Source organism: Psittacula echo, assembly GCF_963264785.1.
Source record: "Psittacula echo genome assembly, chromosome: 4".
In the NCBI taxonomy this organism is placed as follows: Eukaryota; Metazoa; Chordata; class Aves; order Psittaciformes; family Psittacidae; genus Psittacula; species Psittacula echo.
This window is the reverse complement of record NC_137738.1, coordinates 11311625-11453906: the sequence shown is the minus strand read 5'-3', so window position 1 is coordinate 11453906 and position 142282 is coordinate 11311625. Positions and strand designations below refer to the sequence as shown.

At 46.7% G+C, this 142282-nt stretch overlaps 3 protein-coding genes across 7 annotated transcripts in view; 2 read left to right on the top strand and 1 right to left on the bottom strand.

Annotated features, from left to right (window-relative positions):
- ITPKB (inositol-trisphosphate 3-kinase B) overlaps window positions 1-44321 on the bottom strand; it is a gene marked incomplete at its 5' end in the record, with an annotated part of 64861 nt that extends 20540 nt beyond the window's left edge. Inside the window, one exon of the mRNA XM_080614833.1 lies at window positions 43401-44321. Coding sequence (XP_080470959.1) covers window positions 43401-44321 — 921 coding nt within the window. The remainder of the gene's footprint in view (window positions 1-43400) is intronic.
- Window positions 44322-67300: 22979 nt separating this feature from the next.
- On the top strand, window positions 67301-95607 carry PSEN2 (presenilin 2). 4 transcript variants are annotated; one of them, XM_080615476.1, is made up of 12 exons: window positions 67301-67390; window positions 72791-72987; window positions 73715-73944; window positions 75257-75398; window positions 76309-76376; window positions 77158-77378; window positions 78232-78330; window positions 80355-80432; window positions 82006-82125; window positions 82630-82748; window positions 84092-84252; window positions 95544-95607. In XM_080615476.1, exons 2-11 carry the CDS (start codon window positions 72844-72846, stop codon window positions 84245-84247), a joined length of 1377 nt encoding a protein of 458 aa, XP_080471602.1. In that variant the 5' UTR covers window positions 67301-67390; window positions 72791-72843; the 3' UTR covers window positions 84248-84252; window positions 95544-95607. The 4 variants fall into 4 exon arrangements, with proteins under 4 accessions (XP_080471602.1, XP_080471601.1, XP_080471604.1 ...); XM_080615475.1 differs by lacking the exon at window positions 95544-95607 and having other exon boundaries at window positions 84092-86489; XM_080615477.1 differs by lacking the exons at window positions 67301-67390; window positions 95544-95607 and adding an exon at window positions 67623-67672 and having other exon boundaries at window positions 84092-86489.
- A 4133-nt stretch (window positions 95608-99740) lies between these two features.
- Window positions 99741-141458, top strand: COQ8A (coenzyme Q8A). 2 transcript variants are annotated; one of them, XM_080615336.1, is made up of 15 exons: window positions 99741-99827; window positions 110318-110507; window positions 112767-113177; window positions 114388-114454; window positions 123965-124039; window positions 129171-129293; window positions 133267-133352; window positions 134465-134605; window positions 134887-134968; window positions 135847-135940; window positions 136505-136646; window positions 137809-137916; window positions 138645-138710; window positions 139466-139552; window positions 140021-141458. In XM_080615336.1, the coding sequence occupies exons 2-15, from the start codon at window positions 110331-110333 to the stop codon at window positions 140312-140314; spliced, it is 1953 nt and encodes a 650-aa protein (XP_080471462.1). In that variant the 5' UTR covers window positions 99741-99827; window positions 110318-110330; the 3' UTR covers window positions 140315-141458. The 2 variants fall into 2 exon arrangements, with proteins under 2 accessions (XP_080471462.1, XP_080471463.1); XM_080615337.1 differs by lacking the exon at window positions 129171-129293.
- The last annotated feature ends 824 nt before the right edge of the window (window positions 141459-142282 follow it).

Sequence of the window (142282 nt, the reverse complement as noted above, 5' to 3'; positions counted from 1 at the left end):
GACAAAGAAGGAAAGAAGCCAAAAAAGCCTAAGAGAGAGCACTGGATCTGAAAGTCATGGCTGTCTCCATGAGGCATTTCTTCCTTTACTTCAGCAAAGCCAAAAACCTCCTAATGCAGATCAGCTGCAAGTGACTTTCCCATAAAGCCGGTTGAATTATTAATTGCCAGCATTAGACACATTCAGCCTACTCTCCTGAGTAGGAACTGATCCAGATCTCTGGAAATGTATTTGTCACTCATTAAGCACACACAAATAAAGTTTGTTAAGCAATTTTCAGCTTAGAGAAGGTAAGTGAATAATTCAGAAACAGCTAATCGCTTTTGCTGCACTGCTACTTAGGATGTACAGTGCTTCTTCCTCAGCAAGCAACTAGCTTTTAAAAGCCAGCAGATGATTAAACTACTTGCTGGTAGCCAAGAGTGGGCCTTGGTGACCTGGTTTGTGAGGAGTCCTGGAGTGCTGCAGCCCATCTATGCAACATGCTGGTGCTCAGAGCTGTAGGCAGCCAGATCAGGCGTCCAGCTGAGAAACACGATGTACTGTCCAAAGATCTGACCCCGTATCAGGGAACTTGTCATCGGCGTTGATGGAAACTGCTCTGTTTCCATCTGGAGACTTGTGTTTGATCCCTTTCCCAGTTCCAGAGTATTCACCACTGTCTTTTTCTGGTTCGTAATGTCATTTCTGCTCACTGACTCCTCTAGCAGCGCAGTACAAGTTGGGGATGTGGGCTCCTGAGCCCATGCTTAGCTTTTACACTTCCCAATCTCATCCTGCTGGTGGGGAAGAACACCCCCATTCTTCCCCGTCCTGACACTGTAAATCCCGGGAGCCCAATCCTGCCACTGTAAATCACTGTACAATGTGGGAGCTAGCACACCCTCTGGGACCAGAATATGTGCCCTTCTCAACACCAAACAACTGCATTGGCCTCTGGTCACTTGATTTGAAATCCAGCTAAAGGCCAGAGCTGCAGTTTAGGATACAGAAGAGATTTAGCTCCTAAAAGTTACAACAGAGTGTTCCAGTGGGCAGTGGTTTGGCAGAACACACAGCCTTCCTGCAAGAAACCACCTTCACACAGGAACTCTGCTCTTACAAGCCAAGGAGGTGGGACAGAAGCTGTAGACTTTGCTGGGTCCTCCCAAGGGATGGCCAGGTCCTCTGAGAAGGGGACTCCCTGGCACAGGGTATGTTGGGAAGCAACACAGGTGCTCAGAAGAGCAGGAGATGGTAAAGTACCAGTTATTGCCAATCTAGTTTGTTTAGACTGGGCGATAGAGTTACTCATAGGATTCAGGCTGCCAAATACCCTCTTCTACACTTGAAGGCAAGTTTTTAAGGATTTAAACCGAGATGCTACATTTAGAGTCTTCTTAAAGGAATTTTGGGTCAGAGACATCAAACACAGAAGAGCTATCAATGAGTAGAACAAAGCAGCTTCTAATACTTGGTTTTCTGAGTCTGATTTCTCTGTCTGTTTCAGGAGGTGACCCAGAAAATCTTGGGACTGGACTAGTCTGCTCTCTGACATGGGCCATGACATGAATTGAAATGCCCAGAGCTCATGCCCCAAAGAAGTGGGGCGTAGATGGACTTCCTGCCCCCCAAGGCCCATAGCAGGCACACACTACAGTGTGATGCTACATCACTCATCCATTCAGCCTGACTTATTAGCAAGCAGGGTGGACATGGGCCAGACCATGCAGTCACTGACTTCCAGTACTATTGTAGCCATCTGAAGCATTTCCTCTGGCATTAGCAGCGAAGGCATTGATACGGATGATGTAAATAAAAAGCATAATGCCCATAAGCACTGATGATGCACAAGCAAGATTATGCAAAAGCAATGCCAAGTCATGCAACGCCAGTGAAGCAACCTGCAGAAGCTGGATGAGAAAGGCCTGGCTCTTAGGCTTGAGCTTTCCAGTTGCTGAAACCCCCAGCAGCTCGCACTGGTCTTGGACACATTTCCATTGCTGTTCCCCCCTCATGGAGGTAGCTCGCTGCTCTTCTGCTATTTGGCCATAAGAGAACTTTACTTTGTGGAATATGTGAGTGAGAAATGCACCTCTCTTCCACAAGCAAGTGAAACGTTTGGATGTGCTTTAAATGCCTTGGGCTGGAGTGGGAAGGCAGCGATGGAAGGAAGAAAAAAAAAGAGCCAGGCTACGGCTGTGGTAATTTGTTTAGAAGAGAAGATTTTTTAAATTAGTCATAAGCCCTGAATGTACCCACATTTACTGGGTATATGAAGTGTAAAAAGCTGATTTAGAAGAGCAGTTATAAGTTTCATAAACATGACTAAACTCTAAAGCAGAATGTTCAACAGGCGTGACCTTTTAATTCCCCCTTAAATCAGTTTAGCACTCTCATTTGTGTTTGGAGTCCCTCATGTTTGGATAGCACTTTGATGATTTAAAGGACTACTTAGAGTTTCAGTGTCTCTGCTGCTTCAGAGCTGGGACCGCAAATACTCTGCTAAGTGGCTGGAGGAGTTTCTGCTTATGCAGGAGCTGCTGGCAGCACCAGCCTCCCTCAGCTAGGCTCCTCAGCACACCAACATGCTAGCATGGGATGGACCCCTTTTCCTTACACAGCTCCTAAATAAAATTAGCAACCAGAAGAACCTCCTCCAGGAGTGAAAATACAGCTCTGGTGTTAAAACAGCACTGACCCCACTACTAGAAACAACGGTCTGGACTGACGGCAAAGAGAGGCTTGTTACAAGTATCATGCACCCACAGGCCAATCTCTCCTTGTGCTGCAAGGTGATGCTCAGGCAAGGGCAGCGCAGATCAGCTTTCACAGATCACAGCATTCACTACTCCTGGCACCAGAGTCTGTGAGCACACATGGGTCTTCCCTCTACCAGAATGAGACAGACTTAAGTTCATCTGCCATGGACTGCTTCCAAGCCCACCTCATGGGCATCCCAGATCTCTCTTCACCACCAGCTTCCTGGCTGCACTACCCTGAGTGGGTATGAGAAGCACTTCAGAAGCTGCTTGCAGTCACTCCTTCCTCATTGAACACATCTACCAGAGGCTGCACTAAAGCCAGGGGCTCCTTCAAACACAGAGCATCGCATATGCTCAGCTGCTCATTCCCAATTCCCCCCATAGCAGTGTCAGGCTGGGAACAGGGAGCACATCCCCATTCACTTCAGCCAGATGACCCTGTTCCCTGTCCTGTGCGGATCCAGACCCTGCTGTGCCCATGCTTATTCAGGCAGGGCACGCTTGGCACCACCCAGCCTGGTGAGGACAAGGGGTGGCACAAGCTCAGCAGAGCCAGAGCCCCAGCTGTGTGCCATGGGTACAAGAAACCTTAGCGAACAGGACAGAGGGACGCTGCCCCCCAAACCCATCACAGCAGAAGGTCTGACAACAAGCAGCCCTCAGCACAGCCCCAGCAATGACTTTATCTTTATCCTCAGCTTCATTTTCAGAGTTAAAGCCTTACGCACACCCCTGCAACCATTTTAGTTATGAGTCATTGAAAAACGCCAGCTTTAGCAACACAGCTTGACTTCTGCAGGGCTGGGTACATACCTGGGCCACCAAAGTCAACGTCCTGCCACACCTGCCTGGTGTGAGACCATCCGGCACACTGCGCAGCCCTGCACCAGGGAAAAGCCAGTGGGGTGGTGGGGATGAAGCTGTCACAGCATCAGGCAAGGAGGTTTCTTGGTAGTGACGAGCGATGGGGGTTTCCTACACCGCTGCTTCTACGCTGCCTTTGAAGCTTGCGCATGGAGCTGGCAAGCCCCACTGCACCCCGGCACACCCCTGAGCCCTTAGGGAAGGGGCTGGCGTCCTCAGAGAGGGTTACCCAACCACATATCCCAGCGTGGCACACAGGGTTGGATTTTCCAACCCAACCATGAGCTGACATGCAGGGGAGGGGCAGGGCAAGGAAAGGATTTCAGCTGTCAAGTCCTAAGAAACTGAGGAAAAACCGTGCTGCTCCTATGTAAATGGCCCTGATCTCCTGTGAGCTGGTGCATGTGATGCCACAGGGGTGGGGTTTGGGTGGAAAAAGGAATACAAAGACTGGCAAAGAAACCTGCCCCTCCGACGCATGTTTACAGCCCTTCACAGGGTGCTGGAGAGGAAGAGGTTTCTCTAACCAAAAAGGGAAATGCTCATCTGAAACAGGAAAATGGAACTTTCTTTTGAGCATTAATAATGGAAAACTGCCTCTGCAGTGGCTGTGTGTTGAATCCCTGGCTCAGGAGGAACACCCTGTCCTGCTGAGAGCTTGCTTGGGACCCCGGGTCACCATGGGAGGGCTGATGCTGGCACAGACACAAGGGGGAAGATGCTGGGGTTTTGGGGGGATCCAGTCAACTGGGGGAATAGTTGCCGAGTGCCCTAAGGGCACCCCCTAAATCCTAGCATCCTTCTCCCTGGATGTGGGAAGAGGGGTCTGAGTACCACAGCAATGTAGGCAACACACCAGATGCACACAGCATCACCCAGGGGTGACCCAGGCAATTTAAGTTCATCATTTATAAAGAGAGATTCAATTGCTTCTATTTTTGCTTTAAGTGAAATTGTTTCTAAACTAAATATTTCTCTTGAGAGAGTCTATTTTTAAAGCGAGTGGCATGACACAGTGTTTATGGACATAACTCCAGCGCCAGCCCCCAGGTACTGATTTAGCAAGCGGCGGCTTCTCCCTGATGAGCTGAAAAAGACTGAAACATCCTTTAAAGAAGTAAAGCTCATGGGTTCCACATTTAAATCCAGGTAGCCTTTCTCAGAACAGCACTGTTATGTTTGAAGAAGATGTTCAAGCCATTTTGAACCAAAAAAGGACAAGATGATGAAGGGTAGTTATATCTAGTAATATAATCGCAAGGGCACTGGCAGAAGCAATACAATGAACCTATTATAAACATGGATATAGCAAAGCCAGAGTTTAGCTCGTCGTATCTTAGCATTTCTAAATATATTTCGCCTTGGGGATAAGCAAGGGAGAGGAGAAATGAGCGCAGGGAAGACGCCCGGTTCTCTGAACCATCGAGGTTTTCAGCAAGGCACGAGCCCACGATCTCCGAGACTGTGTCTGTGGGCAGCAGCCGGCTGCTGAAGTTCTCCTGCCACAGGCGACTATCTTTAGCTCCTCTTAGAGGGTGAAGGAAGCAGAAGAGGAGGCAGAAAAACTTAGTCATCTTCTCCCCTCAGACACTTTGCTGTTCATTTACTTCAGCAGCACATGAAGCACTTAGTCACTTGTTCTCCAACAGGCTTTTTCTAGTTCTATTTTTCCAAATCAAAATAAAAAGAGAAAAAGGAGGTTTCTTCCCAAATGAGCAGCTGGTGGAGAAAGCTGTGGGGAGTGAGCAGTGAGGGACCAGGACTTCACCCCATGGCTGCTGTGGACACCCAGGACAGCATTTGCAGAGTGCAGGAACAGAGAGGGCAAGCGCTGCTGCTTCCTCTCGCTCAGTGACAGCTCAATGAGGTGCTTCAGCATGCCAAGGTGCAAAGCATCCTCCTCTGCCTCCGGAGCTGAGATCTGCTTTATGCCCCACCACAGGCAGTTGGTACCTGCCCTCGCAGTGAAATCATCTGCAGTGTTATAACACACCGCTCACGCTCCAAGTGTTTTCCTGCAGCAAGGAAAGAGGCACCTTGCCACCTAAACCACACGTCCAGCTTGGACATCCTCCATTCTCCAACCCAGAAATACCAACCTCAGAGCAGCAGCTCCTTTTGGGCTGATTTCAGTAAGCCAGCGACCATAGCTCTCGCATTAAAGAAGTAATTAAGGTTAGAAACTCTTGCCAAAACTGGCTTGCTCCAACAGAGCCATAGGAAAACTCAGGAGGGCTGGTGCCCTTCCAGACTCCTCTTGACCTCAGAAACACAGAGGGCCCTTGGCACTGTCCGTTTCTCTGGCAAAATGCAGGCACCAGCACAGGCACTTGCACTGAGATGCATGCTGGTGCTGAAATGCTGCCTGAAAAGGAAAAGCATGAATGACAGCAAGAACAAAAAGCCTCTGAATGTGAGTGCAATTGAGAGCTGTGCATTTGGTTTCTCTCCTCTGTACAGCATCTCAAGGGCAGGAAGGCAACCCCCAAAACCCATCTTCTTCCCCCATCAGAGATTAAACCTGCTGGTGTGGTGGGAACCCAGTGCATTTTACAGCTGACATGGGATAGGGGTTTTGTAGGGCTCAGAAGGCACCCAGCTGGCTCACTGCTTCCTGTTGCTTCAGCTTTACTACAAAGCAACATAAATAGGTCTTCGCTCTTTGTTGACATTTGGTGCTGTACGGCAAAACACGTTGTTAACTGAAAAATAGGAAATGCTGTGGCAGCTTTGAAGAAACTCAGCATTTTTCCTGTACAGATACAAACTCAAGTGGCCGAGTGCCAGATGCCTCTGTGCTGCTCTGAAGACCGATGAAATTCTTTACAACAATCATAAACTACTGCTTCATTAGCACCCGGCAAGCTCCAGCGACACCAGCAAAACCTGGTATTTCCTCCTTCTTCCTCATAAGGGAGGAGAGGGGGATGCTGAATGCTACATTTCACCCCGAAGCAGAGACAGACAGTCCTGTGCGCCTATCGCCGAGCCCAGGGCAGGCGGAGGTTGCCAAGACACCCGCTGACGCACGGCCGGGCCCCACTTCTCTATTTTTCCATTACACGGTGTTGAAGCTTGCAGAGCAGGAGGTGCCTTTGTTGAGCGAGCTATCGGGAGATCAGCGAGACGGCAGGATCCTGCAGGGCCTGCTGTGTGCTACTTACACCACCTTTAAGTGAAGGAGTGCGTGACGGAGCCAGAAGTTAGCCTGGTTCAGAATAAACTTGAGCACGTTTTCAGATCTGGCTGTGGAAAAGGGCACACCTACTACAGTGCTTCTTGGAGTGTGGGTATAGAAAAGCTGAGGTCCTGAGCAGAGTGAGGTGTGGGTAGGAAACCAGAAATTCCTGGTGGTTTTCCCTGGGGAGCACAGCAGTGACTCCTGGAGGAGGACGTGCTGGCACAGCCCTCACTCCAAAGTGCTACATGTGGTACCTGGGCCTGCTGGGACCATGGCAATGTGGCTGCACCAGCATGGGCACTGCTGCCAGCCCCTTCCTTGGGGTGCACCCCACTGCTGTGCCATCGGCCCCAGTGCAGTTTAACAGGGCTTAGCCAGCCCTGTACATGCTTGGGACAGACCTCTGTCTCGCAGCATGGATGGAGAGCATCATGTGCATAAGCAGCCACAGCCTGAGCAAAAACCAACCCCATCCAAGAGCAGATGCTTACCATAAGGTCTCTGCCATGCTCTGGCTGGTGTCACGTCTCTCCAGCAGAAGTTCATCTTAGTTCACGGTTGGATTTTAACCCACCCTTAGAACTGAAGCTCTCCTCCCACTGCCAAGTGTTGGCAATCATGGGGATGGTCCCTCAAGCAACAGCTCAGAGCGGCAGCCTGCCCAGCTTCTATGAAAGCCAGTGCTGTGTGACACCTCTGGTCATGGCTTACCCATCTTCCACAGCAGCTCAAAGCTGCAGACCAGACTTGTGAGCTATTAAAAGCCACAAGACACAGCCATTTATGCAGTTTTAAACCCGCCCACAGCATCAGAGATGGGCAACTAGGGATTGTCAAGTCAGGTTTTGGGCATAACCATTCCAAGTACAACTCAAATATTTTAGAGGATGCTCCCGAGAAGTCCAGCTAACTGCTGGACCGTTTTACACGTTTCCTTCAGGTGTAATTCCATCATGACAATTCAGGATTAACATTTTGGGTTTCCTCTTTGGTTCAGTTATTATGTTCACAATCCTATTTGTGCCTTCCTGGCATGGGCAGTAAAATCCCCAGCATTTTGTTCCCATGCAGGGATGTCCTGCCCTGCAGGGTTAATTCCCCACCACTGTGGAGTACCGCGCAAGTACCAAGAGGCTGCAGCTGCTATTGCAAAGCCACCCCACTCAGCAGTGTGCTGGCTCACAGCATGGCAATCCTGTGCTCAGTGACAGGGGCTAGCAGACAGGCACAGGACTGAAGTATTAGTGCAGTGGTACTGAATCATGGCTTAGGAAACATCCCCTTCCTGAAGGAAAAAATGAAAAGTTAAAAAGCCCCAGGCATTTCCGAGCTCTTGAGTTGCTTAGGAATGGAAGGATGCTACAGAAAGGCAGTTTCGTGTATGAGATGGCCTCTAGAAGTTCCCTGTATCTCCCTTTGAGATATCCTATCTGAAAAACAAGTCTAGCTCTCTACAGAAAAGAGCCAAGACCTTCAGAGTCGACAACCAAATAGTACCAAGACGAAACAGATACCACAAGTTACCTTTCAGTTGCCTTTTGGTGGCTTTGCTGAGCTCCACTGCCTGGCTGGTTAGTACTGTTTGGAGCCTCTGTTTGGGCTGTGGAGGAGAAGACCTAATTTTTTATGGCAAAGTCACAACTACGTGCAATAGCCTGTGGCTGCTGGGGTCTCTCTTGGCCTTACAAGGAATGACAAGGAGAGATCTGCAGAAAATGACCTGTACTGGTTTGCAAATATACTGTCCCTGCTGAATAGCAAGCTACTAATAAAAGGATATTTGCATTTCTTGCCTAAGACCATTTTGGATTCGCCGTTCCTTCACCTGCAGGAACATCAAGAGTCTGCATGAAAAACAAGTCAGGAAGCTACTGATGAGAAGGTGGTATTCCCAATGCTTACAGCTACAGGAATTTCTGAAAAGGCTTCATATGCTCCCTCTTACAACAAGCAAAGCACTTCAGACTGTGGCCATCACCATGTGAGTCCCAGTGACAGCACCATCAGGGGAGGAAGTTCACACCTCCTCACCAGTGCTTCACTGGAACTACATGGATCAGATACACGGCTAAGTAGGGACACATCCCCAGGCCACCACCAGGCAGGAGGATGCATTTCTCCTAGGCTGACATCTCCGAGATGGCCAAGCAAAACTGCTGCTGGTGCTATTCCTGCACATGGGCCCTGGACCAAGAGCACAATTGCCACCCCAAGGTTAGCTACTGACCGTACACCAGCACTTGCAGAGCTCTGCACAGGAGCTATGCAAATATGACAGGTAAATCCTCTGTGTTCCTAATCACAAGTGGAATTGTCTGTGCAAAGACAGTGCCCTCACTCATGCCTCAGCACCCAGCAGTGCCACCAGCATCAGCTGAAGCTCCAGCTCATGAGACCAGATGTGAACATCTCACAAGACCTAAATCTGCAAGCGATGTTACCCAGGCAGTGCCACTATGGGCACAGCAAAAGAACCAAAAATCCATCAATAAAAGCATTTCATCTTGGCCAACAACAGCAGCACAGGTCTATCCCTCTCGTGTAGTCATGGGGCACAAGTAGATGGACGGTATCCTATTTTATTTAGCTTACAAACAGCTGTAAGTTTTTTAGGGCATTACAGTCAGTCATTCTGGAATGGAAAAGTTTATATGCTGGAAACAGTGTCTTGCTAATGAACTAAGGTATTTTTAATAGCCGGGTGTTAGAGGTACTAACAAAAAACATGTTGATGAGGTGCTCATTTGTGACACCCACTGATGTGCCAGACAACAACAAAGTTGTTCATCACAAGTCAGTGAATAGCACATCCCAGAGGGTGGCTAGATTAGGGGAGGGTGGAAAGGGAGGTTCTGGTGTTCTGTAAAGAGATGTAGTTAAAAGAAGAGTCATTGAAAGCATCTGGAAAATTATAGCTACAGCAAGCAGCTAAGAGAGGCTTATTTGGAAGATGCAGGTCCCATTAAAGGGTTGTTAATTTGAGTTCAAACAGCTTCAAAGGAAAGGAGCAGACGTACTCGCAGAAGCAAGGATCTGGACAAAATCAGGAGGCAAGCTGCAGCCGTGTTTCAGCTGCAGGGATTTGGGACTGGCAATGGAGCTCACCACGTGGGCTCTCTGTTTCGAGCAGAAAGCTTTAGATCCAGGGAGATGAGTAATGCACACATGGGGCTCTGTGTGTGCATCACCTGTACCGTCACTCCACAGCACTGTCTCTTCCTAAGATCAAAAAGACAACATCAAAGTTATCTACTCCAAGGGACTGGTCTCAAGAGCTGGATTGAGTGAGTCAGGTCTTGTCGAGTCTCCCAGTCCCATTGGAAAACATGAACAAGCCACCCCTCTCTTCAGACAAGCCTGCCCTTTGTATACTCGGGATCCTGTTCAGGTCTCACGGGGCCCTTCGCCACCCCTGTGTTGTGCATGGGCCATGGCAGGAAGGCTGTGATTTGGGGGAACCATGCTGTCACAGCCAGGCACAGGAGAGCAGCTTGTGCATTGAAAACACAGGACAAATTCATCCCTGCATGAGTTTCCCTTTGCAGAGCTCTGTTTGAACCACTATTCTGGAGCCACATAATATGTCTAACTGTTAAAGCACTGAATTGCATGGCTTGGCTGTAATTTAACCTTGTAATAGTGTCAACCCATGTAAATGAAAGCCACAGGGGCAACTTGTGCCATTCAGCCCTTCAAGAGAGCAGCCATGCCAGCAAGCATCCCACACTCAGGAGCCATTAGCACCTGAATAAAGGCAAGGAGAACAGAAAGAAATGGGATAAAAAACCTGAACTGGAAATATGTCCTGAAGCTTGGGCTTTGAGCTTTGCCCTTTGGGTGGCTGCAGACAACGGTTGCTGCATGCATTTGCTGTGTGCTTTCTCAGCTGCACACAGTGATTGAGAGGGTTCATAGAATAATAGATTGGTTTGTGTTGGAAGGGACCTTAAAGCTCATCCAGTTCCAACCCCCTGCCACAGGCAGGGACACCTTCCACTAGACCAGGTTGCTCCAAGCCCCGTTCAACGTGGCCTTGAACACTGCCAGGGACAGGGCAGCCACAGCTTCTCTGGGCACCCTGTGCCAGCGCCTCAGCACCCTCACACAGAAGATTTTTTTCCTGATATCTAATCTAAATCTCCCCTCTGTCAGCTTAAAGCCACTTTAATGATGATCTGGTTGATACCAGAGCTGTGATTACTCTAATTAAAATGGCATTTCAAAAAGAAGCAGGGCCCCACCACACACTGTGCTATATCCTCTGTTTATACATGGCCAAAGATATTTCCCTTCCTGATGAATTCCTAGCCCACACAAGCAGCACTGGCTTCTCCCCCTCCTCATATTTCACTGGACAGACACCAAGGACTCGCTCAGCATCTCACTGTGGCCATCTCTTACAATGGAGAGAGCCAAGAAAGAGCCAGATGCTCACTGCATCCTGGAGCCCCATGGTGACCCTGCATAGCCAGGGTGCGATGCCGATGGTGTGCCCAGCAGTCAGCTCCATTCCTGCTCCGCTAGCAACCAGAATCCGCTGTACTATCACTCTGGCACACTCCTTCCTTCTTTGGCAAGACAGGCCAGAACTAAACTTTTCCATTGAGACGGGTAAACAAAGACTTTGCTTTTCCCCTGTAACAGAGTTTAGCCCAGGAAGTCACATGAGCACAGCTGCATCCAACATGGATATACAAAATGGCTCGAGCTGCTGGCGGAGTATGGATGTACAAAACCTGATATAGGACAACACTCTGCCCTGGAAACTACTTCCACCAAGTGTGTGGAATCACACCAGAAACATCCCATCCTTCCTCATGACCTGAGCCCTGGCTGAAGCACATTCCCCAGCACACAGCATTTATCAAGGGAGGACATGCTGTCACGATGGCTCTTGCAGCCAGCTATGTGTCCTGGCTCTTCCCAGTGCTTCCCACACACAACCTCCAAATGTCTCCCCCTTGAAATACTGTCATGCATTCACTCAGTGCACAAAAGTCACCCTCAGCAGGAGAGTGACAGAGCACTGGAACAGGTCACCCAGGGGGGTTGTGGAGTCTCCTACGTTGGAGATATTCAAGGCCCGGCTGGACAAGTTCCTGTGTGATGTACTCTAGGTTATCCTGCTCTTGCAGGGGGGTTGGACTAGATGATCTTTTGAGGTCCCTTCCAACCCTCGGGATTCTGTGATTCTGTGACCCCAAAACGCAGGTACAGGTAATCTGCTACTGGAAAAACCCATCCCTACAGCCAGCCTGTGGATAGGGGCTGGAAAATCACCCCGTGAAACATCTGTGCTCCAGAACATGGAGAAACAACGAGCGGTTTGCCTTAGGGGCAGCAAAAACAGAGGGATTTGCTGATGGTCATTTTCTGCTATTAGAGCAATAAATCCGTTCGACAGTCAGCCAAAATGCCAGAGACAAAGAATGTGAGCTTAGAGAAAACAGGAAAAGCAGAAAGGTGTTATTAGACCAAAGTATTTTTCAGCAATATTCAGAGGCAGTTTTGAGTCCAGCACTGACCACTCACAAAACCTGTTACCTCTGAACCTATTCCAGGCTACCCCTGCAATTACTGTGCTTGTCCTGGGGCTTTCTCCCTCTGCACAGAGCTTTGCAAGCTCCAAAACACTGGGAAATTCATCTGAAGCATTTGCAGAAGACAGCAAATGCAGACTGTGCCCTTTCCAGGAGGAAGGCAGGGTAGGAGGTTCAAGGGCAGCAAGAGAGGAGCACGAGGTGCTGACTCAGCAGTCCGCAGGGCTGGCACTGTCCCGAGTCTGCACTTTGCTCACTGAAAAACATTTTTCATTGATGCCATTATTACTGCTTCCTCACTGGTGTTCCTTCTCTTACCTCACTCCCCTCTTCAGTGGGCTTAGTGGATGTTTTCCAATGGAGAACATTGTCCCAGTAACCTTGGACCTACATGTGTGGAAAATGCAAGGTAAACTGGCCAGGTGAGCAGATCTTTGATGACTCTGCTGCTCTTAAAGCAGAACCCCTGCTGCTGGCTGCAAAGGTGCATCCAGCGCACGCTGCTGGCAGCAGACAGGATCCAATACTTGTGATCTTCTTGCTCACCAATGGGACGTTTCCAGCCCCTATACTGGGGCTGCCCATGTACAGGAAAAAACCTCTGCCCCTATTTTATTCCTGGTAAAAGCACAGACATGGAGGCGTTTGGCTAGAAAAGTGTTAATAATCCCATTTCCCGTGGATCTGAGGGCCTCATCTGGATCCTCTGCTCCGGAGTCCCTTAACGTGCCCTCATGTTGCAACACGCTGCAGCTGCCTGGCGGGACCCGGCAAAAGCCAATTCCAGTGCTCCCACTCGACGCCTCGCTCCCTACGGAAACAAGCTGTCAGGGTTGTGCGGCTGGGATGACAGCTTCCAGTTGTGCTGCACTCCCAGAGTGCAGCCCATTCTCAGCGGATGGGCAGGATCCTCACACCAGGTACTGTCCCCTGGTCCAGCAGGCAAGCTGTGGCGTTCTGATCCCCACCAGCTGATTTTGGCCCCTAGCTCTGTAGGTCAGCCTGTGCTCTCAGGAACTGGGGAAGATGAGTTGGCATAGCCCAGTGCTATCAAACTGCTCCTTCACTCCAAGCATTCCCAGCTCATGCTCAGAGACACAGAGGTGCCAGGCTGAAACCCTGCCAGACCAGAGGAATACTCATATCACACAAAGAGCAATGGTCCCTCTCCTCATAGAAGAAGGTGGTTTTCCAGGACCAACAGCTGGTACAGAGCTTTCCAAAACTGGGTGCATCCTGTCCCCAGCAGCCGAATGCCTGTGCCACATACAACAGCCGTCACCCCAGCCCTGCACTGTGCATACAGCAGCCCTGATTCCTAATACCACTGCCTGCCTTGAATAACCATGAAGTACCATGCACAGGAGTTTACAGGCAGCCAGGCTACCTCAAAAACACATCTCTAAAACCCACAGACCAAACCTTGTGCAAGGAGCCCACAGCAGACACATGCTCTGTGGAAGATCTCCTCTGCTCTGAGCAGAAACTCAATTGCAGAAGTGAGACTAAAGGGCAGGAGGAGGGCATGAGCCCCGCTGCCCTGGCACTAACACCGAGAGCATGACAGGGACAGGCAGCCTCACTGGAGCACGTGGCTTACCCCAGAGCTCATCTTGAAGAGGATGACGTAGAGCAAAAGCTGTCACAGGACACATCCCTGAAGAGATTCTTGACCCAGGACTAGGTTGGACCACCACAAACCATCACTGCTTTCTGAATTCAAGGCCAGGCAGTGATGTGTACTCACATTTGTCCCGCAGCAGGCTGGAAACGGAAAGCCATGGTGATGACCCAGCTGAGGGGAAAGGAGGAATCAGCCCGACGTGCTGTGATTTCCGCTCAGCCCTCTTGACTCCTGCAGTCAGTCAAGTGGCACTGTTTGTTGATGTAACAGGGACTGACTCAGTGGGAACAAACCCCAAGGGAAAGGTCCTACTGAAATATTTGTTCCTATTATTTACTCTGTGGTTTAATCAAACATCTCTGCAGAAAAAGCCAGCAAGTACCTCCCCTCGCAAATTACTGCAAATGAGGTCACGGGTCCCTGATTCATTTACAGAGAGCTCCCTAGGAACCAAAACACTGCAGCAGAAGAAAGTGTACCCATGTCTTTTGCATCCCAGGACTGCCACCACCTAAAGCACGCATTTTAAGTGCCTGAGCCTGAAAGAGCCAGTTTGTTTCCTGTCCCTGGGACACGTTTGCTCCAGCTGAGGATAGCGAACAGGGAGACATGAGAACATGAGTTTTTGCTGCAGCTGCATTAAAAGTCAGGTGGTGGTGAAGTGCGTACCCACGCCACATGCATCATCAAGATTTACAATCGAACACAAAGCTCTGACAAGGAAATGTAAAGATTTGGCTTCATCCTTGCAGTCTGATGCAAAGCTTCCTTTGAACTTTAAGCTGTTCTTTTCACTGCTGAGCATTAACATCTGCTATTTCTATGGGATCCAGAGGAAACTTCGCAAGAGCACTCCAGCAGACAGCCATTTAGCACAACCACATTTTTAAACTACAGGGCAACCATATTAAATTAAGCTCCTTTCAACACACACGCACACAGAGAAGAAGAACAGGAAAGGCAGACGCCCCATCAACCTCTAGTTTGAGACGAGTGTTTCATGTGAGTGACATCTCAAAAAGCAGCACGTAAAGCGCCTTAGCCCCTGGACTGCTTCAACTCTACCATGACTTAGAAAAAGCAGTGCAAAACCACCCACCCTCAAATAAGTCATGAGCAAGAAAAAAGTCCCTGGCTCGCTTGGAAAGCCCTCATCTCCCTATTGCCAATGCCTTGCTGCTCCCCAGCCAGGTTGCTGGGGCCAGGGTCTGGCAACAAAAGATGCTTGCAAGGAGAGTGGTTCAGTTGACAGCTGAGCTATCAGCAGGTAAATGCACAGAAAAGAAAGTTACAGCTCTCCAGAGAAGTAGCTCTCGAATGCTATTCCCACCTGACAGGTTCCCTGTACTGCACAGCTTCCCTGAGGTTTGTCTTAGATTTGTTTATCAGATACCGGGAGTTTACATACCAGGGAATTGTCTGCGAGAAGGGTAACTACATGAGCATTAAAGCCTTTGCACAAGGTTTTTCAGAGGCACACAAGGGTGTCTCTCCACAGTTAACTGCAGTTAGTAACTCCAGAAGGTTATGTACCTATGCAGGACCTTCATGCTGCTACGTTTGGAAATCAAGTGCACACTGATCCTCTGTGGGATGTGGGACAGGAACAAGCAGGTACCTACAGGAGCCCAAACCACCACCCCAGCCCCTGGGTGCACGGGAGGGCACATGGTGGTGTCTGTGAGCCAGCCTCAAGTGCTGCAGCCCACATGGAAGGATGGAAGGAGGCAATCCTGATCTGCAAGGCGGCTGCTGATCCCTGCTCTCTGCTCTGCCCCCATTTTGCTCTGGGAGAGCAGCCCACATGCAGGAATCCCTTACAGCTGGCACAGAGACCCTGGACCTAAGGAATGGAGATGTGCAACAGGGCCACACATACAACGTGACCCAGCGGCAGAGTTCTGATCTGTGTTTCTGGGTGGTGCCCCACAAGAAGCTGGGAGGATGTTGTAAAGTCCTTGTCACCTGGCAAGCTTCCTCACTACCTTAGCTCATTAATCAGTCCCTCTCAGAGACAAGCAGTAATTTCCATGGTATGCTGCCAAACTCCCTCCTCCACTCGGTGAGGTGCTTTACATACCTCAGCACCTGTGCCTGGATCAACAGGCAGAGCATCTGCCTTTTGCTCTCCACTCTCCTCCACCAGTAAATCCTGTATTTCACACCCCACACACTCAGACTTGTAAGTGCAAGCAACAAACTTCTCATTTTCTGGAACAGGTTGCTCCAGGAAGCTGTGGCTGCCCCATCCCTGGCAGTGTTCAAGGCCAGGTTGGATGGGGCTTGGAGCACCCTACTGGAAGGTGTCCCTGCCCATGGCAGGGGTTGGAACTGGATGAGCTTTAAGGTCCCTTCCAACACAAACCCTTCTGTCATTCTATGATTTTTAGCTTTGTTCATCCTTTCTGTAGCATTTCTCCCAATATACACTCATCAAAGCTGAGGTCCCTGGTGCAACCCAGCATAGCATTGCGTCTCCAGAGACCCTCTACTTCATAAGGCTACAGAGGATGGGAAACATGCCATCCCTCCCAGCAGGTTGCTCCTGTTTTCCTAGAAGATGTGGCAAGCATTTGGTCCCTTTGTTTTCCTATTACCTCTGAAGAAATGACTGCACTCAGTGTTTGTCAATCCCAGATCCCCCTGATGATGTGGGATGTCTGTTCCTCCATCCCTGCTGGGGATGTCTATTGGGGATGTCTGTCCTCCATCCTAGTCACACATCACCACTGAGGGCCACAGGTCAGTGGGCTCTGTCACCATTGGGTGGAAGGGCAGGCAGGGTCCTTCTCAGTGCGTCGTGGCACCAGCTTGTGAAATGTGGCAGGGTGTTTCTGATGGGCTGTCCTGCAGGTATGGATACCAAGCACTCAGGGGCTAAGAATGGAGCTAAGACACTGCCAGCACTTCTCTGGGTGGCCATGGCATGCTAAACAGGCAGTGCAAGGCACCAGGAAAGCAGGGCAACAGCAGGCTCGTGTGCTCCAGCATGGGATGGTGAGGGATGAAGGAAAAGGGATGTGAGGAAGAGGAGGAGGAGGGAAGGCAGAGCAGCCCTTGCTGGCTGGGCCCATCTCCCCTCCCACCTCCCAGTGAATGCCCTCAAACAGCCACTTCTTTTGTACTTCCCCACCTGCTTCACTCCAAAACGCTTTTCACTGGCAAAACAGCTTCTTACTACAGTGGCTCAGTGAATCTGAGCTGCCACTAGGAACAAAAATCTGCCTGCAGCTCAACCCAGTAAAACCTAAATTGCAGGGTGGTGGGGCTCTGGGACACCCTTCTGAGGATGCAAGCAGGTTAGGCAAAAAGAAAACCAAATCTAAAGTCTAACAGCAGCCCACAGACACACCACAGCTCATGTTCAGAGACTGCACAAATACTGCTGGTCATGATGGATGGCCTTATTAGCATGAGAGTAAGTCAAATCAAGTAAATTACTTTGCTTCTTTATTCATGAAAGCATTCTCTGCACCTGCTAATAGCCACTGGCCCACGATTTGCCTGACACAAGGAATGAGCATCCTCAAGTCTCACTCATTTCCCGGGAGCGTAGGCACTCGGCACCGCTGAAAGGAGACCTCAGCCCTTCCCCTGCTCTGCAGCACTCAAGCAGTTATTCTACCCGAACCTTCCCTTTCCCCAATCTCTGCCACAGAGAATCAGCCATGCCACAACTTTTCCAAGCACCTTTTACACCTCCCAGTCCACCCCAACAAACCCTACCTGCAACAGGAATTCCCACAACAGCCCATCGTCGCTGGCTTGCCTCCGGCCCTTCTGCATTGCAATCCCACTGGGAAGAGGCTCTTCCCTCTCCTGCCAGCAGTCCAACACGTGGCACGCTCTGGAAGCAGCGGTGCCTGAAAAACTAGGTGCTCTCCTGCCTCATGTTTCGCTCCTTAGGCTTTGACAACAGGTCTTGGCTGTGCCCAGGAGCCTTTATAATTTGCAGGTGGCAATTCCTTAAGCTACAGGCAGTTTTCCCAGAGGTTTCCCGGATCTTCTGTGCAAGGCTATTGCCATAAATCAACTGGATTGCTTAGTCACCTCTGTTTGTCCAGTCAGTGCCAAAGCAGACCTGCTATTTCACAGCATGTACTGTACAAAGGAGCCAGTTCCTGTAAATTAGATGCACCACCACAAAGTGAATCACATATTGTTTTCTACATCGACTTGTTTTCTGCTGGACTGGAAGAAACAAACTTTACAGTCATAAATAAGACAAAGAACAAAAATGAGTTACGGAGCCATGTTAAAAGCTGCCTGATAGAAGGCCACGTGTGCCTGGGAAACTGTGGTGCAAGTCAAGAGGTTGAGGAGTGAGTCTAGAGGAGCTCTGAACAGTGATCCAGGCACCGGATACACTCACTGAAGACAGTGCTTTTCCCTCAGGGTCACTACACTGGACTGTGGAGGGCTGAGATCCTTCAGGCCATGTTTATGAGCATAAAGCAGTGTCTTAATCAGTAGCTGCTCTTCAGCCCTGCCCATGTCAAAACAGGCTACAAAACAGACGTATCCAAAGTAAATGGGTGCTGAGCTCTCCAGCAAGCCTTCCTCATTTCTGAAGTGGAGCACACTTCAATTGCCCAACAGAGACTCTGTCAAGGATGCCTGGGATGTGATTATTCCCATAGAGCTGACAGCCAATGTTTGCTATCCCCAGCTGGGGGGCTGCACACCACAACTCCCAGCAAAGTGCTCCTGTGCCTGCCCCAAACACTCACCAAGCGCTCACAAGTGCTGAGAGCCTGGTTGGTCCCATTTAAACAAAAGGACAGAGGCCCAAATCAGCCAGGAGATGCTGGGAAGCTCTACTTTCATACCCACACACATCCCCCCACCTCTATTCTCTGCTTCTCCCCAGGAGCTCCCAAAAAGTAGGGCAGCATGTCCAGTGCTTGCAGTCATGGTGAGGCCTTATCCACCTCCTCTAGACAAATTACATCAATCTCTTTTCTATTGGAAAGGTTTGTGTTTCAGTTCTCGTTACCATATTGATTATAAAAATCTTTGACTTGTGTGATGTATAAATAAGAAACATTTGAAAACCTGGAAGGCCTGTGGCAGGGGAGGAGAAATAATCAGGAAGGTCTGTGTAGTAATGCTGCAATAGTGTTTAAAGTAAACAGGAATCGAGGCCTGGTTGTGGTACATCCTGTACAATGAAAAGAGATGAAAAGACCATCTATTACCACCAAGGTCTTACAGTGTAAATGCTATAATCTAATAGAACCTTCTGCATTTTAGGGGCAAGGAAACTGCCCAGGTCCCGATAGACACAAGTCACCTCTGATGGCTGCAGGCAGAAATCGCTGCACCACCAAATTGCTTCTACCAAAGGACAGGAGTTTCATAAGCAGGTTGCAGAGCCCTCAGGAGCCTGCCCAGGAAATTAGCACTGTCAGTGGCCCTCTGGATTTGGTGCTTAGAGTTAATGGCACTGATGTGCTAGGGAGAAAGGACAATTAAGGAAAATTAGAGAAGGGAAAAGAACAATAAGGATTAGCACAATGCTCAGGAAAACATCCAAATCCAGGGAAGCAGTGCTAAGTCCCTGGTAGCAGCAACCACACTCAACAGCCAAGACCCAACCCATCTGCCCCTGGGGCAGTTGTCCTCTCTTTGGCATCATGGGTGGGGTAGGGAGACACCTATCCCTTCTGGTGATGGTGCAGCAGGTAAAGCTGGGTCAGACCAGCTCCATAGAACCATGGAATGGTTTGGACTGGAAGGGACCTTAAAGCTCATCCAGTTCCAACCCCCTGCCACAGGCAGGGACACCTTCCACTAGACCAGGTTGCTCTAAGCCCCATCCAACCTGGCCTTGAACACTGCCAGGGATGGGGCAGCCACAGCTTCTCTGGGCACCCTGTGCCAGCGCCTCAGCACCCTCACAGGGAAGAATTTCTTCCTAATGTCTAATGTAAATCTCCCCTCTGTCAGTTTAAAGCCATTCCCCTTTGTCCTGTCTACATGCCTACGACACAGAAATGCGAGGGCAGTTGCTCACTGTGCAGGGTGTCCCCTGCTAATGGAGGTACTGCAGGTCCCAGCCTAACAGCCTGAGCTTCCCCAGAGGAGTCCCTGCAACGGATCATCCCTATGCAGCCAGCACTCCAGCCTCCGCCAGGCTGCAGTGAACCTGTCTGCAGAGCTAAGTCTGAAGTGAAGGAATGATGCGGGACACAGTGCTTAGCTCTCCTCCAGGGTCTGTAATGAATGGCACCCACTGGCCCACAACCAGACATCTGAATGAGCAGGCTTTCAGGTCAGGTTTTGTTAGCAAAAGCCACAGAGGTGCAGGTTTAAAGACTTACCAGCTTTCTCACTCCACCAACCCATAAACAGCTTGTTTCTATTCTGACCTCAACTATCAGAGCAACTAGGGGTTCTGGTAATTTCTGTGAAACCAAAAGCAAAAGTAACCTTTATAATGGGCCAAATCCTGAAGGATTTTTTTGTTTGTTTGTTTGCTTGGGTTTTTTTAACAGTCCTTTTCTGCAAAAAAACTTCACTTAAATTTCAGTGACAGCTTTGCTTTCTAGTAAGGATGGAGGAAAAACTGAAAGAAGATTTGGAATTGGATCCATGTGGTGTAAACACAATGCAGGCACCGTTGATACATGGGTGGGAAGCACTCACACCACAGAGCAGGAGCTGATGGGGGGGATATTGCTTCTGGTCACTCAGGTACAAGAGCTTCTGTCCCTGTGCACCCTCTGCAGCACAGCATACGGGACATGTAAAATCCTTCTCAACTCATGTACGCCATACATGTTGGTGAGCTACTCCTGCCACCACCTACGGCTGCAGCACACTGGAGTAGCTGTGTGGTGAGAGCAACACCATGCAGAGAAGCACACAGCTCATCTTCCGTAACAGAAGGCGAGGTTTATGGGTTTTGCATGTGTGTGCCTGGCTGCATGCTCCTGCTCCTCCTCAAGTCACTTACAATTAACCTTGCAAGGGCTCTTCCACCTGCACGTTATTGAACCTCAGGCCAGCTGAAAGGGGCTGCAAGAGAAATGCAAATTCAAAGAGGAAACCTGCATGCCCCAGTTTGAGGGCTGCAGAGAGATGTTTTTATCCGTGCTAACCTGCTCACCTTGGCAAGCTGCCACCAGAAGAAGGAAGCACGCTGCTTCTCTCTTCTTGCATGAGAGGTTAAGGACTCCCCTCAGCATGAGGCAGTGCATCCCTGCGGTCATATACTCCGGTAACATCAGCTTTTATGTCCGACTTCACCTAATCTGCTCCTTCAGCGGTTACTTTTGGAGGTGATCCTTGAAAGAGAAGACCCAGCACTAGCCAAATTACAGATCATTGTCATTCGTAGAGCTAATCATTGCAAGCAGCTGTAACAGACCCTCGACTGAAAGACAAAACTCCAGCAGGATTAGAAACACTCCTTGTCCCCGGAGCAGAGCCCAGGGCTGCCTGTCCCAGCAGCAAGCAGCCAGACAGAGACAGCCCCTATTGTCCTGCACTGGCTGTGCACAGGCAGTGGAGCCTGGCTGGGAGCTGGCAGGGCTCCCAGCCTGATGGGATGCTGACCGGAGCCAGCCCCACCAGTTGGAGGAGAAAATCCCAGTGCAGGAGGAGTGGGGAATTTCTGTGGAAATCCTGGCACAGTCAGAGCCCACCTGCAAGGAACAATTTTGCTGGACCAAAGAAGCAAAAGACATCCCTTGCCACAGAGGAGATGCCGAGGGTAGGGAGCACATCCCTTTCCACGGGGCCATGCAGCCCAGTGGCACACAGCATGGAGCAGCATCCAACCGGGCTGCCTGGACTACCCACATCAAGAGAAAAATGGTAAGGAAAAACAGTGAGAAGTGTTGGAAAGGAGGCAGTGCAGTCCCAGTAAAACCCTTCCCCGGTAAATAATGATGCATGTTGCTCCCCAAGACTCCTTGGGGGTGCAAGCTGGCTGTGCCACTTGCTATCTCCATCAGCTCCCTGCTCTGGTGCCAGCGCAGCAGCTTCACCCTTAGGAATGTCCCCTGCATCAACACATACCCACCACCCAGCTCTACCTGCAAATCCTGCTTTCCAGGCCAACCACATGAAGCATGCAGGCCTGCGGATGGGAATCTGGGGCACAGCTCCAGCACCTCAACTGCACAGCTCCCATATGAGGGCATATGATGGACTAACTACTGCCTGAAAGCCCTCCTGATGTGCCTCAGACTCGTCCCATACAACATTCTGAGACTTTCCAGGCAGCTAGGTTCAACTGAGTTTCTTTGAAGACTTCATAGCAATCTCTAGGTCAGCTAGTGAAGCTCCAGTAGTTTCCCTCCTCACACAGAGCAGGATTAAAGTCCCAGTGCTCAGAGGGCAACACACAGCCATACACAAGCCACTTGAGGGCCCAGGACCAGCGCTGCTCAGTCTGAGCAATGCCCACATAGGATGAAGAAATCCAGGGAACCCTACAGTTCTAAATACACCTTTCAAGGCTTTGCCATAGCAGTGTTTGATGTAACTGGAGCAGGTACAGATGCTCGAGAGCAGAAATAGATGGAGTAAAAATTTCAAACACATGTAAGAGAAGTGGACAGCCAGCACGAACTTCCAGAGGGAATGGTCCCCTGAGCCATCACACTGAACCACTTCTGACAGGGGTCCTGAGATCTCTCAGCAGCACTGAGTGTGGCTGCTGCGTGGTTACCCATATGGGGTCCCTACAGCTTCCATCACTCACCCTTATGACCCACCACCAACTCCACTGTGTCAGCCCAGCTGTGCTGCACTCACTCTTTGGAAGCTGAACTACTCAGTGACAGCCTCTGGATGCTGAAGAACACACCTGAGCTAGGAGGGTGTGCAAGTATCAGCCCTGCCAGAACAAGAGGCACCAGTTACTCAGCTGCCATATGCTTAGAAAACTTTTTCATTTGGATATGCCACCCAGGAGAGGCAATTTAGGACAGCACACACATGATCTCTCCCATTTAAACTCTTCCCTGGAGATACAACCACAGTTAAGGTTATATATAATAATTACTGGGTCTACTTCACTCCTCCTTGCTTAAGCAAATACAATCTAAAAACACCTACTGAAGAAAGTATACCTTCTCCCCTTCCCTAGAGAAAAAGCCCAGCTCCATACCTTAAACCAAATAGCCTTGTTTTTCCGTGTTTCTCTTCATTCTCTGTCACAACAAAGCATCACAAGCAGCACTGCCCCTCTAACTAAAACTGCAGGAAAAGGGTGGGGTATTCTAACATAGCTGTGTGTTATTTATGTCACCGGTTGAGATTGCAGCCTGATCCTCATCTGCTGTAAACCTGAGAGCTGAGCTGAAGCTAAGGCAGTTCAGGGACTTCACACCAGGGGAAGCGTTTGCCCCCCAAGCACAGCGGTGCAGGATGCTCAGAGATGCTCTGCTGATAGCACCCATGGCTGCAAGCCTTGCACAGCTCGTGCTGGAGCTCACACCACCTCTGGGGGAAAAACACAACTTTTGGGGTCCTGCTCCTGCGATGCCTGACACTGCCACGGAGCTAGTGCTAGTCTGTGTGATTCACCTCATGGTTTCTGATGTTAGGTCTAATGAGTTACAAACCCAAGGCTTTTGCCTTCTCAGGTGATGTATTTAATAGAAAACCAGGCAAATGCTCTTACTGTGAGTTTTGGCTATGAGAGCAGTACAGCTTATGTGGCCCAGATCGGAGCGAATGCCGTTCAGTGTGTTTGCTCTCAGCCATGCTCCTGTTTCCCAGGAAGATGAAGCAGCACAGGAGTTGCCATCTCATTTTGACTACACCCTTCCATCCCTGCAGAAAGCTGCTGGCCCTTGCTGTGGGCCACACAGTACTTCTGCAGTCCCCTCCTCATCAGCAGTGCACAGAGAGGAGCCTCAGTGCAATGACAGCCCAAGCCATCGGCCGTGGAGGCTGTTGTGCAATGCTGCCTATGCCATGCAGAAATCCCATCTTGTTCCTTCCACATCATCAGCTCATGGCTGCTGCTGAAACCCCACATGTGGCTGCGTTCTCTCAGCCTGCACAGCTGAGAGCAGGCACCTCAGACGGACCCACATCCCCTTCTCCCTTTGGCGCGAGTGGGCTCAGAGGATCCTGCAGCAGAGTTCCTTTCCCAGCATGGCTCTGCACAGAGCCAACAAGTAATTTCTTCTCCAAGACTGTGTGCACATCCTTGCAATTTCATCATGCAAACTGTATGTCTTATTACCGGACAGGGTAAGTAGAAAGGAAGGAATGGAAGAGTTTTCGCAATGATCTTAGATATTTCACTTGAAGCCCATTAGTTTGCAGGCTGAACAATCCCACATATAAACTTTGTGTATCTCCTGACCTCAGTGTTCTTTACCAGGACCTTTTCACTAATCCCTTCTGAACAGGATAAAAAATTTAGAGGGAATTTAGCCTATAGCTCTTGTGAGACAACATGTTTCAACAGCTAACACGAATATGGAAATCCAGGGACAGCCACCTCTGTGCTGCTCCTGCAAGGGCTGCCAGCAAGTGCTCTCAAGATGGCCCATAGAAACCCTTGTCTTCTGAGACTCCAGGACACAGAAACAAATGAAACCATAGAGAAGGTGGAAGGGAGATCTTACACAATTAATTGCATAAAAATAAGGTTTTCTAACCCACCTGCTGCCTGAGAATGAACTCTACACCCTGTTAATATTAGTTTTGACAAATATACGTCTTTTCTTGACTTGTAAGAGAAAGAGCTTCCTTATGAAACCATCCAGGGGGCATAAATATTGAGAATATGTGACTTGGGGATCCAAGCTTCTCTAAGTGCTTTTGCAGGCAGAGGAAATGCGCAGCATGAGAATGAGCGGCCTGCAGTAAAGGGCTAAGTGAAAGAGGAGTTCAATTGCGACTAATCAAATCCGAGCACTAAAAGCCCAACGTCACCCTCACTAGATGAAAAATCTGTTCACTCCCACAGTGGAGACTGTTGAACAAGCTCAGGTAGCACCAGAAGCTCACGATCTCCATAACCAAACTGTCACTTCTCGGTGCAGAGATACACGTTCACCGCGTTTCCTACAAGTAACCATGAGCCCTAGGTACAGTTAAACTGTGCACATTCTCTCACTGCCCATCCTTTGGGGACATCTTCTGCCAAGGACATCCCTGTGCAAGTTAATTGCACAGAGAGTTTTGAGAGGGACCTGCAGACCTAATTTTGGAGATGAGGACAAGGTCGGGGACTAGGACAGGGAAGGAGAGCAGGGCTGCAGGGAGCTGGCTGGGGCAGCCAGAGGACACCTCCAATGCAGATAGGCTTCAGATACATGCCCTGCTCAGACCATCCACACCAGCCTAGTTCACATGAGGGATCCCATGAAGTAACAGCATGTGCCTGGGTTTCTCTTGGCATGTCTCATGGGTGGCCCTGCAGAGATGCAGTGTTACTCATTCCTAACCAGCTCTCTCACCAGGGCAGACAAACCGTCTCTCCTTCAGGACAAGGTGGCACGGGGCAAATGGCACCAGCAGGGACTAGGTACCTTTCTTCCCTGTCACACTGGTACCTCCCAGTGTGACCCAAAGCAAAGTGACCCCCACACCTCTGGTGGAGGCTGAAGGCAGCCTACAGAGCTCAGCTAAAACCAGGTGAGGGTCTGGATTAACCCTGCAGCCTCTTCAATAGTGAAGCAGGGAGTGATGAGGTCAGCAGCAGCACCCCCTGCAACAGCAGTACATCTCCCTGCTCTTCCTTGAGACTCCTAGGAACGATTTATGATACAAACAGCAAAGACCTGAGGAACTACAGCCCTGCTCCAGCATCATGGCCCAATTTTTTCCAGGTCTGAGGTGCAGAGGGCTTCTGCACAGAAGCTAAGAGACAGGAACATCCCAGACAGGTACATGCTGGTGTTCAGATGCACACTTAATGTGCCCAAATGCTGCACCTAGCACACATCCCCAGCATGCACATGCATGGAGGAGGCATGAATGCACCCAGCTAAATAACACGAGATGGTTTGTATTCATTTACTGTAGCATTTTGTCCTCAGCATTGCAATTCATCTCACCTATTTTTAGACATGTTCAGTGTAGATGACTGTATCTATGCTAGTTAAATCCTTTTACAGTCACGGTGCTACTCAGCCTCGGCAACTCTCATGCTGTGCAGGCAGGTCACATACACTGTGCTCTGCAGGGGCCTGTTTCTCCCCACAAAGGGAGGCTGGCTGAGATCTAGCTATTTGCCACAAATCCTACCCAGACATCATTAAGGGCTTTTAAAATCTTATCCGACCTCTCCTCACTCTACCCTGCCTTGCCATGTCAGCCTTCCACGATGCTTTTTTTCACTACCTGCAACTTTTCCCGTAACTTTTCCCTTCAGTTTCCTTCTTTTCCATCCCCTGATCAGCTTTTGCACTCGGCTTCTCCCCGACTTCCCATTCTGCCTCCACCCCACAGCACTCACCTCTCCTCCCGCTCTGCCCCTACCATCACCCACGAGCGGAGGCTCCACCAGCCTCTGCCCCACCTCGGGGCACCCACTCACTGGATCCCTCCGTGTCCCCAGACCTGCACGGTGCTGTCCCCACACCCGCGTCCCCTCGCAGGCTCACCGCACGCAGCCGCACGCCGCCATCCCGGCTCTGCCCGGCCTCCTCCGGGCGCTGCTGCTCCGCTCTGCGCAGAGCGGGAAGCCGCAAGGACGCCTGCGATTTACACGTGGCTAAAGCAGATTCCCAGATGGCTTCGCAGCTTCCCTTGTATTCTCTTTAGCCTTCCTGGCCCCCGCGGTCATTTCCCTTTTCCACCTGCCTTTCCCCTTCGCTCCCTTCCTGTCCGTCTTACCCCTGCTCTCCCACGCCGCGCCGCTCCCTCCCCACGGCCGCCCCAGCCCGCACCCCTGCAGCCCCTTGCGCTCCCGCACTCACGGCATCGCCTCCGCTTTGCAGTTTGCACCGGCCTTTGCCCGGCTGCAGCGCGAAGTGTCGCAAGCGGAGGGCAGCTGAAAAGACAATCAGCGAAAAGCTGGGGAGCGCCTGCAGCTAAACCTGACAAAACCCCGGAGAAAAGTGCTCTACTTCCAGCTGGAGCATGTGACGGGATCGAAAACCCTTTGTATGCCTCTGTGGGAACAACGAGAGGGGGAAAAAAGTTAAGTGGTGACATGATGAGGCAGCAAAGAGGCAAAATGTGGGACTAAGGGGAGGAAAGAGAAAGAGGAAAAGAAGAAAACAGGAAACCCCAGGTAGATTCTTGGAGGCATTTCACATGCTTTTTTTAAAAGCTGCACTTCCTTTGAGTTATCTGTGCTGGAGATATTTTCAACCCAGCCCCGCTTCCCTTGAAAGATTAATCTGGCATTCATTCAATTCTCAGATGAGCTTGCAAAACATGAAAAGAAGCTGCAAGTGTCACTAACGTGTAGGTCCAGTCTCAATTCTGAGATGGAGAACTGTGCATCTTCCTCTCTGAGGGTGTTTCTTACCCTCTGCCTCCCTCCTCACCTTCCCTGACCTCCCCCTGCCTCCCAGTAAGAGCAAATATATTTTCCTTCCAAATGGCATGGCAGGCACCCTACGTAGGATCCTGATGATGTTGAGAGATTAATCTGAATCCAAGGACACCAAAGGGAAAGGTTTCTGCTTCACCCCTGGGTGCACATTGTGTACATCATCCAAAAGAAGCACTCTGTTTGGTTTCAGACACAGCAGTGCAGACCTGTGCCCCCTTGGCGTGAACAACAGCCCTGATCTAGGGACAGAAACTGCAGTAATTTCACAATTGATGACTGCACTTTCACAAAATGCACTCAAACCACTTTTTCCATTGATCTGACGACTCTGGTTACTCAAACAGCTCCTCAGCTACTTCCTGCTCGGCTGGAGAGCTCAGCCACTCTGCTAAGCAGCACAGAAAGAAACCCAATTCTAACTTTATTTTGAGGTCATCACAAATAGGTGTGGTGGATGGCTCCTGTTTTTGTTCCAAAAGTCTATTTATAAGCTCAGTCCCACTGGAGGGCATGGCAATCTGACCTGTGCTGCTCCCTGACATGCTGGTTCAGCATAGTTGCTGAGCTGAGCCCATGCACCACTGCTGACATGGTCCTCAACTCTGAGCACCAGTGAGCGCAAGACTGGGGAGATTCTTTGTTTGTGCCACATTTTGTTGTTGGTCTGTCCATGCTGTGCTTCCCAAAGGATTCCCGATGGAGCCAGCTGGGAGGGGGATTTTGCAATGCGAGCAGCTCTCCATGGTCTGGCCATAGATAAACAATGCACTAACCCAGCCCATATGTGTGTTCTGTGTTATTCTTACCCTGGATCATTTATCTCTCATGCAAGCCCACCAGACTCTATGGAGCTTCAACAGAGTTGATTTAGCCCAGTCTCATTCCAGTCTTGCAACTGAGATGAAGCAACGTTCTAGAGCATCCATTCTTCTCCATAAAAATGAGAGGGAAGCACTGTTTGCTGGCCTTGGTTCCTGCAGTAGCAAAAGAAGACAGCAAGGGACCAGCAGACAGCAGCAAATAAAACACTTTCCAGTGAGATCAGCTGGAACCTCTGCTGCAAAATCAGCCACTGAATCTACACCTGGAGTCTCCCTTGCTTGTCCAAAACCCACAGGATCTTTCTGAGATTAGTGGTGAAATCTGTGGCTAATCATTACCCAGGATGAAAAATAAGTTGTCTTTTAGGGGTTTAAAGGGATTAGCAGGTATTTTCCAAAGTATTTTATCTTTGGAGAATTTATTCCCCAACATTCTAAGCTGTGTTGCTTTAGAGACGTTAAGTGCCATCACTTTGTTAATGTTTCCTGAGCCAAAGCTTGTTTCTCAAATCCCCATTCTGTTCAATAAACACTGACACCAAGTAATAACATTCACTATGTGTGTTGAAACCGTGTGTTATGTTACAGCTGGCCACGCTGTCTAAACTGACTTACAATTTAATTCCCAAGCAAGTAACTTAATTGCATAGTGCATGGAAAATGTTGCTGTTATTATGCAAGCCTCTGTTTTCTGACAATAGCCAGTAAAGCTGTTTTCCTCCCTTAATTTTATATCCTGGAAATATTCTGTTTGTTACGCCAACAGTAGTTTTAGCTGGTTTTCCAAAGGCAGCTGCTCTCCAGAAGACCATCTGCATGTTGCATACAGTCTTTGCCCTCCTGGTGTGATTTCCATGAAGTTAGCCCTGCAGATGGAGCACCTGAGAAAAGTGCACAGCCCACCAATAGGAAGAGGGATACACCCAATATCCATGCCTTTGCTTTAGGGATGAATTCCCTTTAAACATGTCACAGCTGTAAGGACAGGCTAAAAAGAAGAATCATAGAATCACAGAATAGTTAGGGTTGGACCTTAAGATCATCTTGCCTCCTTCCCCCTGGAGAAGCAAAGACACATACCTAGCAGCTGGAAAGAAGAGAAGTGAATGCTGCAGTGTCAAGAGGCAAACTGGCGAATGTGTCAGCATATCCAATGAGATTATAACTGGAATCCAAATACCCTTAGACCTCCTAGAGAAAATCTGGCATCAGCACCTCTGCACCGTTCAATGAGAAGGGGGCTTAGGACAGTTCAACAACCCTGCCTGGTGTTTTCTGAGCACTGTCAGAGCCTAAGAATCATAGAATCACAGACTGGTTTGGGTTGGAAGGGACCTTAAAGCTCATCCAGTTCCAACCCCCTGCCACTGGCAGGGACACCTTCCACTAGACCAGGTTGCTCCAAGCCCCGTCCAACCTGGCCTTGAACACTGCCAGGGATGGGGCAGCCACAGCTTCCCTGGGCACCCTGTGCCAGCACCCTCATAGTTAAGAACTTCTTCCTAATGTCTAATCTAAATCTCCCCTCTGTCAGGTTAAAGCCATTTCCCCTTGTCCTGTCACTACATGCCCATAGATCATTGTCCAAATGCAATTGTTTAGTTGGAAAGTTGAGATTTTTGCTAAGATTTTACAATCTGCACTGAAGCACTGGCTCTGCACTGCCTCCCCACTGTAAGTTTAACATCCTTAGAGCTATTTTCCTATCTCCTGGCAGCTGTCTGAGTTGCAAATGTCTGAATCACCTTTCTCTGCAGAAAAGTAATTATTTTTCAGACTAAAAAAATGGACAGGGAAATGGTATGAGCCTCTACGTACTGTTTGTATGGTCCCTGTTCACTGGTGACCACTTATCTCTATGTGTGCCTCTACCTCCAGATTTTCCCTGGAAGCTGAGCTTGGATTTCGGCAGAGATGTGAGAGTCGGATGCCACCTGCCATCACAGGCCTCACGTACAAACAGGAAGGCTGATTTCACTTTGGTTCTGTATGGGCTTTTTGTTTTGGCTGGGGCAGGGAGGGAGAGCTGGTGTTCTGTGTGTGTTACATGCTCTGCCCTTCTGGCCTTTCTTTCCACTCAGTTCATCTCTCAGCTGGGAGAAGCAGCTATTTCAAGAGTCCATTTGCACACTCCTGCAGTTTTAGTGTGAGCTCTGCCTTGTTCTCACAGCCCCCAGCCCTTGCCATCAGGTGGCTGAGACTCCAAGCTTTCATCTTTAAAAAGAAAGTACATTTACAGCCTTCTGACTTACAGAGAGAAGACTGAAAAGTTGTCCTGAGTGCCAGTTAAAGGCATAAAACTAGGAAAAAAATCAAATAAATGCAGCACTTCCAAATAAACACTGAGACATTTGGTGGTTTTTAAGGCAATCCCCATTGTTTCGGAGAGAGCTTGAGTTGGCAGTGTTTTAACAGTAAGTGCGTGGTCGAGGGAGCTGCAGAGCTGGTACACCCACCATGGCCTCTATTCCTTGTCCCACTGCAGGCACTAATCAGACCCATTGCAGGGGGACCCAGAGCTTACCCAGAGTAAGTGGCAGAGCCCTCGCAGCTCCCATTGGTGCCAGGGCCAGCAGAGAGCACAGCCAGCCCCTCACCTCTACATCCCTCCATGTTAAAAGCATCTGTATCCTGTCCACACCATAAGATCTTCCCCTTCAGTAACACTGAAATTACAGCAGGACTGAAAAATACTCACAAACCTTCCCATTGCAGGTAAACATCAGGGTCTTCCCATAAATGGAAGAGGTCTTTTTTATAGCCCCTGCCCAAGAGGGACTGCTGCTACAAAGTCTGCCATCCCACACCATAGCATTTTTTTCTCCTCCTTTTGTGCCCGAACCCTCACAAGGCACACAGGAAAGGGGCTCAGAAGACACTCAAGGTAAACCTCAGCAAAGAAGGCTCCTCTCCAGACACCAAGGGATGGACTTTCCCTGAGGAAATGGCACAACCAGGCAGAAAACTGGGGAAGAGTAAACTTAACAACGTCATCATACAGCAAACGTGTGTGTTCCTTCCCCTCTGCCCGGGGAAACTCTGCAGCACGTTTTGGCTACAGCAAAGTAATTACTGGCTGTTTGCTCGTTTCCCTTTAATGAATCAGTTGACTGAGAGCGGTGTGAGTGTGGAGGGAGTGAAAGTCTGCACACTCCGGCTTCTCTGAAGGTTTCTAGATCAGATTTCAGGGCCCCAGGAGTTTGGGTTATTTTTCTAACTGAGGTTCGACACTGCATCTTCCGGAGAAGCTGCCAGTTATCTACAAACCCTACAGCTCTTATTCATTTGATACCACAGGTTTCCATTTGAATCACAGCAACATGTGGTTGACCTCAGATTAAAGTGCTTGCTCCATGGCGTTAGACTTAAAGGTTGGGAGCTGGATGGAGCATGGATTTGTCTATATTCGAGCTCAACCAAAAAAACACTAAGGGAGAGGAGATGTTCAGGTTGGGCTGAACACAGCTAAAACTGTAAGGCTGTGGAAGGAAAACTCTGAAATGTCTCGTTTGGAGGCAAAGCAAAAGGAGGTGTTTTATTTCGGGTTATGTAAGCTCTAAAAATCCTTTTCTCTTTTCTCCTTTCAACGTGTTTTAACAGGGAGGTCAACTTCGAAGTGAAAAAATGCCATTTTGAATCAAATCTACATTTGAAATGCCTGCAAAACATAAACAAACCATTCCCCAAATGAAACAGTTCATTCTGAAAGTGTCAGAATGACACGCGTTGCTATTTTTAACTTCCCTCCCTCTTCCCCCACCTCTGTATTTTTTTCTAGGCCAAAACTATTCAGAAAATGTGTTTGAATTTGTGAATCATTTTGACTCCCCCTCCCCCTTGACATTTGCTGGAAAAGCTCCTCTCTGCCAAAAAACTGTTCCTCCAGCTCCAACCAGCTCCTACGATCTTCTGTCCTGCCAGGGTCTGATGGATGGGGCTGGGGGTCCGTCTGCCTTGGGGATACAGCACAGATGGTGCAAAGGAAGAGTGGGTCGGGAGGGCAAACCCCAGCATCTTTCCAGGCAGTGATGGGCTCTGTGGCACAGACCAGCCCGATCCTCCCTGAAAAAGCCTCCCCTGAGGATGAACAGGGAAGCAGGCTGTAGCAGAAGGCACCACGCAGAGGGAGTTCCTCATTGGGTTGTGGCTTCCGGATATTAGGGGAGTGCTCTGAGTTTGGTTCTCTTGGTAAAACCTTGCACTCAACATCAGGCCCTGAAGGTTAAGGGGATATACCATAGGGGGCTCGGAGCTGCCTCCTATGAAGTCTATGGGAATTCTGGCTTTGGTTTCAATGGAAATATGACAGCTCTGAGGCTTGCAATGCAATCTAGAGGCTTGGTTCTTTGCAGCCTGGCAGTTCGTAGAACAATTTATGCCTTTGCAATGCGAGTGTAAATGTTACCACTCTCATTTGGGAGTATTTTGCTCCTACTCTGAAACTTTTAGCAAGTGGAAAACTTGGATCCTTTTCAGTCCTCACATCCAACCTATCTGTAAGCCTTGCAGATTTTTTCAGGATAACGGAATCTTTCCAACCTACCCACCTGACTAAAATTCACCTCCAGGGCTCACCACCTTGTATCTCAATTTCACATCTCAATAGCCTTTCCTCTGCAGGCTGGCTCTGCAAAGGTCCACCAAATCCACTGCTGAAAGATGGCTTTGTGAACCTGTCATTCAGCCGCTCTGCAGCTGTCATCCTCCTCACCTTGACTCCTTCTCCTGAGGTGCAAGTCTAAGCTGCTTGGCTTTTCTTTCAAGGCTGTGATTTATTCTATCCCCATCACTTCTTGTTTCAGTGCTGAAAGGTCAACTCCTGTGTATGCTCAAGTATGAGATCAGCCTATATTAAACAGGCTCCTCTGAGATTTCTCCCTTCTGGGAAGGGTTCCATCCACAGAACAAGCCTGGGATTTCGAACTGCCTTTAAGCTGCCCAGAAGCAAAAAGACCAAATATCAGAGCTGGCTGGGCTGTACCGTACAGGGATAGACAGGAACAGACAAAGTGGCATCATGCTACCTCTGCATTTCCCTCTCATTACCAGTCCAGCACATAGTCAACATTATGGTCATTTGCATCCATTTGGTCTCCCATGCTGCCTTCCTTGGCTTGAAAAAGCCATTCCAGCAACCATGGGTAATATAAGAGAAAAGGAGCTTTGAGGAGAGAGGCCAAGTCCCTTCTCTTCAGGATGAGATGTAGATGAGGGGCTGCTAATAGTGGAGGAGCTGAGCTACAGCCCTGGCCTCAGATCATTTGTTTTAACCTGCTGTGTAAAGGGGTTTCCATGCGAGCTGGACAACATTAGTTGCTCCGTCCTCTGAGAGGAGGTCTGGTTCAGTTCAGAGCTGCTTTTCCAGAAGTTCATCTTGAATGTATGAGCTTCCCACAGATTATTTTCAGTGGTGGTACATCTTGTTTGTGTGTGAGGGTGGGAATGTGACATCCGAACAGGCAATCCTGTTCGTGTACCAAAAAGATCAAGGTTAGTTCCCACTCTGCTAAAAGTACAGAAAGGAAACACAGGATTTGTCAAGCAGGGAGAGATAAACTGGATTGGGAACATTTTATATACAAATTCCTAGGAGAACATTAAAACAATGGAGCTGGGAGAGGACACTCGTCAGGGTTTTTTCAAACAATGGGTTTCATATATTCTTTTAAAATACAACAGTAATTCAGGTGGAGAGAGATAAGACACAGTTCTAAAATCTCTTTCCTTTGTTTCCTTTTGGGACGCCCTGGTCTCCACCCCAGTAAGACATTCCTACCACAAAACCCCAGGGTGAAGGGCTGTCTAACTAAATACAGCTCCAAGGAGATAATAATTAACAGGCTTTTTCTGAAGCTGCTTGGCAATTGCATTTCTGAGGGCCTCCTACTTCTGTGACCACATGCCTTACTTTCGAGGTGTATTTATTAACAGCAGCCTGACACTGCCCTAAGCAGCAGGAATGGGGGTTGCTGTATAGGGATGCAGTGTGTGCCAGGCCCTGGAAAGAGAAGGATGAGATGGTGGGACTCGGCGGCCAGCATGGTGCCAGCAAGAGGTGCCCAGCAATCCTTCTCCTCATGCTGCGTGACAGGCACCTGCCTGGCAGCAGAGGATCCCATGCTCCCATCTGCAACAGCACCCAAACGTGAAAATACCACCCAGGGGCCTTTCATGGCCACTTTGTGTGGGGACTGAGGGCAGCACAAGGTACGAGGTGATGCTGAACTGGCCTCAATGGAGGTAAGATGATGCTATGCAGGCACGGATTAAAAAATAAAACGGAATTGGGCTCCATTTCAGAGTTCAAAGAAATGTTCGAACCTATGGGCACTGATTCAGTCTCATCTCTAATTATATCCCAAGCTCAGCCTTTTAACTGTAGTCCTCAGTAAGGACCACTTTGGAGTTGTTACTTGAGTTCCTTGCCAATTCGTTGTTGGATTTTCCACTTGACATTATTAGGGGATTAAGTTGTTTGTCTCAGCATCTTTTATCTCTCCTGTTGAGTTTCCTACAAACAGACTTTAACCAGACCAGAGAAAATAGGAGGAAAAAAAACCCTGAACACTTCCAAGATATAATCCTGGTTTGGGATTTGTAAATTATTGTGTAAACTTATTACTTTGGATATGTAAACTTTGTTGACTCCTATAATCTGGAATGTATTAAAGAAAACTGTAGGCATCACAACATGTCATTGGATTATACTGTCCTGATTCAGCTACAGCTGTGGAAGAAATATATAACAGGAGATCCTGTGGAGTTATACATTTTAGACTTAGATCATCAATTGCCATAGAGAAGATAAAAACAAATGTAGCTGAGTCTGGAAAGAATGTTTCTAAAATTGGAGGAGCATTTAATGTGAGTAGCCTAGGGGTGCAATAACTTTGCCTGTAGCTTAACAAAACCCACCCACATAAAACATACCAAGAGTGACTGCAGATTAGACTCTCTGATCTGCAGGCTGCCAAAAAAGCAAACCTGACTTTTTTCCCCTTCCTACAGATGCAGGTTTAAATGGTCCCTGCAGAGCGTTAAATATATATTACCCATAATAGCAACCTTATTACAATTGGACGTGTTGCTAATTCTCCCCCAGTTGCTCTGTACCTTGCTTGCAGTGAGAGGATGCCCCTGGACATCTAACGGGGCTTGTGGCTGCCAGCAGAGCAATTCCTATGGCCCACATGGCGAGAAGGAGCCTGCTCACCTCCCCTTCAGCCCTGCCCTCCTTGGCACCCCACCTTCTCTCTTTTGAGCGCTCCCTCAGCCACTGCATTTAAATATCCATTCAATGAAAATGTTTTGAACGCAGTTAGCTCAACGGGATAAAAGCAATTCCTACGCCTCCCCAAAACGCCTTCTCAAAGTGCAGCTGCAGCAAACAGGGCTCAGCGGTGAGCTGGAGGCCAGGCTCTGCTCTGCCCTTTTCCCGAGCAGCAGGGACTGGAGATTGTTTAGCGAGGAACAAGAAAACAAACATCCAACCCTAAAATGCACTTTCCAAGAAGTCACCCTGCAGATCCTTCCATTTACAGAACTCCTGTCCCCGAAGCTCTGTGGCACTGCACCTATCAAGAGGCAAAATCCCCATGGGGACACATCTCTGGTCCATTAATTCAGCATAATGTTGGATTTACCTTGAGATGTAACTGGATACCTGCAGGGGGGAGCAAGGTGCAAAACGATCAAGGACCAAATCTGCAGCATGCTCCTGCTGGCTTCAGCAGAGCTACAATAGCTTTTATCAGCATTTTATCTGACCCTAACAAAAGGAGCAAATTGTTTAGCAAAGGAAGAGGGTTCTTTGATTCTATCTTGCTGCAGATGAATTGCCCAAGCAAGGGCAAAGGGACAGGAAGTGAAGGGGGAGGTGATGCTGAAGGTAGGTGCTGCTGTTGTTTAGCCCTCTGCTAACTTCCACTCGGAGCTGTGTTTCTGCTGTCCCCTTCTGCACACACTAGTGGGGGCAGAGGGCTGGTCCTGCTCCCTGGCACAGACATCCTACCAAGACGTCGTGCTGGTTATTCCTGGTATTGACACACTGGTTTTCATTCAGGCAAAGCCCAAAGCATTCCAGCTGCAGGGAGTTCTGTGACAGTGAAGACTGCAAGGCTGAGACCTGTTTCACACAGTCCAAGACCACTATTTTCCAAAACCTCAAATACAAGACTTAAAAGTCAAGGATGAAAGCCCAGAAGCCAAAGATGAACCCTAGGCAAAACTCACATCAATTCAACAAGGTCCACACCACAGCAACTGCGAGTGCTGATCTCTGCAAAAGCAAATGTGTGACTCAAGCAATTGAGACAATCTGATTCTACTCTTTGAATGAAACCCATCAAAATGTCCATCAGTATGTTACTCCAGAGCCCATATATGTCTTTCAGGGAGTCGAGGGATGTTTTACTATTACTTAAAACCACAACAGTGCTAAATACTAATGTAGTTCCTGTTGTGTACCACTTATCAGATAATACACTGTAGTGCTTAAAAGAAGAAGCTGTTAAGTGCTGAGCACTTGTTGTTTTACCCCCTAGATCTCCTTTCGAAAGCAATCCTTGTGTTTTGGCTAGCAATAAATCTTAGCTCTGAAAGGAAGAATTGAATTCCTTCTTCTGGGCTGTCTCTTTTTCCACTTCATTGACGAAAAGAATGCTCTTTACTATAAAAAACTCACTTCTTTCTTCTCATGGCTGAATTGTATGATCACATTGAAAAGAATATTGTGAGAGGGAAGAAGCTAGTATGGGTGTTGGCAGCTTACAGCAGCTTCAGACTCCAATATTGCCTGTCTCTTAGAAAGTAAGGTCAGAAAACACCAGCACTCAGTCAACGCAACTGCGGCTGACTATGGCAGTGATGCTCTCCACAGGCGTGCAGGCTGTGGTGGTGAACTCCCACCGTGGCTGGGAAAGATGAAGCTGCAGTCTACACTTTCCAAAAGCTTCCACCGATTCAGGGTGCATTCATGGCACACACACTCAGGCTGAAGCTTGCGGCTGGAGACCCTGAGCTTCTGAACATACACCGGCTTATGCTGAAAGGCACTGCTGAGTGATCATCCATTACACAGCAGATCACACGTTTTGCTGCCTGAACACTGATTTAAAATTAGCCAAATCAGAGGCTTTTGAAGCTGGCAGAGCTCAGACTGAAGCAGCTTCCTGAACCACTTGCAGCTGTTGTGCAGGTTATGCATGACCTGGTTTTTTATAGGGATGGATAAGAATGAAATTCTGATAGTTTATAGAAGACATCCATGAGGACTTTAGAAACAGATTGCTCTGTCTTAAGCACACTTCTGGAGTAGTCCTCAAGATCACATCAGAGAAGAAAGGTACCTTAGGAGGAGATTTATTCCAAGGATACATGTCAGCCCCTGGCTGACAACTAAGCAAGATGAATTCCATAAAAGGGCCATTTCAAATGACCTACTGCCCAAAAAGTCACGTTTGAGAGTAAGAGACTAGACTGCAAAGTTACTCAGAGATTTGAAAATGTTAACATTTAGTTTTCACTGTCTGTTAAATATTAACATATCTTTCTTAGAAAGCTTGGCTGAGCTTCATTGGAAGAAAGAAGAACAAATTTACTGCACAAATTTACCTACTGGTATAAACAAAATAATCTCAGACCATTACAGAAGGCTAATCTTAGCTGAAGTGACATTTAACATCACACATAGCTGCCATTATTTCTCTAGTGACTTAGAACAGATTTACATATAAAGAAAACATGAGCTCAGCACTGGCTCTCAGTCATAGCATGGCATGCAAGAGCTCAGTGCTGTGCTAATATTTTCTTCACATGCAAATCTGTCCTAACACATTATAGAAATAATATGGAAAACATGAGGCAGCTGCTGACTATGCTTTGATTGGGTTTTGTCATTGCAAGGCTCTAAGAAGGTAAAGACAAACTGTAAGGTTTCCACTGATCCAGGATCTTCATTCTGCAGACATTCAGCTTAACACCTGAAAGGTCCAACTAGACAGGCTCCTGACATCCTGCAATTCCCATCAGGAAACCTGGATGTTTGGATGATAGGCTTAATGTTTGTTCTTCCTGCACCTCGGAAATGCTTTGGGCATTTTTTCCCACTTTTTATGAATGCTTTCAGTGTGAAATTGCTTGAGAAACAAAATACGCAAGAGACAGCAGCTGTGCTAGCAAGTAGGTCCCTCTATGAGAAAGATCTGCTACACGCCATGTAATTCCTGTGCTGTCAATCATGGAGGATGTGAGCACAGAAGAAACTCTTCCCAATGAGCTTCAAAGTGCTGCTGAAAATGGACTTTAAATAGCACCGTATGTCTCTCATTGGGTAACGGCAGCATCTTCCCTTAGCCTCTGTGGGTGGGAGCTCATAAAAAAGCTGCTTATTTCCCAAGAAGGCCACATGAGTAGGTAGGAGATATGCTACCAAATAGAGAGTGGTGCTTTGTGAACTCCCTGGAGTGCTCAGCCTCCATCTGCAATGAGCCTGAAGCTCTGCCCAGCACTTTGGGCACTGGGGGTTCTTGATCTCATCCCAGCAGACAAAAGACACCGTTCTGTCAATCTGCTGAGTGTGGTGCTCTGACAGCGGAAACACAGGGGTGTCCACCTCATTCTCCTCTTCCTCCTAGTCTTCCCACAGCAGGGTTGAAGGAGGCTCCATCCTCTGGCAGCTTACCCGGTGTGCTAAGCACCTTTCCTGGTCAATGATACCCATTAGTAGAGTAATAGTTGCTCTTCAGAGGGAGCAAGCAGGGCCCTAATGCACTAGACATTATACTGATACTAATTCGGTGGTACCACTCACAAGCTCATAAGCTTAGTAGCTTTTAAGACAAATATGGTGGGAGGAAGGAGTAAACTACATAAACACAGTCAGCATAAACATATACATTCATGGGGCTTGCATGCATCACCATAGCCATGTGGTCATGGTTTCTATTACAGAGACTTCGTGATCACGGTGACAGCTAGGAAAGGGAATGAAAGTGTATTTCATTTGACTGATTTTTATAGGAACAAATCAGGAGCACTGTTGTCAGCTTATGCCTTGGAACATGTCAAAGAGAAACAAGCAAGGGTCCCACAGGCCCTTGGCTGACACTAACCCCTTCTGAACTTGGCTCCTTTCAGAAATGCATTACAGCCATTGTGAGTCAAACAAATAAATAAATTAAAAAGTCACCTGTCAGCACCAACGCCATTAGCTTTTTCCAAAAGCTCTTGCCATTTTGCACAGGTTAATGGAAGCCTCTTACTCTGAGCAAGCTGCTCTGCCTGTTGAAAGCAGCAGAGGTTTCATAATGTACCCAGAGTCACCTGATTACTATTCTGTCGTATGTTCTTGTGTTTCCACAGCGGCTGTGAGAAAGCCAGGAAGAGGAACACTGCAGTGTCTTGCACTGTTTTTCCAGGAGCGTGTTTTTTTTCCCCTTGACATGTCATTTTTCTATAGTACACACTTGCACAATTTCTGCCTTTCCCCCACGTGCCTGTTGCTTTGTCTGTAGTTGCTGAAGAGTTGACAAACCACAGGATTTAGGATGAGAACGACTCATTGCAATGACCAGCACTGGAATATCTTTTGCTTAAGGGGCACAGCCAGCTTCCAAGCCAAGCCTCCTGCTGCTAAGTATACCTTGATCTATCAGCTCTCCCTTGGAAGGAGCAAACAGGGCTCCCCAGGCACAGCAAAACTCATAGACTTGTATTTTCCCACTGAAGTCAATGGGAGTCACAGCTAGAATGGGGCTTATTTAGGTTGTAAATCCCCCTTTAGGAGCAGGGCTGCTGCCTCAGGCTACCTCTGCCACTTGGAGCCTAAGACAGGAGCGCACCTTCTCGCACCCCTACATACCCAACCTGTGTGACCAGCAGGAAGGGAGAAGTCTTCCCTCATCCTGAGATGTGCCAAGATGGAGACAGGCATCTCCCAACAGCCACTGTCTGTTCCTGGCTTGGGAGGTGGGTGAGTGGAGGCACCTGCTCCTTCCCCAAACTGCTCATGTCTCTGTCACAGGGGGCATGCAGCAAGTGCTTCTTGGCAACACTGTCAAATCACAATGTCCCATCCCAATCTTCTGCCTGGACAGGCCACCCCTCCCACACAGCCTGAGAAGTGTCATGGGCTCAAGTGTCTTTGAAACCTTGCAAGCATCAATAAACAAGTGTGGGATTTCTCCAGCAGCAGCCCACAGTCGGGGGAAAGCCACAGCTGCAAAAGCCCTTACATGGAGGTTTACTCAGACCTTAAGTGGATTTGCAATTAGACAACAGCAAAATGTCAGATTGCTCTTACTGTTGCTGCACTTCACAAGCCTGCTGTAATCATGGCAGGGTCACTGTTTCCCAGTGCTGCACAGCCCACTGGGCACCAGTGCACTCCAGGGACAGGCAATGGACTGAATAAACCATTTCAATAAACAAAGGCAGAGCCCATATCAGCCACAGAGCTGGTCCAGGTCACAGTGTCCAAAAAAAGTGGCCACAAAACCTCCCTCCCTTTTGCTAGGCAACGTCATTTTCTAACTGGCCAATTTGCAGGCCCAACCACAAATGAAGTTTACTACCTGCAGAACAAATGGAGGATGAGTCCGTGCCAGCCAGAGGGATCTGCCCGCTTCCTGGGGATGCCAGGAGGAACTACAATAGACAGCCGGACATCCCTAACAGATTTGCTTAGCCAGACGGCCTCCAGAAAGGAAGAGCAGAAGCAAGCCTGCTGTTTATCAAACCTGTAAGCATGCTATATGAGATACGCAGCAAAGACCATATCTGCAGCAAGAACTGCCTTCCTGCCGCTTGTCATTACCTCTCCTCCAGGTACGACAGCTGTCCCCTGTGCCAGTACCACCCAGTGCAGAGGCAGGGCTCTCTACCCGCCAAGCATTTATCTACTCAACCCAGCCATGATGCTGGCTTCTGTCAGTTGAGGTCTCCCAGGATCTATTTTGATGGAAAAGTATGAGTTGCAGAGAGAGCTTCTCACACATTCTCCCTCATTACACAACTCATTTCCAGACCTTGTGCGTTGTTAAAAGGAAATAGTGAGCTCATGAAAACAAATGAGTGTGCAACCTGAGACTGCTTCAGTAGCTGCCTTCTGCTGTCTTTATGGATTTAGAAGATGTTGCCAACCGGTACACAAAGTTGGGTGTTATGTATATGAATCAGCTTTGAACTACTGGGCATTGGCACACAATCCTGCTGAGAAGTTCACTATAACTTGCCAAAGGCAGTGATCAGCCCTGCACGGGACCTGTGGAGCCCAGCAGAAAGTATCACTGTAAATGAGCCCAGCTGCTCCTGCTGAGAGGATTCCAGCACTGAAACACGAAACCAAGTGCACCTCCTCAGGCTGCCTAACACATTTTGGACCACATCTTCATCTCATCTAGCTTGGAGTAATCCCACTGAGCCCAGGAGATCTCAGACCTGATCTGAGCTTGCTCTGATCCAGGCCTTTGGACAATAAAAACAAGCCTTGCCTGTTCACTGCTGAGCCACTAGCCTGGCTGAGCTCACAGAGGCCATGGGAGGCTGTGCAGAGTCAGCTTGAGGCTCCAGGAAGCTTTCCACAAGAGCATCAGGCATGATTTTGCCCATCAGCGAACTGTTTTCAGCAACAAATCAGTGAATGGGATCTGGCAGTAGGAACAGTCATTAGTATGGAGAATAGAGCAGAGATTACTACAGCTCATGCACACAAAACCAGCAGAATTTAATCAGCAGAGTGATTGTAGCAGCTCCCAAAGGGAGCAAGCTGATTCATCAGTCAAGAGCCCCAAGATACAAAACTGTCTACAGAGACGATGAGCCACAGACTTGTAACTTCATTAAGTGCGCTTTTACTCAACTGCTTCTCCATCCTGAGCAGGGCTGAGCCCGAGTTCTTGGAACAGGACAAAAACGTAGGAAAGCAAAGATATGTAATTCAGCCTGCTGCGTGTTTTACAAACCACAGTCTGTCAGTTCTTCACGAGTTTGATGCCTTCACTTTACTCAGATGTTTCCCTGCTCTGGTCTTTCTCATGTCACTGGCTTAGCAACAGTTTCACTATCATGTGTCTATGGGAAGTTAAACATATTGAAGCACACCATTGAAAGTTGATGGGCCTTTATCAGACTCCAAAATTAAGGAGCCAGTGGGTTGTCCTGCATTTTTCAGGGGTTGTCAGTGTGAGGCTCTACAGCTGAGCTCAAATCAATGTAACATCTCACAGCCAGGGGATGGGAGGGCTCATGTGCTGGTGGGAGAGCCTGGTGGTGGGAAGCCTGAAGTGAGGCACAGTGGTTCAAAGCCCTCTGGATAAATGGTGTGACAGCTCAGGGCAGAGCGTGCTCTGTGCAGGGCATTCAGAAGTGGAATGAACTGCCCAGGTGACACAAGAAATCCCAGGAGTGTCTGCCTTTGGGAAGCACATCAAAGCCCTCCTCTCTGAGGAGACCTTTCTTCTTTAAGGGTGATGCAACACTGGTGCTTTCTCTCACCTGAAGCCTCTCAACCAGCCCCACCACAAAGATCCAGAAACAAAGGAACTTAATGTAAATACCAAATAAAAATATGCTTACCTAAAATATAAGACACCCCACAAGCAAAAAGAGTTCTTCAAAAGGGGAATTACCAGAAATTCTAGTGATTTTTGCTTCCATGTGACAGGCACACAGACACTATGGTGATGGGCATCAGAATAAACTTTAACAGACAGTTGGCCCACACAGTTTTGACTCCGAGGAGGAAATATATTCTCCCTTAGGCTCATGTAAATCATGGGAAACCTCCAGCACCCAGGGAAGCTGTGCTGAGGAAAAGCTGAGGCGCCTAACCACATGTCAGCAGAAGGCTGCAGTCTCTGGGTGTATATTAAGCACACCAGCAGGCAGCGTGCAGCACCAGGGAAGCCTTGCAAGGACCGTGTACAGTGGGATGGGTACTGATGCTCTCTCCTGCGTGCAGGAGATTTTCAGTCTGGGAACAGGGATCAGCTTTTCATGTAAGGGAAAGCAAATGCCGCTGAGCAAATGGAAAGTTTCTCTGCAGACCTCTGCTTCAACAGACCTCTGCCCTCCTTCTGCAGCTCTGCCTGCGAGCAGGAATGCTGTCAGGCCTCGCCCCACCTCCCCAGTGCTGGTGCAAGACTCACCACTCGGGGCTTCTGCTGGTCCAGGGTCTGCAGGAAGGCCGGTGTCTGGTCCAGGGTGCGCTCGGGGTCGCTGGAGATGTCCTCCTCAGACTCCTCCCAGGATGAGGAGAAGCCCGTGGAAGAGGCTGAGGACGATGACAGCTTCCGGACGGGCAGGCTGCTGGGGGGCACGGCGCCCGCCTCCTCCTCCGGGCCCCCCAGGTCCGTGACAATGACAGCGGGGATGCTGCCGCTGATGGCTGGGCACTGGCCCTGCTGTTCTGTAGGGGCCACCACCACCTCATCTTGCCGTGGTGGAGGCCCTGATGGCCCCAAGGGGCTGCTGCCCACCACCAGCCCTACAGTCGGGACCACCATCACCACCGAACTCCCCGAAGGCTCTGCAGCGCTTGGCCAGACTTGCACCCCACCAACGTCAGGGGCCTCACTTTTCTCATAAGCTTGCGGTTGGGATCCACTTCCAAGTCCCACCATTGGCACCGTGGGGCTGGCAGGTCGGGATCGGGATGGCCGTGGGCTTCGTGGTGGCTGGGCAGCAGAGCTGTGCGCTTGGATTTGTGCCTCAAAGAGCCCCACTTTCTGGTTCACTTGGACATTGTGCAGCTCCCGCTGAAGTTGCCGTGCCATGGGCGGGCCTGGCTGCCCCTCCTCGTCCCGGCTGCCACGCCGTCCCCTGGGACTGCCCGGCTGCCGCACAGGCTCTTCAAGGGGTGGGAAGAGGAAAGCAGGGCCACGGCGTGGGGAGCGGGGTGGCACGGGGGCCGGGCTGAAGACGGGGAGCGGGCAGCAGCTGCTGGGTGTCTCCAGGCCCCTGGGCAGCACTTGTCCTGGAGGAGGCGGCGTCTTGCTCCTGCTGCTTGTCACCTCGCTGTTGCTATTCATCATCACCAAGCTATTCAGTGCATAGCAGTACACGGCCATAGTAGTCAGCCGGGGCGCACAGGGGGCCCGCTGCCGCTGCCTCCTCGGCGCTCAGGCTCCGCGGGGCTGCCCAGGGTCTCTCCACACTGGGACCAGCAGCATCACTGGGAAGAAGCAGGGGAGCTGGGCTGGCCCCGGCCTGCAGCTCCATAAAATGCGATGGCTGGAGAAGGGGAAAGAGGCAAGTGGTGAGAATAGCTCTGCACCCCCTTAAGCTCACCCTCCAGCTGTGCACACAGTTGGCCGGACTCTTCCCTTCCTGAGTGCCTCCCCCTATCCCTGCACACACCTTCCTGCATCCCCAGTGTGCCACCCCTGGGGACATAGCCCAGCCTGGTCATCAGAAGGGTCTGAGCCAAGGGGAAATCAAGTCTGGGGTTGTTTCCCCCTTTTCCTGCCTTTCCTGCCTTCCCTCCAGCTTGCCTGCGGAGGCAGCTGCGGCACCAGTATCTGAGAGGACATACAGTCAGCAGCTGTTCCTGCAACAGAATTTGGGAGTTATGGTCAACTGGTGTGAGCTGAAAGAAGGGAAATACTTCAAACAGCTCCAATTTGCCACCTTCTGGTTTGTCACCTATGACTGAGATCAAGTCTCCAGCATCGATTTCTGTTCAGTGATACACATGAATGTCCCCTGCTTGCAGTTTTCTGTGGTGTGGGACCATGTCTCCACCACTGCCATAACCTACCACGTGCAACAACACACACGTTCCCTGTCTATACATGCCTCCCCTGTGCTCATCTGCTTTCACTGCACACGCCTCCAAGTCACAGCCAGACCCCACACAGAGATGTGTGGTGGTGTCTGTCCTGTTTTGTGTGTGTGTGTAAGCATGTGACAGACTTGACTTCTGTAGGTGGCTCTCCGTGCCCTCTGCACTTCAGCGTACCTTCCTTCATGCCCGTCTGCTCCATGTGCCACTGGAGCTGCAATCCCCATCCCAGGCTGGGGCATGGGAACTCACGAGGTCTATACAAACACGCTGGCTACATGAGTGTGCAGGCATGTTTACACACGTGTGCTAACTCTGGCTATGGGTCTTTGGCAGCACATGTGTGCGATGCTGTCAGTGGTACCCCTGTGTGCCCCCTTGCAGGTAAATGCCCACAGGTCTAAGCACAGTCCGCAGTGACTAAAGGCTCCCCATCCTTCCAGGCACTGCTGGGAGGCAGCGTGCGGCTCAGCAGAGCCGGGGCAGCGCGGACACCCACTCTCTGCAGGGATCCGCGGCACTGCAATGCTCTCAGCTAAGCGAGCACCAGCACAAGCTGCTCAGCCAGATACCGAGCGCGGGACAACCCTTTCGGCCCCGGGGCACCCCCCTGCCCCTCCGCCAGGGCCCCACCTTGTCCCTTCCTCCCCGGGGCGGCAGTTCGAGGGTGCTCCGGCCGAGGGGTCGGCCACGTCCCCGTCCCGTGTGTGCTCCCCCCGCCGCTTACCTGGGAGCAGGGTCCGCGCCTCCCTCAGTGCCGCCGCCGGCCGCGGGGCGCAGCGGGACCCATCTCCGCGAGCGCGGGACTCGCTCCGCGGGTCCAGCCGGGCTTCCTCTCCCCGCGGGGCAGCGAACGGGTCAGGGGACGCCGGGATCCCCCGCTCCGCGCTCCGGCTGCGGAGACTGCGCGGGTGGCTCCGCGCTCCGGCCAGGTCCGCGCCGCGGCCCCGGCGCCCGCTCCCTGTGCGGCTGGAAAGGCGGAGAGAGGAGGTGGAGGTGGAGGAGGAGGAGAAGGAGGAGAAGGCGAGGAGAGGCGAGGAGGAGGAGAGCGGAGGGAGGGGGTAGGAGAGCAGGAAGGAAGTTGTGAGCCTGTCTGGGGTTGAACTCAGCGGAACAAGTTTCTTTTTTTTTTTCTGTCTTCTCGCTCGGCTGCAGGGAAATACTGAGAAAAAAAAAAAGTTTCCATTGTTAACTAAGAGAGGAAAAAAACCACACCGCCGCCGTGTGCTGGCCGCTGTGGGTTAAAGACACACGAAGCTGTTTTCCAGCCCCGGCCGGTCCCGGGGTGGGGGTATGCCCCTGCCTGGCGTCCCCCCAGCTTCCCCCTTCCCGCATCCCGCTCCACCCGCATCCCCGGAACGCGGAGCTAACGGCGCCCAGCTCGAATGCACGGAGCAGCACAGCCCTTCGGCGCTGATCCCCCTCCCCAGGCACAGCCACCGTCCCCCTCGTTCTGCTGCTCTTCAGCACTTGGGCATCCGCACCCGAGCCAGGCTGCTGCAAAGCCCCCCCTGCCCGGCGGCATGGCTTCGGGTGAGCGCGTCCAGTGGCAGTGAGATGACCCCCACAGTCCCAGACGCCAAACACCAGCGCTGTAGGCACATCCTCTCGGTTGTAAGCACATCCTCTCGCCGTGGCACTGCTCCAGGTTTAGGCAGGGCCGTAGCTAACCTGTGCTGGCCACTGCCCTTGGTAGGCCACAGATGGCTCTTCCTGAGCTCCTGCGGCCCCCAGGCACGGGTACCGCTTGGCAGAGGGAGCAGGGTCTTGGCTGTGGTACAACATGATTTCTGTATCAAGATAACTCATTGGAAATAGTTGTCTGTACGTCAGCACTTCAGGAGAGCAGGCACTGTCATTTCCTCTCAAAGGAGTCTTCAAGGTCAAGCCCAGATGCAGTTTTGGGGTTGGTCTGCAATGGCCAAGGGGGAGGCAGAGGGGAAGAAAGAACAGCAGCAATTTGTATCTGCTAGGATTTCACAGCTAGGAATTTCCCCTAGAGACGGGAACTGATGTCACAGCAGATCAGCTTCTTGTAATTAAGCTAGATGTAATTAAGACATAACCTCTAGAACATAAACAGGGGCAGATCTCCGGATCTGCAAGAAGGTGTGGATTGCCAATCCCACAGGCAGACAGACAGAGACACCCAAAATGAGCTTATGTTTGTTTTTCCAGTAAAAGAAATGCTATTTTGAATTCAGTGCAGAAACAGGGATTTTTAGACTCTTTCCACTCCAACCCGTTTCCTCAGTGTCTGTGCTCAGTCAGGAACTAACTAGTCTTTCATGAAATAAAGTATGTGATCAATCTTTCTCCGCAAAGTGCTGAGTATAATGGCACTATTCATGGGCACAAGCTTCCCCCTGTGTGCAAATATCTGCAGTTTCTGGTCGTCTGTTGCTCCCATTCCCTCGTGTCTGCAAACACACACCAAAAAGTGGAAACATTTGGGAGAAATAATAAATCCAGAGTACAGGCAGGTATCTCCTTTTTGTAAACCAGCTGCACTGTGCTGTGCTAACAGCCTCTGCACAGGCTTGCAAGCACTGCACATGTCTGTGTGTGGATGTTTCGGCCATCCTTTAGGGTTAAGAGTATTTACACCAGCGTAACCACAATGGGTGCTTAAAGCCCTTTCTTAAAGTCCCACATAGTCAAGCACCATCAGACATCCCTCCTATCCCATCACCAGTGATGAATTCCCTGTGGCACACTGACTGATACAAAACTCCCTAAGGGAAACCTGGCCTTAAAATACAGCAGCATTTTCATCATGCAGCAGAAATATGTGACATCCAGAGCTAGAGCTGTTCTGTGGGCATTATATGCAATTACAAGCTTTTCTTTATGAAAGAAGCACCTAATAAATGTGGAAAGAGGAAAAAGTCCAGGGATAAGCCTTTGACTTTTCATAATGGGTAGGTACAAGAGGGAAATAATTGTTTCCAGACTGGAGCCAGGCAGCAGTCCACCTCATAGAGTGAAGAAAGAGCAGACAGCTTTCAGCACACTTGTTTTCAATCAAGTGGAAACCACATGTCTGAGGTTAGCCTAAATGGAAAGCATGGAAACAGGTTGCTTGTCCAATCCAGGGACAAGGATGGAGGCAAGAAAGGAGAAAAGTTTCTTTCATAGACACAGACGGAAGTCTTCAGGCACCAGTTCTGCTGTAGTTGCTTGGTGCTGCCAATGAGCCTTCTCCATGGCTTTGGCACTGTTGCATTAGGTGCTGTTCAAAGAGAACAAAAAGATGGTTCCACCCTGACTCACTTGCAATCTCAGTGCACATTCTTCAAGTGGAAGTCCAATGTTGGGTCTTAAAAGATCTTGCTTCTCCTTAAGCCATGTTTTTCATTTGAATTTATATGTCCTGCTTCCAAAGAAAATCATTGCAGTGCTTGAGGATGCTGAAGACAGGCTGGGTTAAGGCAAACAGCTGATCTAGCCAGCTTCTGTGTGGGCAACTTGTCCTTATGCAAGACAGTGGGGCCATTAAAACGAAAAAGATCTTTCGTGTAGAAAGGGCACATACCCATCCACTGCAGCATGTATTTAATCCTGAAATCAAGTAAGGACACACTTACAGAAGTGTCATCTCCAACTGACCCACAGGCTATAAGCATATGGGGAAACAGCTATCACAGCTGTGGGGTGGTGGCTCTTTGTAGGGGCAGCAGCACAGGCCCTGCTGTGTGTGGGTATGTGTTGGGAAGGAGGTTTGGCTGCTGGTGGAAGGGGTGGCTCTTGCAGCAGGAGCCGGATGAGAGAGTTGTTGGGCAGGAGTGGGGACCAGCTGTGCAGGAAGCAAATACTGGATAGGAAAAGCAGACAGTACAGCCAAGGCTGTTTTACTCCTTTCAGCCTCTGTCATGACCCTACCTAACGTTTTGCTTTCAGTATTGCTAAAACCTTCTCCTGGACAGAGCCCTCCAGAGCTAGGAGGGCCCTGGCAGACCCATACGGTGCTGATGACCCTCTCAAACACAGGCAGAACTGTCCTTTGCCACTTTATACACGCTCTTCCTCTGGAGTCAAGGTCTGTGTCCACATCTTGAGGCTTGCCATGCTGAGCCCTTGGATAACATCCTAAAGGTCATCAGAGTGTGAAGATGAAGATGATGCTCACATCGTGAGGGCCTGAGGCTTGGCAATAGAGATGTGTTCTAAGTGCTTGGTATATTCCTTCCCTTGACCTGTTTTCCTTAGGGAAAACCCAGACAGACATGTATTAATTTAAAGAATCATAGAATCATAGAATGGTTTGAGTTGGAAGGGACCTTAAAGCTCATCCAGTTCCAACCCCCTGCCACGGGCAGGGACACCTTCCACCAGACCAGGTTCTCCAAGCCCTGTCCAACCTGGCCTTGAACACCTCCAGGGATGGAGCATTCACAGCTTCCTTTGGCAGCCTGTGCCAGTGCCTCACCATTCTCACAGCAGAGAATTTCTTACTTATATTTAACCTAAATCTCCCCCTTTTAACCCATCACCCCTTGTCCTATTATTACACTCCTTGATGAAGAGTCCCTCTCCAGCCCCCTTGTAGGCCCCTTTCAAATACTGGAAGGCTGCTATGAGGTCTCCATGCAGCTTCTCTTCTCCAGGCAAGAAGAATGCCTTCTGCCATCCAAACCTCAATAACAATGGAAGAAACCCCAAAACCAAAATACCTTACCAAAACGAGGTCCTGTCCTGCAGAAATACCTCCTTCCATGGAGAGGGGAGTACAACTGCATGATAGATATTGGTCATCCTATTCACTTAAATCCTTGGAGGCACTCAATTGATATGGTGTGGGCTGCGTTATAAAGCTAGAACAGGACAGAATGAACCACAATAAATCCAATTGTAAAAAGAAAGAAACAGACAAAATCATAGCAATCTAATAATAAAACAACTGCTATCCTAAAGTACCCTCCTCCTTGCATTCTTCTTTTATTATAAGCTGCATTTTTTAAACTATTACTCTCTGTCATATTTTGAACTGGGTGGACAAGACAGCCTTCAGTGTGTTTCAAAGATGAGTTGTCCAAACTGTCACTGCTCATTCAGTTCAGCATCAGAAAGACCATCAGCATCCTTGCAGTGGAAGCTAGTTTTTTACAGCATTTCCTCACCAGTGAGCTGAATCTTTCAATCATGTAAAATATAGAAAGAAATGGATAAACAAAGATTAATTCTACACTCAGCAGATTTACTTTATGTTCATCCTTATGCCAGTGTGATAGAGAATAAAACAGGCTAGTATTTTACCACAGAAGACTCAAGAAGAAGCACAACACTGAATTACATGCCGAGAACTGTCTGCGTTCAAACAGGTGACTGTGACAGGCATGGCACAATTCTGGGATGGCTGGAGGCCTGAGAAAAGGGCTCTGGATGTTTATCTTGCACCAGCCCTTTTGCATTGCTTCAGAGGTAAAACAGGTCAGAAAGATGCTGGTTTTCCCAGCTGTCAGCAACCTCTGAGCTCAGTTATCTAGTCATTTTCCCCCTCCTGCTCTCCTACAGGAACACCTATAATGGCAGAATTAAGCAGTGACTGGTTAGTATTTTCTGTGCCAGCTCTTGTTCAGGGAGCAGGAACACCATGCAGAGACACCTGTGGCAAGTCAATGTAATTTAGGGCAGTCTATGTACTGTACTAATGTCTGCCTGAGCTTGTACATCCACCCAGAGCATAAAGGAATCAATTTTGTTCTCTGGGAGCCTCCTCCACACATTCTTGCCTGCACCTCACCCTATACTGTACCAAGTGATACAGCTCAGTGCAGCCAAGAAAACTAAAGATCTCAGAGGTCTGTTCCTGGCTCTGCCCCAGCCATGCTGTGGGGTGTTAGCAATGGGGCTTAATGCCTCTCTGCCTTGTTTCACTCGACTGTGAAACAGGGAGACATCCTCTATCTTCTACAGTATTTGTGGCTGTGACCTGCCTGAAGTTCACATGGGTTCCTTGGAACGGGTGCATACATCTGATACATCCATGCACAGCATGCATACACAGCGTTAGTGCTGGGTGAAGAACATCAGTTTAGCTCCAGGTTTTGCAGCAGGACTCTGAAGAACTATTACAGAACTGAAGAGATTAAAAATGTATGCATGGAAAATATTAATGTATGTATGGAATATATCAGGCACAGCAAAGGACTTTGATAAGGAATTATATACACACATGATAAGCAAGAAAGTTTAGGAACCCTAGAACAAGCACAGGATGTTATATTTCCTCCTGATACAATGCACATATGCCAGCGGTACCTTTGGTTTTCCCTCAGCAAGTAAACACCCAAGGATGAAGATGTGAAGGTCTGATGTGAATGCCCACTGGGTTTAAGTCTGGATATGACCAGCAGTTTCAGTGTCACCCTTCCTTGTTTTTCCTGGTGCCAGAGAAGAGCCCAGCCCCACAGTTGGTGTGTACCACGGCTGTGTGCCCTGTGCTGTAGCAGGTCTTTACAATGACATGTTGGCTGATAACAAGAATATAAACGTGTGCATATTTGGGGAGTAAGCCCTGATTCAGCATTAATGTTCCCTTTTTCATTGCACAGACTGAATTAGAGGCACTACGAGCATACAAAATATGCACTGAGTTTTACTGAGGTTAAGTAAAAATAAGATTGTAAAGGGTAACCCTTCCCCATTGGACCCTGAGGCTCCTAAAAGTTGTACCTGGGTCTGTGTTTGAGGGGATAAAACACTTAGAATTCAAATACTGCTTCATTGTCTGAAGAGGTTTTTCCTACTTCTGGGTCACAGTTATTCCACTACAGTGTGACCACATAACCATAATTGGGCAGCTTTGCATACGTTTGAGATAGCTACGATCCCAGCAGGAAAAACACAAGCTAGTTTTTGAGTGTGAAGTGTGTCACATAGACTGGGTTGAGTTTGGTGGGATACGATGGGGATATTCAGCTTCCAGCCCTGTGAGATTCCACTGCACCTTTTAGGGACGAGATGAACATGGAATCACAAGAAATGCTGAAAAAGTTTGCACTCTGCAATAAGTGATCTCTGTGTTTTGAAAAGCTGAAAGAGAGCACTGAAGAGGACATGATTAAGAGTTTTAAAGCCCGTAGTGGGCTGTGGGCATTTAATTTTAAATAAAGCCTTTTGGCTCTCTCCAAGGATCTCTTTTTGCCTACGGTACGATAATAGATTTTAAGGATTTACCATAATATTTCTATGATGGACAGATGTTTACCTTTGTCTGTTCCTATGTCTGTGAAAGGGGAAAAGCTGAGCTTTGAATAAGTGCAGCACAGCTTAATAATCTGGCAGATCTAGGTTGATTCTTGATAATTTTGAATGGCTAAAGGAATAGAGCTATGGAAACATTCCTTAATGATGTTGCCAGACAACAGTGCTCTATCTGTGCTATTTTCTGTATGTAGCTCTGTTTATCGCCACACAACAAACTGCAAAGGTCAGCAGAGCCTGACCCTGAAAAGCAGTTCTACTATAGCAGGCACTGGAAAACACCAGTCCTAGCATATAAAATTGTTTCAAGCAAGAACATCTTTCCCAGAGAGACTGAGATCACTACACTGGATCGTGCTTTCCCTCTAAGCTAGAGGTAAGCAAAGCCCTTATGGAAAGAACAGCATACACGTGCACCTAGGGAGATTTTCAGCCTTATAACAAGTCCCTGTACATACATACCCACGTGTGCAGGAATAGTAAGAGTTCATTTTAACAATACCAAGAGCAGCTTCTCCATCCCCAACTAGTTCTAGCCAGAGCTGTGCCTCCCTGCTGCCCCCTGCCTCTGCTCTGGAAACATCCACTCTTGGAGCTGTGATCTCCCTGAGCTGCCTTATTGATTCTGGATTCAAGCAGTAAATTCAGCAACGCAGCATAGTTCTCCTTGCTATGCTCCCACCTCCTCCAGCTAGTATGTCCAGGACAAGGCTCCCTCTTGTGCTGCCCTTCCACCTCCCCCAAGTAGTTCCAGGTTGCTCAGTGGATCAGTGGAGTTAATTATCCCTGAAAGGGCACACATCTAGGATTTTTAAGCCATCACTGCAGACTACAGAGTTTCAGATCACTGATGTTTCCCACTCTAATACTACAGTTGCTACACCTGGAGTTTTAACCTCAGTGTAAGTAAATTGAAGCATTTAAGCCCACATTTAGGTGCCTGTAAGAAGACAGATTTCAAGAGCTGGGATGGACCCTCACCTCAACATGAAGTTTGCCATTCTTCACAACTCCCTGGGCTCCAAGGAAGGGCCTTCACATTCTTCTTTTCTTTTGGAAAAGGTGAAAGATGCTTCATGGTCTGGCTGGTACTAACAGCTGATTGAAATTATGTATCTAAAAAGCCATTAGATCTGGAGAAGGTGAAGATCTGGCCCAGAGAGGAGACTTTACCATCCATTTTGCTGAATGAGAGTTGATGAGCTAGACTGCAGCTCTAATGGGTTCCTGGATGTTATGTATTTGCTCCCCACTTCCTGCTGGATGGATACTACAGAATTCCAGCTGGCTGCTCTTTTCTTCCCAGGGGAATTCACCTAATTGCTTAAAGTAAGTTAACGAGGTGCAAAAGCAAAGACAGGAGAGGTGTGCAGCCTGCAAGTCCTCAGCAGAGCCCCTGAATTTACTTCCTACTCATCCTTCAGTCCTTTGCTCTCCTCCTTTCCAGACGTGCTTATACAGCCCTGTAGCCCTCGTTGTCTGAACCAGATTCTAAATGTTAGAGGTTCACCAGTTCCCTTACGTTCTCTCCTGTTAGCTGACAACAGCATTGCCCTGCATAGGAGAATAGGAACAGTGCAAGAGTTCAGCTGCCTGACATCTTCCTCTTTTTCTGGCTCAGAGAGAAGGAGATTAATAAGAGCTGCCAGGGAAATATCTTGAAATGACCCTTTCTGATAGGAGAGACAGTATCCTGGAAACACCCACTGTTTGTTGACAGAGATACTCACTTCATTCCTCAGCTACACAAGCAAATTTCTTTAACTCTTCTCAGGGCCATTTCTGGACTGTTGTTTTACATAAAAAAAACCCTAAACCAACACTCAACCACTTTGTTTCCTTCTGTTTCACATTTCTGACTTTCCTAAAAGAAACAAAATGTTGAAACAATGAAATACTTTTCTTTTTCACAGCCCTATCTGTCATTAAGAGACAGTTTGCTTAATTCCTCTTCTTCCCTGTGAAGGCAATGAATGGGGCTGAATAAGACTTACAGGATCCAGTGAGAGGTTCATTTGTGTCACTAGCAACAGTAGTCATAAGGGAATCATCTACCATTTTTATTGTGTCAAAAAGAGATGTGGAGGAAGAATGGAGCAGGCTGAGATTTATTACACTTGATGGAACAGATTTTAGACAAGTGGAAATTTGGATCCTTTGCAGGAACAGACCCTATGTGAGGCTGCCGAGTTAGGCAGGGAGGGAACATCACATGATTTGGAGGGAACATCACATGAGCATACTCAGACCTGAAACCTCTAAGAGAGATTGCTGATGAACCAAAGAATGGAGTTCATCAGAGCTGTCCTGCTCAGCAGGCTGGGTCCTGTTCTCCTCTGGATGTCATCCCATTATAGTTGCTGGAGGGACAATGGAAGGGATTTCAGAATAACAAGTAAAACTCTAGTCTTCTAAAAATCAGCTTCCATTTTGCTGCAGCAGGGTTTCCTTTGCACACTTGAGACCGCTGGACACTAGGAGGTGAATTCTAACAACCAACAAAATGCCAGCCATCAGATTTACTGTCTAAATAGTGATCTCACCTGCAGAGATTTTTAAGTAGGATAGAATTATAAGCATAGAATTATAGAATCACAGAATGGTTTGAGTTGGAAAGGACTTTAAGATCATCCAGTTCCAAGCTCCCTTGCCATGGGCAGGGATACCTCACTCTAGACCATGTCATTCAAGGGCTCTGTCCAACCTACCCTTACACTTTCCAACCCTTAATTCAAAAGCCCTCAAGTACCTGCACTGTCACAATCCCATCTTCTTTCCTTTCCCAGGGAAATCGATCTGGATGGGAAGTGATGAGTAAACACAGGTCTGATGAACTCTCAGGAATATTTCTGGAAGTTGGGATAAGGAGAATGAAAGCACCAAAACACCCATGTTACTGGCAGTGTTAAGTGCCCTTGGAAGCCTCTCCAAAGTTCTTGAGACACATGCCAGGGACTTTGACTCCTAAATGGTTAGTAGTTGTATTTTCCCTCCATGCCATTTTCTCACCTCCCCTCAATCAAGATGATGGCCAGTTCTGCTCATGGGGAAACCGAAAGACTGAATCATATAGGAGTGCAATCAGGCTGTGAGGATTTAGTACTGAATCTGACAGGGACAGAGGGAATTGGGAGTTGGAGATGTTGTAAAGTAATTTAATTTAGCCAAACACTTGATAAATTCTTCCCTCCAACTTCCTTTCTGAATGCAGTTTTCTGAATGCAGAATCCTGGTAGTTAGATTCACACTCTTCCATGTCCAAATTAATTTCTTTCGCATGATATATCAGCAGCTGGAAGCAGGTGATGTCATGGACTCTGACATTAGGTTGTCATCAATTATTACATTTCGCTTTTATTCTTTTAAACCACACAACTGCAGTGATGGCTTTGCTGGCTGTTGGCCAGCTGTGTCTCTGCACAGCAATGTAAGGCTACTTGCCTCTGTTTTCCCATATTCCCCAGCTTGTTTGCTCTTTAGTGGAGAAAATAACTTCCATGGCAAGGCCTTGAGTAGCATCTACAGTTGCAGTGTATCCAAGAAAAACATACTACAAGAACCATGGGAGTCCTTACAGCCTTGGCAAAGCAGGGGTTCATCCCTTTTCCCTCAAAGGAAAAGTGGTGCTGGGGAGCTTCAGTGTCCAGATGAACAGAGTAAGATCACTCTTTCAGATGCAACACGGATGGAAGAAGGTTAGAGTCTCTCAAATGGAGGCTGTCAATACGAACACGTTTTACAGTTGCCTTTACATGGAAACAAAATGTGTCTCAGCTTTTGGCCACTTTGGAAAAAGAAGGCTGAGGATTTGTACAGAGAGGGTGCAGGACACTTCACAGTTGATGACATTTGCCTGGCAGTTGTTAACAGCTGTCACCTCCCAGGTTTACATAAGTGGGTAGAGCCTGAAGTCAATGCTGCAATTCATTTTCTGTTAAAAAATGATCAACAGCTCTCATCTTTTTCTCAAAACTATGCCCTCTCATTATTAATGCTTACATGATTCTCAGAGGGGTTTTTCTCCAGTTTGGGGTTAATCAGAAGTGTTTGCCTGGTACAGTAACTTGTAAAAGGGGAAGGTGCAGTCTTGCATTCTCTAAAAACTGAGGTTTTGTCAAGTTCTGTCTCCAACAATGGATCAGTTTAAAAAGCACCCATCTGGTCTAACCCATTCTAAATGATAAATGCTGCCTTTGAGAGGGCAGTCTTGATAGGCTGGTTTGGGAATAACTCTGATGGTTGATTTCCCACTTTAATTATCATACATTTCAGAGTGTATATAATGTGCCATGAGCATAAACATTGATGAGTTTGGGTTGATTTTGTTTAACTGAGACATTAACTGTATTGCAGGCAAACAGATTTAGAATAGCTATGACAGCACTCAATTTTCCAAATCATTACAGAACGATGAGATTATAGTCAAATATTTTCTATTACTATGTTTTAGCATTTACAATTATGGAAGCTTTTTCATAAGTAAATGCAAAATTATTGCAGCGACTCTGAGTATCAGTGGGATTTGAAAGCCTTTAATTAATTTTGGTTGCATTGGAAATAATCATCATAATTTGAGAATAATAAAGCAAATCAGTCCCTGGGAAGCATCCCATAAAGTGGGTTATAGCACATCTAAATTAAGTTTTGTCTCTTTCTGTGGCATTTAGGTAACCCATGAAAAATCTCCAAAAAGCTAACAACTGTAGCAGGAAACACAGATTATAGGCTGTATATGTTACCCAGTTACATTCATAGAAAAATACCTACTGATTACATGGGCTACGGACTAGGTTTTACACTGTACACCTAGGTTAGAAATTCAGCTGCTTCTAGGGTAGAAACTGATCAAGTTCTCTCTTTCAGAATTCAGTTCAAAATCCCTTCAAGCACTGTCTCCAAGGAACATATCTCCTATTTTCACTTGTACTATTCAAAAACTGAAAGCAAGGATTTACATACAAGGTACAAAATAATCTACTGAATTCAAATTAGTTTCCACTGGGTAGATATCAGAGAGTCATAGAATGAATGGTTTGAGCTAGAAAAGACCTTAAAGATCATGTAGTTCCACCCCCTGCCTCTTTCAGCTTAAAGCCATTTGCTGTTGTCCTGTCATTCTATAAAAAAGGCCTATCTTTTCCTCACCAACATTTAAGGTAAGCATACTGGAGAGCCTTTCTTTTTAACAAGCCAATGTGATGTGAACAGGATGACTGAACAGGTAACTCTCTGCAGCTACAAATGGCAGAGCTCCAAGCATTTGGAGCGGTGAGGCCCGTCCTTCTGACAGCACAAGGCACTCAGCATTCATCAGCACAAGCACCACAGGGAGCTCAGTATCTGGCAGGACACACCCTGAGTTAGGATGACAAGGGAGGCAGAAGCACAGAAAAACATTAGGAAAAGGTGAAGAAAGATGCATTACTTTCTGGGACGAGATGGGCAGGGCAACCATGCGGGTATCTGTTTAGAGCTCCATCTTGCAATATGATCCCTATTCAGAAGCCTGATGTGTTTTCTCAGGACTGCTGGAACAAACTGGATTGCAGACCTCCTAAAAAGCCTTGGTTTTGAAGGAGGCAGAGTTAAAGGATTTTGGATTATCCATTCTTTGTCCCACCTTTTAGCTCTTCCCCACTTTTTAGCTCTTCCTTCTCCTTTGGTCAGCTCATGTGGTGTTTAGAGTCAGTTTTACAATTTGCAGGTATTTGGGTTCATTGGTATGTATGTTCAACTAGCTATTCCCTATGATTCACTCTTTCTTCCATGAGTCAACTTACACTTGTTTCAGACTTCACACTAAATATTTTGCAGCAAAAAGCCTCCCAAGACTGGAAGCTAAAGTTTAGATCAAAGTATTTGGTACACTCCTTGAGCGTAAGTTTTATTTCATAATAAAGAAAGGTGAAGTCCTTCTTAGAAAAGTCGCCAGGAGGATGGTATTATCTGTATGCTTTTTCCACACTCAGATTTCAATAGAAGATTATACCTCATTTATAGGAATCCATTGGATAATTCAAATAAACCAACAAAGAACAGGAAGAGATAGTGACAACTGGCCTCTTTCAGCACATTCTTAGGATGATTAACCATCCATCAGCTTTGCAGTATAGTTTGGCTGAACCAAAAATTACATTAATGTTGTTAAGACTGAAAGGAACTATTTCAGCATGTCAGAAATGTATTGGCTTTACAACAAGATCAAAGCACAAGACAAAACAAATCCCAACATTAGGCAAGGAGCTTCACTTTGACTGAATCTGGTGGATGTAGAACAGCTTTGAGAAGAGAAATGGGAGCTGTGGAGAAGATATTCAGATGTGAGTTTTACACTGCCTACACGAGTCCTTGTGTTTGCCAAAAAGGTGGCCACTACCATCAGCACTTTTAGAACGTTGGTCTGCTATTTAACTTGTTTTCACTCTAAGTATTTTAAGAAGGACAGATTTGGGGACTATTCAAGTATGTTCCACACCTCAGAGCAACATTTTACAGTTTTTCTCGTGAATGCAAATAAACCCTAGATATCTTTGCTGTGGATCAGTTCAGACTGACTTCAACTCAGCTGATTTATTTGGCTCAGCCACGAAGCTGCAAATGTATTCAAATAACCTTAAGAGTCAGAACTTCACTGACGTAAGTGAAAAACGCATGTATATCATAAGCAGGAGTCTCTCTGTCCAAGAGTTTACTCTCTAAGTAGCAAGTCAAGCCTCAGAAAGGTTCCTATCTCTTTGTTGTAGGAACATTTAGGGAGTTTGTGTAGGAACTAGGAGGGAGCCTAGATTATTAGTATCCTAGATCAGTGCCCAAGCCACAAGCTCTTCTCTCCCTGCTGCTCAAATCTCTCACTTCTGCAGCAAAACTGCTCTGGTTCTAGTGGTTAAAGGCTCTCCTCCCTATAAGAAGAGCACAAGAGACCATTAGAGACATTAGCTCAGTACTGAGATAGAATCATAGGTTCTGTGTTCAGATATAACCTCTACAGTGGGAACAAGTTCACCTTTTCATGGTCTAGGAAAACTCATCTGCCTTCACCTGCTGAGTGCATCTGCTGTGTCATTGAGTGCTTCAACTACAGATTGGGATCTGGAGGCTAGACTTGATTCAGCATTCACAAGGAATCTTCCCTGAATAAGCAGAGTAGGCTTTGCACATATAAAAAGCGTCACACTGGCCTTCTGAGACAGGAAATTACTTTAAGAGGTGACGTGATTAAACTGGCTTTTAAGATAGCTGCACCAGGTGGAAGAATTAAATGAATCTGATGCTGTTATGGAACCTCTTGTATAAATGTTGGAATAAACAGGAGTGTGAAAAGCTCTGAGAAAGACACAGGAGACAGAAATGCTGTTCAGGGAGGAAAGCAGAGGTGGGTGAGAAATGATCTCAGAGTTGGCATTGTATGCAGCACAGTGGGCATCTACACTCACGACACAGCACTTTGCTCTTCAGTCCCTGGAGTGGGTGCCTCACGGCACTTCTCACTCAGGGTATCATCATTCCCAATGGAAAATGAAGGCAGGGAGACGTAAAGACCAACATGTTTAAAATTGGCTGGTGATTTCTGGTGTCCCTATTTCTGCATGTCTAAAAGGAAACCAGTCTGGTTTCCTTCATGAAAGACATGACTTTGATGAACCCCGTGACTATCACAGAGTGTGGAATAGTCTGCTCAGTGCATATAAAAACAAGACCCAAAGTGTCTCAGATGAGTACATGGGAAAGGTAGGTCTCATATGCTACTCTTGCTCATACAGAAAGTCACCACCATTGCTGTTTCCGTTTCTAAATTACACTGAAGGCATCTTTCTTCTTTTTAAATAATAGATCTGATTTTGACATTACTTACCACAGCTTTGTAGTCACATTTGAATACAACCTGTAAGTCATCCACAACTAACATGGAGGTATCTGTGGTGTTGCATTTGCTTCTTCCTGACATTTGGATGAGTAAACTCATTTGCTTTGATAGGGAAGATGAAGAAACTGCATCTTCCCTTCACGTCATGAAGAACTGTGATTTTGTCTTTTGGAGATGGGTACTGCAGCTCTTCTGACAGCACTACACCCACCCTCTGTCTTCCTGAGTTTTGTGCTGCCTTCAGCGATAGCACAGATGTTGGAATTGAACTGCTTGGTGACTGTCAGGCAATGTGGCCACAGAGCACTGGGATTCTCTTACCATGTATTTAAAGCTCCTGACTGAACCAGGCAGAACACAAGCAGGCTGCCTGACCCAAGTCTGGATTTTCACAGGGCTGCTTTGGAGATGGCCCATGTGAGGGAATTCAGAGTACACCCCTGAACACTGATACAAATTCTGGTGCACTACCTTCCTTTGCTCAAGTGCTTACATTGGCTCCATCACAGCACATTGGTGTTTCTACTATTCTTCCCTCCTCTTTATATTGGGACCACAATTTGGTTTCTATTTGGGCAAATATCCAGTCCCTCATATGGATTTAGGAAAACGCAAATATAGCTCCAGAGACACCACAGACATTTTGGAAAACCTGACACTTGTATTCAAATGAATGTTTGTGATTTTTATTTATTTGCAATGTCCTCTCTTCTGTAATTCTCTATTGAGTAATGCCTTTCTGCCAGGCTAACTTCACCTTGACAATGACAGATCTATGTGCTGTTCTCTTTTGTTTCTCCCTCCTTGACTATCGGATATCATTATGTTAAATATGAGCTGTTAAATAGCAGCTGTACTTCAGCCCAGCTCTGGCTGAAATGATCTCCAGGCTCTATGTAGCCTTTTGGAGACAAATACGGACAGGCTTGAATGGATAGAGCTTATCAAACAACAGTCAACTCTGGCTATATGTGAGAGTTGTGGTATGACTGTGTTTCATGAAGACAATTTTTGACCAAGAACTTTGACTGCAAAGTTTTGCTGCTCTGGAAACACATATTACTGTTAGTGAAAACATCCACGATATGTATGGGAACACCAAGGTGATTTGGGTATAATATGGCAATGGAATGGAAAAAGGAGTATGATTCATTAGCAAAGTGAAAGACCTTGCAGACTTTAAAACATAGTTAACTCCTGAAGTTCTTCTTGAAGCAATTGATGCTTGTCAGATGTGGAAGAGGGGGAGGAGTTACAAAGAAAAAGATGAGGTGGTACTAGGTACTGTTATTTCCTTAATTTGAGATCTGTGCTTGAACCTCTCTGATACATAAAAGAACTCCTTTGCTTTTTCCCTCAATTTACTTACAGTTCCACTGTACAAGAGGAAAAATAAAGCCCCAGGGTTTTGAAAAGCCACAGTGGTTTAATGGCAGATTTGCCTTAAACCTGCCTTGTTTGATCAGTAGAAAATCCCTGTATGAACTCTCTCATTTCATTTATCTTAAAGTGTAATAAACTCTTCAGTTACTGCAGAATTGAAAATCAAACTGGTTGGAACCAGTTTAATTAAATCAGTTCAAAACCTAATTTAAGGCCTGATTAAATGGTGTTAATGCAAAGTTAAATAAACTAAACGCCAGCAAAGGCTATTTTAGGGATGGCCACTCCTGCTGAAGGGGAAGGAATTTAAAACAAACTAATGTACTTTAAAAGTCAGTAAAATAAACTACTCTAAGTGCTTCTGTGCAGAGAAGCTTGCAGAAGTACGACAATGGATTCTTTGGAAGACTGCTGCTTAACATGAGCACATGAGTGACATTTAGAAACAGATAGTGATAAAACCTTGCTATTTTTAAAAACAAAAATCAATATAAGACACTTTTCACCTCACTCTCAAGGGAGCAAAAAACACATCTTTGCTTACATTCTCTCACATTTCTTGCCATTGCTGCTACAGCTGTAGCTCCAGCAGCGGGAACACTGTTCATGATACGACTGTGCCAGCAGAGACAAGATGGACTGAATGTGAGTGCCTGAACAGTGTGGTGAAATCCAGCAAACAACGTGGCTTCCAAATAACTGCTCTGGTAGCGTCAGGAGTTTTGCAACACGAGACTTTTCACAGCTGAGTTCTCCACAGAAGGCTATATGGCCCCTAAAGTATTTCACAGCAGTCAGATTACAATAAAGATCCCCTCAAAGCATTATCACAGCAGCGGAACAGGGTTGAGGCTGCCGGTGTACCTGTCAGGCAGCAAACCCAGCTGCCGAGGAGACGTCCCTGCGTAGGAGGCTTCTGCCCCCTAGTGTATACAGGAGGATTCTCTTTACAGGCGGCGAGGGGGGACCTTTTCGGAATACAATCGGGGAAGGATTTATTTGAATATTAATGTATAACGAACATTCTTCACCCACGTCCTCCCCATGATGACTACCAGCAGAGTGCCTAAGTAAATTATACAGGTTCATCCTTGGGCCTGTTGGAGCGAGTGCCTGAGGAGGCCACGAGGATGCTCTGATGGCTGGAGCACCTCTGCTATGGAGACAGGCTGAGAGCAAGCTCCAGCAAGCCCCAGCTTGTTCAGCCAGGAGAAGAGAGGGCTCCTGGGGGACCTTAAAGCAGCTCCCAGTGCTTAAAGGGCTGACAAGAAACCTGGAGCGGGGCTTTTGACAAGGGCCTGTAGAGACAGGACAAGTGGGGACTGACATTAGACATTAGGAAGAAATTCTTTCCTGTGAGGATGCTGAGGTGCTGGCACAGGGTGCCCAGGGAAGCTGTGGCTGCCCCATCCCTGGCAGTGTTCAAGGCCAGGTTGGACAGGGCTTGAAGCAACCTGGTCTAGTGGAAGGTGTCCCTGCCTGTGGCAGGGAGCTGGAACCGGATGAGCTTTAAGGTTCCTTCCAGTCCAAACTATTCTGTGATTCTGTGATCTGCACAATTATGAGGAATGCCTTGTTTTGTCTGTATATGCATTTTTAAAAGATGCTAGACATGTATTTTCCCTTTTTCTCTGGGCTGACCTCATTTCAGTTAAAGTTACTATTGATTTATCATTGACTGAGACAGAGCAGAGCAGTGTTAACTCACAGTTTTCCAAGTCATGTGAACTGGTCTGCTGACTTCTCGGAGCCTGGGATTGTCTGAAGGATTTGTCCCAAGATCTGGAAAGCCAAAGAGATACCAACAACCTTAAAGGCACAATACTGCTTTTCAGGCCGGTGCATTTGTCTCCTAAGGAGTTATTTGATCCTTTAACAAAACTTTATAAAACATACATATAAGGAGGCAGGAGAACTGTCTGACTGAGACAGTGATCCAGAGGGCACCAGGGCAGCTCTGCTGCTGCCCGCAGATAGGCATAGGTACGTTCACTGAAGCAGTCCTGCTCCTGCTTCATGGGCCTGCAAAGGGCCTGTGCTTTAAAAGCAAGACTTTGTTTGCATTGCATTGATTTGGATGTGTCACTGATTGCTTTGTGACTGTACACTTAACCAGACTTAATTCCCATTCCCTTCTCACTACCTTAGCTTTGTCTGTTTGAGCCTGGTCTCATGTTTAGCTCATTTCTACATACATTAGAGAGCAGTCATCTACACATCTAATACATTGACACACATCTTCTATGGTGCTGTGGACCCTAGGACGAATGGACCAGGAGATGATCTCAGGTCTATGCAACACCATGGGAGACATGTATTGAATGAACATTCACAACACAACTGGTTAGCATCCCCTTGTGATGGAGGTGTGCCCCTGAGAGTCAGATCAATAGTCTGCAGTCTAGGGGACTTTGGATCCATATTTTCTTCCTGGTTTAAACAGAAGGATATACCATGCTCTTCAGTACTGGAGCATAACTCTGAACTGTCCAGTTGGATCTGAAGCTTCATAGATACACCAGTGTGGGATCACTCTTTACTGGTGTGACACCAGTATGTGACACCCATCCACAGGTGGCACATCATCATGAGCCCTGGCTGCTTGCTAAGTGATCTTATAAGTCAGCAGATCTCCTTCAGTTATGAGAAGAATGTTTTCTTTGATGTTCAGTAACGACCCTTCCTTGAGGGACTGCAGATTTACAGAGTGGAATCAGCTGAGCAAGACTCTTGGAAAGTACTGTCTATTCTAGCATAAAACCTCAGATATGCTGGCCCTGACCCTGTCCATATCTTCTGTGTAAGCATGAGAGGTTTTAATGTTATTTTGACAGCTGGTGTTGTGCCTGTTTTCCTTTGAAAGCCAAGGGAGCATCTCAGTGTTTGAATTTGTGTCAGCAGCCCTATTTCCGGGTATTATTTATACCTCCTGAAATAAACCAGCCACAATTCCTTGGATATATTTGGAGGATTGTAACAGTTTATCACCAAAAATTCCCTGAGATCTCCTACTGCAAACGTCCAAGTACTAAAATGGAGCGTATCAGGGCAATTCCACAGAATGTCCCTGTGTAGTTCAGAAAAACCATCAGCCTGGCAACAACTGCTCCTGGTGAGAGACACTGATCTCTCAAGTCAAAAAGCTGGGATGCAGCTTGTCACATGCTTTTCCTAGGAATGGGCATACTTGACATTTTCTGTGAGAGATCCTTCAGGGAAATGACTTCACAGATCTGTCTAAAAAAGAGAAAAAGAAGAAGAAATTATTTTTGATGGCCATATGAATGGGGGCTTTGCTCAAAGACTCTTTAAACTTAGCCTCAGATCAGATGCTTCTTGTGATGCAGCTAGGAAAAAACACGTGAAGGGACATCCTGACTGAATGAGTACAGTAGTAACTCTCAAGAAAGGAGATTGAAACAGCTATTGGTCTTCTTATAACCTACCTCAGGGTACAGAGAAGGATCACTGAGTTAAGCTAGATTTTTGCCTCTGAAAACTACAAAGGAGGCAGGCAGAATGTGCATTCCCTGGATTTCACAGACCCACAGCTCCAGAGCCATCAGTTCTTGTGCTTTCAGGAAGGCTGCAATACATGCAATTTTCCTGAAAACCCTTTGCTGACTTGTACAGGATCTACAGCTCTTTGCACTTGTCCAACAAGGTGAAAGCGAAAGGAAGGACCCAGTGAGAACAGGGAAAGAAGCAAGGAATTTATGTGTCTCAACTTCAGGCCTGTATAGTTCATGTTAATGTAATCTTCGCTCAGAGCCCTTCATACTCAAGAGCAGCACTATTAAGAGAGATAAAAAAAGCTGCAGGTTCAGCTTCCAAAGCTGCTGAGAAAGGCCAATTGGGCTTGTAAAACCAGTTCCCATCCCTTCAGCTGCTAAAAGAAAACAATTTACCTATTGCCTGCACAGATTTATGGCAGGGCAGGGCTTTCACTGCAATGTGCTTGTTGCTGCCTCTCTGATTACTCTGGGCAGGCTCAGATGGACTGGCTGGCCACCAGCAAGCAAAGAACAGCACAGTTCACATTGTCAATGCCTTGGCTTTGAAGATGTGAAGTGTTTTAAAACAGATGATAGATATTTTTACTATTATCCCAAATTTGTGGCAGATATGTAAGGTCCACATAAAAGCAGTGTAAAACTACTGTCAGTTGAAAAATCTGAGCGCAACCAAAACTGTTCCTTCTCCTAATATTAAACATCAGAGAAATTCCCATTTGAAAAGAACTCCAGATGGATCTAGCGTCCATTGGAAAGGAACTCAGCACAAAGACAAGAGATATACACAGCCTTTGAGAGAAACCTCTTCAAAGAGCTCTGATGCTGTGCTAGTGAAGAGTGCAGCCAAGCACACAGTTTATCAGTTTCCTTGACTGACTTTACCTTGGCAAGGGACAGCTGCCATGCTTTGATAGTCAGCTCTCTGGGGTGCTGAGGAATTCTACATGTAGCTTGTTTCTGTGCACACAGTGGCTCAAAATATGGGTTATGGGTGTAAGGGAAGTGTATCACCTGTCACCAATATTGTGCAGGAAATTCAGGGAAAAGAATGTAACAGCCAGCTTAGATTTGGAATCTGCAAAACCCTCTATTTTCACCAATGATATATTGGGGGGCAGTTCACTTATTGTACTTCACATCTCCTCCATTGCCACCTTACCCTTCATTCCTTTTGCACGCAGGATCATCGTGGATGGCACGAAGCAAAGAGGGACGTGAAGCTCTGCTGCAAGTCCTCGCCGTGCCTGTGCCTGACGTTCTCCCTAACTGACGACAGCAGCAGAGGGAATTTTACCATGACTCCAGTTCATGTCTCTGCCTCCACAGATGATGAGCAAGTGCTACAGAGCTGCCAGAACCTAAATTTCACTTACCTGTTGCTTGATAAAGTAATGGGAGCAGCAGAGGCGCGGGAGTGGTTGGTGTGCTGACAGAAGAACAGTTTCACCTGTCTACAGGATTGTTTACTGTCATGCTAGGTTTCTTTTCAACTTCAAACAAAAAGGCTTGCGCTCTGAAAACACAAACTTCTCACACCCGTAGCAAATAATGTGAAAATGCTTGTAGTTTTCCGTTATTCATCCCTGATCTATAAACCGAGCCGAGGTCAGACACAGCTCCAAAGAACCATGCCGTGGCCATTCCCTCTGGTTTCTTTATTTACTCCTCTACGCTCCCCTATTATCTTTCATCCCAACCGAGTTGTGCACTCCCGCATAGCTTTCCCATTTACTGAAGGCTGTGGATAAGCATTTAAATGCCTTAAAAACGCCGGTGCCTCAATTACAGTGCGTGTAAAAACGTAAATTATGGGTGTAAAGCCAGGCATTTTCAAGCGAACAGTTTAAATCCGCCGCTCACCGGCATTATAAACCTCCCGCGCCCAGCCGTGACGATGGACACTACCCGTGAGGGGAAGCTGAGAGCCCTGTACCAGGCAGCTCACTGTTACGAGTGCACTCGGCGTTTCCACATAACTACTTATGGCAGCACCTGGCCACCCGACGGCTGCTGCTGAAGGGACGAGCCCTGACAGCAGCGCTCAGATCCATAGCTCCTTCCCGAGAGCTGCTCCCCAGCAGCCCCGCCTGCCTCGGGCTGGCGCGGCCACAGCAACGCCAGCCCACAACGACCCCACTATGGCGGCTCCGCCACACCCGCCGCCTCACCCTCAGAGAGCGAGGACGGGGAGGGGCGCCTTCCTATTGGCTGTCCCTCGTCCCACCCTTCTCTCCCATTGGGGGAGAGTAGGTAGGAGGTGGGGCCGCTCGCCGAGCGGCAGCAGCTGGGCCGAATCGGCGGGTGAGCTCGTTCTCTCGGACGGCGTTGGGGCCAGGGTGTGCCGAAGCCAATGGGAGGGGAGTGGAGCTCATGCCGCGCCGGGAGCAGGTAAACAGCTGCGGCCGGTCGGGGAACCCCGGTAGGGATTGACTTTGGCCCTGCCCTGCCGGGCTGCCGCGGGCTCGGGTTGCTCTCCCGCCGGGAGGGGCTGGCCCGGGGCGGGCCGGGCCCTGGCCGAGGGGATTTCGGAGTCGCAGCGCTGCTGGAGCCGTGCGAGGCCGCTCCACTCCGCTTGGCTCCACGCCGGGCCCGGCATAGTGGCTGTGGTGGGGAGGGAGCTTCGGCAGCCTGGCTGGCTCCTTCTGGAGAAAGTTACGTCTCTGTATATACGTATGTATATTTCTATATGTGCACCTATTATATATGTGCATATATAAATATATATTCTTATATGTGTTTGTGTGTGTGCATGGGCATAAACATACATGTATACGTCGATATGTTTCTTCTGGGCGGTGGCATTCCTGCCTGCAACCCAGGATTTGGTTCGGAAGTGCTACCGGCACACCTTAGGCTTTTAAGCATTAGAAAGGGCAGCCGGGGAAAGGCCTCCATGGTGCAGGGTCTGCTCGTGGCCTCCTGCAGCATCTCTGCCTGGCGGGGGGATTTCTTGTCTCTTCTGTTTTAAAGTGCTTGTTGTCTCCCTCCCCCTCCAGCCGCTGTGGGGGTGGCCGTGTGCTGGGACGGACGGGGCAGCAGACCCAGTCTGGTGTGCCCATAGCAAGCCTTGAGGGAGGACGGGACACCCTGGGCTCAGTGTCCCCATGGCAGGCCACCCCTGGTACCCAGGTAGGGCGCAGGAACCGAGCGCCAGCGCTGGTGTCCTTGGGTGTCCCCGGTGTGTCACTTCTGGCAGCGGTAGCACAGATGCGAGCAGCTGCTCCTGCGTGTGAATTCTGACCCAAGCTTTGAGGCTTTGCTGGTGTCGGTAGGTCTGCAGGGCTGCGGTGCCTGGGGGCTGAGGTGGGCAGTTGACTGCTAGTGTGTTAGGGCTTAACGCTGGCAGAATAATCCTTCTGATCCTCCTTGGGAGGGTCTGATCTCGCTCTGCCAGCAAAATAGCCCTCTGGGGCCATGTGCTGTGCCTTTCTTGTGGGAGTAAAGAAAGCAGTGCTAGCTCAACTGTGTTGGTGTGCCCTAAAATGCAGAAAGAGGGCTACAAATCTCTACACCTTCCCATAATATCTTGTGTTTCTTTTGTGTTCTGGGGCTGCAAGTGAATGGCATTTGCAAGTTCTGTTTTGAGCACTGAGATGGTGTGTTCCAAGTCCCCCATTATTTTAGCAGCATGCACGTCCTGCCATTATTCATTGGCAAGAACCTGGAAATCTTTCCTTCTAATTTTGGCCCCACCACTTAGGATACCTTAGAAGTTTTTTCCTCCTCTTCATACTTCCAAACAGCAGTGCTTGCTACAGCTGAAACTTAAGAGAACATCAGGCTGTCACTGTCAGCCCACAGCTTTCTCTTGATCTAAATACAGCAAAGAAAAACTAATTCTCTTAATCTAATTGCCATCAATTATAGCATATATATACATATACCTAAAAAAAAGCAGGAATTTCAACTCTCAAGTAGATTATTAAGTATTCTGCCAGCCTGTAGCAGCTGTTCTGTGCTGTATATTGTACTGGTATTATCTGTGATGGATGAAATGCGAAGCAAAGGATTTAGGTTTGCTTGAAGCACAGTGATGCTGCAGGATGAAATTAAAAGGCAATCTGAGGCTAGGTCCTACTGTTAGTGTGAATTGGCCCAGATTAATCAGAATCCATAAAGCTGATTTATTGCAGCTGAGGAAAGAGGTCCCTTGCACGAAGGACATCTGGAAGAGAGAAATTGTGACTCCTGCTTCACGAGACTGCTGTAAAGCAGGAGTTGCTGTATTCCCACCTCAGGTGCTCTGTTACAAGGAGCACTTATTACTGACCTAGTTTTTGTCCCCTTTCATTTTTGCCATCTGGTTTTTGAGAGTTTGGTCTTTTGGCTCTTTAACATCATATGATTTTTTGGAATGGGACCTAATGGTTTGGATCCATCCACAGAGGGGGGAAGAAAGGAAAACATTGTCTCATACCCTGCAGCCAAGTGGGTCAGTTTTGATGATAGTTTGGTGCATGCTGTTCAACTACTTTATTTACTGTATTTGATAGACCGTGCTCTGTAGCTTTGTGTGAATATAGATACAGCTTACATTCCCCTCCAATCTGAAAGCTCCTCCTGTTGCTACAGCCAGAAAGGAGCATGCTTGTCTCAGCTCTTAGGGCTTTCCTTTCCTGACCTTTCCTTCCCCCTTTTCGGCTCAGTCTAGGAAGACACAGTCAGTGTGCATGGGTGTATTTGGTGTCATGTGCAAGAGTAGGAAAGAAGGTTCCTGTGCCTTCCCTTATGGGGGTATCCAGGATCCTTGGGAGGCAGAAATTATCTCCACAAGGCACCTTCCCTCAGGTTAACTGGTGAAATGATACCAGGAAACAGTGTGGCTTTGTAACACCCTTTTCTTGGTTGCCTGGTGCTCTGTAGCTCCCTTTCTATCTGGAAAGAAAGCCCCCAGGACAAGGCTCTGCTCAGCCCAAAGGATGCTGTTGTGCTGGGCACATGGATGTGAGAGTGACCAGGCTGTCCCTTCCTCCCCTGAAAGACACGCTACTTAAACCAAAGCTGTCTCTGACAGCCAGCAGAGCCTTGGTGCCCGTTGAAGGTGCAGCTCTGATGAACAAATAGAACATCAGGCAAACTCCCTACTGGGGGGGGGGGGGGGGGGGAAGAGGGGGAGGGCCAGTGTTCCTACCTCTGTAAACCATATGTCAAGGACTCCTGCATAGCTAAAAGCTACGCTGCCATACGTGCTGCAGGCCTGAGGTGAGGGTAGGCTGCTGCTCCCTCTGAGAGTGAGCAGAGGAGAGGGCTTGCTGTTGTAAGGCTTGACCCTACTGGAAGGGGGGGTGGCCCAGCCAACGCTTGCTTTTCCTCATGTGGGCACTGGGGCTGTTCACACAGCCAGCCTGGGAGCTGGTCCTGCCGGAACCTGGCTCCTTAAAAGCAAAGGAAAATAGTGCCTATTGTCTTCTCAAAACAGCTAGACAGAGCACCTGGTGTTGGCACCAGAGAGACCGAGGGTGATGGGACAACCCTTTCGGGATGACCATGCATTTAGGTCAGTTTAGGGCAGCTGTGAGTGGAGTCTGAGAATTTGTTGAGGGCTTGTTGCTATAGGAGCTCCTGTAGAATCCCAGATACGCTGGAGTCTGTTTGTGTCAGCTCTCAATGAAACCAAAGCCTTGTAAACAAGGGACAGTAAAGCTGTGTTCAGGACGGAGGCTGCTTGCTGACCAGGAATGTTGTTGCATCTTTGTTGAGGGAGAACATGTCCAGCTTAAAAATGGCTGTTTTAAAACATGAGATTCTTTTCCCATGTAATTGTGTAGGTTAATAATTAGCACTGTTTTTGCTATTGGTTTAAGTCCTCCAGTGGGCATAACTAGGGTGTTGAAAGTAGGCTAATTAATTGGCTGACCCTTCTAAATCCTTTGCAGAATTTATACAGCAAAATATGTGTGTCAGTTTCTGAAATACTGGGAGAAAAAGTTCTTTAATATTTTCATTGAGTTGTTAAAACCTAGATATTGGTCCCAGACTATCAGAGAGTAAATCTTTACTTATTTCTTCCCTGGCCTCTGACATGGGCAGGTTTTGAGAGTTACTTAAATTCCATGGGTAACAGATCCTCTGGCATGCATAACCTGTTCACAGACCCAGAAGTATGTCACAACTGAATGACTTCATATACCTGCCTTCTTTAAAACCCTGAATCCTGTAACTGAGCCAAAATCTAGGCTCTCAACTGTAAATTGTGAGCCCTCATGTGCTCAATTAAAGGGTGTGTTAAGCGCTTGGAGTGGAGATTTTAGGCTCTAAGAAAAAGCAGACAAATGCAGGTGTTACGCAGCTCACTCAGTGATGCTGCAGACGGGTTTGTCTTGAGGGCTACCCCTGCATTTGTTTCCTGTAGCTGCACCACTTTGATCACTAAAAGAGGAATAAAATGATGTGAAAAAGCTTGAAGAGAAGGCAGGGGAGGAGCAGATCTCTGAAAAACTTTTCACTTGGGCAGATGGAGCTGACAGAATCTAAGATTGCTCGAAGGTGCCAGATGTGTTGAGGAGGTTGTGAAAGAAAGGGGAATGTCCCACTCCTCCCTCTTTCCTTCCTCCAAAGCGAATTTCAGTCTCCTCAGTGAGAAGCAAGAATATCTCAGAGATCTCCAAAGCATCCACTCTGACCTTTCAAGCTGCCTGGCACACAGCAGGCTGTACTGGTCAGACTTGAGTGCATGATTCAGATTTAAGTGACTGCATCCAAATCACATGGCTTCTTCAGCTTCCTCTTCTGAGTTGGATGTATTTCCTGAGACACATGGGCTTGGGTGAAATACTGCAGAGGAGAAGTGTTCTTGTAGGTATTACAGCTTTACAATGCTTTAGAATCATAGAATCAACTAGGCTGGAAAAGACCTTTAAGCCCAACTGTTACCCCAGGACTGTGAAGCCCACCACTAAACCATGTCACCTAGGGCAAGCTGATCTCCCCTCATAGCCACACCTCATCTGCCCCCTCATAGTGGCCCCAAGCTATGTAGCTGCTGCCCCTACCCCTCATGGCCCATGGCTGCCCCTGCTCTCACCTCACGATCTCCCCTCACAACCACCCCATCACTCCCCTCATGATCTTTCCGCATGGCTGCCTCTGCTCTCCCCTCACAATCTCCCCTTACCTCTCATGGCTGTCCCTCGTGTCCCCTCGTGATCTCCCCTCATTATCTCCCCTCACAATCTGCCCTCACCTAAGGAGACAGGTCTTCCATTTCTACAAACCTCTCCTTGTCCATGGGCAAAAAGAAGAACTGCTTATAAAATTAATCTGGTTAAGAACCTGTCAAACCAGCACGTAACTCCTGGTTAGTGCCTTATGCAAATCTGAGGCTCTGGGCTACTAAGAAACTTCTGCTATGTGCGATGCTTGCAGGAGTGCCGTGTAAGAGCTGAGCTCTATTAGCTTTCTAGCCAGGCAACCAGCATCTGAGGTGAAGCTTTGCTTGGCAGATGCAAATCAAACACTAAGCACTGAGAAACCTCCTTTGTGGAAATCAAGGTGTACTAATGGGAGAGGGAAAACAGAGGCAGCAACTGTGAAAGCTGGGGCAAAGAAAAAGAAGTATTAAATTGCTTCAATGCTGCTTTGTGCTGTTCTCCCTGACTGTAACAGTCACAGTGACTTTAATGGAATGGATTGTCATGCCTGGGGTGACAGCAGGCTAAATCAGCTGTTAGGAGGAGATGGAGTTACTTAACGTGCTGTAGCCTCCCTGTGTCCCCTCTTCAGATTTCCAGTGGTTTGCACTGCAGCATTCACTGTTTCTCTTCCCTTCTGCTCTGCTCGTCTCCTCAGCCTTGAGCAGTGCTTGGCTGTGCCCCTCCTGAGTGCTCCCTGGGAAAGCAACGATGATCACATTCATGAACAACTCGGACAGCGAGGAGGAGCCCTGCAATGAGAGAACATCCCTGATGTCTGCAGAGAGCCCTCCGGTGCCCTCCTACCAGGATGGCCTGCAAGCCTCAGGAGCTGGGGAGGCGCAGGCACATAGGGTAGGTGTGCGTCCTTCCTGGTGAGTGAAGAAATGGTATGTGGTGATAGATGTAGTTCTGCTACCCTCAGACCTTCCCAGCAGGCTGGCTTCTAGGATTGCTTTGGCCACTGTTGTGTCTCACTCTCAGCCAGCAGCAGCAGTGTGGGTTCCCATTTCCTCCACTGTGACTTCTTCCCTCTTTTAATCTCCATATATACTCCTCCCTTTTCCTTCCTTTTGGTAATGATACAATTTTACAGATACAAGCTTTTAATCAGGACCTGATGCACATATGACTCTTGCCGGATATCCTTTTTAGCCTTCTTGTTTTGCCAGAAACCCTTTGTCTGCTCTGGTCAAATGCAGAAATATTAGGATAGAGCCTAGTCCTGCTGCCAGTGAAGCAGCAGGGTAAAGCAAGCACAGTATTGCTGTGGGGGTCGAACTGGTCAAGCTTATGCCACCCCAGATGACATTTCCTCTAAGTTCTGGGCATCTTGCCCTTCATGTGCGTGTGCCCATCTGTATGGCACTTGAAGAGGCCCCAAGATGTTTATAATTTTGGTTTAAAAACTCCGTTGCAGCTTGTTTGCAATGGAATTTCTAATTGTATTGTTCATGGGTACCTCTCTGTTATGAGCCAAGTTGGTATGCTGTGGTGGCCTACAGCAGCCTCATGAAGTACGATGGAATAAAACTTTGAACACAAAGAAGTGTCTCACATACTTGTTAATCTTTCTTTTTAGAAGAGGCGAACAGGTAGCAGCCGTAGCCCTAACAATATTGCTGATGGGGAAATGTCTGACTCGGGTGTTCCAGTGAGAGAAGGCGCCTTGGAAAATGAAGAGGAGGAACTGACTCTGAAATATGGAGCAAAGCATGTAATCATGCTCTTTGTGCCTGTCACCCTTTGTATGATTGTTGTCGTCGCCACCATAAAGTCAGTGCGCTTCTATACGGAGAAAAACGGGCAGCTGTAAGTGGGGTCTTCAAAACAGCCTCTGAGTACATGGGATCTCTAGCTTTACACACACGTTCCACGTACACTCTGTGTACGCAGAGTGCTTCCTTGGCAGGTTGGGAGAACCTTTACACAGCTAAAGGTGGCTGTGTAAGCGTACAAAGATCTTACTAAAGTATGCTATGTTCATCTGTGTAAGTCCTTCCATACCTGCATTATACTGATAAATTAGCACTGTCATTAGGGTGCCCTAAGTGAAGCCTGTGAGCAGCGTAATAGTCACAGAATCATAGAATGGTTTGGTTTGGAAAGGACCTTAAGATCATGAATTTCCAACCACCTGCCATGGGCAGGGACACCTCACACTGAACCATGTCACCCAAGGCTTTGTTCAATCTGGGCTTCAACGCTGCCAGGGATGGAGCATTTACCACTTCTTTGGGCAACCTGTTCCACTGTCTCACAACCCTCACAGTAAAGATCTTCTTTGTATCTGACCTGACCTTCCCCTGTTCATGTTTAAACCCATTACCCCTTATTCTATTGCTACAGTCCCTAATGAAGAGTCCCTCTCCAGCATCCTTGTAGGCTCCCTTCAGGTATTGGAAGGCTGCTAGAAACTTGCTTCTTACTGCAACATAAAAGGCCCAGTCTGAACTCCTCATCTGCTCACTCACTAGCTGGCAGCGATCAGGGAATAGCATGTTCATTTGGATGAGTGTCTCATTTCCTGATGACATTTCTGGTTCTCACAGCCTCACGGTGTGGATACATAATTCATACAGTTATGATTGATACTGTTCATGCTGACTATGCTTGAGAGCACTCCTGGGCCTCTAACTGTGCTTCACATGGGTGGAGAAATGGGGACTGGTCACTTGAACTGAACCAAAGGAAACAAAATGGGGGGTGAAGGGTGGGATGCAGGATGATGAGAAGGGATAAAAGAATCCAAAACTCTCCCACCAGGTGTGTAAAGAAAGGGATGTAGCCTTGTAATTATCATGGAGAGGATCCAAAGCATGCAATAAAAATTCGTGGCCTGGAGAGAAGCTACTAAAATGAAGTCATTTAAACTCTAGGTCTCTTTGTTTAGAGCTTTGCCAGCCACAGCTTCTTGTAGGAATGTGCTTTTGATAGAGACCACTAATCTTTAGTTGATAATTAACTGGAGCCCAGCCACTTCAGAGGCTAGCTCTTATGTTTGCTGTCTTTGGCAGTCCTGCCTCCCTTTCTTTCCCATAAACAGAGAGGACTGGCTTTATCTTGTTGCAGTTGGTTGGAAGAGAATATATATACTTTATATGGCTTTTGCTTTATACTGCAGGATCTACACCCCTTTCAGTGAGGACACCCCGTCTGTGGGCCAGCGTCTCTTGAACTCGGTGTTGAACACCATCATCATGATCAGCGTCATCGTTGTAATGACTGTTTTCCTAGTTGTGCTCTATAAATATCGCTGCTACAAGGTAAAGTGTTCATGCCAGAGCCTTTTCCACCTATATGCTGTGAGCTTGAGTTCAAGTGGAGCTTGCGTGTCAGTGAGAAATACAGGCACTGCACTGGCTGTATGGCACTCCACATCTTAGTCACAGCAAGAGGCATCTTGTATAGCAGCCTTTGTCAGAGGTGGCAGAGCTGTGCCCCTGAATATGCCTTGCTGGGTTTTTGTCATTAATGGTAGGCTCTTAAAAACCAGGCCTGCTACTTTGTGTTAGTCAGGTCTGAGTCTTCACCATCTGATCAAGAAGGTTTGCGGTTTGTACATTTGGAGTAAGTAAGGCATACCGTGAATGCCTTCTCTTGCTAAGTTTCAGACAAGCTTGGTGGGAACTGCTGTTCTTCCTGCCTGTGGAGGATCTGGTGGATGGGACAAGGCTTTGGGGGGAAAGGCACGTTCAGGTTTTGTGGTGCCCAGGGAGTTGTTCTGTGTTGTGCCAGCCCAGAATTTGAGCACTGGCCATTGCTGTGTTTTAAACTTGGCCCTGAGATGGACTTACTGTACAGTCTTGGGCAAATCCCTCCTTCTCCTCTTCTCCCCCAAGCAGAGAAAATGCACTCACCTATCTGATCTAGGAGCCAGGATATGGGTACCCATGGAAATTGATAGGAAAGAGGCTAAAAAAACCCCCTAAAACCCAACCAACAAAAACAAACACAAAGGAATAGAATACAAAATGAGAGAGTTTGAGAGAACTGGGAGCAACTGGCTTCCTTCCTTCCTCACTGGCAGTGGGGAAGGCAGTCTTTGGAAGCTGGAGGAGGAGTGCAGAAGGAGACTTCTGGACAATAAAAGCTCAATAGTGCATGCACTAGGCACTGCAAGCTGCATGAGGGGTAACAGTCCCTTCAGTCACTGTCTCTTTTTGTCCTTGATAGTTCATCCATGGCTGGCTGATCTTGTCCTCTTTGATGCTGCTCTTCCTCTTTACCTACATATATCTCGGGTAAGTGGGAATGGTGCAGGTAACCTGGCAGTTCAGAGTGCAGAAAATGCCCAACTTGAACAACAAAAGCTATGTCTCCCCTTCTCCAAATGGAGGTTTAAGAATTGTTAGAATCATTAATTAAATTTAAAAATGGCAAATGAAGTCTTTAATAGGCAGTGCCTACTTTAGAAAAATCACTGGGAAGTGGTACTGTGAGTGTGAAACGAACAGGCTGAACCTTGTGGTACAGAGGCACCGAATTGTCTGTTGAGGAACAAAGGGAAAGGAACTTGACGTGCTGAGTTCTTTGTTTTGCCTTTCTCTCGGACTGTATTGTTTCAAGCTCATTCCCATAGCTCCCAGCTTAGGCACAACCAAGCTTTTAACTTGCAGGTGACACTTTGTTAAAACTCTTCAATTTTAACTGAAACTTTTCAGTTTTAACATCATACATCTGGTGGGATGACTCTTACATGGCTTCTTTGCTGCAGATGGTCATGTAGCTGCAGGCCTGTGTTTGGTTAAGACTTGAAATCCTGCTTGCTCAAACCATTGTAATCACTGTTGACCTCAGGACTAAGTCATTGTGGTGACTGCACACATGGCATGTCCACCTCCTACAGGAGGAACAGAGAGCTAGGAGCAGCCATTGGCCGCAAGGCAGGTTCCCCTTTCATCTTGAGAGCTGCTTCTATCCTGCTTCCTCTTTGTGTAGTAGGAGGCTTGTTTAACTTTGGCTAGTAGGATGCTTTGTGTGTTAGCTGCTTTTATTGCTTAGCTAAATTTTCTTGTATTCCAGTGAAGTACTGAAGACGTACAATGTGGCCATGGATTACCCCACTCTGTTCTTAGTCATCTGGAATTTCGGAGCTGTTGGGATGATTTGCATACACTGGAAAGGTCCCTTACAGCTTCAGCAAGCATATCTTATTATGATCAGTGCTCTAATGGCACTGGTTTTCATTAAGTATCTGCCAGAGTGGTCAGCATGGGTGATTCTAGGTGCAATCTCCATCTATGGTAAGTCTGGGTTGGGACTCTCAAGGTGTGGCTCGTGGAAAGGTTACTCTGAGGCAATCTCAGGACTGTGGATGTCATTCAGACAACTTTATGGTGTTAACAGGTTTAGAAAGGGGCAGATGGGCAATTAAATTGACTCCCTCACTTGTCTCTTGCTAACTTGTTCCTATAGGTACACTCCTATGCACTCCTATGCACTCCTACTCCTGCACTCCTACCATGTTTTTCAAAGTGGAATGAGAAGTTGGGGAAGTACTGAACCACATCTAACTGCATGGTGGGGGTGGTTGGATTTTTGTCAGTGGCAGCCTGATAGTCTTGCAGGTTCTATTTGTGGTTATCAAGAGATCATGGATTTTGCTATGAGTAACAAGTTTCAAGAGAACTTGCAGAACAAGGGGTAGTTGGGAGGTAACATTCAGATTGGTGAGGAGCTGTGATGGAGGAGAGAGGGTAGGCAAAGAGGAACTTCATTCATGTGAAACACAGAGTCAGTGTGTGTAGCGGTGGGTTGCAGGAGGTGAACAAAGTACTCCCAGTCTTCATCTAATTAAATTTAACACCTTGATATAATGCTGTTATCTACTTTCAAAGAAATAATGTGTTATTCTCAGGAGGCTTTTTATAGGATTAGCACAATGAAAACTCTTAACTACTACACTGAGGCTTGGGGATGGTATTTTAAGTGAACAGCATCTTCAGGGACTCGAATAACAGAAACTGCCATTTAGGAAATCATCCAGTTAATATTGATAGATGTAATTTTGAGGGGAGAATAGCTTTTTAAAGATAAAGAATGTAAAATATGCATGATAGTTTGAGATTAGATTGTCTGGCCTTTTTCTCTTTGCAGATCTGATGGCTGTTCTCTGTCCCAAGGGGCCACTGAGAATGCTGGTAGAAACTGCACAGGAGAGAAATGAGCCCATTTTTCCTGCATTAATATATTCCTGTAAGTAAGATCAGAATGTTAATGCTTTTAGCCAGATTAAACAGCCTATTTCTGTGTCAAAGTGAAGAGCACTATTTTAGTTACTTCCTTGCCCTAAGATTGGTGTGCATTTATGTTCTAGAACAGACCATTTATAGAAGGCCTTGTTTATCAGTTACAATGGTGCTAACTCTAATTAGCCACAGGAAGCCTCCATTTGCCTCATGAAGCTGAAATGTTTAAAACCAGATTTATCCTTTCATGAATGCAGTGCAGAACATGCCCCTTTGTTCTGCATACAAAAACCTGTGTTAGATGGAGGAGTCTTTGCAAAGTTCTCTGATGAGACGATGCCACTCAATTCACTTCTACCTTGTGCACACACTTTACAGACACACTTTTAACGTGTGATGAGGTTCCATTCTTCCCATAGCCCCCTCTTGCTCTTTGAGCTCTATGGATAGCAGTGCTGTTCACTGTGTGACTGCTTGCTTTGTAAAAGGCTCTATTCAAGTGTTGCTCTACAAACAGACTCAGTTGTCTCTTCCCTGGCTTTTTTGGGCTGTTTAACTGTGATGATGTCTTGTGTCCTTATTCAAAGGTATATATATACTTAAGATAGGTGAAAGGCAGAATCAGCACTCATGGGGTCTGGACGCAAGTGATTTGTGGACATCAGTGACTTTTGCATTACATCAGTTGTAAGGAGAATGGCTATTGCCAGATGTTCAGTGGGAAGTTGAGGATGGCTGCAACCTTATTGCTCTTTTTTCTTGCCCCCAGCAGTTAATGTTACATAAATGCTTTTATATGTTCCAAGCAGAGCTTCTGTTGGCTTCAGCTCACCTCCCTTTTACTGGAGATTATGTTATACTAACCTGAGACTATCTAGATGAATCATAGAATGGTTTGTGTTGGAAGGGACCTTAAAGCTCATCCAGTTCCAACCCTCTGCCACAGGCAGGGACACCTTCCACTGCAGCAGGTCTCTCCAAGCCCCGTCCAACGTGGCCTTGAACACTGCCAGGGATGGGACAGCCACAGCTTCTCTGGGCACCCTGTGCCAGCGCCTCAGCACCCTCACAGTGAACAATTTCTTCCTAATGTTTAATCTGAATCTCCCCTGTCAGTTTAAAACCATTCCCCCTTGTCCTGTCACTACATGCCCTTGTAAAAAGTTCCTCTCCACATGTTTTAGCTACCAAGAGTTTCTTTAAAGGAGAATGCAATTCAACAAATAGTAAGTACCGAACAAAAAGATCTTGTGCAGAACATCAGCGTCTCCATTGCAAGACCGCATTCTGTGGCTCCCTCTAGATGTAAAAAAATCCCTTGGCTGAGCTTGTAGAGAAAAAGCAGGCACTGTGTTTGCTTTGGCTTATTTTGTTTAGTTTAGCTTCTATAAAAACAGGAAGACTAATGCACACTTAAATAAACAACTGATTTGAGTTCCCTTCCACTGATTCCAAAATGGTTTGTCTTCCTTTTTAGTTTAGGGGTCCATGTCAAGAATAAACTCCTAAACATCCTTCAGTTGTTCTTGGAACCAAAACAGAAATAGCTGCTATTCTGACAGGAAAGAACCAAACCAAATAGGGAGAGAGAAAACTAGTGCTTCTAAAACTAGACAGCTCCTGCATATCCCTCCTTTGTGTGCTTTACCTTTAGTAGAACATGAAGAGTAAGCTGTGTAAGTTAACCTCTGGTTACCTTTTGTACTACTATTGTTTCCTGGGCATTTGTTTTTTGAAGAAAACAAAAGAGATGAGGATCCTAGTTCTGGACTTTTGTGTTCTTTAGCCTACAGAGAGGACTGTACTGACTCTTACCTATTTGTACTCTGGGACTTTCTTGAAAACTGAATGCATTGCCTTAATTTTCTCCCACCTTACCTTCAAAGTGTGAGGGAAACCACCTAAAAATGAGTGTTATAAAAGCATTTACAGGAGCAAAAGTTTGTTTTTAGGGACAGCTAAATACCTATTTCCTCTGAGCTATAGTGACTGATGGTTTATGCAGCTGGTTACTTTCTCTCTTGCTTCTAGCTGCTATGATGTGGACAGTTGGAATGGCAAAGCCAGACACAGCAGCAAGAGGACCAAGTCAGCAGATGTGGGATGCAGGTTTGCTTGAGTGTTACTCTTCTATACAGAGCACTGTCCCATGGAAATAATGTGTATGTTTTAGACTGCAAGTAAATGTAAGCTCCTAATCCTGATGGATGCATTTTTTCAGTGGTTGCAGAACTTGATGTTCTGAAACCTGCTGTTAGGGCTGGCAGCAAAGATGACCAGATGATGTAGAAAGTTCCAGTATTCAAGCTGCTTTTATTTAAACCAAACACAAACAGGAAACCAAACAAATGTTGTTCAACACATCTGCAGATGTACTGAAGACAGAGCTGAAAGTGGTCTACAGGGGGGTTGTATTTTTACTAGCTGGGGATAGTAAATTACAACATAGGCTCATAAATACAATGCCAATGAGCTGCTGAACTTACGTGCATTGCAGCGTGTTGTGTTCAGGCCACAGCATGGAGCAGACATGCTCTTACCTAGCTGTAAGCGCAGCATGGCTTACCCTGCCAAAGAAAATGAACATCCTTACCTTTACCCTTGGGTAAAAGCTTATGTTTGGGCAGTTACCCAACAGTAGCTGAGGTGTACCAAGTTTGCATTCTAGCTGGACCTGTGGCAATTTATGTGCCTTTGCTTTTATCTTCTTGACATGCAAATTGAACTGCAGTTTTAAGGTGATTTAATAAAATGTCATTTATGATGTTGGGAGGATCTCCCATCTGGCCTTGCTGAACTTCAGAAATGACAGTACCTTTTTATGTTAAAGCAGTAAATGTATGCTAAGGTTTGATAACTGAACATGCTGCTTATCTCAGGATAAAGCAGCTGACACACTAACAAACAGCAGGGACACAATCCTGCTTTGACAGAGCATGCTGAGCCGTACAGAATGCCTCTGTGGAAGCTCTCTGTGTCCCAGATCGCAGTCTCGTTGCATCTGCAGCAGCAGCATCCTGTCAGACTGACATGGTCTGGAAAGTTTATATGAGTGCTTCTGGAAAATGGGAACTGAGGAATATATCTTGGACAGGCTGCTTCCAAAAGCACTACCAAGGGCTCTGTTAGATGTGTTTAACAGGGGGAAAAAATTAAATCAGTGAACAATGAAATGTGTCCACTTTCTACATGTGAACATCCAGCTCCAGTGTCAATGTGATTTCTCATATATGGCAGTCCTGTTAGTCATCCATTTTTGTCGTATGATCAGTTAGGGAACACCTGAGCATCTCCACTCCAAAGATACAACAATGGGAATGCGTATTGACAAGCAAAGCCCAGTAAAGTCATTCTAGCCTGTGCAGAGCTTAGTTCTGCATATGTACTTGCCTGTTAAAGCCATTGAGCTCCTGGGTAGCTGCCAAAGAAGCTGTGAAGACGTATGCTTCTGACTGTTTCAAATAATAACATGTGTTTTCCTCAAGGCCACTAAATGTCTCTGCTTGAACTGGTCCTGATGATCACACCTCCCAGAAGCAAAGAGCTTACACATTCCAGGGAAGTTTCACAGCAGTGTGGATTTCAAGTGTTAAGTTATAAATGTAGCTACCTTTTCTTTTCTTTGTCTGCTTGTGTTTCGTTTGTTTGTCTTCTTGTCTTGGCCTATTTTTGTGGAACCAAGCTGAGGATGGGAGAGACAACCATGGGAGCTCTTCACATGCAGACTCTCAGGTGTCGGAAATGAGGAGTCCTGTTCCATCCCGCCCCATCACTTCTCTAGAGGAGCTCGAGGAGGAGGAAAGTAAGAGAAGTTTTGTACCTTGATTTCAGTCAGAACCTTTTTTCTCATTGTGGTTAACACTGCTACCCACTTCAATCTAATTGCAATTGATTTGAAGAGTTGTGTCTTGCTGAGCAACAGAGGTCCTGAGTCTCACTGCGTATTACTTGCTGCTGCAGAATCTGTTCTGGGATTGTAGTTCCAGTGACATCTCTTGGCTACACAGTTGAAACAGTTCCTTCTTCCCCTTGCCTCCCATCCTTTTCCATTCTCATGCTTCCTTAGCGGGTACATCTGTAAAGCAGCCCAGGGAAGCACCTCAGAGAATGAGGCTGAGCAAAAACAGCTGTGGGACAGGAGGCTGGAAGACTCAGCCTCCTCAGTAGTGTGTGGGGTGTTAAGGGTCCAGGTTGGAGCCAGGATGAGGAACCCTCACCTGCTCCCCAGGGGCAAGAATTTGTTCAGGAGGAAGCAGAGCAGGATGGAGCAGAATTAACGCTTGTTTTCTTTTTACACTTCTGTCAGGGGGTGTGAAGCTGGGCCTTGGAGACTTTATATTTTACAGCGTGCTTGTTGGGAAAGCAGCGGCCACAGCAAGTGGAGACTGGAATACCACACTGGCCTGCTTTGTAGCCATTCTTATAGTAAGTGAGCAAGCTTTTAGTAACTCTCTTAAGCCCTGTTTAGTACAGCAGTGTTGCCAGAAGTACCAGCAGCTGAGTACTGCTTAATCACTGCAGGTAACATGATGGGTATCTAGGAGAAACCACCCAATCTATAGAGTCAGGTTTTAAACAGCCACTGAGGCTGAATGATATCGACTTGTCAGAACAGAGCCAAGTGTGGAGATGGTGAAACAGCCACAGTTACCAGCTTATAGTTACAGCTGAACTGTCAGTGTGCTTGCTTCAGTGTTAAAAGACTGGGGACTTCTGTCAGCCAGAAGATTCAGTATCATGAAGTGCACATTTATCAGCAAGTGTAGTTGAAAAGGTTAATTCCCTTACGCTAAGGAGAACTGCTACATAAGAGGATGAAGAACTGTCTTGTTCTGGTGTTTGAGCTTGAAAGGAAGGAGACTTAAAAATCCATGTAAATGATCAGTAAAAGCAGATGATGATCATACTGTAACTGCTAAAGCACTTGGTCCTGCCAGGTCTAATGACCACACACTGTTGAGCTTTCACCTAGGTAGAAAATAATTACTAGGAACTTGCTGGTTTAGATCAGCATCCTTATGGAAACTAACCAGCAGGATTTTTAAAAGGTAAAAGAAAATGAATTATTGTGTCCTTCATTTGTCATCATGGAGGAATTGAAAAGGGCTCAGATGAGAGAAGGAATCCATACCTAAATGCTTTTAGCTATACTGTCCATCCAAAATGTATCAAAGCTTTCACACGTGCTCCAAAAACCAAACCTTGGCCTGCTATCCAGATAAAACCAGAATTCACCTGTCGTAGAATGCAATGCAGTGAAAAGAACAGCAGTGGATATTTTTCTGTCTGCTGTGGATGTATTTATTTATTTATTTATTTATTTATTTAACCCCAAGAGACCTTGCAAACTGGGAAGGCGTTAGAAGTACATGCTGCTGTATATTCAGAGTCCTCCAGTGGAGGTTCTTATCTATGCAGTTCACCAGGATTTAAGTGCTCTTATGTGCTGGATCAGTACTGCATACGTAACGGCACAGAAGAAAATGTAATCTGTAAATAAATGAGTCTCTCGAGGTCAGCTGTTATGTCAGCATGAGCTGTTTATAGCATTTTCTCAGCAGAAAGCTGTACTCAAGATTGCAGAAGAAAATGCCTGGGCAACTTGAAAGGTGAAGCTGTGGGCAAATGGATCTCGTGCTGCTGGTAGCTCAGGCAGGATTCAGATGCTGTACAGTGTAGCTTATTATTTGTATATTAGGTTGTTGATGACATACATTTCTGGGCTTCTTACTATATGTCTGTGTTTTTTATTCTCTTCTCTCTTGCAGGGTTTATGCTTAACTCTTTTATTGCTGGCTGTTTTTAAGAAAGCACTGCCTGCTCTTCCCATCTCTATCACCTTTGGCTTGGTCTTTTACTTCTCGACAGACAACCTTGTGCGACCATTCATGGACACCCTGGCCTCCCACCAGCTGTATATTTAGAAGAGGTGGGAGTTAGAGGATTCTTTTGAAAGCTTTACTGTGAAGCATGGTTACACTGTTTGGAGTAAGTGCTGAAGTTTTACACTTAGTGCCATATATTTGTAAGGAAAACACTAACTCTGTGACATGATGTGTACTAAAAATCTAATATATACAGGACTCTGGGACTCCAGGGAAAATCCTGGCTCGTTGCTGATGTCAGAGTGTTACTTTTATGTGATTTGATGTGTGCAGTGGCTGTTGTGAGCACAGAAACCTGTACGTAGCATGGGACACTGAAGAAGGGTCTGATTTGTGCTTCCAGAAGCTAAAGTGTTTTATCCCTGGAATTTCAATCAAGCTTAACTGTACTCTAGGATTTTTAACACTTTTGAAGTGTTGTGCAGACATACTGTGCAAGTCAATTGTAATTAGAGAAACATAGCAGCCAGCATGCACAGAACAGAGCAGTGTGTTACACCTGGTTGTGAGCAGTAGGGAAGTGAGGCTGAGCTGCATAACCTGTCTTCTGTGCACACAACTTCTGCAATTGTCCCAAATGCCTATTTATTCTGACCTTAGTTTAGATACAGTGAGCCATGATGGATTTAGGCAGGAATGTTGGTGGCTGGGATGTTTAAACATAAGGCTTCTGATGTTCGGAGCGCATCCACCACCGCACCTAACAGCTGATGAAGGCAGGGCTGCCTGTTCCAGCACATCAGATCCTCAGTGTGGGAATTCAGATACTTTTTTCCTGTCTCCTCACAGCATTTTACCTTTTTGGAAATCTTTTTCTGGCTCCATACTACAATCCTCAGATTACCATTAGGTGGAAATTACGACACAACTCCAGTAAATCAGACCTGTAACTTCTTGTGTGTATTTCTAGTTTCATTTCTGTGTGTCGCTGTAACTACTCCAAAGGAGGATTTACCTTCCCTTTATGAAGAGGTCCTCTTACAGGGATTGACACTTGGGCTTACCTAGTTTTTGGTACTGTTTATAGATTATTTTTTTATTACAAAATTTAAACCAGTTATTTACCCTGTCATAACTTGTATCAAAAGATAGAGGTGCAAACTTCGATCTGCTTCTTACATAAGGCATCATTAATGCTAGGAATATTTACACACCCTTGAGTTCCTTAAAAGAAATCAATACAAGAATCACAGTGCTTGCTGCCAGTATAAAATGCAGGTCTGACCAAACCTGACTGTTTTCTCCACCTTTTAAAATCATTTGGTTTCTATTCAGAGAGTCAGTTTTTAAAACCAGCCAAGTTCTGTGGGTTTTTTACCTTTTCTTTTTACTCCAGTGTCGATGATGCAAAGAAGTGCTGTTTTCTTTGACAGCTCATCAATGTCAGTGTTTCAGAATGCAACATGATGCAAGGTTTTATGAATAATGCAGTGACAGAGAGATGCAGAGTTTCATCTCTCATAATACTTTTTAGATAAGGCTTTGAACTACACATTTTTAAGGTAGTGTTTTTTCCAGTAGATTTGTTCAAGCTCATCTACTTTGGTATTTAACAAGGACATCATGTGGGTGATGCAAACACATGTAAGGGTTTTCACAAGTTGTGTGTGTCTCGGTTTGCTCTTTGTTTAGTTTTCTGTCCTCATTTCTCACATTAGCAATGTTTGGACTTAACATCTGCAGAGTTAATTATTACTGAAAGGTATTTCCTTTGGAAATGTAAATCGGTAGAGCTCAGTCTGCTGATTTTTTACGATTTATGTGAGAGTTGGGTTTTCTTCCTTTTATTTTTTTGGGTATTTTTTAAAGCAGTTATGGGGCCAAATGAGAATACTGCCAAGATGATTCTACTTTTTGCATTGCATGGTGTAAAGAGGGTGTGAATTATTTGTAAGTACTGGAGGAAAAATCCTGCTTGGCTTAACAGGGTTGTAGCATATTGTTAGAAACAATTTATTTTTGTGAAAGCAGAGTTGATATTTGAAGGAAACTGGGGGAATACCTTCAAATATTGAAGGATCACTACTGGAGCTGGTGGGTTGCTGCAGATTTGTGCTTGTCAAAGATTGGCCTTCCACCGAGCAATTCTGCATAGTTTTGTTACTGTAACTTAAAAGGAAACTGAGCAACAGATTCTGTCAGTGCAACAAAATGTATTGTCCTGGTGAGTGATAGGAATATATCATGTACATACTGTAGTGGTTTTAATTGTGTAAAAGTTCCTATGTGTTTATTACAAATATATACATGTTCCCTCTGTGTTTATGTGTGCATATACACACATACACACAAGTTTTAAAATGATAATGACTGATATCTCATTGGCCATTTTTGCCTATGCATAAAGCGAAGTTTTGTTCGTGATGTTAACACTGTATGGCCTAAGATGTGGAACTGGAGAAGGCAGGATTTACTTTATTCCCTAGCTGGCTACTACATGAGATACTGACTCAGTGATCTGGCAACTTGAATGAACAAAGCATTTATCTGGCTCCCATGCTCATTCACTGACTTCAGCTTGGTGCATGCTCAACTGCAGTCTCTTTCACCTGAAGAGATCCCAACATTCCCACTGATGCACATCCCCCTAAAAGCACTGCTGTCAAGTAGACTGGGGTGACACCCCTCTTGATGCAGGTGTGACTTCACAGCCTCGAGTCCTGAAGGAGGTGCCACGTGTTGGCATTTTCCCACGTGATCCCTGTCACACCCACTCCAGTATGAGAGACTAGAGATGCGTTCTGCCCACAGAGGGTGCACAAGAAGCAGCACATCATAAAGTACAAGAAATGGGCCATTCCTGGCAGGTACTCAAGGTCTGTACTCAAGGTACATAGAACCTAACTTCAGGTTTTTAAGGCAAGTCTCTCAGAGAGAAGTCAGGCTGTGCTAGAAATGTCATCTCATCCTGGCTCACAGAGAGGAAGGGACACATTTGCAACATGAGGTGTCTCAGCAGGAGCCTTATAAACACTGCAGAAGCTGTGCCAACTTCTGTTATCAGATACAGGAAGGTCTCAGCACGCGTCTGTCACAGTCAGGGAAATGCAGCAGTGCTCTCCTCTCCCACACCTTCTTTGCACCAGTTGCTAGTGAAGTCTCCCCCATGGGGTATCCAGATGAAGTTAGATGAACTTCATCTGTCTCCTCCATTCATCCAGATGAAGTTAGATGAACCATCTCTCTGAGTAAATGGCACTCACTGACAAGACTCTGGTGTAGAATAGCTTGAGACTATCTTTACAAAACAATTAGGAGGTCTCTCAGTAAATTTCTCTGCTTTGTCGTTGCCTTCTTATGTACTTCCAGTTAATCACACAGGGTGTTTTTCTTTTCTTTCCTTGTTATCAAATTGTGTTTTGGTTTAAATTGAATATATAGCTACTTTTCATTATTGTTTCCCTCAGTCCCTGATCTCCCTGTTCCTGCATTAGAGATGCTCCTTGGCAGCCACAGGAGGGCAGTACGTCTATATGAAGAAGTACCAGCCATTTTCAAGTGCTCTGCTGTGTGCCCCTTACTTTTAACTGAGGCTGAAGGCCCTGTAGTCTTCTTCATGGCAGGGAGAAAGCAGGCACATCACACCCCAGCCCAGCTGCAGTTTTGGCACAGCCCAGGACAGGCTTTGAGTGAGAGTGAGCTCACACTGTGCCAGAATCTATTTGAAGATTTCAAATGTGATGCCATGTTCAGTGCTGCAGCTCTGGGTGAGGTCCTGCTGTTGCGTTAGACACGCTCTTCTGTTTGGGTCGTCTTCTCCCCTATTTTTAGAAGTATTCAGCCTTAGTTTCAGGCCTCAAACCCCCAAGCGTAAGTCGGGGGCTCTTCCAGACATCGCTAAATTAGATTTTCTCCTGAGCATCTTCAAGAAGGAAAGGAATAGTTATACCTACTGCATTGTCATTCCTCCTCTCACTTGCAGTCTCCTGTTCTGTCCCAGCAGGTCTTGCTAATCCTGGCGGTGGAAAGAGCATGCTGCTGTCATTTCCAGCTCTTGGCACAGGGGCATCTAGGGTCAGGCTGCATCCTGTTGTCTGTACCCTCAGGAGAGCTAGGTGCTATCTACTTTTCTTGAACTTATTTGTTTTACAGGAAAGCAGCCTGGACAAATGCTGTATCTTTGCCAGAGCTTCTCCTACGACACTATTCATATACCGCCTAACACACTGTTGCATCCCTCACTGAATTTATCCTTGTTTCCCCTTCCCCCAGTATGGTAAAGTGATGTGATCTATTCCCATTCTACAAATGGGAAGCCAGGAAAGTGAGAGAGCAAATGCTGGTTTTAAGCTTGGTTAAAGAAAGATCTACCCACATCAGATCAGGGCATCAAAAACAATCACACAAGACACTATAACTTCTTTTACCTCTTCCCTTTGCTTCAGGTTTGCTATCACCCCTCTTTTCCCACTCTAAATTGAAGACATTGGCCCTGACCACTGGAGGAGTTAAGTAAATATGAACTGTTAACTTCTCCTTTGTGCAATACATACGTGTGACGGGTGCCCACCAGCACAATTTGGGAGGTGTCAGTGCTCAGCACTATTTATGGCTCAATGTTACAAAGATATAACTAAATAGAAACACTGAAGTGGAACTAGCTAAACTCCTTAATATAGAAACCTGAGACAGGTACAGGGCCAAGTAGTCGGAATGGAAGTTTTCCAAAACTGGGAACTGTTGGAGTCCTATCAAATGCAGCCTGAACTAAGTGACAGCTCCGAAGGGCAACTCAGGATTAGGTCTGTGCAGAAATAAATGGTGTGAAGCCTGGCACTCCCAAACTGCCTTGCAAGGCCTCTAGAATGAGAAGGGGGTGGAGTAGGAAAAGCATTAGGCCTATTTTCTCCTATATAATTGTTTCTGTGATTTCAGGGAGACCTTGCTCACCCTGGTATAAAATGTGAGTAACTCCACAGCTAACTTGCATTTAAGCAGACAAGGAGCAATGTAAAAAGTGTGAGAGCAGGTGTGGAAAACTGAGCCAACCTTTTAACTTATGCCATGCCACTACAAAGTTAAATAGAAGCAATTACAATTCTCTCTGAGTTCAGCTGCATCTATTGGTAAATTTGCGTCTGTTTATAAAAGAACCCGAGCCTGTCTTCAGACCTGGCATAAGACAAGCAAGATCCCTGGAGTCCAAGGTAGGTATTCAGGATGATTTTTAAAGCCACCTATTCACAGCTTTGATGTACCAACGGAGAGTTAGTATCAATAAAATGCCAGCAGCATTAACAGAATTATTCCAACAGGAACGTCTTACCCCTTCATCTTGCCAAAACAGACATGCCCTGTCTGTAAGCCCCTACCAAATACGGCCTTTGTCATATTCCAGGAAGATCAAATTTGAGTTATTTTTGTTCTCCAAATATTGTGCTCATAGTCCCTTCCTGAGTGCTGAGTGCAGGTTTCAATAGGCATGAAAACTGTTTGTCTTTCTTCTTTAATAAGGGAAAAAGAAACAATCTGATTGCTGTCCCTGTGTGATTTGGGTGGGGAAGCTAAGAGCTGAAATGGCAAATACACTGAATGATCTCAGACAACTCATGCTGCCTATTCAAACTCCAGATTGCGCAGAGAACTAGCAGGGAATAGAAATCTAGCAAATGTGTATGGATATAGAGGCTCCGAGCTGTGGCTCTTCAGCCTAGGGAAGGGCACAAGGCTAGAAAAACCAAAACACACTTCAGACATGGGTAAGCTTACAGAAAACGAGTGGGGTGCTGGCTTCCCTGACCAGGCTTGTTATGGCAGTGCAGCTTTAAAGACTGAAACAGGATGGGAAAATGAGGGCCAACAGGGGACAAAGCAATACCAAAGGCACTTAGCATGTAAAGGGTTAGGTCAGCTTCTTTGGTACCAGTGTGTGTGTACAGTTCTTAGTGCTGTCATGAAACGGGAGTGCTGCTGCAGAGAACAGTGAGAACTCTGCTTTGAAAGCAGGCTATTGGACTGACAGTAGTTGAAGCCTATGAGTGGATGGCAGAGGATGCACTCACTGTCCAGGCTTCATTGTTAGGTACTGTACCTAGTGGGACTGCTGAAGGAAAAGGGCATCTTTGTGCTCCCACCTTGGACTCCTCCAGGCTAAAAATCTTCTTGGAAGCTCTGGGAGTTGATGGGCAGTGAACCTGCACTGCTGGTTCTTGGCACCGCTGTGCCTGAAGGTAAGCCCTTTTCCCTCTGCACAGCTACAGAGCGTGTTGAAATGACTCTGCTGTGCTTCCACTGAGGCTTTCCAAGCACTTACTTAGGCATCAGGCTTCAAGGGCATGACAGAGCAGAAGAATGCCATCAGCTCTCTTTTATAGATAGGAGTTGGATAATTTGCTCAGGGTCAAATGAAGGGCTTAACCTGGTTGTCTGCACCATCTCTTGATCAGCCATTTCTTCCAGAGGCTTACATTAACTGCTGGCATCTCCCTCTCAGCTGCACTCGGATTCCATGTCAGTCAGGGTGGTCTGCCACCAATCAGTGTCTCTCTCTCCAGGTATACAGACACAGATGTAGATACTAGAGGTCAGATAATGCAGTCCTTGGCTGACCTCAGGAATTGGATCAATAGCCACAGTAAAGCAGAAAAAGGGTCAGTCACCTCCAAATGTAGCAATGATCTTTTCCCCCTAGACTGACTGCTAGAAGTAAATCACAGAATTGTTTAGGTTGGAAAAGATCTTTAAGATCATCAATTCCAACTGTTAACCCAGCACTGCCAAGGCCACCACTAAACCATGTCCCTAAGCATCTTTTAAATACCTGCAGGGATGGTGACTTCCTGGGCAGCCTGTTCCAATGCCTTACAGCCCTTTTAGTGAAGAAATTCTTCCTAACATCCAATCTAAAACCCCCCGGCACAACTTGAGGCCATTTCCTCTTGTCCTGTAACTTCTTACTTGGGAGAAGAAACTGATGCCTCACTACAACCTCTTTTCAAGTAGTTGTAGAGAGCGGTATCATCACCATCATTAAGCTCCAGACAATCAAAACAGGACTAACCCACTACCTTTCCTTCCTGCCCATCCCTTCTGAAGAGTTTACAGCCATCCGCTGCAGCACGCCAGTTGTGTGTCATCCCACCACGTTTCCATGATGGCAACCAGTTAGTTTTCCTGCTGTGCAATGGCTTCCAGCTCCTCCTGTCCGTTGCCAGTGCTGTGTGCATTGTAGATGCATTTCAGTTGGTTTGTGGGAAGAAGCCCCAATTCCTACGTGACCATTCTCAGGCACTTTTGTGGTTTCTAATGCATCATTAATCCTTGAGTCCTTGCTGCTGCATGATCTCCATCCCCTATCTCTACTGACACAAAGAGCCTTGCTAGCACACTATCCCTCAAACACTGATTTATCCCTTTCCCCCTTCAAGTCTAGTTTAAAGCTCTTTCAAAGAGCCTTGCTAACTCCTGTGCGAAGATCCTTTTCCCCTTGGAGACTGGTGTTGTCCTGGTGTTGTGTAAATCAACCCATGATCAAAACCCCCAAAATTCTGCTGGTGACACCAGGCTGAGAGCCAGGTATTGAATCTGCTGTCTCTTCTCATGTCTTCCCTCATCATTCCCTGCAACTGAAAGGATAGAAGAGAACACTACTCGTGCTCCTCATCCCTTAACCAGTCATCCCAAGGCCCTGAAGTCTCTTGATTGACTTCTTGTTGCAACTTCATTACTGCCTACCTGAAAAGGCAATAATGGATAATAATCTGAGGGCTGGACCAGGGTAGGAAGCCTCCTCTTGACATCTTTAACCCCAGCCCCAGGGAGGCAGCAGACTTCCCTAAGAAGTGGGTCTGGTCTGCACATTAGACCTTTTGTTCCCTTCAGAAGGGAGTCTCCTATGACAATGGTAATTGTTGGAACTATACGAATCACCTTCAGGCAAGTGTATGGAGTTTGTCCATTTGCCAGACAGGCACTCAGAAAACGCTGCAGCTTCCCCTGTCTCCCTTCCACATGTTGCTGTGTTTTGGAACAGCAAGGCAAGATCCACAAAGCCAGAACAAGGACTGGCTCTCAGAGCAGTGAAAGAAAACATAGTTTCCAGGCTGCGGCAAGGTAGCTCACTACTCTCCAGCTATGTGAGACATGGCAATGCTGTGCCAAAAGCTGGGGTAATGGCTGAGTTTGGCAGCACACTTCACCATTAGCCACCAGAGCAACCTATGATGAACTTGCTTGTTCCAGTAAAGTGTTCAGAAATAGCCCTGTTTCTCCCATATTCCCTGGCTCCAGTCTGCCTTACCATTTGGAACAACTCTGCATAAACTGTTCCAGATAACCCTCCTGTCCTTCATAAAAAGCTAAATGCGGGCAAAGGACTTGCTTCTGTTTGCCTAGCTTCAAAACTAATTTGCCATGTTTACCCAGGGGGTGAATGGCTTCATTAGTTATCATCTGTAAAGTGAGTCCTGGCTGAAAGCTACAAAGAACTGAGCCTTTCCACTGTGCCTGTGCAAGATCGATTGAGGTACATGTAATCAATCAAGTGGCAAGAGGAGAGGGCAAAGCACTCATCAAACTGTGCAAGCAAATGCAGTTTACAATGAGCAGAAACAACTAATGTGTCTAGCTCAGAGATAAAGAAGAATTACAGACTGAGTAATGTTTAACCGAGTCTCACAGATCTGGGGAGAAACAGAAATAGCATATTCTTGAGCTGCTAATCAGATTGCTGCACTCTTCAACTTCATCTCATCCAACATGGCTTTGCTCCATAGCCATAAAAAGCACTGTTGTGCAACAGAATTTGAACAGGCAAGCATGATACTGTGAATGTTTTACTACATTAATTGCTGCAGTGGCAGGGGCAAGGTGCCTGTCCTTGCCCTACACTGTCCTGCACGCTATCCAAAGACAAGGACTGGTATCACTTTCTTCTATTTAGTGCTTCTATCTGCAGCCTCTCCAGCTGGCACTGTCCTTCTCTCAATGTACTCCATCCGCATGGGCTTGTCGTCTTCAATTTCCCAAAGCACTGGTACCCACTTAGCATGCATGTGGCAAAGTGTGAAGGTAGTGGTGGGTGACACGAGCCACAGCTGAGCGTAGTGTGGTGGCATATGTGTGGCATGCTGTACAACTTTTTCTGCCAACCTTCATGTAGCTTGGGCTTGCTGGGGCTTGTTACCACCTCATCTAGAGAATAGCACCATGTTTAGTTTTCTTTCATAAAATAAAGAGGGAAAAAAAATCCAGGTATCTATATGTAAATTTCTAGTTTGAGAGAACATACTTGCAATGCTGCTTTTCCTCCAGTTGGAAACTCGTGTTATTCACTGCCCTGAGCATGTGTGTGTGGAGGGCAGGGACAAACCCCAGTGAAAGACAATAAGGCTGTGATCTGCCTCACATCCCTGAGAAAACCAGGTGAGTACCATCTAAAATGCCTCAAGGGTAGACTTGCTCCCTGTTCTCGAAATAACTGTTAGAGATAACCCCAGCATTGGTGGCTTGCACCCACCTCCTGTTAGAATTCAGTCCTCAATGCTCTAGAGCTATATGGCATGAGCCACAAATACCCTGTCCAGAGCCACCACAGTCTGTTCTGGGTAGGTAACAGCAGGAACCAAGAAATGCTTGAGCTTTAACCCTTGTTACCAGTGCTGGCCTCCCAGGCTTCTGTTGGTCTTTTCCCTGCAGACCCATGGAGACAACAGATCACCTCTGTGGTTCAGCACTTCACCATTGCTTGCCCAAGGCATCCCCTCTTTGGGTGACCCAAAACAGGCGAGTGGTATGAACAAAGGCACAGAGAGGTGCCTGTGAAGGCAGGTTTCTCAGCAAGGCAAAACCTAGAGGCAAAGGGAAGGGTTTTGTGTCTTCTTCCCCCTCATTTTTTCAATGATGGGACAAGACAGCCCTTCAGCAGTCCTCTCCATAGGACCTAAAGTCCATCTCTGCCCACCTCCTTCCAGCTAGGGGCCTCGGGGCCCCGCAGCAGCGCAATGGGCATTCCCTGCTCTTTCCAGCTGTGTGGAGCAAGCCTGCTCACTGACAGCCCCAGAAGCCCTTGTCCTGCTCTCTGCAATGTATCTTCTTCTTGGACAGAAAACATTTGTCTCAAGAACTGCCACACTGTCTCCTTTTGACACTAAATCATCTTAAAAATAAAGTACTCACTGACAAACTTGTCTCCATCCCTTTGCAGTGAGGGAAGAGGGAAAGGAAGGACAAGTGCAAAGAATGCCTGAGTGCTTCAGGATGAAAATACACAGTTCAGGAATCAGAGCAGTCCTAAGCATTACAGATATAGCTCATCATTTGGATCCTATGATGATAGGGGATGTGCATCCACACTGCCTGAGTCAGGGAGATCTTATTTCTTTACAAGGCTGTTGCTCTCATTCTTTGCCATAAACCCATATAAATAACATATGGTACCAACAGCGTCACTGAAACCTGCTGAAGTTTTGAAATGCCTACAACTTAACTACTAAAAGCAAGCCACCTGTCCAGCAACTTCTACTTGAGCTGTTCCAGTTCACCATCCCTGTATTATTATGTTGGTGGAACACCATGAATCTATGTAGTCAGATAAAACATTCCTCCTGCCTTGAACAAATACCATCTAAAGAAGATGAGTGAACACAAGGCAAAACTCCTTAAGAGGTTGTTTATCTGACCCTCAGCAGTTCCTTGTTGAACGACTGAGGGAAACATGTCCACAGCAGCCTTTGCTTTGTGGTTAGCTGTGAACACAGGGGAGGGATGGTGACGTATATTTTATTGTGGTCAGAGAAACAGCTTGGGCCTGTCCTATGCAAGAGGATTTCTGAGTGTTCTCTCAATAGCCTGGATGCCTGTCCATGTAATGACATGACCAATAGCTTCTTAATTGAGGCTCCATTAACTCTTTTTTTCTGCAGGTTATTTGGCTGCCTACTAATTTCCTGTTGCAACGGAGCCCTTCTTACTGCAGGGCCCAAAGATCCTTCCAAGCTCCAGTTCTCTAACTCCTTTTGTCCATAGAAGTTTAGCCACTATTCCTCTTCACGTTCCTCTCTGGGAACTTGACCCACTTTGTACAAGGCTTTAAAGAACCTTTCACTGGGTTCTTCAAAGCAGTTGGCATCAGAACTGGCAGAGCTTTTCTTGGGTATTTCCTGGCACCCACTAAGCAGTGACCTGGTAGAAAGTGAGCAAACAGACTCCTCTCAGAAAACAGCAAACAGGAGGAGGAATGCAGCCTCTCCAAGAGGCTGACAGGACCATACCGACAGCCCTGAACTCATTCTTCCCTGCACCCTTCTTGCTGCTTCTCCCCCAGTCCCACAGCAGAGCTGTTTGTGCACCTCATGAAACTGCATATTTAAGCCCTTCCTTATATTGCTATAAACAGGCAATATGAGGCAAAGAGATGATGGCGCAGCTAAAGCATCTGCTACGGAGTCAGGACTTCCAGCTGCTACATCAAGTTATCCCACACTGATCCTGGGTAAGGACTCCTTTCTGACTTGCAAAATCAGGATGTTTGGAGAATTAAATCATCTTCAAGGAAGCATCTTAATATCAGTAGAGAGAAGGCTCTGGGGAGGTGTGACTCATTAGTCGTAATTTAAATTTATAATAATTTACATTATATTTATATATATAATGAGGATAGATTTATCATGAGGATATTTATATATGTATTGTAATTTATATTATAATCAAATTTATCATACTTTCATTATAATTTAATAAAAGCTTGATTTATATAATCCTCATAGGTGTAAGAGTCTTGCTAGAAATGTTCTTGTTTCTGGATGCAGCAGCAAGGATGTTGAAATCTGACTGAATCTAACACTGAACAAGATGTGAGAAGTAAATGACAGTTGTAGTGCCATGGATGTGTTGTGACCAATTTCTTAATAATGTTCACTCTTGTTCTTATGGGTCATTAAGAGGCTTCACAAAATCTGGGAACTTGCTTCTTCCCAGAACTGCTCTGGCTTGCTCTGTAAATTCAGATCTGCATTGCACAGATCTGTAAAAGAATGCAGGCACAGAGCACAAAATTTTAATGAGATTTAGATTTAAATGAGATTTAGACACAAGTTAAAAGTTTCAACCTGCAATAACCTCATTCTGCTGTCACATCACACTGGAGGCACTAAGGCATCAAAGGATGCCAGTGCTTAGGTTTTTGTGTAGAAGTTTCCTAGGTTTCTTCTCTCTACCCCACTTTGGAAGGGCTTTAATCTAGGAAGTGTCTGCATAGCATATGCAGCAGATCAGCTCCTACACAAACTCTGACAGCTGATGCAAAGCATAAATGAAGTAGGTGTCACTGCTATTTTATCTACAATCCTGTGGTGAAGGGTACAAAACCAGAATGGGGCAGCCTGGGCTGATCCCCACAGGATTCACATCTCCTCCCTCTGAACAAGGCACAGTTTGCACAAGACCAGGCTGTAAATCTGTCTGGGATTTGGAAGGGATGGAGGAGTGCTCCATTCTCATTTCCTCTTGCTGGGCTTTCCCATTGTGTAAAGCATAATAATAAAACCTAATAATAATAATATGGATAAGGCTAGAGAGAGGAGAATGCAATGGCATGCATAATGATTAGGGTCCTGATGTGAGGGTGAAATGCTGCAAGTCTTCACAAGCAGAAAGGGAACTTGAATTCTGACCTCCCAAAGCCCATGGGAACTGCTACCCATGTTACATGAACCACTGATACCCCTTCTGAAGAAGAGGAGGACTCCCTGGTCTATTTCTGAAGTACAGCACTCTGCCCTGTCCTTCTTTCCCAGGGTTCAGAGATGTAAACCTCCCAATTGGTAGCACTAAACCAAAATATTGACAGTATTTTCTTCTCTTTTAACATTTTTCTCCAGTTTACAGGGAGATCTCGCATGGCTTTTTCCATGGAACAATTCTCCCAGTGCTTTACACACACCATGTTTGAATTTTATTTAGGATTGTGGACACAGGTAGGCAGCCGTCCCCACAACAGTTGGCATCTGGACTGTGAATCCTGGCTGTCCTGCCCCTATTCCCCTCAGGAGCTAAAAGTAACAAAAAAGGGCATCTGCTCCCAGCAGCTTCAGTCCAGCTTTCCGAATTGGGTGGGAAAACAGACACTTCTCTCTTCTTTAGTCCAAATATGGAAAGAGCTAGCCTTGTGCTCCAGTTCAAGGGGTCTTTTAAGGCTGCAGAAAGCCTGGCAACAGAAGGTGTGATGCAAATTGAAGAGCAGAGGCAGAAATACCCACTGGTTAACCATGTGGGAATAAAGGGAACCAGCCAGGCCTGTCTTTGAAAGATGGGGAGAGCTTTACCCTGTGCTTGCTCTGCCTACGTCTCAGACGACGACAGCATGCTCATGCAGGAACCCATGCAGTTCTCCCTGCTCAGCACAGTGAGTAAGACCTATTTCACAATTAATGCTGAGCTGACGCAAGCAAAGTGATGTTACACAGAAACTTAGAACTGACATCCAAAATGCAGGACAGGAGTAGATAAAGAGCGTCCTTAGAAAGAACATATGAAACTTAGATGGGAGTGAAGATGAGTTTCCCTTTGGAGAAACTAATGTGGAATTAACCACAAATAGACCAGTGAATCGCATGCATTTCTGTATGTGTCAGTATTGAAATGAAGAAAGCTTGGCATTGTTTTGACAATTCAAATCTGGTATCTATTGCAGCCATGTTTCTGCATCACCTAACACACCCAACCTTCATTCCCTTCTCAGACATTCAAGTGTCATGTTTGGCCTTTCCATTTCAGCTATATTGTGTCTACGCACAGCCTGTGTGTGGAGCAATTACATCAATAATGTGTCTTCCCCAAGGAACTGTTTTTTTAACCTTTCGAGTTCAAACCCAGCCTTTCTAGTACTGACTGAGCCTGGCTTCCAGTCGGATGTCTGGGTGATGAGGTGTGCTAAATGCATTTGTAGCTGTCTGTTCAGTGCCTTGCAGAGACCTCATGGCTGACCTGGGAAGCTGAGTGGGGTTTGGGTAAGGAACATATAATTTTATTTATTTATTAAAACATGAAGGAATGTATCTAATATTTGAACAATATTTTCTGTGTTCATAAATACCAGACAAATAACCTTTTGTATGAGCTGCTGAAGATATGGGATATCATTATCCCCCTCTACAAGGGGAGATAAGGGGGGGGAAGTTTGGCACTAGCAGGTTGGCATTAGCACCAGTGGGCTGTGTAGAGTTAAACCCCCATATGCACTTATAGCAGACCATTTACCCAGTTTCCTTCTTCACAAATCCACAGCACCCACAACTCCTACTAACTCTGATACAGATCCTTTGGTGTGGATTTAAGTGCTCAATTCAAGCTACTAGTTAGCTGAAAACGCTGGCCAAAGCAAGCAATTTGACAGTGCTGAAATTAAAGCTCGGGGCTGTTTGCTGGTCACTCCTGTAAGTTACGCTTCAGCTAGAGGAGAATTATAAATCCTGTTTGTTTTAAGAAGAAACGAACGATTTAATCTCTAAACCTCATCCAAATACAGTTCTGCCCCAACACAGCAATGTGGCAAATGCACCATAAAGAATGTATTGTTAATTCTCAGACAGGAAAGCTGCTGACAGAGACAGGCGCTTACCAGAACATCCCGAACAGCCCAGAGCGAGCTATTATTGTCAGCCCCTTGCAGCATCTGCGAGACACCACAGCGCTGGAATCAACCTGGAAGAAGCAACACGCTGTTCTTATTTCATGTATATAGCCTGCCATTCCCAGCACATGCAGAGAATCATAGGGTCAACTAAGTTGTAGAAGAGCTTTAACATCATCAAGTCCAACTGTTCCCCAGCACTGCCAAGGCCACCGTTAACCCATGTCACTGAGGGCCTTGTCTGCACGGTGTGTGAACACTTCCAAGGACGGTGACTCTGCCACTGCCCTGGGCAGCCTGTTCCAATGCCTGAGCACCCTCTCTCAGTGAAGAATCACCTCATGCTCGGTGCATGAGCAGTATCACCGTGATTGTCAGCCCGCGCTTCGAAAAATCCCACTGGCTTCCATGTACGAAGGTTTCTCGGCCACGGAGCGCCACAAAATGGAGCTGCTCCCTCCGCCTGCCAGGCGTGGGGCTCCTGCCATCACCTCTTCCCACACACCATCGTCCCCGAGGGCTGGCTGCCCCTGCCCTTTCCCGCCCATGGCGAGACCCCGCACCTCGGGCTGACACCGCCTCCCGGGCCGGTCCCCATTCGCTACAGGAGAGCCCCGGCCCGCGGTGACGAGGCCGCCTCCCGCTCCCCCCCGCGGTCCCGCCCGCAGCACACGCACCTCACGCCTCACCTCACCCCGCCGCCCCCCGCCCAACAGCAGCCGCCGCACGGACCTCACGGGCCTCACGTCCCCCTGCAGCCGCCGAGCGCGTCGTCCCGGCCCTCTCCCCGCCCGCCATTGGCCGGCGCCCCACCAGAGCTCGCCGGCCATTGGTGGAGGCGCGGGGCTCACGGGCTCGGCACGCTTTCCCGGCGGCGGTTCCGCCGCGGTATGGGGCGGGGCCTGGGGGAGCCACCAATGGGAGCACCGCGGGGGCGGGGCGTGAGGCCGGGCTTCGGCCGGGGGTGGCCGGGGCGGTAAACAAGCGCGGGCCCGGGTGGCGGGCGTGCAGTGGAGCGGAGCCGTGTGGGGTGAAGCCGAGCAGGGACAGGTGGGGCCGTTGCGGCTGTGGGGCTGTGCTGGTTCGGGCGTGCAGGCCGGGGTACGGGGAGCGACCACGGCAGGAAGGGGCTACAGAGGGAAAGGGGCTGCGGGTACCGGGGTACCCGGTAGTGCAGTGCTATGCGGTGCAGTGCGGTGCGGAGCAGTGCAATGCAATGGAGCGGTGTGGGAAGGGAGGCGGTATCGGTGTTGCCGCGGGAAGGACGCCTGTGCCCGGCGCGGAGCAGTGTAGCGGCCACCGCTTGGCCTCTCCTCCTGGAGGTCGCTCCCCTGGGGCGCCGTTGCCCGTCGAAGGGAGGGACGTGTGAGGGGTCCATGGGGCAATGGCGGCGGCGGCGTGCCAGCGGCTGCCCCAGCTCCGCGGGACTGTACCCAGCCAGGCGCCGGCCGGTTGCGGCCTTGCCCGTGCCCTTGGCGGGGCAGCTGCTGCAGGACGTCGCGGCGCACGGAGGTATCGCCGCGGGCGGCGAGCAGCGGGGCCGCGCCGCTGAAGTTGGCATTACGAGGGTGGGGGCCGGTCAGCGGCGCCTTGAGCTGTGCCTGCGGTGCGGGGCAGATGGCTGGGCCCGGCTGCTCAGCGAGGGCCGCTTCCGGGCCTTGTGCAGCGGCTGGGTCCCCTCGGCCTGGAGCGGTGGTGGGTCGCTACTCGGCTCGCAGGTGCGCGGCGCCTTCTGCATGTGCGGCCCGAAGCTGTGTAGCAGGAAGGATGGAATGGGGTGTTCGGCGTTGCAGTGAGCGCGTCTTGCGACGGGCATCACGGAGGAAGGTGCAGAGTCCTGCCCCGAGCTGGCTTTCCCGTGCGGAGCTTCTGGCTGCTCCTGAGATTGTTCCGTGCGTCTGGTTGAAGGTGGACGCGAAATAAATCTGTTGGTTGTCCTGAGCTTGCTTGTGGCTGAAATGGGGAAAGGAAACCCTGTGAGACCCTGGCTTTGGTAAGGCCCCCAGAGGAAATAGTCTTACTTTTCAGAAATGAACAGGATTTCAGAGTCTTTGGAGCAAATTGAGCAGGAGTTAACGGGGAGACCCTGAGTTTTAAACAGACAGTGAACAAACTGCCTGTAGTATCTACAGATATAAAAGTTTAGCTTGTATAATGCTGTTGTATAGTCACTGACCATCCTAATTTCTGCAGGAATTCTTTACTAACACTATTTCTGATACCTCAACAGAAGTCCCACCCAGCAGGAATGTGAGTGGGGAACTTCTTTGTATTCCCTTTGTGCAATGGAAATACAGTCTTGCAGTCAGCATTATGAAAAACAAGTTGGAAGGCTGCTTTTAATAAAAGTGAAGTAGACTTTTCTTCTTACTTAACGTTTAGGCAAAAAAAGAAGTGAGAGCAGATGAATTCTTTCAGTAACCCAGAGTGTTGCTTTCCTAAAAAGCACTTTATTTCTCAAGTTGCTTGTCTTAGGTTGCTTTACTGAACCGAGGTGTTTTCTCTGAGCATATACATAATAATTCTGAGCACTGGGTGCAGGAGACGGGCCGAGTCAATAGAAGTTCAATAAAAGACTTGTGAAGGGATCCAGAAATTAATCTGAGTTAAAGGCTCAAAGCAGATCGGTATTTAAAGAGAATGTTGCTGGTCTTACATTTCTCTGTCATGTAATATGAACTCGTCTTCAATGATTCTATGATCATCAGAAGTGTAGCTGCAGTTCATGTGCTTACCAGTCTGCTTACTCTTAGTCCAGGAGACTTGTTTCTGTATCTTGTAAATGCTTTTTCTTTGCTTTTAGTTAGCAATGACCTTGGTAGCCTTGAATAAGATATGCATAGAATAAACAGTTGTATGTTGTCCGGGGGGTAAAAAATAGGTGTCCTGCTGCATGTTGGCAATGTCTCCCTTTTAAAAATAGTGCGATAAGTAGCAGAAGAGATCAGGTGTGGAGAATTCCCGTATGTGTTTATTGTCTGAATGCTGATCACCTTGTTTCCTTGCTGTCAAGGAGATTTCTGTGCTGTGGAATGCAGCTCTGGCTACTTCATTTATGATAGTTAGTGCAGGTTAATAATAGTTCAAATTGCATCCATGCAACAAGACTGGAACTTATTTTGGCTTCCAGTAGTCCTCTGACAGGCAAGTGGTGATCTGTTGTTTTGCACTCTGTTGGGCTTTACTGTTTTTCTAAAAACCAAGATGGAGGGGGGGCAGCAGCTGAATTCCTGCCTTTTGATTTCCTTCCTGTTAAACTGCTTCATTGGTTACAGAGTTTGGGCTTTTTTTCTTGTAGGTAAAGGTTAGTTTGTTCTTCCTGTGTGTGGTTTTCCTTATTGTCTTAACAAAGATGCTAGGGATGGCATGCATCTTGTGGTTTTTATCTTGTGTGTCACTGTGCATGGTATAACTTGCTCGGGCCAGCTGGCTTGCTAAATGCACCTCAGGACTTGGCTTGATGCATGAATAAGCAGTTCTCTTACTCCTTCAGTGTGTCAGTACTGATGGATGAATGGTCCAGCTTAGGAAGGAGGTAGTGAGTCTGAAGCAGTGTTTTTAGGTGTCCTATCTCCAGTGCGTATGTAGTTTTCTCTCTAAAACTGTGTAAGGAAGGAGGCTTTTGGCTTATTGAGCTGTGTGTTCTGGGGCAGAGCATCTCTAGAAGAATAGCTTGTCTCAACTTGTTCTTTAGAAGTGCTTAAAGCACTGCCTGTGCTCTGAGTGCGTGCTTTCCTTCAGTACCCAGAGAAGGAAGTTGTGCACATATGGAACCAAAACGCAAGCTGACAGTGAAGCACAGTAGTTTGAGGGAGGAGGGTCAGTCAGCCAGTGCTTTCTCGTCCAGCAGAGAAAGCTCGTTTCATTGACACAAGCATATCTTTAAATTCAAAGAAGCTCTCGGTTTTTTAGATGCCACTTGCTTGTGTCCATCCCTGTTCCTCTCCATCCCTCAGCAGACAGAAAAATGAAACCTGCCTAAGCTGGTGACAAAGAAATAATGGGATACACAAATTCTGGCCTTTCATTGCATAGTTGTGTTTCTGCACATCATTTTAATAGCTTTTGTGTTTTGTCAGTGAACAGAAGTGTAGTGCTAAATGAAGTGTGTTAAATTCCCAATTAGGCTGTTTCTGGTGTTCTATGGGCTTCTCACAGCATAGGAAATACACTAGTTTCTCTGAAGAATTCACTAAATCTCTGAAGAATTTAGCTGTCAGCCTGCGGAGCGGGCATCTAGAAACTACGAAATCGTACGTCTGCTTAAACAAGCCTGTACACATATGCAGAGTTGAAACAGGTGTGCCTTTTCCTGCAAACTGCATAAGGCTGTCTTTTTCTTAAAGACTATGTAGATCCTGTACATATAGACACCATGAAAGATGATCTGCTTGTGATCTAGGTGGTCCCAGAGCTGTTTTGTGTTGTGCAGGCAATAGCTTCCACTTAGATAGTTGTCTTTAGTGTGTTTGTTTTGCCTCTGCAGTTTGTCCTGGTTTTCTGTGTAGATTAGATCTTTATGCAGTCCCTTTCATTGCTAGTCACGTCTCCTTTTAACCAGTTGCACCCCTTGGCTCTCCTGGAAGTGCTGAATGAATGCACTATAAAAGGGCTTGATGTAATACTCTGAAATGTACAGATCTTTTGCTGTCTGAATTGTGACATTTGGGAGAAGTAAATCTTGTTTGATGTGGTCAAAATGCTTATCAAGAGAATAATCAGGACTAGGAAAGAGATGGAAGGGTAATGACTGGCCAGTAAGCTGCAAGTGGATCCAGTGTTCTTTTCAGAGAGCTCTCCAAAAATTGGTAAAGTCTAGAATTTTACATCGCGTTGGAAAACTTTGTGGAGCAGAAGTTGATGTGGTTTGGGATTTACAAAGGTACCTATATAAGTTGCTGAAAACTTTGGCTCTCCTAGTTTGGAAAAGTGATACATTTATGTTATATAGAATATTATTTCATAAACATCTAGATTTCATAAAATATACAACATAAACAGTTGTAGATTACAGATTCTTTATCAGGAATGAGAGCTTGCAGGTTAGGTTTAATAGTAAGTTATGAGAAATAATAGAGCTCATTACTCGGTGTGTGGTGTGTAGGAACTGACACAACCTGTCTGAGGATTGTGGCAGAGCTGTAGCTTCTGATACACCATGTTGTCCTTCAGCACTGGGACCAGTTTGTCTTCTTGAAGTAGTCTTTTTTTGCCTGTGGTCCTCTTCTTGCACCTTACTTTTCCTTTGCTTAAAGGGAAGTTTTGGTACAGATAGAAGTAAGAAAGCAGTGTCCTAGCTGTCAGAGCTATGTAAGGTGGCTATGAATAGACAAGGATATGTTATAAGTTACTAAATTTGAACTTACCACTGGCTTCGAGGGCAAGATCCCAATCATGGGATCTGTCCAGACACATATGCCTGCAGGATCAATAGTGGGAAGCTGTGGTATTAATCTGCTGCTTGTGATGGTAACAGAAGGATTATGGTCACTGTGTGAGGAGAGGTGAGACGCGCGTGGGGTACCTCTTACTAACTTTGTCATGTAATGACTCAAGACACAGTGAGCATGGTTCTGTCCTGTTGCACAAGGATAGTAAGCCAAATATCCCTTACACCTGAGGAATACAGAGCTACAGTACAGTTACAGGGTGTGTCTAGATTTCCAGGAGCTTATAATTAAGAAGGCTCTCTGACTAGAGATGAATGCTGGTGTGGTGTTTAATCAATTAGATACAACTGTTAACAATATACCGTTAAGATGGTCAGTGAACTGGGTATGAATCCTTGGCTCTTTGCTCTGCAGGGGTGGGTATTTAAAGGACACAGGTATGGGCTGTCTGCTGTAAGGATCAATGTACTCTGGAGAGAGCTGTGATCTGTTCTCAGCCCTATCACTGACATGTAGTGTGACTTTGGGTAGATTACTTGTTCTCTTCCCTCTGAAGTAGGGAATTTGATATCGGTCCCTTTTCTTTAGCTTTTCAAGATGTGAGTGATATGTGTTTAAATGCAAATGGAAGAGCTGCTATTTTTCTCAAGAATTTTGTCTTAATTAATGGTGTATTTGTGTCTAATGGAATCTGCACTTGTTTGGGAGGTGTAGCTTTTTATAGGCTTCAAGCTCCTGAATTAGTCTCAGTGTACTTTCAGAAAGTGAAAACTTCCAACAATAACAATTACAACATAGCAGTGTATGCAAAAGGAATAAGTAACTAACTGCAAGCTTATAACCTCCCTCATTTATACTTTCTATTCTACTTTAGAGTGTGAGTCTAATGGAGAGCTCTGTTGGTTCCCTGCACAGAGCTTTATGCAGAGGAGCTGTGCATCAGACAGGGACTGGCTCGCTGTGCGTTAGAGGGAGCTGAACAATTTGTCTCGTGCTGTAGCTGCTGAAGTGACTCTTGAGAGCATAGAGCTGCTCTGCAAACTTGGGGGAAGATCTTTGTAATGTTTAGTTTCTGTTTGAAGTGCCATGTTTGGATTTAATCAGTGCAGAGCTTTAGCTCTGGTTAACCAGCAGTAGGTAGTGCTGCTTAGAGCTGTTCCATACAGGTGTGGGGGACTTGTCTTTAAAAGCGATGCTGTATGATTAACACAGATAGAGGGGTCACTTGGAACTAGTGACCTGTGTTGTCATGTAAACTTACCGTAAACATAAATAAAGGTATAAATTCAGCTTGTAGTAGCTATTTCTTAAGTATATGCTTCAAATATCTGCATGAATCTCATTAATCTGTATGCTTTGTGGTCATGCTCCATTTTGGTTTTAATATATTACTGTCCTTGTTGTTGGAAGAAAGATCCACATGCATGGGAAGTAACTTTCATCACAGAATGCATAGAATTCATAGAATTAGGTTGGAAAAGACCTTTGAGATCATTAAGTCCAACTGTGCCCCTAGGACTTCACTTATCCAGAAGTATTTATTTAGCGCAAGTTACACTTGTGCCTGCAGCTTTTGAGCCATGTAGAAGTTGCAGTGCAATGGCTTGTTCTGAGTGCTGTCCAGTGCATAAATAGACAAAGCCCTCGTTTTTGTCCTTGACCTTGTCTCTTTCTTGGTAACACAGATAATACAATGATAGGGTGTTAGGTGTAGATACAACTCCAGATTGAAATATTGGCTCAATGGCCCAAATCTTTTTTTCCCCACAAATAAGGGTTCCAAAATTGGAACTTTTTTTTGGTTCTCCAGCTGCAAATACTTAATTCCCAGGAGCAGGCACAGAGCTCATTCTTGTGAAGAAGTGAGTGGCAGTCGGATCTACCTCAGCGTAATGGAAAGCAACACGTACCCAGGACAGAATTCATTAGTGTATTGTGTCGGGGTGTATCAGCAGAGGAGGCAGCTTGTAATGAGGGGATGTGCTCTCTCACGAGGATCTTAATTGTGAGTGAATAATTGCTAGATCCGTGGCCAGGGTAGAAAGAGACTCTAATTCCAGGCGTGTGGGCTGCAACTCCGCTCTTAAAAGGCTCCAGACATTGTCCAGAAAGAAGTAAACAGAGCCGTCAGTCCACAGCATTCACTTTGCATTGATGTATCTATGCCTAAAATAAAGCAGACTGCTTACTTTTAAAGTGTTCAAGCATTCTTTTCACTCTTGTGTTGAGTGTCAAGCCATTTATGGGGAAAACTGTTCGTGCTGGGTTTTAAACTAGCTGTTATTCGCCAAAAACAACTGCTAAGCCTTCTGAATTTTGATGGCAACATGCATTTGTCTGCCAAGCAGTGGTTTATCAGTGCCTGTACTGCTGTTGCAGTGATTAGAGAGTAAAGAAGTTCCACCTGCCCTTCAAAGGTGTTTATTTCAAATGGTATTGGCAAACTGATGTATGCAGGGGTAGTTTTAAAGCAGCTTTTAGAAACTTGATGAACTTAGTTTAAGGAGGCTTGAGTCAAAGCAATGGGGCAGGACTCCTATAGTTGAGTAGTTAGCTCTGTTGTAGATCAGATCTCAAAACCCATGTCTTTTGGATATGCGGGGTAGGGAAAGAGTGAAGAATGTGCAAGGATAAAGGGTGATGGCAACTTTCTCTTTTAAAAATGCAGTTTGTTCTGTGCCCTGCACAGTTAAAATATGGGTCAGCTGCAACCCAAGGAATCCAGCTGATGAAAATGTTTAGACAAAGGCTTGGAAATCTGGTGTCAAAGGAACTGGTGGGTAGGTGTGTGCTGGAACTGGAAAAGGCCACAAGTGAAAGTATTGTATGAAAGGGCTGGTTTGGCAACACACATAAAAAGAGTTCCAGAGCAGATTAATTGAATAATACTTATTTTGAAGTTTACTGCTGGTTTATGGCCACACAACAAATGTATTGAGTACCTAGTCATCTGCAGTAGCCTGTTTGTGGTGGTTGTTTTTAATTCATACTGTTGCCACACTCACTCTGATGGTATAGGTGGCTGTAACGCTGATTCCAGGATTGTAGTCCTTGTTTAGATACAGCAAAGATAACAGTGATTGTGATCAAGGATAGTAGGAAGGGGAGGAAGGCATAGAGACTGTTTCCTTTGGAAGTGTGATGTTTGTCTGCCTTACTGCCTGTCCTGCCTAGAGTTTCATTTTTGTCTCATTTATGTGAAAGTGTAAAACTGTTGTGGTTTTGGTGGGGTGTGTTTGTGGTGGTATTTGTTTAAGTTCTTTAGTGGTAGATGAGCTGCTTTCTTGGGTGGTAGCAAACTATTGACAGTGGAAGTAACTCCCGCACTTTGAAAGAGGCTGTGTTGGCATGCACAGAAAATGGTTAGAAATACTTCTAGTATATTTCTTTAAGATTAGAAGTCTCCTTGTGTTTAAACTTGATCTGTCCTATATATGTGTGTTAGTGTAAACATAAGTAAGATTTTCTTTTGACTGTACAGGCATATGGAAGAAAGCCCATAGAGTCGGAAGCTGCTCAGCATGTCTGTCAGAGTACATGCTAGCATGTGGAAAAGGAGGAGAATGAATGGAAGGATGTGTACAAACAGCAAAATTTATCTGTTGCCTGTTGTGAGGCTCTGTGTGCATGGTGTCTGAGGAGGACTTGGCTCTAGCTTCCTTGTGCTAGAAGGTGTGGGGATGCATTCCAGAGATGCATTCAACTGTGAGAAGTTTACTAAGCAAAACCAGACCCTGTCTATTCTTGGAACATATCTCATGATTGGTACTTGTCATTGAGAAGAGAAAGTTGGTTGCCTGTAGGCTTGTGTTTCCTACACAGTGGAGTGTTTCAGCAGGGTGCTGGGATAAATGGCCTGTTGTAATAGCCTGTTCTCTGAGGAGCATGTGGCTGATGCTTCTGAGCCAAGAAACAATATGCATGATACCTAGGTGGTTATAACTGCTGTGCAGAGGAAAGGGGGATGATAGCATGGGAGTTGTAAGGATTTTGGTAGCAATGTACCTAGTGCTGTCTTTTATAGCTGAACCTATGAAGGGCAATTGGTCCTCTTTGCTTGTTGATATGTTTAGCAGTGGAGGGTTGAATGTGAGTTGTGCAATGTGTGTGTTACATTAGCTCCCCTTGTTTTTCCCTTTTTTTTAATGTACATTTAGCATACTATAACTGTCTGTTCAGATAATCCTTCGACTGGTTTTGGGTGAAAGGAGAGCATAGTTTAATATCATTGGTTAGCAAGAATCTGTGTTAAAAGTGGATGTTTCTTTACGTGTTTGAGTGTACGCTGATCTATGTTGCATTTATCCTGTGTTGCCCTTCTTGGGAGGGAGTGAACTTTTTGCATTCAAGCTTTCCTGTGCTTCTAATACTTTCAACTACAAAAGTGCTTATTTTTTAGTAGTGGCAACCTTAGAATGATCTCACTTCAGCTAGGACTGTACTGTGCTGTTGGCTGACTTATTTGCTTGACTCTGAATTGCAGGGACTGCCTGTAAATGCTTTGAGTAAGGTCCACGTGGAGATTTCCAGTGTGTAGATGTTGGGGAGGTGGTAGTGGGGAACCACCTCGTGTTGGCAGAGTACACATCCTTACCTGACAGGGAGCTTTCAAGTTTAGAAATGCATTATACAGTGTGAAAACCAACCACAGTGATTAACCACTGGAGAGATTCAGGAGTAGCACTTCTTCCTGGTCTGGAGCATATGGCTAGGTCTAGTAAAGATAACTGCAGAATAATGACCTGGGTAGGCTTGTGGTTTGGTTTTATGTCTGACTCGCTAAGCCCAGATTTGTTGCAAACGCTTGTCTGTCCTGTGTGATTGCAGCAAGGTTGTGTACTTAGCGAGGTATTTAGCTATAGCAGTCCACACTTCTCCTGCATGACATGTTTGTGGGCCAGGCTCTGTGCTTCCTGAAAAGGTAACTGGATCCGGTTGCTTGTGATCTGCAGCCGGATGCAGTGCCATGTGTGCTGTTGATTATTAATCAACCTCGGTGTATTAATGTTTATAGTTTCAGTGTATATGTGTGTGTTGATGGGTTATCTTCTAAAAATGAAACGATGCCTGTGTACCTTCCTAGGAAGTAACTTAAATATGTGGCCAGTAGTGCTCATTACCTGTCACAGCCAGAACATTAGGTTTTTTTAATCTGAATTATTACAGAGAATGGTGTTTGGGTAAGGTTGAACCTCAGCATCTGGTGCCAACCACGTGCTTCTAGCTTCTGTGTTAGCAAAAGGTGGGAGGATGTGCAGCTGAGCCCTGGAACTGTGACCCTGACTGTCCTTAAAAGATGTGGGAGATGAATGAAATAAGCAGGTGAAAATCTCCATTGCAAGATGGTTTTGGCACCTCAGCCACTCCTGATTCTCTTCTATGTGAACCACAGTGATGTAGGAAAGCTGGTGTCCTGAGCCTGAGGTTGGTTCAAAGGAATTAATGGAACTTACCCCTCAGACATACTGTGTCCTGCATCCTGCAGTGCCTAGTTTGCATTTCAAGACAGTAAAATTGCACACACTCTTAGGAATCCAGGCTGCAGCCTTTTGAACAGGAATGGGGACTGAGTCAAACAGCGCTGTAGTGCAGTACTCTGCAAATGCTGTGGTGGGTGTTCTGAGCATACTTAAATTTCCAGTTAGACCTAGCAGAGTGAGCTACAACTTGGGGACTGAGTGGACTACTCCTGAAGGACAGACAAAGCTTACTCGTTGTGTGGGGGAAGAAATTTGGCTGTGTAAAATGAGCAGGCATAGCTCCAGGGCAGGAATGGACTGTGACAGCTGTCAGTGCACTTCATCCCTGCTATCAGGCTCTGAGAATGTGTTCCAGGGCCTGATAATAATGAAACCTGTCGTTGCTTCCCCTGTTCAATGGTAACTTGAATGTTTGTATGGAGTGCTGGAATGTTACCTGAACTAGTTGAACAGTCATGAGGCGAGTTCTCCCTTTGCCTGGTAAGGTCAGCTAACTCACTGTCATTCAAGCTGGGCTGCAAACAAGTTCCCATGGCTGGTTGCCGAAGTGGAAAGTGTCTGGGGTATGCCACTGGCTTTCGAGTGACTTGAAACTGGTTACAAACTTGTTCCTTGACCTCTTGCTTTTCTTTTTTTCCCTGCTCTCTCCCTTTTTCATCTTTCGGCACAGAAAGACATCGGTCATGGCGGGTGATGCCATCTTGATCATGAAGGGCTTGACAAAGCTTAGTAAAGCAATCGTAGAAACGCAAGCAGGACAGCTTCGGCAGGTGTTCCTTGGGGGTGATGCAGTTACCATTGCAAAGACTCTCCAGGCCACTGCTGAAGAACAGTTCAGTTCTGCCTTGGGGAAGATGCAGGTAAGCAAAGCTCTTTGTGCCCAGTCTAGTCTGATGTTTTGCTTTTTGGTTTTGTTGTGAGGATGGCTAGGACCTTGCATAGTGAACAAGAGCCTAGTTCTGAAGTGCTGGATCAATAATAAAGGTGTTGCAACACTCTGGGAATTCTCCAGGATTTCAGTGGTGTGCAGTAGGTGCTTGGACAGGAATGGGAAAGGAATGTTGCTGCAGAGTGTTTGTTTCCATTACAGGGTGTTTAAGAGATGCTGAAAATGAAAAGCGCTCTGTTCCCCTCACCTTGTCAAAGATCAAACTCTTGCTAAGGTGGGCCAGCAGCTTCATTATTTAAAGTCTCCTTTAAAATTCAGTCATTGATTCTCTCTCCTTTGACTGTGAATGAGCTCTTCTAGAGTCAGTTGGATTTATCTCAGTGCTGCTTCCTTTCTTGGCAGAATTGGTGCAGAATGGTTCAGGTGTTCATCGCTTACAGCCCAGACTGGATTTTTCAGAGCTGATTTTTCAAATAAGGAACCTAAAAGCAAGATGTTTTTTAAGCAACAGGTTCTATCACCAGACATGGGGATGGATTTATAAGAGCTTCATGTTTGCTGTATAGGCATCTCTTGAAAAAGTGGGCCTTGTGTGAGGATGAGAATGTCTCTTAATCAAAAATGATCATCCTTTAGACAGTGTAGCTCATAATCAATTTTGAAACAGAAACCAAGTGAGGTTTCGGATGTTTTCTCTGTGATTAGTTTACACTATCATGGGTATCATAGCAGCCTGTAGCTTCAGACCTAGAATCTGGGCCTGTGTTTCCTTCCTTGTATTTAATAGAAATTCCTTAAATGTGCTTGTGTATGGGGCTAATGTTTCATCTTGTCCTTGTCCTCCTTTTTCATCTAGGAAGAGAGATATGGTGTCCTCCTGTTTCTGTGCACAGGAGGGGCCCCACAACCAAACCTGCAGAACACTTGCCCTGTGTTCTGTCAATGAGTTGCATGAAAAGCTGCTGCCAAAGTAGGGCTTGAAAAGAAACATGTAGTCTGAAGCTATAACACTTTCTGTTTTGAAGAGAGAGAAGCTTTTATGTCACTACTTTTGATCTGTGGCAGGGTTTTGGCTGTCTCGCATGCTTAAAACTTAAGTATGGCAGTAGAGAGAACTACTTGCTTGTAATAATTAGTATTGTGGCCACAGTCCCCATCTGTAAATAGATTTCCTCCCCCCCCGTGCTGTGATGTTGAGGTTCAGAATAGCATGAGACCTGCTGAATAACAGGAAAGACGGTTTTCTGTTTTTTTCTGTAAGGAAAAGAAATGTAACTAGTGTTTAGGAAAGAGCTTAAAATACGCTGCCTCCTTGCCTCACCACAACAGGATTTAAGATCCTGTTGATCGGCTGTAATAGTCATCAGTTCTTCCATCAGCATCTGCCATACTGAGATAGGTAACTAGAATATGTCAAGAAACAAGTAAATAGGAGACAGTGCTCTGCTCTATATGTTTGGTTTTGTTTATTTCCACACTGAAAAGTGGTGGGAAATACCTGCACTTAGTGGAGCAGCTCCTGCAGGCCAGATCAGAACAGAGAAGACTGTTAGGAGAAGCTAGCCTTGGTTGTTGCTGTGTCTGATGCTGCTATCCTTGCTTCAAGCACAGAATTCTGTTTGTTTATTTTGGGATGACAACAAACCAAACCACAGTTTAGTGGTTGAATGACGAAGTGTGTTTTGCAGTTGGCAATGTCTTGGCCATGGAAAACTGAGCTTGCTTTGCCAATAAGTAGGCATCTGGTGTTGCTTTTGGTAGGTTTGTGCTGGTAAGTGCTGACCTTGCATGATTAGGGACAGGATGGCAGGAGGGAGTGTGGTAGAAGTAAGAACTTAATATTATGAGGTATAGCTTTTTGTTGTCCCTTAAATATGTTAAGCAATATTGCACGTCCCATCGCCTGTTATTTCTGAGCAGTGTCTTGCTCCTAGTGAACTCCACAATTAATGACCCTTCCTGCCAGTGTATGTAGAACAAGGTGTCTTCAGTTACGGGTATTTGAGAAGCTATTAATGAATTTGTCCCATCAGTGGGGTTGAAAGACTACCAGTGACCCCAGGTGTCCTCAGTGTCTTCCTTTTTCCTGTCTCTTACTGTGAATGCCTGCAGTGCCAGAGCCTTTACAAATTACCTATTATGGAGACAAGACAGCCTAACTGTATGCCCACCTCTGGGTGGGTAGGGAGCAGGCTTTAAGTTCTTAAAATACTTCTATACTTGTTTGCAGGAATTGGGCATACAGCAGGAGAACTTAACTGATCTCGATGAGAATTTTGGGAAAGACTATGACTTCTCAGCCCGAGACTCATCAGATGCTCCAATGGACTTCTCCACTGCTCCCAGCAAGCCTCATGAACACAGCGGTGAAGGCCTTGCTTACTCTTACACTACAAATGGACCTCTTAGAAGTGTTGGTGAGACTGGAGATTCTGGCACGGGTCAGAAGCCTTTCCCTCCCAAAATGGATGCAAGATTATTTGGAGGCTTTAGGGACCCTGGAAATCCTTTTGCTGCTGCTTTTGGACAAAATAGGGCTTTTCACCAAGACCATTCCTCTGTTGGTGGATTAACAGCTGAAGATATTGATAAAGCCAGACAGGCCAAAGCAGGTTCAGAGCAGAAACCCTACAAACAGATGGTATGTCTTTTTAAATTAAGGATTCTCAGTACTGCAGTTTCTGTACTGGATTGTACTTACTCACCTCCTCCTGTTTTTCCCTCATTTCTTCCTCTTCCACTGTTCCTCTTTGTGGATGTGAAAGAGGGAAGTGTCAGTGCTCATTAACTCTGATCTCTGTGATTTTTTTATTATGTCATTAGCTTTTGTTGCTCTCCTTTCTGATATAAGAGGATGTTTAAAAAGCATGCATAGGGTTGGACTTTACTTTTATATTAAGGGGAGCTCTCCTTTCATTCACTGGATGATGAAGACTCCATGTATTTATTGATATATGTTAACGTAATGAAGGGTTTGTATTTCATCCCAGTTCTTGGAGTGAAATGTTGAGCAGGTGGGTTCAGCTGTAGCCTGCAAAGGTTTGAAGACTGACCTAAAGAGCCTGTCTTCTCCTTGAAAGGCCCTGTTCCCTTTAGCTAGTTGTTTTGCTATGGCTGTGAAGAATGAATTGGGCCTAAGCTCCTCTCAGTGAAGGCTGTGGTTTCCTGCCCTGTGTCTTACAGTCCTTGTAGAGCTGTGGGGGAATGTTGCCCTGAGCATGAGTAGGCTGGAGAGTATCATAGCTCACGATTGTTGCTTTGGTGCTTCCTGCCCTTGTGTGAGGCAGCACAGAGAGCCCACAGCAGAATTCGCAGTGGAAGTACTTGCCATCTGCTCTGATCTTCTGCCTCCTTCCCCAAACCCAGTATAAGATGATACTGCAGGTTCGCTCACTCAGGATATTGCTTTGATGAATCTGTATGCTGCTTCTGCTCCAGCTGTTGTGCATAGGGAAATTGTCTACAGTAGTATACACCTGATAGCCTTCCATGAGCTTTCATTCCATGTGTGGAAGAGAGTTCGGGTTGGCACTGTCCTGCTTCTCCAAGTTCAAAATATAAGGGCTGCTGAGGTGAAAATAAAAACGAGGTTTCTAAATGTGCGTGTTATGTCTTTCACATTCTCTTGTCTACTCCTCTGCTTAGTGTATGTTTTGGTTCATGGTGTGTCTGTTCTGCAGTGTGCTCACTCGAAAATCTCTCAACATAAGGCTCAGTGTTTGCTTTCTGCAGCATGGAGCTGTCCAAGTGCTTTCAAAGTTGCACTCTGAATTTGCAGGTCTCTGACCACATGCTCAGCTCATTTGTGTATTTCTCTTTGTTTTGCTCTCCTTTGCCCCTTTCTGCTGCAGCTCAGCGAGCGGGCCCGGGAGAGGAAGGTTCCTGTCACCAGGATCGGACGGCTCGCCAACTTCGGAGGTCAGTTTGCACACTCACACTTGCAGTCACTGTGCTTACACGTACTGATTGATTATGACTATGATTAGTGCTCCTGCTGAAGCAGTGGTTGCTTCTGTTTTCTAGTCAAGTTGCTAGTGGGAAAGTGCTTTCCCACAAACAGCTTGTTAGCTCAGAGCTTGGTTTGGGCTTTTTCATTACATTTCATTACAATTCTTGTCCTTTAGTCAGAATGAAGTTATATTTTGAATCCTGCTTTCTGTCACTCTTCTGACATATCTGTTACTGTGATAGTATGGCAAAGAAAAAGCTCTGTACCTGAATAGGCCTTTCAGCTGCATTCAGGAAGCTACCTGTAAACAAGAACTCCAGAGTTGGCAGGGGGTTGGTTTCATTTGGCTGAGCACAGCAGGCTGATACTTTCCTGAAACTTAGTTTCTATATACCTGTTCTGGAGGGAGATTAAAAAGAAGTCACTCTTAAATAAGAGTATAGGGCTGCAGATTTGAGAGTGCACAGCAGAACTGTGCATCTTCATGGTAACTTATGCTGGTCTGGGCTGCATTAAGTGCACTTCACTCTCTCCTTCTTACTAGTTCTCCAGTCTACAAATATCCTGGTCCTGCATGCGTGACTTCACTTCACTGAGGAAACCATCCTTCTGGTCCATATAGTGTGCTGCTGCTGTCAGGCATAGGCAGCTGGAGCAGCTGTTATTAAAAATAATTGTTTCCCAACCTTATCCTTGCTACTTCTCTGAGCAGTGGTTAAATATGAAACGTACCCTTGTGGCATTGATTTTTGAGGGTGGGGAGATTTGATTTACTTAGCCATTGCTTATAAACCATTTTCTCCCAGGATGTGAAGTCTGAGCTTGAAAGATCAAGCTGAAACCTATGTGAAGAATTTATTTGCAGGCTGGCACTTAGGATGCTGAAAAATAGAAGTATCTTTAGTAATAATAACAGATGGTGCTTATCTAATAGCTTGTATCCAAAGCCATCAAAGGACTTGGCATGTTCCTGAGAAAAAGGGAACTATTGCAGTATTACAGGTGGAAAAGATGATCACAGTTAGTCTTCCTTAGCACATCATTAGATGAGTAGTTTCTTGTAGGTGTTTTTTTGGTTGAGTGGGGATTTTTTTGGTGACCATGGTGTTTTGAGATAATAGTAGCCTATCTAGGTTGTGACTGTTGTACACTCTCTGAAGTAGCATGTTAGGCCCTCATGGCTCTTGGAATTCTCTTCCACAAAATTTGATAAAGAAGCACGTGTCCAAAGTAGGCATCTTTGTGTTACGGATCCCAGAAGAAAGAAAAACAGTCAAATGTAATTCAGATCGACTATTATATTAAAAACCAAAACCCCAACCCCTACGATTCTGCCTCTGTGTGATTCTTGTCGAAGTAATATACACATTAGGAGGAGTTGAGGGCAGGGACTGATTCTGTGTAGTGCAGAAATAAACAAAGTGAGTTTTGTGATCACTGAATGTTCTAATGTTGGTCTCTCTAAGTTGCCTGCAGGTGGCCTGGCTTCTCTCCTTGCTTAGTATTCCTTAAAAGGAAGCAGGATTCAAGATGTGCTTTTTGGAGTAACAAGGCATCACTTTAAAACTCACTTCACTTGTTTTTAAGCTCTAGTAGCACACAGGTCTCTGTTCTAATCGAGCCTTGATTTTCATGGCAAGTGTCACAACACTTCTTGCTGTCATCTTCCAAATTTATCTGTGGCTGCTTGCTGACAGCTGGTGGGTGCAAAGTGGCAGATGACCAAATCTTCTGTAAACCCTGAGCTCCAGTGCTGTTGCTGTATGCTCCAGCTCTTGGCATGCAGGGCTGTTACATGAGGAAAGGCTGACTCATGCGTCAAGGGGAATTGTAACTGCCTACCTGTCTTCTGCTAACCTCAGGTCACAAACCAAAACAAATTCCCACCAAACCAAAACCACAAAGGGAAAGTAAGAAAGAGGTTATTTTTAAGCAGTATCCCCAATAATGTCTGTGTGTCATCTTATTTTTTGGTCTTGCCCTTCTCTTCCCTTTCTCTGTTTGGTATGATTGAAATTGCTGGCAAGACAGCTCTTGCTTTCAGACTTCTTTTGGGGGGATGTTGTGTTGCAAAAATAATGTCCAAATTCTCTAGGCTCTGCAATCCTGCTAACATTTATTGCTTACCTTTCCCTCTGAATTCTTCCGTGCAATGGCAAGGAGAAATAGTATTGTCAGTACGTACTGGCTGACAAACAAAGAATATGGCTTGCAGGTAGGTTTTTTTTCCAGTTTAAGAAATCCCTTGGTAATATTTTTGGTAGGCTGGGCAATGTTGAAGAAGGTTGCTGAGGGTGCGATGAGCCTGAGCATCATGGGCAGCTCCATGTGGGAAGGACTACCTGTAAGGAACACTTCTTAGCAGTCAGATCTTAATCCACATTGGTACAAGCGTTTAAACAGCCTCTAGAACTGCATGGAAGGAGGGTCTCCATTTATAGTGAGCTGCAGCTCCTGCTTGCTGTTTGCTCCAAGTTCACAATGTTTTTTCCAACCAGCACATAGCTTTGAGAGAGCCAGTGCAGTTGTGAAACCCTGTCAGCTAATTCCAGTGTGTTGTTCGTGATTGGCTCTCATCTGACGAGCAGTGTTCTTTACAAATTGCATCTTTAAACCAAGAAACATTAGCTGATGGCAAGAGCTGTGGTGTACCATTTGCTTCTACCTGTTTTTGATTCCTTGGAAGTTGTTGGTGAGCTTTGGCTTATGGTTGACTGTTTTCCTCTTAGACTGTGAGCAGGGGAAGGCAGTACTTGTGCGTCTCTCCTAGCTACTGGCTGTCCTCACTGTCAGTCCCTTCTGGGTGTTCTTAGGAGTGATGCAAGAGACAACATGTACAATTTTTAGAAGCATCAGCGAGCTGAAGAGTGAGGCTGATAAAAGGGGTCTCATAACGGTGCAAGAGGTAGTTTCCAATGGAGATGTGAATTTTTGCTTTTCTAAGATCCAACCCAACTTACTGTATATATGTAACTTTGCTTGGAAAAGGCAAAATAAGCTTAAATTATAAGTGTTTCAAAGCTCAGGCATAGCTGAGGTGGAAGCTCCCTGTGCCTGCATGGTGTGTGTGTTCTCTTGTGCATTTTCTCCTTCCTTGCCTTTTCAGCATAGGTCAGAAACAAGGTGGAGGATGCTCCGATTCTATGAGGAGAATGTAGCTTAAAGGAAGTAAGGTTTTTGTGCACTTTTGGTTTGGTTTCTTGTGTGCTTTGGGGTATCATCTTCATTTGAAGGCCCCAGAAAATCACTGTAGGAAATATAATGGTTGACGTGGATTTATCCCCTACCACCTCCACACCATTCAAACCTGCATGTGATTCTGACTTTTCACGGTGGGATAAATCCCACTTTTTTCTTCACTTCCATGCTAGAGCAACAATATTTTAGCCTGGGAGAAGATGGAGGTGTTGAGTAGGTCAAAAGCAGAGAACAGGTAACTATTCCTGGGGTTCAGGTAGCTGAATTCCTATGCTATTAGCATGATCCCATTCACACTTGAATCATTCCTCTTGTCTTTGCCTGTTCTTTTGCAGTCTCCTTTTAATGTTAGAGGGAATGTTGATCTCTCAGCTGTAGTGTCAGGACACTGTGGTAGGTGGTGGACAAATGAGTAACAGGAAGCAGGAATACTTGGACTGCAGAGTTTTCCTGGCTTCCCACCTCTCCTGGGAGCAAAGCACATCTTGTTGGGGAGACAAGATAGTTTTCTCCAATGCTTGTATGTAATTCTGAGCTAATGTTTCTCTGTAATCAGCACGAAATCCTTTCCTGAACTTCTTTGTCCTTTGTATGTATTTTTGTATGCTGCTTGCAGCAGCTGGCGTGACTGCTGGGGGTTGTATTTATAGTACTAAATATCCTTGATTTTAATCTGTTTTATTTGATGTTTTTTCTTCTCAGGGTTGGAATTGGTAAAACAGATTTTTCTGCAGCATTGGTTTTTTTTTGTTTCATGCTTGTTTTGTAGCCTGATGGGTCATTGGTTCCACCCAAACAGTTCTTGATCCTCTCTTTATTTCCATTCTCCCTCCCTTGAGTCATCTGGCTTTTCTGAGCAGTTTCTGTCTCCCTTAATCATATTCCTGGTTTTTAAGTTTATTATTTTAATGATATAATAAGATCCTTTTGCAATAAAGAAAATTCAGGAAGCCTGTAGTAGAGTCTAGATCTAATGGGAGTGTAGCAATTGTGCAAAAATAAAGCCAGCCTTGAGGTATGGTTTTTAAAGTACATACAGGACAACTACAGGATTCAGCTGTCACCTGAATGTGGCTTGCCTCTGGTGAACATTTCATGCCCAGAAAGCTACTGGACACTGACAGACAACCATCTGCAGCTTGCAGAATGTTCTGTGTGTTGCTTGCAGTGCTTGACGTGACTGAAACAGGGGCACAGGCAGCTCCAGGGGAGTGTCGCCCACCCCTGTGCTTGGCAGGCTGAGCACAGTGATAACAGCCCATTCAGTCTCCCGTTTGTTTTGTTGTGGCAGTTGCTGAGCAAGAAGATTCTTCCTGAGCAAAACTGATTCCAGACCATCTCTAGATGGACTTGGTTTGAAGTGTAACGGCTGCTGGAGATGCCTGGAAAATGTCTGAAGAGGCACTCTGCTGGTACAAAACCAAGTGGCATTTTCCAGGCCTGAAATAATCTGCCTGCATAGAGTATAGAATACAGGAGCATGACTTTCTAGAGGTGCTCTGGGATGCTATTTTCCAAGGTGCTGAACTGTGGCTGTTCAGTGATGCTGAAATTGTCCCAAAATGATAAATCTTGGAGGAAATACTCATCTTGCAGACAAGGAAAACGAAAGATGTCAGAAATGACTTGCGCAAGGTCAATAGACTAGTGGCCCAGAGGAGGAGAGTGCTTTTCTATAACCCTGCAGGTGCCTTGGAGAGGTGGCTCCTGGTAACAGATGAATGGCGTGTGATGGGTTGACCTTGGTTGGCAACTAAGCACCATGCAGCCTCTGTTTTGTCCCACAGCAGGCTGGAATAGGAAGAGCAAAAGCAAGAAAACTTGGGAGTTGAGATGAAGATAGCTCAATAGGGGAAGCAGAGTTCCATGTGCATGCAAAGCAGCAAGAGAAATTCATTCACTCCACCCTATCAGCAGCCAGATGCTCAGCCGCTTCCTGGGGAGCAGAGCCTCTCCATTTGTAGCAGCTACTTGGGAAGAAAAATGTCATAACCCCAAATGTCTTTCTCCCTTCATCCTCCTTTCTTCAGGCATTTACTGCTGAGCATGATGTTAGAATCGTAGAACTGTAGGATGGTTTGGGTTGGAAGGGACCTTAAAGCTCATCCGGTTCCAGCCCCCTGCCATGGGCAGGGACACCTTCCACTAGACCAGGTTGCTCCAAGCCCTGTCCAGCCTGGTCTTGAACACTGCCGGGGATGGGGCAGCCACAGCTTCTCTGAGCAACCTGTTCTAGTGTTTCATGACCCTCATAGTGAAGAATTTCTTCCTTACATCCAACCTAAATCTCTCTTGTTTAAGTTTGAAGGGCATGCATGTCCCTTTGATCAATTTGAGCCAGCTGTCCCGGCCATGTTCTCTTCCAGCCTACTCATTGCAGAGGCAAAGTGGGGAAAAAGCCCTGACGCTGTGCAAACACTGTTCAGCAACAGCTATGACATGGATGTGTTATCAACACTTGTAGTTACAAATCCAACACAGAGCACGGTGCAGGCTGCTGTGAAGAAAATGAACTCCTATCTCAGCCAGACCCAGTATTTGTCTTCAGATAATGTGTGCCTAAACCCCAGCCTTTCTGATGGGTGGGTGTGTAAAAGAGGCCTGGAAAACAAATCTGGTGCCCTTTCAGGAAGTGGGTGTTGTGGCTCTGAAACCTCCTGTCTTGAAGTCGCTTTCTGAACCCCTAGAGCATTTGTAGGAAGAGGAAAGGTGAAGTTTTCCACATTAGTTTTCTGGTGTGTGAGCTGTTTGTGCTCCCAGTGCCACAGTGAATGAAATTCAGGTTGGTAAAGGAGAAGTAGTATGTTCCTGAAGTTCAGAGTTTGACTGATCCCTAGTACTGATGTTAGTGGGTGCAGTTATAGCCATGAGGAATTTAGGCTGTTACTTAATTCCTTATCATTTCATAGCTCTTCTGATAATAACTCAGAACAAAGGAATAAAGTGAGCAACTGAAACTTAAGTGAGAAGTACTATATTGAACTGTTACCTGTTTCTCAGGGCGATAGGAGGTTGCATATGCAGCTGGCTTCATTTTTTGCAGCCTTAACATGTAAGAAGCAGCAAACACCCAAGATGCACTTGACCACGCACAGTCCCAAGACTATTATCTACCCTCCTGCTACCGTATTTAGAGCAGGGCTGTGTACGCCCTGAAGTGTTTCCAAGTAGTAGGAATGCTGCATTACATTTTCATGTAATGCCCTGAGCTAAATATCCTGCTGCACATGGTGACAGTAGTTTGAAGATGATTAAAGTCTTTGTTAAACTTCAGATGTTTAGACCTTAGCAGCTGTTTAGCCATAGACTTGTTTATGCTTCACTTTAGTTGAAACAGTTGTTGGCTAATGATGGGAGTTCATTTCCTAGGACCTGTTTGAAGAGAAACACTTTTTCTGGTGTAGTCTACAGTATAGCTTAATTCAGATGCTCAACTGTGTGTGTCCATGAGAGGGGAAGTGTGACACATGTTGGTTTGGAGTCTGATCTTGCCTACACTGGTGTAAACCACAAGTATGCTAGAACTTCTTCAGGTTTATTCTGGAAGGCAGAGTAGAATCTGGCTCCTCGGTCTTTTGTTTGCTTTGAAGTGGTTTGTGTGTGAATAATGAAGAGAGATTAGAAACCTCGGTTATTTTGATTTTAGGTGCAGGCAGTAAATCTCAGTAGTAATCATAAAACCTTTGGAAGCAGATGTATTTAATTTGAAACAATTGCTGCCAGCCCAGTTCAGTCTAACTCTGATAATGACCAAGCTGATTTTTGATGGGGAGCATTGCTTTGGAGGTGGTGAAAGTGGGATCAAGGCCAACAGAAGTGCTCCACGAATGGCTTGCAGGCCAGAAAGCCACATTTTGTTGATGAGATGCCTATCTCCACTGACTTCCTGTCTGACTTGGTGCTTTCTGCTTCAAGTTACTGTCTTACATGTGGGATCTGGTTGGAGATGACTCTGTAACAGTGTTTTAATAGACTTCATGCTGAGTTGGAAAAGTCTCTTTGCTTCTTCCCTATGGAGTCTGGGGATATTTTTCTCCCTTTGTTCAGCTAATAAAGTCTCTGGATTTCTGGTGCAAAAGACTTGCTTAGTGGTCATGCATGTCTTGGTACTAGTGAAGAGTCTGCACAAGGTAACTAGTCACAGCAGGCTTCCTTAGGCTTAAATTTGGCAGTTTCAGCACTGCACCTCTATAGGAAAATGTGCAGAAAATTCATAAAACTTATTTTTTTTATGTTTTAATTTTTATTTCAGGGCATTTTACTGGAAGTATTGTCACGTTAAAATCATGGCATCCTGGGAAAGTTATATTTTTCTCTGGATGTAGACCTCTATTGTGTTCTATGTTCTTTATCATTCATGTGTAATGGAGAGTGGAAGGTTGTTTGACAAGGGCAGCTTTTGTTTTTTGATCTGAAACATCTCTGCAAGGGAATGGGACTGGCCCTGGAAGCAGTCCTTGGGAAGGCTTTGTAATGCCACCTGTCCTTTACCTCATGCTGGATTCTTTCGTCTAGTGCCTGTAGCCTGCAGCCTGCAAGGCTGCAGATGGGGCTGTTTCTGAAGCAGATATATGTGCAAGTTTGACATCTTTGGTAGAGGTGGGGTTGTAATTACCTGGTGAGAGGGAGGAAAAACTCAATACAAGGTAAGGTTCAACTGGTCTGTGCCCAGGCTTCTCACTTGAGGCTTCAACTGTGTGCACGTGTTTCCACATATTGTATGCACACATGCATACAATACCAGGTTTTGGTGAGCTCTGCTTCCTTCATGGTGCTGACTGTGTCCCCTGGTTGTTCCATCTGAGAAGCTGTCCAGTAGTGCCTCAAGGAGGGCTTGGAGTGCTTGGAAAACGTTCACCCCCAGTACCGCTGGCAGGGTGGAAGTAAGGCATGGCAGGATGCACCATTGCTGAGGAGATGGAATCATAGAATAGTTAGGGTTGGAAAGGACCTTAAGGTCATCTAGTTCCAACCCCCCTGCCATGGGCAGGGACACCTCACACTAAACCATGCCACCCAAGGCTCTGTCCAACCTGGCCTTGAACACTGCCAGGGATGGAGCACTCACAGCTTCCTTGGGCAACCCATTCCAGTGCCTCACCACCCTTACAGTAAAGAATTTCTTCCTTATATCCAATCTAAACTTCCCCTGTTTAAGTTTGAACCCATTACCCCTTGTCCTATATCACTACAGTTCCCTAATGAAGAGTCCCTCCCCAGCATCCCTATAGCCCCCCTTCGGATACTGGAAGGCTGCTATGAGGTCTCCACGCAGCCTTCTCTTCTCCAGGATGAACAGTCCCAACTTTCTCAGCCTGTCTTCATACGAGAGGTGCTCCAGTCCCCTGATCATCCTCGTGGCCCTCCTCTGGTGCATGATATGCAGGAGCACCAACTGTTCTTGTTGCCCATGTCATTTATTATCCAGAAAAATAAATATTTTGAAAGTAGGAAGGCCGTGAGACCTTTGGTAGTACAGATTACCTCATGGTTATATCCGTGCCTCCTTTCATCTGTGGCTTTGGTCAGGTTAGCAGAGTCAGATAATGCTGCTTTTGTAGTCTTATCTTTTGCGGCTTTATCTGTGGCTGTGAAACAACACCCTGCAGGGGTGATAGTACACGTGGGATGGGATGCTGGTGTTGGGTCTCGTGGTCTCACTGTTGCTCTGCAGGGTTACTCTCCAGCACAGCCCCTTGGAATTGCAGGTTACAACGCTGCTTGCATAAGGTGAGCCTCAGGAAAGGCATGTTTCTGTTCATCATAATCAACGAGCATATGGAAGTAAAGACAGCTAATGAGCACAAATAAATCTGGATGCTTAGTAGGGTCACAGAGCCTTAAGCTCCATTGACAGTGGCTTCATCTAAGCACAGTTTTGCTTTCCCTGGGTGAGGGTGATTCTGTTTCCTGAGAGTTATACTTTGAGAACCATGTTGGTAAGAGTATTGTAGTTTTCTTCCCATGTTCTAAACTATACAATTTAAGTCTACAGCAGCACCTCAGCAAGTGCACAAGCTCTGAGTAGCACTTGTTGACATGCTTAATTGAAGGGTGGATATCCCAGACTGGCCTAGCCTATGATACCTATGATGGCTGGCCTGCTGGGCTGAAAACAGTTCAGTGGCAAAATTGAAGATGACTCCAGGCTGTTCTGATGGAGCTGTTCTGTTGGTACGCATTAGACTGTGTGCCTTAAGGCTAATTACAACATATGCCTCTGTATGTGGCTCAAAAGGCTTTTTCATTCTGATGTGGGTCTTTTTCATCTTCTTTTAAAGGATTAGCTGTTGGTCTGGGCATTGGGGCATTGGCAGAAGTTGCAAAGAAGAGCCTTAGACCTGAGGAACGCAACGGTAAGCCCTTCCTACAGCTACATTCTTTCTTTTTCCTCCCTTTTCTTTCTTTCTTTCCTTTTTGGTCCCTGACACAGCTTACCTGCATTTGGAAGATTTTATTCTTTTGAAAGCCAGGATGGTGAGGCATCTGGAGTAACAGGGGGATGTGGGTAGTTCTTCTATTTCTAACGTACTCCTCTACCTCCAGACTCTTCTCCCACTGAAGTACACCATAGCCTCACTACACAGAGGTCAGAGGTATATGTAAGAGAATGAGTTTATGCCAGCACAATTTGTACAGCTTGCTTTAGAACACGCATCCCCTGAGTGTGAATACTGGCCCTGTGCTCATTCTTGGATTGTGTTGGCCTAACAATTGTGTTTTAAATTGTTCAGTGAAACCATATAGTTCTCTCAGTACAGAGACTGTTGTAGGTGAGCCTGTATGTCTGAAAATTGTTAGTGGTAGCAGTCTGGAAATTTAAGGATATTCTGCTTAGGAGGAACTTGGAGGCTATCTATTGTCTTTTGAGAGAGACAAAACACTTCATGAACATGTTAAATGGCAGTTACCTACTTCCACTATCTGTATTTTGCCACCTTCTAAAGGATTCTCATAACAGGTCAGGAGACTCTGTTGTGCAGATTGACCTGACCCTGTGTTTTTTTTCTCAGCTTGTTTAAAGTTGGAGGTAATGTGTTGTACCTGGCCATGTCATGGACGCTTTCTTCTAAGCGTGTGTTGGTAAAATACAGTGGTACCAAATGGCTGTGTGTGTGTATGTGAATGGTTTAGGGTGTAGAAAGTATGTGGTGTTCTTTCCCAGAAGACAGGAGATTACTCTAAAGGTTATGGCTCCATTCACTTCTTCCTTATCCAGGAAAACCTTTAGTGGGATACTGCAAAATGTAAAGTTCTTTGTTACAGTTACTGCAAGCTGTTTCCCCATTCTTGCTTCCCCTCTTGCTGTTTGGTCTTCAGCTTCGAACTAACACACAAACATCCAAGTCTCTGCCTTGGCTAGGATGTTTGTGTGTTAGTTCCAGTGACTGGAGGGAAGTGGTAAAAGGGTTAAGCATTTGCAACTGGAAGTAAAAATGATGTCAAATCGTTCCTGGTTCAGAGCATTGCTTTGAGAGGATGGTAACTTGTAATTTTAGGTAATTTTATGTAATTTTTAATGGTCCTTGTAATTTTATTCTGAGGCTTAGTAATATTCTGCTACAAGGCCAGTTTGTGCCTTCCCTATGGTCATCTTTGGGGGTAGGGGATGGATGAGGACTGAGCTAGTGTGAACTTCATTGCAGCAAGTACTGGACTGGCCGACAACTGAAGAAATTTGGAGGCATGAGAACCCTAAAAAAGCCAACCAAAACACCTCATATCAAAACCCAGCACCCCAGCACATGAAACACATTCACTGTGGTGTGGGGACAGGGGTAAGGCATAAGTTGTGTGCCATCCAGGCCACTACTTGTTAATAATTGCATTTGTGTGCTCCCTGGGCAACTCAGCAATGCAGAACAGCCCAGCAGAGAAAAAAAAAGGCTCCTTGGCAAAGAGCAGTTGTTTCTCTCCATGACCCGAGGTGTTTGAGGCTGGGTGGGTTTCTTTGCTTTGATTTAAAAGCATCTGTTCAGACAAACATGGCCCATCCTGTAGCAAATCCTTGAAGGCTTTAGCCTTCAGCACTTGTGTTTGACAGGCCCTTCATACCTGTTGGAAGCTGATGACTTGTTTTGCTTTTAACAGAGGAGTTGCACAACTGTTGGTATTTCTTTGCTTGCCAGATGATTTTCTAATTGGGCACAGCCCGAAGTGAAAACATGAGCTTGGAGAGCTGTGGAATTTAAGGGAATAACATGAGCTTTGTTTTTCTTCCTTACAGCACGAGAAAGGATTATTTCTTTATTTAGAGGGCAGCAGTCACCTTTTCCTTGCAATAATGCAATTGCACCTATAGATTTCCTTTCTTCTTGCTAGGGAAACGTTTATTTTCCTGTGTGGCTATAACCTGGTGCCAGAATCCTGCTCTGCAGTTTGAGTCATGCTTTGGGAAAAGTAATTTTCTTGAACAAACCTTGATTAAACAATAAGGCAATGAACTGCTGACTTCAGTGCTAGGTAAGGGAGTTAGAAAAGGACCTGGCTTCTACTTTTGGCTCTCTTGGTTTTGTACTTGCCTCCCCTCTTCTGTCAAGTCTGTGTAGATGAGAGCTTGGAGCAGAGGTTACACTATAAAGAAGGGTGGTGGGACTGGGAATGAGTAAAAGCAGCAAGTATTGAGGTGAGGCAGAAGTAAAAGACTATTTCAGCCTTTATAGTCTCTTGGAGCTTCTCAGGCCAAGGAAGGGCTCTAGCTGTGCCCCTGGGTGTGTTTTCCACAGCATTTGACAGTGGTGGGTAAGTCTGCATGGATGAGAACTCTCTCCATGGGCTCTGCTTCGGCAGAAACGCATGGCAGAGGATAAGTACATAGCTTTGAGTCCAAGATCCCATTATCTTACTGTTCTTATGGCCATACCAGCCTTAGCTGTTGGAGGAAATCTCTTGACATTGGTACCTCTGCAGTTCTTTAAAAACACCTCTTCACCCCTTCTGCGACTTCAGCTTGAGGCATTTGTGTTGGAGTTTTCTGGCTGCCAGCACCATAAGCTCAGGCTAAGACCTGTCTCTGAAAATGACACCATGGTCCTGTTCTCTGGAAGCTGGTAGAGGATGTCTTTTTCTCTCTCCACTGCTGCAATATTACAAGTAACTTCTTGGCACTTCAGACTTAAACGAGTGGGGTGTGTATAGGCCCAAAGGCATGCCTCAGAATTTCACACTGTCACTGGCATCCAGGAGTAATGAGAAAGAACCTTCTCTTGTCCAGTGAGTACAAGTGAAGGTGGCTTCACACGTTTAAAATGAAGCTGTAAACACTGACCTTTCAGTCACAAAACCGAAAGCTAGAAACCCCTGAGCTACAAGTGATCCTAGTAGCATGGCTTATACTTCTTTCCGTTACTGTTATCACATGGAGGGACCACAGATGCCTGCTGTCCAGGTAGACTGATGCAGGTAATCAAAAATAACCTCGATCACTGGTGACCTTAACTGGCAGTCTCGGTATTTAGAGTGCGAATCTGAAGTGCCAGGCTGACATGAGGTGGGAATGGGAAGGTAGAATAAATGTCCAGGAATAAAAGTAAGAGTGCCCAGGTAAGTACTTGCTGTTGCTAGTAAAGAGACTTGGGGTTCAAGGTCAGCTTTAACTGCTGAATGAGCTGTACTAGGCACTGTGCAAATACCAGACCAGGCAGAGCCCCAGAGGGCTGGCAGCTGGCCTAGGCTTGAATTGTAGAGTCGTTTTCTTATGAAAAGGAATAACGTGGTTTCCTTGAGTTGTCAGTCCAAAGTGCTTAGGCTGTGTTCTGGACTCTTACCTTGCTCCAAAGTGTGTGTGGCAGATGGTCCTAAAATTAAATATACAGAAAGCCCAGTGGCTGGTTCTCCTTTTGACAGTAGCAAAGGAGGTGGAAGAGCAGTGATGCTGCTGTGAGATGCACACCGATGTACAAGGGTTCCTGCTGATTCTGGATTTGGAAAGGAAATGTGGGTCAAGCACCCCTGAGGGCATCTGCCTGCTGCCTCTGCTGTGAACGTTGCTGACAGGCCCCAGGCACTGTGGCTGCAGGAGCCTTCATTTCTGAGGTCTCCTTGTTTTGCCACAGCTTGTTTAGATGTGACTTCTGTTTGCCCTTTTTCTTTCCCTAATGAAGTAGGTAAAAGAAAAACCAACCCCAAACCACAACACAGCAACAACAAAACCCAGACCAACCCAACTTTGCCATTTTAAGATGGAGAGGAAATAATTTGTAGCATCGAAAGGTACAGCTTTGGGAAAAATGTTGTCTTAGTCAAAATGGGCACATTTCTGCATGAACTTGTCCACTTCCTTTCCACTTAGCCTTAGAAGCCTGTGTCTGATTCCCCTTGCCATTTACAGAGCCCTGCTTCTGACTCCTGCTTTCAGGTCACCTTCTTGTTCATGCCCGGTTTTAGCAATGTACACGAACAAGCAGGAGCTGTCACATGCTGTCAGGCTGCCTGGTGATCAGGTAGTGCCCCTGTAGGCTTGACTTCAGTGAGAAGCATGCCAGGAAGAAGAGGATGGGGAGTGCCTGTGTTTACCTCTTTCTCTGATAAGACTCTTTTAAAACTATCAGGATTCATTGGCTTCTGGAGACAATTCTAATCATTAACTACCTCCTTTATTGCACTGCAGACTCAAAGGAGGATGTTTTTGTGTGCAGGTGGTGTGGAGAAATGTAAGGCTTTGACTTGGTAATTTCCCTAGCTCCTGTGTGTCTGATGGAGCTCATACAAGGGATTATTTGCCTTGTCATTGTGAAGGATACAGTTTTCCACATGGGACAGTTGAGATGGGATCGTTTAGAGGCAGAGCTCTGTTAGACAGCTCTAAGCACTCTACTCTCCAGAGTTCCAAGCCTCCTGACTTTGAGATGTGAAGGCTGAGTCCGCTCTCAACAGATTAACAGCGCACTCTGGACATGCAGTTGCACAGCAATATGTGCTTGTGTATGAACATACATGTTTTGGGCAAGAACTATTTGGATGAGATAAGAGGTTTGGCACTGGCATGAATCCCTGTTTACACCCTAAGAAGTGCCAAGCACATTCTTGGTCTACGCCAGTGCACTCCTAAGGCTTTTGACAACTCCCCCTTGCTGTGGCTCAGCCCTGCTGCTCTTCTGAGGCTCTGCTGTGCTGCAGCCTATGATGTGGGACTTGGGAGACCTTTATGTAGGGTTTTAGGCTGAGCTAGGTGATGCAATTGGATCATATGCCAATGTATGCCCCCCCAAGATCCTGGACAGTTTGCATAGCAGCACAGACACTCAGGGAGGCTGTGACTTGCTGCTGTTGACTGCCAAGCCAGCAGTGGCAAAGGTGTCACAAGGATACCTGTACAGCTTCAGACGGTGCCCCTCTGCTGCAGTGAAGGCACTGAGTGTCATCCTGGTTTGACTTCTGTGGGGAAGGGCAAACCTCCTATTGAATGCGGTCTAACACTACATCTCAGCAAGTGAGCTTGCTGGTAAGGGTGTTCCTCAGCCATGTGCCTTCTCTCCTTGTCCTCAGGGAAGAAGGCATTGATGGATTCTAGCCCCTTCCTGTCGGAGGCCAATGCAGAAAGGATTGTGAGAACCTTGTGCAAGGTCCGGGGAGCAGCGCTGAAGCTGGGACAGATGTTAAGCATTCAAGGTAAGTGGCAGCATAGCACCTGGTGGTGCTGCCAGGTGGGGCAGCTGAGTTCTTGTGATACATGGTCCGCTGTCTGCAATCACTCGGTGCCAAGTGAATGTGGAGACAAGTGGCTTTTTCTTGAGAGCAGCGATGGAGAGATGGTTGATTCAGTTCAGTCTAATGCCAGTGTGAAATAATCAGACACGTGCACTCCAGACCACCACTTTCCCAATGTCTGTATTGTGTCAGGCATATAACTGAAACTGGTTAAAAATAAGGTGACACTGTTAATTTTAATGCCTGTGTTGAAAGCAGCTGTTGAGAAGCAGAGCTGTATCACACACTACAGGCAGGTGTCCTGGAAAGGAGGAGGAGGAGGATGGCAAGAGCATCGTCCTGTTCTTTGATCACCAAAGGTGGTCAAAGTTGTATCCACAGCCCTCTCCCATTATGCAGCCTGTTTGTGGCTTACATGCTCTGTTGGCACTGCAGCTGTGCTGGAAAGGCCAGTCCAGCTGACAGTCGTATCGGGCATAAACCACTTGTTTTCATCTTGAAGACTTCAAATGGATACTTATTCCATTGGGCTCTGGAGTTGGTGATCACAGGTGAAGGCATGAGTGACATTAGTGTCTGCATGAACTGTTGGGCTACTCCTAGGAGATAGCAGGTGTGTTGAATACAAACCTTATCTGGAACTATCCACTGTGCCTTCTGCCCAAGTTGATAGTGGAGGAAAGAGCCAGCCAAAAATAGCTGTTACACTTGTCTGGATACAGCATTCAAGATGTCTGTGAAACTGAGTCAGTGTCTGGGTGTTTGAAGTACTCTGCTTGCTTGGCTTGTGCTTCTACTTGAGTTTTTGTAGGTGTTGACTGATGGGGCTGATCTAGTATTGTATTAAATAGCTTGGGCAGGCCAATAAGGCAAGTTCTGTTCTCTGTTCCAGAGAGCCCTGATTGTGATATTCTGTCGTCCTTCATTTGCTCATCACTTGGTTTAGGTGCGTGCCTGGCAATGTTAACACAGCTCAGTGGGAGGCAGCAGCTGCTGTGTCAAAGGCTGCCATCCATATCCTGTTTTCTCACCCTCTAGAAACTGCCAGGTGCCAAAGGCTGATGGTTCCCAGTGCAGATCCAAGAGGAGCTCTTGTGCTCCTTGCTTTCTGTGGCCAGTGCCTCTGGTACTGTGGGCTGAGCGAACCATGCCTGGAAATCAGCTCTGAAGTTCAACTGTCTGCCATACAGGGGGATTAATTTTAAATTCTTAGGACACTTTAGAGTTGCACCTGATGTGTACCCATGTACGTGGTCATAGCTGCCCTAGGCTTGGATGCAAGTGAGGAGGGAATAGCTGTGAAAGGCCAGCTCTGGATTTCGTCACTTGCCTGCTGTCTCCTAATGTTACTGAGCTCTGGCAGGAGTGTCAAACACTTGCTGATGGACTTCACTTCGGTGTCAGAACCTCTAGCAATGTCAGTGTGCTGCCCAGCCCTTGTTTCGCTCTTGTGACAAGCACTTACGGAGTGCTGCAATGCCTGGTGTGAATGTAGGCCTCTGGTAACCTGGCTGAGGGGCAGCTGTGGGGAAACAAGCTAGACACTCCCTGCAGTGCAGAGTACCTGTTCCTGGGCTGGCTGTTTGGGCAGGAGGGTTTCGTGCAGTTCTGACACTTGGTGGGCTTCTCTGTGGCCTGGTGAGTTTGAATTGGCTGCTTCTATGAACAGGCACGTGTGCTAGTTGAGCACAGCGGCTCTGTTGCCTTGCCCTGGTGCAGCTGAGCTATACCATGCAGAAGTTAGAAAGCAGCGTCTTTAAAAACCCTGATGTCTGCTTCAGGGAGTCAGTGGCTTTGTTAGGGACCCGCATCCCTGGAGATCACACACAGAAAGGATGCCAGGGGTCCCAAGTCATCCTGTGTTCTGGTACATGTGATCTCGAAGGAAAGGCAACTGCATTTGCTAGTCAGGAGTGCCCTGCCTGGACTCTAGTTTTGTGTTGTGTTCCAGTTAGGCCTCATCAGCTTACCGCAAAGCTGTATAACCTTATTCATCAGCATGTTGTAAGCCTGGTTTTATCAGTTGCCTCCGTAGCATGAAAGACTGACTAACTTAAACGTTGGTGCTGAGTTTCGATACAGTCACTCTAGACTTGCAGGTTTCTTGGCTATTTGGCCTTGCACTCATGAGCAGGAGTGCTGGCCAAGCAACCCCAGTTAAGAATGCCCTCTCAGGTTGAAATACCTGGTGAGTTTTTTGGATACCAGCAATAAGCAAAGTAACAGAAGCTGATCCTGAATGCCTGTGGCAGAGCCTGATACCTTGACACAAACGGCTTCTGGGAGCAGGAGTTGATTTTAGTGAGGTCCATTCTCTTTCTGTGCAGTCATCATAGCAGGTGCAAGTTTTCATGGTACAGCATGATGATTAGTACTTTCATATACATACTTCTTACGATGCTCAGAGGCTTGCTGGTGATACACCATCAATGACAGAGCAGAATTTTCTTTCAGTGTTAGGAATATGCACACAAATGCAATGCTTAGCCTTCTTGTAGGGCTGTAACATCACAACAGGAGCTCCATTCGCTGATCCTGCAAAGCTGTTAAGCTTTGACTTGCAGTGACAGAATGGGAGCTCCTCTTGAAAACTCCTGTGTTGATTCCACAGTAGGGATGTGTTAGTACTTTTAAATGCTGCTTGTAGATTTCTAGTGTTGAGTGTTAATGTCTCATCTCTGCATTCTGTATCTTTTTCTTGCCATATCTTTCCACCCTTCTTCCCAGGACAGTGCTCTTAAGGTAGCTGTCTGTTTCTTGTTTCCTGCGAGAGAATTACAGTTGTACATGCATCTGTAAATGCAGAGGAATGGCAGAGTCTTGGTTGAATGTCACAAGCACACGTGCATGTTGAGTTCTCAAGGCTGATAGCCTGGATTTACCCAGTGTTGGGGGAGCAAGCAGATAAATCCAATTCCTCCATAATCCTTTATGAGGAGTTTGCCAGAACTGTTGGTCTTTCTGTGAGCTGTTGTGGAAGTCTTTGCTTAAAGAAGAGGATTAATCTTGCAAGATGCCCCTACCCCTTCTTTTTCTTCCAAGTGTAAATACTCGCTTGCTAAGTCCTTCTGACTCTGAACATAACTTACTTTTGGCTCAGCTGTGTTTTCTTCTTCCTACTTGCAGTTGCTTTGCATTTGGGTAGGTGTTTACAGTAGCATATGCTGAATCCTGATTTCTCTAAGACTTCAGCACTTCCATAAGTGATGCTTTGCCATTGCACAGCTTTCTAGAGAAGTTCTTGCCCCTTTAAAATGAACTGGATTAAACCACACCACGAAACTGGGAGTGCTGGGATACCTCTCCAGGGGGTTCCTTCTGGGACTTGCGTTTCCATGACACGTTGGCCTCTCCTAGACCTGAATGCTGTACTGCTGTCAGCAAGAAGATGGGCTGGTGGATGACAGAGGCTGGTGCAGAGCAGTCTGCTCTTGGGTTTGTGCAGTCTACCATCACATAGAAGCCTCTGTGCTGTGCAGAGCTGCCCACTGCTCTCGGCAGCGCTGCTGGACAAAGCCAGGGAGCACTGTGACAAGTGATGCTTGATTCCAAGGCATAAAAAGTTTCTCAGCATGCTTTGTAGCCTGTTCATACTCTCCCTTGGTAATGGGGATGGGTGCACGGAATGTTCTCCTGCTGCAGCAGGAGGGTGGCTTGGGAGACGTTTGGGTGAGATGCAGGTGTTTGGCAAGAGTGAGAAGGAGGGAGGAGATTCCTGTTTTGCTGCTTGTGCACAGGACTTGTGTTTGTCTCATTTCTAGAGCTCTGATGCTCAGGTGCTGCTTCTGGGTATGGAGAGTTGCTGAGCTAGGACTATTTAGGGTGTGCTCGGGGGCAGGACGGCCTGGCTTGTCTGGGTGCATGTTTCTTTGTGTGCTGAACAACGGGAGAATGCAGAGCCTGCACTGACTGCTGTGTGCTGTTCCCTTGGCAGATGATGCCTTCATCAACCCCCATCTCCAGAGGATTTTTGAACGTGTACGCCAGAGTGCTGACTTCATGCCGATAAAGCAGATGATGGTGAGGAATGGTCCTTCCTACTTACTGGGGAGGAAGGACAATGAGAGAATAAATGTCACCTGTGACATACCCTATGAAGGGAGGTGGATGGGCATCTTGAAGAGTATTCTTTCTCTTCTGTAGCATATTTTCAGTTGTGGGTAACATCTGATTCCTTTCCTCAGTTACATGTTGTTGGTTGTCTTCAAAACATTTTAAAGCTCAACTGTAGACAGAGGGAAAAATGAGGGGGGAGGGAGTTTATGTCCCAAGACTGTGCTGATGGAACAGGATGTTGTCTACAAACATGATTATAAGGTCTTGTTGAATGTAGCCTTCTCTTGTTTCCTCTCTTGTCTTTCTCATGGGTGTTAAGTCAGTGTGTAGCAGTGCCTACATCCCATTTTATAAACAGAAAAGCATTAGTCTGGTAGAAAACTAACAGCCACTTTGCCCTTACCTTTTTGGTTAAACCTAACACACCATCAAGAAGAGCCAGAATGAAGCAAACTTAAGTTTGCTTTTCCCAGTGTACATGTTCTCGCTTTCACTCTAACCCCCTCTCTTAATTAAGATGTGAAGGGTGATGCAAAAGGAATTGTGAGCACTAACTGTCTTGTGAAAGACACTGAGCAGAGCCAAGACTTAAATACGGCAGTCTGGCAATGTGGCAAAAAAGCTGTTAAAGCAGGCTGTGATGTTTAATTGTCAGTATTGCCTTAGAGGGTCACTCTTGCATGCCTGGGTTGCTTCTGTCCAGCTTGGCAGCATGATGGAAGAGGAGAAATACGTAACTCCTTGCTCATTTTCTGGAAGATACAGTACCAGAAAGGGGACTTCTGTACTGCAAAGGCAGCAATGTTTTGTGCTAGAGATCTGTCCTTTCAGCCACAGCAACAGAGCCTCACACAGATATGATCAGCATGTGCTTAGTGCTGGGGGAGCACTACTGGCTGGACCGCTCCTTGTGATAGTGTGCAATGGTGAGGAATGGAGGACAATGTGGAAAGCAGGGGGATAGGTACTCAGAACTACTGTAGGCTGCATAAGTCACCTTTAGAGTAATGGCATTTCCAACAGCAAAATCCTCCATCTTTGCTTCCCATACCCTGATGCTTTCTTTTTGTTTGTAGAAAACACTGAACAACGATCTTGGCCCCAACTGGAGGGATAAACTGGAGTCCTTTGAAGAACGTCCCTTTGCTGCTGCCTCAATTGGTCAGGTTCACCTGGCACGCTTGAAAAGTGGAAAAGAAGTTGCCATGAAAATCCAGGTGGGCTTTAGGAGAGCAGCCTTTTCTCTTGCCTGTGCCCAGAGAAGGGCAGGGATGCTGCATGAGTATGATTACTAGACGGATAAGGAACATTTTAATGCAAGTGAATATTTGGGTCCAGAAATATCTTACCAAGTGCAAGCAGAGGGGGAAGACAGAAAAGGTCACTGCAGCATGGGGGTAATGGTGGTGAGGGACCCCTTCTACTTTTAGATTTTATCTTATTCTGTACAACCAGGTCATCTAGTCTCACCACTGTCCTCTCCTATTCTGTCCTGCAGTACCCTGGAGTTGCCCAGAGCATCACCAGTGATGTTAACAACCTGATGACTGTCCTGAGCATGAGCAATATTCTCCCTGAAGGTAAGAAGGGAGAGCCTTTTGGCAGGCCCTGTGTTCCTGCTGGCATGTCTTGAGTTCTGCCAGCCCCTTTCAAGCAGCACACTACCTATGTCTCTCCATAGACTGAAGGGAGGTAACAGTGAAAAGGACTTCAGAATTGCTAAGCCTGCCCAGGAGCAGATCTCCTGCAGTAGGGGTAGTGGCTGTGGTAGTGGGTGCAGGGCCAGTTTGGGGAGCCATGCTCTGCTCCCCTCCTGCTGCAGAGCTGCCACTGCCTGTTCTGGGCATGTGCCTGTTCCTGTGTCCACTCGGTGGGAAGTGTACCTGGGGTGGTTTTTCATGGCTAGGTATAGGCATGCACCTCACACAGTGGTGCCTGGGCAGGGCCATGCAGAGGCTACTGCCACATCGGGCTCAAGAAGTAGATTGGTTTTCCAGCCTCAAGATGGAGAAGACTGGACTTGGCAGCTCAGGCCCTGGCTATGTGCTGCTGCAGCTCAGCATTTGACATGCTGACTGTTTCTGCCTAGCAGTGCCTATTCCTAGTGGTAGGCAGATACGGTCTGGAGAGGCTTCTGCTTTTGCCTGAGGTGGTGGTTGGGTCCTTCCACTCTTGGTGTGTGTCTGTGCACAGCCACGCCAATACAGGGAACAGGCAGCTTGGGCTGTGGGGTGGGAGCTGGGGGAGGACAGAGCCCTGCACAAGAGCAGTGTGGATGTACCTTGATACAGGATCACCTGCATAGCCTTGGCCTGGGATTACCCAGAGAACCTGCATCTAGTTGGAAACATGCTTTAGCTCTCTGGGGCCTCCTGTATTCAGCTGCAGCTCTGGAAAGCTTAGCCTGAGGGGGCCCTTCTTTCTAAGCTTACTGTCTTCTCTGCTATTTGACTTTCAGGTTTGTTCCCTGAGCACTTGATTGAAGTTGTGAGCAGAGAGCTGGCCCTGGAGTGTGACTACCTGAGAGAAGCTGCCTGTGCGAGGAAATTCCAGTATGTTCACAGCACTGCCTTCAGCCCCTCCCATTTCCCTGTGTGTGTGGAATGCAGGGGGGTTACTTAACTTGAGAGACAGCAGGAAGATGAATGCTGTGCCCTGGGATGTAGCACAGGGGAAGGGGGTGTGTGCGTGGCTGGAGCTGTCCTCTGGAATTACCACCTTGTCTCAGCCAGGCGTGTTTTCAGTCAGCTGAAATGTGATAGCATGTCCTGTCTCCTTCAGTGTGAGCCTGGCTGTTTTGCCACGTGCAGTGCAGTAACTCCTGAAGCCAGGTTGCGTTCTGTGTACTCTTATGTCAGCCTGTCATGAGCTTCTCCCATCCTTTAGCTTAGGAGGTTTTTCAGTTCAGCTCTTACAGCAGTTCACACCACCAGTACGGCCTGTGCAGTGGGGTCCAGATTGTTTCTGTGTGAAGGCTGGATGAGAAAGAGCTGCCACAGGCTGACACCCCTTCTCTACCTTTGCAGAACTGCCCCCGTGGGCTGTGTGAGGTGTTGCGGAGGGGCTGGCTGCTCTCCGGGCTCTGAACGTTTTTCTCCCCTTTCTCTTTCCCCTAGGGAGCTGCTGAAAGATGACCCCTTCTTTTACATCCCCAAAGTCGTGGATGAGCTGTGCAGCAAGCATGTCCTGACCACAGAGCTGGTGTCTGGCTTCCCCTTGGATCAAGGTGTCGGGCTGAGCCAAGAGATCCGAAATGAGGTACTGTGGGGTGGTAGTGATGCTTCTCCCCTTGCTCAGAGCAGTGTGCTTGGCCTGCCTGGTGACTGCTAGACCAGGGGATGCTTTGTGGAAGGGCAAACCCTGAGTAGCACAGAGAAGTGCTTGAGTTGGGAACTGTCTGGAGCCTCCTGGAAGGACGCTGTTCAGGGAGTTTGGCAGTTTTGTGACATCTCTCCAGGCTGGCCTAGGCATTCAGCGGGGAGAGGTTGGAGGGGGTGCCTTGCAAGGACAGCTGAAGAGGAGGTAGCTGAGCTGTGTAACTCAGATGCCCTGTTTTGATGACCCTAAGTTTGGGAGGGATTGTCAGCTAGGGGAGAGGGGTCTTGTTTTACAGCTGCTCTCTGGGCAGGAATGCAGCATCATCTTGGTGCAAGCAGTTGGGTGTCATCCACTCCTGTGGGACTGACCTGTGCTGTGCAGGGCTGCTGGAAAAGTACCTCTCTGTAAACAGGAGGAGGGGGGATGTGGGGCTGGGTGGGCGTTGGTGCTGAATATAGTAAGGGATTGGAGGCCTGTGTTCAGACAAGCAGCTGTTCCATAGCAGAAATAACTGTCCTGGTATTTGGGGTTTTTATGTTTTCTTTCTGCCTTGGTGTGAGCTCTCAGCTGTTAGTGGGTCACTGGGGAGGGAGGCAGAGAGTGTTCTCTAGATATGCCTCTCTAGAGAGAAGCAGATCTCGGCATCACATCGGACTTGAAGCCCTGTCAGAGCTGGCTGCCTGAGACCCCTGAGCTGTCTGTTCCTAGGGCTTGTTTCCTCCAGTGAGCTGCTGTATCATCAGGGCTGCCTTTAAAAGGCTGTGAGGTGGGGTGTTGCTGCAGCAGAAGCCCTTCTTTACTGTATGTGTCTGGCCTGGCTGACCCACAGCCTTCTCACTCAAATGGTGGTGTTCTGTAGCAGGGTCTGGCTTGCATTTGGTGCTCTCCTCCCTCCCTCTTGGATACGATGCTGCAGAAGCTGAAGAGGGGCCGAAGAGGCTGTCAGTTATTCTGCTGGACAGGCTCCAGTTTAAGTCTCCTCAGAGAAGAGCTTTGCTGTAGTATGTCATTCAGCAGAGGGTTCTTCAGGGCCTGCTGCTCTTGCTTCCTCTGTGCATGTCAGTCCTAACTGACTTGTTTCTTTCTCTTCTTGCTTTTCAAGATCTGTCACAACATCCTGGTCCTGTGTCTGCGGGAGCTGTTTGAGTTCAGGTATATGCAGACTGATCCAAACTGGTCAAACTTCTTCTATGACCCGCAGTTGCACAAGGTAAGCCTTGCTGTTCTGTCTGCACAGGAGCTGATTTTTCACTAGGTTTTGATTATTCCCCACTCCCAAAGTTTCACAAGCCTTGACTGAGATTCTCAGGTCTCTGTCCTTGAGCCTTGGACAGGTAGGACAGTGAAACCTGTCCCTTTCCCACTTGTCCTTGCTCAGTTTGGGTAGGAGAGCCGGGCTCCTGTAGCCCTGGCTGGCTGCCTGTCTTTGGCCTGAGATCAAATCACAGCTACTTCTGTAGCCTCAGGATCTGTTTCAAAGCTGGCAGTGCTCTACCAGTGCACACCTGAGCCAAGGACTCTTTTAACTGGATGCTGTTGTCTTCAGCTGTGCTGAAGGGTAGCAATTGCAGATGTCCTGCTTGTGGGTTTGGCTGCTTGCTTGTGCCCTGCAGGTCAGATGGAACTGCTTGTTCATCCCTGAGGTCTGTGTTGGAATGTGCTGCAAAAAGGTTCTGTACTGCTCTGCCCCCATATGGAAAGCCTGAGTAGAGTGACCAGCTGAGCAGGAGTGACAATGTGAGCACAAGCCATACCCTCTGCCATGTACAATGTCCAAATGCTTGTGCTGCTGTCAGGGGATAAAGGAGATGGGGGAAGCTCAGCTGCAGTGGAAAGGCTCTCCATCCAGCTGAGCTTCCTGAGAACATCAGCAGTCTTAAGGTCAGGCTCTGCTTGAGTGGTTGGCACTGTACTATAGCTGGGTTTGTCCATTTCCAGGTGGCGCTGCTGGACTTTGGAGCAACACGAGGGTTTGATGAGAAGTTCACGGATGTCTACATAGAGGTGAGGACTTGCTCTGTGTCCTGGAGTGCTGCACTGGGGCTCTTAGGAGTATTTGCAAGCTTATGTTTATCTCTTGGCTGTATCACTTTGCAGTTGGATCCATTTAAGGTGGGGCTGGAGGCAAGAAAGAGATCTCTGTTCCTGTTTCATCCCTTACCATAGTCTTCTGCATGTCTGCTGCAGGCCTCTGGCCATCTGAGTTTGGATGTCTAAATTGCATGGCAAACATTGGAGGCCTGATATGTTGCTTACTGGGAGACTTGGGCAGCAGAGCACTCAGAGTACAGTGATTCTTTTAGATGAGGGTGTGCAGGACTTGCTTGTTCTGATCACTCTCTTCCAGTGCTTTCTAGCTTGCTTACAGACTGATAAATTCATGTGAAGTTGTGTGCTCCCTTGGTGATCACCATGTTCTGCACTTGATAAACTGAGCTGCAGGGGCCTGGAGATGTTACCTAATGCTTCTCACAGTTAGTTCTATTACTTGGTTGGGGGAGGAACAGATGGATTTGTGAAGCTTTTTTGATGTCTCTTATGCTCTGTGGGCTATCTATGTGTAGCCCCACTAGGAAGAGTTTTGGAGAGCCAGCAGCTCTATCTTTTGGCCAGTAGCTCTTAAACTGCCCAGTGTGCCCTGGAGGGTAAAGGCAAGGAAGTGAGCGGGCAGCATGTGCACCTGTAACCTGTGTAGTAGTTGTACTCAAAACATGACTCAAGTCATCCCTAGCTCTTCTGAAAGTGTTCTTCTTCTTCAGGTAATCAAGGCAGCTGCTGACATGGACAGAGAGAGAGTACTGAAGAAGTCTATTGAAATGAAATTCCTCACTGGTTATGAAGTCAAGGTATGGAGCTAAAGGGTCTGCTTTTAGTGGTAGCTGCTGATCGGTTTGTTGTGTGGCTGTGGACTCCCCAGATTTCTTGGTGTGGTTAAAGTCAGTATCAGTCTCAAAGCCCTGTTGATAAGATTTGGGAGGAGGGCAAACTGGCTTTGGCTTTTGTTCTGTGACTTCCTTTTGGAAGCAGGAGCAGTAGTGATGACACAGCTAACCCCAAACCTCAGTCCTTCCTTCTCTCCCCCTGCATGACTGCTGAAGTTTCATGACTGCGCAGGTGGCCTTCTGGAAGTTTTAGTTGCTCAAAACTGTATTAACCAAACATTCATAGGTCGTGCTAGGGGCTGGAAGTTACCTGTGTTGTGGATATATAGGTATTTCTCCTGAGCTGCTGCTGTTAGTGCTAGAACACCTCCTTTTTCTCCCTGGTGGTTAACATGGCTAGTGATGTTGTTTATGCCTCTTTCCTTTGGGTAGGAAATGGAAGATGCCCACTTAAATGCTGTCCTCATCCTGGGAGAGGCTTTTGCATCTGAGGAACCTTTTGATTTCGGCAACCAAAGCACTACTGAAAAGATCCATGGTTTAATCCCAATCATGCTGAAGCATCGGCTTGTCCCTCCGCCAGAGGAGACATACTCTCTTCATCGGAAGATGGGGGGTTCTTTCCTTATCTGCACCAAACTGAAGGCCAAAATTCCCTGCAAAAACATGTTCCAAGAGGCATATAGCAAATATTGGAGCAGCAGGGGCAAGAAGCCAGGGGAGTAGTAAGAATGAACTAATGACTCTTGTTCTGAGGGCGCAGTTCAGCTGAGCCTTGCAGAGAGCGTTCTAGCCTCCCATGTGTTGCACCCCAGCTCTCCATCCTCTTGAGATGCAGCAGCCTGTGCCCTGGAAGCCAAGTGTGCGTTTCACAAGGACAAAGCTGTTCTTTCATGCTGTGTCTGTCCTACGCTGACTGCCAGTACAGTCCAAAGGAAACTTATCTTCCTGAGTGCTTCTGCACCGTGTCAAGGCACCAGCCAACTGCCTGGGGGATGCAGTTTTAACATTGTGATGGTGGCTGTGTATTGGTTGGGTTTTATACTGAGTGGGGGCAGGAGGACAGGAGCAGAATTTACTATTGAAACCTGTTTGTAATACTCAAAGAAGTTGTTTTTTAAAATCTTTCCCTCTTTTGTGCTAAGGTGGAGCTCAAGTAGTTTTCATACCGTGAATTAGAGAATGAATTAATTAAGGTGTACCCTACCACAGACAAATTCAGCACCTTCCCCCCCACATTTCTGTAAGTGAGGTGGTGGCAGTCTAAGAATCCTCCTAGATTTTACTGACATAGGTTTGATGCAGAGGTGGGGGTGTGTATATAGGATAAAGTTTTATGCTTTCTGCCTCCTTGCTTGCAAGGTAAAAACCTAGGAAGTATTTTAGAAGTCTGAGAATTGAATGCTAATGTCTTCTAAACACATACATACACTCACACAACCCATCCTGGTTCTGGGAGTCAGATACGCTCTCGGCAGAGCTGGATTTGAGCACGAATGGTGGGATTCTGCACTGGCTGGTAGGTCCTGGCTTCCCCAAGGGTTAGATAAACTACAGCTCTGACACAAATTGCTTGCTGGACTCCTAACCAAGAAGCTGGTCTGTTTCTCTGTTTTCCTGTAATGCAGAACTTAGGGCAAGGCAGACAAACACATTATGTCTCTCTTGAGCATTTCAAGCTTTTGCTGAAATGTCACACGTTTAAACCAAGACGCACAGTTTTAAACTGTTGGAGTCAAGCTAGGACATTTACCTTCATTGGTTTTTGTACAACGCCTGTACCTGTATGACTTCCTGGTTTCAATAAACAAGAGCTTGTGCAGTGGGCCTTCTCCCTGCAGTTGTTTTGTCATCTTCTGGTGAGGTAATGACTGGCCAAGTGAACTGTGTCCTCTTCTGTGGGATAAACAGGAGCTGAGCCTGAAGGACAAGCTTCCAAGCCTCCTCTTGTTGCAGTTGCTGTTTGTTCCAAGAATGTACTAAAGTTCTAAAGCTGCCTATCTAAGGCTAACAGTGATGGTGACAAGTTTACCATGAACCAGCAGGACATTATCCTGAACATTGGTCTGGCCATGGGAACCCCTGGTAATTACCTGTTTTCCTTTTTCCCCTTTGTTTTAATCATTCTGTTACCAGTCTCCTGGACACAGGTCTCTTTCTTTGCCTTTCCTCCGCTTGTGCAGAAAGCATGGCTGTTGCAGTTGGTGCTTACCTGGTGCTATTAAGGCAGATGTCCTTATCTGGCACTTGCCAGATATTTAGCAGCAGGCTCAGCTGGTCCTACTCACTGAACACAGCCCAGGAACACAGTTTATATGATCTTAAGCTTCAGGACATAAGAAATCCCGACTGCTGACACTTGTAGAGGTAAAGAACAGGTAAGTGAATAAATGCTCTCCCTCAGGCTGGACCTCTTGAGAAAGAAGGAAACGGGGTATTGCATTACCTTTATTCCAAGATTATAAATATATAAACTGCTTCATTTAAGACTTGGTTGAGAAAGATCCAGTGCTGTTTACTTCAACTATAAGTAGTGGTCAGGTTATTCCTAACCCTTTGAGAAGAGTGAACTCTGTTGTTAAGTAATTGTTTTGCATTAAACTGTTTAACTTTGCACACTGGTAGGGCACCTTTCCTGTTGTTTTGGGTTCTGACAGACATTGCTTAGTTTTTCTCCTTTGGATCTAGATCCTG

Bases quoted from the DNA above. Each gene is read 5' to 3' on its own strand.
- PSEN2 (XM_080615476.1), top strand. From the start codon at position 72,844: ATGATCACATTCATGAACAACTCGGACAGCGAGGAGGAGCCCTGCAAT. The intron at 73,945-75,256 runs GTAAGTGGGGTC...TTTATACTGCAG, and splicing joins ACGGAGAAAAACGGGCAGCT to GATCTACACCCCTTTCAGTG. The intron at 82,749-84,091 runs GTAAGTGAGCAA...TCTCTCTTGCAG, and splicing joins GCTTTGTAGCCATTCTTATA to GGTTTATGCTTAACTCTTTT.
- COQ8A (XM_080615336.1), top strand. From the start codon at position 110,331: ATGGCGGGTGATGCCATCTTGATCATGAAGGGCTTGACAAAGCTTAGT. The intron at 134,606-134,886 runs GTGGGCTTTAGG...TCTGTCCTGCAG, and splicing joins AAGTTGCCATGAAAATCCAG to TACCCTGGAGTTGCCCAGAG. The intron at 134,969-135,846 runs GTAAGAAGGGAG...TTTGACTTTCAG, and splicing joins GAGCAATATTCTCCCTGAAG to GTTTGTTCCCTGAGCACTTG.